The sequence below is a fragment of the Salminus brasiliensis genome, chromosome 16, assembly GCF_030463535.1.
Source record: "Salminus brasiliensis chromosome 16, fSalBra1.hap2, whole genome shotgun sequence".
Classification (NCBI taxonomy): Eukaryota; Metazoa; Chordata; class Actinopteri; order Characiformes; family Bryconidae; genus Salminus; species Salminus brasiliensis.
The window spans coordinates 3,908,219-4,042,298 of NC_132893.1; the positions used below are offsets into that span (position 1 = coordinate 3,908,219).

At 43.1% G+C, this 134,080-nt stretch overlaps 2 protein-coding genes across 2 annotated transcripts; one reads left to right on the forward strand and one right to left on the reverse strand.

Moving 5' to 3' along the window:
* Nucleotides 1–14,028: 14,028 nt before the first annotated feature.
* LOC140537239 (uncharacterized) lies at nucleotides 14,029–94,379 on the forward strand. Its single transcript, XM_072659566.1, has 5 exons — nucleotides 14,029–14,032; nucleotides 19,188–19,636; nucleotides 65,337–65,391; nucleotides 92,333–92,374; nucleotides 94,021–94,379. The coding sequence occupies exons 1-5, from the start codon at nucleotides 14,029–14,031 to the stop codon at nucleotides 94,170–94,172; spliced, it is 702 nt and encodes a 233-aa protein (XP_072515667.1). The 3' UTR covers nucleotides 94,173–94,379.
* A 35,647-nt stretch (nucleotides 94,380–130,026) lies between these two features.
* On the reverse strand, nucleotides 130,027–134,066 carry wscd1b (WSC domain containing 1b). Its single transcript, XM_072658922.1, has 5 exons — nucleotides 133,232–134,066; nucleotides 132,853–133,024; nucleotides 132,125–132,289; nucleotides 131,416–131,616; nucleotides 130,027–130,786 (listed from the first exon to the last, which is right to left on the reverse strand). Exons 1-5 carry the CDS (start codon nucleotides 133,400–133,402, stop codon nucleotides 130,434–130,436), a joined length of 1,062 nt encoding a protein of 353 aa, XP_072515023.1. The 5' UTR covers nucleotides 133,403–134,066; the 3' UTR covers nucleotides 130,027–130,433.
* Nucleotides 134,067–134,080: the final 14 nt, after the last annotated feature.

Below are 134,080 nucleotides of genomic sequence, written 5' to 3' on the forward strand. Positions count from 1 at the left end.
CCGGTGATGATTTTGGGTACCCCCTCGCATCCCAGGGTACCAAGCGTACCGAACCAAGTCGTAAGGATGGGCCACCTTAGTCACTCCTGCTGTATGTTTACTGTAAATACCTTGCTTCTGCTTAGAGGTTCGCTGCCCTGAAGAACTCGAACAACCGTGTGACCTCAATGACCGTCAAGGTGATGCTAGCCAAAGGCTGATAATCAGGGCACCTCTACAGCGAATGGTATACGGTATGCCTGTTGGTTAAGAATCCAATCATCCCACACAAAGCCTCACAGAGGAGAGAGATAATCCTTCTGACTTTCACGGATACAGGTACTCAACCAGAGAACGGATGGTCCTGGATTCCGATTAGCGCCCGTACCTATACCACACTGCACTACACTGCAACAATGCCCAATGGAGAAGTGCCACATGCAGTAGTCCAGAGTCCAATACCAGTTTGAAATGTCCAAATATTTGTGGACACCCCTTCTAAATGAGTGTGTTCTGCTACTTTATTTTGCACATGTTGCTGACACAGCTTTTCTAGTCCCTGTAGAGAAGCACTGCCAATACAACAGGATTCTCTGGGGCAGATAAGCATGAAACTATAGGAACCATGCTGCCTAATGCCAGGCGTGGGCAAGAGGGGTATAAAGCCCCCCCCATATATATATATATATATATATATATATATATATATATATATATATATATATATATATATATATGAATGATATCAGAAGAAACAATGAATGAGGGTAAGTGTCCAAATACTTTTTACATTTAGTGTATCAGTCAAATCCAGATACCATCATCGTCCTCATGCATCCTTAAATGTGACAATCCATGATTGTGTTGTGAACAACAGGCATTCTAGGAATTAGGTAGTCCATGGTTGGAACCAATCAGAACCCCCTCCTACATAGTCAAGTCTTGCTCCACCCACCCATCCAGTTCTGACGCAGCGTTTTTTTTTATATATATAATTTATTTTTTTATTTTTCCTCTTCATTCAAATTCTGTTCCAAATATCAGGATATCGAGAGAATACCATCAGCTGAGTTTAGCTGTCCACCCCTCTTCATCATGCATCAGTAGATCAGGGTCAAGAACCGATGTTTTGTTGATTTGGTGTTAATGCACTACTTCTGGGCCTATCAAATTGTTCCACTCTTATTCATACATTATTTATACATTCGCAGATCATGAGTGGAACATCACTCTGCAAAAAAGTGGCCACTTACTTATGGCCCATGAAGCCCCCCAGGGGTTCACTGGATCTTGCTTTTCTCTACACCTAAGAGTGGTGTGTGCTGTGTTGGTGCATTCCTGTGACTGTTTTCTGCAGGTCTTGACGGGGCCTTGTTTCCTGCCATGCAGAACGGTCACCGATGAGGCATTGCCAGGCAGCATTGCTGACACACACTCTGAGGAAAGCACCAGATCCCCACCGCGCCAGCTAACAGATGCCTGTGCTGGGTGAGAGCACGGCCAGTTGTGCTCTCTCAGACTCCGGCTGCTGATGGCAAAGTGGCATTTCTTGGGATTTGACATCGCGACCCCTGCTGAGCCGCTCAGAGCGACCTCGAGTGGCCACAGTTTTACCATCAAAGGTACCAGACTACCATGTTAAATAAAATGGCTGTATTGGTGTAGTCATGGCAATGTCTGGTTCCTATCTGCAGTGGACCGTTTCACACCAGTCCCACTACCTCTTTACCATGAGTGGAACATCATTCTGCTAATAGATACGGCCCTATAATACTCGGAACTGCCTGACAGCCGGAAGAGGGTCCACAGCCATACTCGCTGACCAGGGGTTCACTGCCACTTGCTTTTCTCTACACCTTGGAGCGGTGTGTGTGTGTGTGTGTGTGTGTGTGTGTGTGTGTGTGTGCATTCCTGTGACTGTTTCCTGCAGGAAAAGACGGAGCCTTGTTTCCTGGCATGCAGAACTGAGGCCTCGTTGGGTTTGATGGTGTTGATTGTGTTGGAGACGTTGCGGTCAGTGAGCTTCAGGGTCCAGTGCTATAGCATGGCTGTATAGTAAAGTGTTGAGTGTGTAAAGAATTGAAAGTAAGTCCGTTTCTTTTGTCGGGTTTGAAATGGGTGCAGAATGTCAGCTCTTCAGGCAGGATTTCCATCCCAATCAGGGTAAAACCACAGCTTTGTTAAATATATGAAACTGGACAAACTAACAGTTGGTTCCAGATCACCAAGCCTGTGACCCATAAGCATCACCAGATCCTCCCTTGTGGCACACAGCCAAGGCTGTAACTTGGACCTTTTTTACTCCGGCTGTTTCCCGTATTCCTTATCCCCTACTGTGGAAATCCAGATCACTACATAGAGCGCTATTATAGAGAAGTGAACACAGCGTGCATCGCATAAACAGTCTGAAGGTTGGTGTTCCTCAGAGAAGCTGCTGACAAAGCTTCGAACCAAACAATGGATTATGAATACTTATGTGTGGGACCATGGTGCCCTATCCAGGGGGCAGGGGGTATTCCTGCCTTGTCCTAATGATTCCGTATAGCTCCAGACCCACCGTGTACCCTGACCAATACGAAGTAGAAAGGATATTGTATTTTTGTTCGGGGGTATTTATTTATTTTTAAATACATGAATACAATAATGGCGGAAGTATGTGTGGCAAAGTAGTTCCCAACATTTGCTCCCTTTTCCTCCCAGTTTGGTACTGGCAATTAACCCACATGTTCATAACTCCCCTAGCACTAGCAGTTCTTCCAGCATTTGGAAAGTAAGGAAAGGGAAAAGGCCGGGTCCCCAGCTCCGCCACATCAGCTAACAGACGCCTGTGCTGGCCAACATCGCTTTCGAAGACTGATTGGGCAGAGAGCACAGACAATTGTGCTCTCTCAGACTCCGGCTGCTGATGGCTGATGCAGTGGCACGGCTCGGGATAGCATGACCCCAGCCTATAGTGGTAGTGCATTAGACCACTGAGCCACTCGGAGCCACCCTGACTTGCCACTATTGTACCAGACAAGTGTAGGTTCACTGATGGGTTTGGGTAGTAAATGAAGTGGTTGCTGTATTTGTGTTGAACCGTTTCGCACCAGTCCCACTCGGAATGACTTTGTTTACCTCTTCATGATGTACTTTTAAAGATTTTTTTAAAGAAGTTCTTAAAAAAACCCCTCTTCAAATCTGAGCATCATTGCTTTAGCACTTTTTGAGTAGCTGTTGTTCTTTAAGGTGAAGATCCTTGCAAAGCGTCCTGAGGCATTATGTTCCATCGCAGAGATGCTTCTTTTAGCTCGTGTATTCAGCCTCTCCCGCTGCTTTTGGCTGTCGCTTCGCCGCTAAAGAAGAGTGGTCCAGTTCTGCTGCCAGGAGCAGTTCCTTATTTCAGTCCCCTTGCTTTTCACCATTCTGCTACAGGTTAAGGCTCCTCTCCTCGGTCTCTAAGCCTGTGCAGTACAGGCTGTTCGAGCTCTTTTTTTTGCACTTTTGGCCTTACTAATTCTCCAGCTCAGGACACAAGGGCTTGTGTCATTGTATCATGTGTTGAATTCTCCAAGGCCGTGCTGCCGTGTTCTTGTCTTCAGGAAGATATTTGACACATCTGTGCCTACGTCCTGAAGAGCGTTCTCGAACTGTTCTAGAAAGTTTCTTTTCCTGATAGGAGGTGCTTTTGGGTGTCCGAGGTCTGCTTAGCACTCCGGTGCACTCTTGCTTCTTTTGCAGGCTGTAGTTTTGAAGCGATACGGAGGTTTTGATTGGGTGTTCTTGAAACTTCAGGACAGTGCATTCAACAAGCTGTAGGTCCTACATGGTTGTGGTTAGGTGGTGCTTGCTTAAGGACACCTCATTTGTAAACGTTAAGGTAAGAGGAGGCAATGTTCCTTCACTTCTCCCACCGCACATTCCTGCTGGTCCAGGGGATTGAACCGACAACCTGCCGGTGTCGAGCACACTTTCCTTAAACTTGTGAACGCATTCAGCTATTTTAAGTTGCACCTGTTGTCTAGTCCCTGTGTCCCTTAGAGAAGTACCTTCAATATAATAGAGATAATTCTCTGAAGCAGATAAGCATGAACCTATTGGTTATAAAGAAGTATTAAGGGGTAGAGAGGGGTATAAAGCCCCCCCAAGCAGCATTGAGCTGTGGAGCAGTGGAACTGTGATCTCTGGGATGATGATTAGGGTGATGCTCCATTCAATACGTTTGGATGGGGTGAGTTGGGGGGAGTTGGGGACCATCTGACATCTTGACCTCACTAACGCTTTCGTCACTGCATGCAATCAAATCCTCATGGCCGTGCTCCTCTAAAATCTAGTAGAAAGCCTTCTTCCCTGGACAGTAGAGACAGTTAATCCAACAAAAGAAGGATCAGCTCTTTTTAATGTCCTTGATTTGAGCAGAACAGTCAATGAGCAGGTGTCCCAATACTTCTGTCCATATAATGTAGTGTGTTGCTGGCCCCAGAGGAAAGCAGCAGACACCTGTGGCATCCAGCATGATACTCGGGATTCGACCCAGCGTTCCTTTGCTTACAGACAGACTCCAGGAAACAAAGAACCTACTTGAACCTTCAGAGTCTCCAGAAACTCCAGTTACTAAGAGCTCTGTCACTGAATTTGAAAGGGGCACCGAGTTTCCAACCCCTTCCTTCAGCTTTCTAGCAGAGGACGTGTCAAGGTCACTGCTTTGTGGCTTAGAGGTCAGAGCGTACTGCCTTTTAAAGATAATTAACCTCTCCCACCATAAAGCCTCCAATTAAAACTCATCAGCAGTTGTTCCAGAGAGAAGCAAATTGGGCTTTACAATGACCTGACGTCACACCCTGACATCAGCCATAACATTAGCACCACTACAATGTGAAAAACGTTGATTATCTTCATCTGGAGTGACTCCTGAGTCAGTTCCTTAAGGCAGAACCACATTTCGTGATGGCCACACAACTAGGTCAGAACATCTCCAGAACATCAGACAGGTGTTGTGGGGTGTTCTCAGGTATGCAGTGGTCACTGAGTACCTACCAAAAGTGCTCCAAGGAAGGGCAACCAGTGAACCACCAGTGTCAGGGTCATTGATGCTCATGGAGGCCCCACCTCACTTACAGACCCCAACTTACGACGCATGGAGGATCTGCTGCTGACGTTGGTCTTGGTAACAGATACCATGGCTGGGATGATTTTGCTTGTATTCAGCCATGAGAGCTTTAATGGTGTCAGGTAGCCATGTCACTCCACTGCTGCGTTCTCTCCACTGGCTTCCTGTAGCTGCTGCCCGCATCAGATTTAAAACCCTGACGCTGGCCTACAAAGCCAAGAACGGACCAGCCCCTCCATATCTGATGGCAATGGTCAAAAGCCGATCCGCACCAAGAGCCCTTCGAGCTTCAAGTACGGCTCGGCTCGACCCACCATCCCTCAAAATCCGCGGAAGACAAGCGTCCAGGCTTTTTTCTGTCCTGGCACCAAAGTGGTGGAACGAGCTGCCCCTGGATGTCCGAACGGCCGAGTCGCTCGCTGTCTTCAAACGCAGACTGAAGACCCACCTCTTCAGAGAGTACTTAGACGAATAGTCCTATGGTCGCCTTATTGTATTGTGTTTAGCAATGTCTAAGCTTGGAGGTATCTTTTGTATTATTAGTCTATTCTAACTAGCTGAGGTTTTTCTTGGGTAAATAGCAAAGCACTTTGTAAGTCGCTCTGGATAAGAGCGTCTGCTAAATGCCGTAAATGTAAATGTAAATGTAAATGTACTCATGTCAAAGATATCTCAGAGCACACTGCTCCACTGCTCCACATCCTAAGGTTTGGCATCGGGCATGGCAACATAGCCCTTTCTATCTGTAGAGCTTGTCTAGGCAGGCGACAGGATCCCTGATTAGAAGGGGTAGAAGGGGGTATACAAATTCTCAAGCAGTTACAGAGAATTCATTAAACCTCCAGAATCTGCGAGACCGGCCAGCTGAAGAAGCTGCTGGACGCTTCTCTTATCGAATCGCTTGTGATAAAGAAAAATGTGAAATAAATAAATCTGTTATTAAAGCATAATGTATAAAGTGTCAGTTCTGCTTAATGCAGTGGTTGTGATTTTAATAAAACCTTGGAATGGACCGATGCCCGGTCCAGGGCCAAGGATTCCAGGTAGGCTCTGGACCACCGTGATTCTCACCAGAGAAGTAGTGGAGACAAAGATGGATGGAAGGATGGAAGTCAGTGGAAGTGGGTTTGATATGATGCAGTTAATCATAAAGAAGTATGATCATAAAGTATATATTTTTTTCATTAAAAATAAATTATAAAAAATTATAAAAACTTGGAAAAAGGGGCTAATGGTCAAACCTTCATCACACGTCTCCAAACAAATGAAATGATTATTTTTTATTAGTATTAAATGATTTTGTATATAATTAAACTGAACAAATATTAGGCTGCTAGCATCTGTTCCCTGTTTGAGGTCTATTCAATAGGATTAATTAGCCAGCCAGCTAATTAAAGTGGAGTAGTTTAATGGTCATTTCGGTCCACACTGGTCTACACTTCATCTACTCACTCTGCAAATTGTACATTTTAGTAACTGTGGAAATTTTAACTGGTTTTTGAACATATCCAGCTTATCTGCTACCAAATCCACTCAGGTTAGCTATTAGCTAGCTAGCAAAGGTGCTGAGGTAAAGCAGTTAGCGCTAACTATTAGCCGTTAGCCAGCAGTGTGAAAGTCATCATTTACAGCGTAATTAGGTTTATATTTGCATGTATTTATAATACATTTACGTGTCTTCTAGTTGTTTAAAGTATTAAAGTCAGAATTGTTGGGGTTTAAAACGGCTAAAAGTGCTAACGGCTAACGCTAGCTAGCAGCAGCTCGGTGCTTAAATTAACAGTTAACGTTACTGTTTTTATTTATTTAGGTTTTATAGCTAAAAGTGCATTTAGAAATACTTAATTATCAATAATTATAAGTAATATTTATGTGTTACTTTAAGTATTTGTGAATTTGGGCAAATTTTTCCTCAGAAATTCTAGCTAGCTACTTAGCTAGCTAGCACTAGCTAGCTATAGCTACATAAACTCTACTGCCTAATTAGTCAGTTATTAGTTACAGCAGATAGAAACTGCGCTCTGAAATGTATTTAAATAATAATTCATAATAGATAAATATTTATTTAGCATATATAAAACATTAAACATGACTGTGGCTATGAACTTGGGCTATTTTGCCCTGACAGAAATTCTAGCTAGCGCAGACAGTGGAGGAATTCATCAGCTCCAGCTCAGTTTTGCCATTAGATATTGTTTTTATATATTAATATTACTATTATTATTATATATTAACAGTATATAATGTCAAATATGTATTTATTGCTCAGTTATAGCTAATAAATAGAAATTGTGCTCTGAAATGTAGCTAGTTAGCTAGCTACAGAGCCCTTAAAGCATCAAGATAAGATTTTATATTTAGGGTTATAAAACATCCCTCAGTTTAATCAGTTGATTAAATAAATCTTTAAAAAAGTCTGTTCCCTCTGTTTAGTAAATCTTTCCTGAACTACTAAGACAATTTATTAAATTGAGGAAACAGTTTAAGCTTCTAAATATTATTTTTCTACCTTTTTTGGGAATCCCTGTAAAAACATGCATATAAAAATATGCAGACAGATAACATATTTCATTATTGTCACTTGAACAGGGTTGTCCAAACACTTGGATGCGTCTGTTCGTTTGTGGGGCATGTTGACCAAATCCCAGAGAAAATGACGAGGTATTTGTATTTGTGAGGATCTGTCTCGCTTTGTTCACCATATTAACCTACACATTTAACTATTAGTGCATTATATAATATTAGTGAATAACATTGATTATGTGGTTACAGCGGCACCTGTCCAGAGGTGTGAAATAGATGGCAGCAAGTGCACAGTCCGTTCCTAAAGGTGATGTGCTGGAAGCTGGAAAAATGGACAAGCGTTAGACTGCCAAACTGTGACGACTAGACGACTGGGTCAGAGCGGCGCCAAAACATCACGCAGGTCTTGTGGGGCTTCCCCGGTTTGCAGTGGCAGGTACCTGCCAAAATTGCTACTGCTGAACCCGTGACAGGATCATGGGCGCCCAAGGATCATGGAGACCCCACTTCACAACTTATTGGACTTATTGGAGTATCTGCAGCTAGTATCTTAGTGCCAGATACTGCAGGACACCCTCAGAGGTCTTGTGGAGGCCATGTTTCGACAATCAGAGCTGCTTTGGCGGCACAAGGGGGACCCACACAATATTAGATGGGTTTAATGTCGTGGCTGATTGGTCCATTGAGCCACAGAAATGCCTCTGTGCCCAGTGTTAATTTGACCAGTGGGACGGTCGCTGTAATGAAGTCAACAAAGAGTTTGATGGGAAATGCAGAAGAACCACGTTTAGCTCCCGCATGGTTGATGGTTTTTAAAGGACTGTTTAATGTAAGGAAAGGAAAGAACCTAAACATCATTTTTGGTTTTAAACCATTGCAAGGTTTTCTGAGAACTATTTACCCAAATCCTTAAAATAGTGCCAGAAGAAGTTCTGCGTAATACCACACCCTGTAAGGTGAACGAGTTCTTTGGCTCATAATAATAGTACAATCCTTTAAAAAAAAAAAAGAGATTATCCTTGTATTTTAAAAACCATTTATGCATTTTTCATGGATCTATACAGAGCTATTCATTGCCCTTACCAAAGAACCTTTAAAGAATTGCGATTTCCAGAGCCTTTGCTACAGAAAAATGTATTTAACAAATAAAGGCTTTCTCTTAGGATCGTTACATTATGTAGAGGTTCTATAAACTTATCTCATTTACAAACAAAGGATGTTTTGGGGACCAAAAAATGTTAATTATGATATCAAATGACAAACTCTTTCTGCCCTTATATTTAAAAGTACAGGACATCTTTAAATATACCCTGTATTTTTCACATCACAACTGATTTCTTCCCTTTTGCTGTTGTTTGCAGTGAAGAACTGTGAAGAAGGAGGCTCAGGGAGGTGATCTAAGAGTACAGTATTCTCCCATTTTGGTGAGTACCTTCTGCGAGGCTGCACCCCATAACCATTTACACTAAAAGGATCACTGCACCCCTTCACGTCACGTCCTAATTGCCTCCAACATACCAGAATTCTGACCTTGTAATTGAGTTTGGGTAGCAATCCATCATCCCTCACTTCAATGAATCGGAGCTTTTTGATGCCTTTTGGGGCCTTTTTTTTATTAGTCTGGCTCTGAAAGGTCAGACGGAGTATCTGTTAAACACGACTTCTCCCAGTTGTTGACTGCCACACTCCACTGATAACAGCCGGCCGTTACCATGGCGATATGTCATCGTCTCGGTGTCTAGACACCCGATGACACCTGACACGGTGTCCCTTCAAGCCGAGGTAGATTGCGTATGTCAAAATCAATGTCTTGCCGGCCCTTTGGTTTTGATTTGCTGGCCATTTATCAGCGATCGTTCTCGGCTTATGGCTTATGAACGGGCAAAGCAAGTGTATAACTTCAGAAGGCGTGGGGACCATGTTGTCCTGCACTTTTCAGAACATATATATATTTATAAAATTCTACATATAATTATAAAGTTCTACTTTATTGTCATTATACCAATACAGGGTTAATCTGAGCCAAGGGAACAATTTATTCAATTCAAGGAAATTATTTAAGCTTCTAAATTTTATTTTTTTACCTTGATACTTAAGAATCACTGTAAAAAAATGCAGACAAGTAGCATATTTAATTATTTTCACTTTGAAAATAATCATTTGAACAGGGTTGTCCAAACATTACTTTGTATTTTTGAGGATCTGTCTCGTCGCTGTAACTCATCCTGATGTTCTTTCCTCACTATATTAAACTTCCTTGTTTGAACGTTAAAATCACAGACAGGTGAAGTGAAAAACATTGATTATTTGTAATTATACAGCGATTATCAGCGATTAAACAAAGATATAGATGGCAGTCATTTCTTAAAGCTGGTTTGCTGGAAGCCGGAAAAAATTGACAAGTGTAAGAATATATATATATATATTATTTTCTAATTCCTGCACGTTAGAATTTTTATACTAAGACAAAAATAAACATATACAATGTGCAGACAGGTGTCTCTGTAGAGGATTTATGAATTTATCTTCATATAAAAAAACAAAACTTACATAATCTGCTCAAGAGCCTAAATTTTGCTAACAAGTGCAACTTTATAGTTCTTTTTTAACTTTAATTGTTTAAAGTTTGTGTATCATAGCAACACTATAGCACCCATATAGCAACCACTTACCAACACCACGCCAACCTCCCCATAGCAGCCAACACCCTGCCACCTTTCTGCCACCTTTCCTTTATGAAATGCCTCAGTCTCAGTCATTTCTGACATTTGATTGGCTCCTGTCACTCTATTGTGCATATACTATTATAGTGCATCCTATTTGTCTCTTAAGGCTCTGGACTAGAAGGCCAAAACAACAGTTCTCCTAATGTTCTGATTCTGACTCGCTCTGCGTTCGCTTGTAACAACCCCGTTTCTCCCCCTATATTTTATTGTTGAAGGGGAAAATAGGCAGAGGAATCACTTTAAAAAGACTGTAATCTTGCTTTGTAAGCAGGAATCCTGGTTAAGGTCATCCGTTCAAAAGTTCCGGGTCAGCAGAATGAACCCGGTCGCTGTGGTTCTCCAGCCGCAGTGAACAACCATGAGATTGGCAGCACATGCTAACGGTTGGCAAGTTAAGATGCCATTTTCTCTGGGCTGGGTTTTAACTGCGGTCCCTGCAAAATTGTGGTCAGAGAAGTAATTTATTCCGCCGCCTGCCTTCGGATCATTACACCGTCATAGATTATAACCTATAAGAATGGACAGCAGCGACTGTCGTGGGTAAAGCCCTGCTGGAGTATCTACCGTCCCTTGGGTCTTGCCTTAGGCAGTCCGCTAAGAACCCGGCCAAAGAGAGCTTCAGAGGGCATTCTGTTCAAAGCCATTCAACAGATATTTTTTTGTTCAGGAGTGTTTTTTTTCCCCTCTTCTCCTGAATTGAATATCAATCAACGGACGCCTCTTTAGTCCGCTAAAGCTGGAGAAAAGAACCTCCCCACCCCACCACCTCCCGCAGAAAAGGGAAGAGGGGAAAAAAATCAGCTCAAATTGCTGTCAGTTCACTTAGCGCTTAATGATGCTTTCTAAGAGCCGCTCTAGTTGGGCTGTGTTTTATGGTCGGATAAAAGTTGGTGTGGGGGGAAAAATGCCGCCTGGGCTCCGTGCCAGAGTCTGGTGTTTCACAGCAGCCGCTGCCTCTCACCGGGGGATGCACAGGGAAGCTGAGGCGGCCTGCCTGTCCTGGACGGGGTAGGGGGGTTAGCGGAGGGATCAGGTTGAAGGGGAGTCGGGAGAGGGGTGGGGGGGAGGGCTGTGGAGAGCCTCTCAAGGTGCCACTTCCATGGAGACGCAGCTGGCCTGAACAAGATTCCCATCAGTCGACAAACAACAGCCAAGCTGGTGTCTGCCTCCAGTGCCTCTACGGCCACGCCGTTACCAGGAGCCCGGCAGCCAATCCGGCCGCGGTTCTGGCGGCCCCTCTCCGCCAATCATCAGCAGCGCTGACGAGTCGCCCGTTTTTACAATTATAGTCTAATGAATTTTGCTCCACATTCCGCTTTCCCAGCACAGATTAGCTCAGAGAATTTGTTATTCTGCCAGCGAAGTCAACCCAGAATTGCTCGTGATCCGTTCTACCTCAGCCACTTTCATTTCTTTGCTTGTTTGCACAGCTGGGACAGGCATTTTCCCTCTCTTCTCTTTGCCTCGTCCTCGTTTTCATGAACAGTATCTCATTTCAGTCCAATTTCACGATAATCATCTTGTCCTCCAGGTTTTGATGAACCTGATTTTAGTTTTTGGCGTTGCTTTTTTTAATTCTTAATAAATCGCAGCCATTCCTAAGCGCTTCTCATACCTCCGTGCCCTCTTCACTTAGAGTTCTTTCTGTCTTCCCTTGCTCTCACAAGCTCAAACTCTCATTTATTTTTCAGAACGTCTTAGCAGGATCTCAAAACACTTTGGAAGATTGCTTGAGAAGAGCTGTCGTCTGAATGTCTTGTTCGCTTTGGAGGCTGAACCACTGAAAGGGTGAAAATTCTTCCCTGTAATCAGGTAACAGAAATTTTCTGAGTTTTTCCTGCATCATAACACGCACAAAAATGGTTCTTTGACTTAACTGTGGAGCTATTTCTGGTACTATATAGAACCCGTTCTACAACGAACCATCTAGAGAATAATTTCCAGGCAAAACCAGGCAAAGAACTGCTTAAAAATTCTGAAAATTCTAAATTTATTTTAGTCATGTTTCTATAAACAACCATTGCCTGTGCTAAAGAACCTGTAAAGAACCCCTTATTTAAGTTAAGTAAAAGTTAAAAGAGTTCTGTACAACACTGAAATGGGTTCTTTGATTCGTAACAAAAGTGGCACCCTTTTTTAAAGGTTCTGTAAAGAACTGTTCGCTAAAGTGTATCCACTGTTCCCAAGAACACTTTGTCCAGTGTCCAAATGGTTCTTTGAGTTGCCATCACTGTTTATAGAACCATTAATATCACCATTGAGGAACCCTTATTTAACAGTAATGTCACATTGTTCTGTGTAGTACTGGCAGTTGTTCTTTTATTTGCAACAAAATTGGAACCCTTTTTGGTCCTGCACAGAACTTAAAGAGAGTAAAGAACCATTCCATGGTTGCCAAGAACCCTTTGGCCAAGCAAAGAACAATTTAAGCATTCAGTTGGTTTCTGTATAAAACCATTGCCTTTACCAAAGAACCATTGAAGAACCCTTTCTTTAAGAGTGATGTGAAATAGATTCTATATAGTAGTAAAAATGATTTTATTTAAATCGTCTGATATAGAACCCTTTTTCAAAAGGTTCCGTCAAGAACCAATTACAAAGGGTTTCAAGAATGATTTGATCAGGCAAAGGAGCATTTATGAAATCAAATGGCTCTTTGAGAACCACTGTATTTATTTTAGAACCCTTGAAGAACCCTGTTTTTTATGAATTATGTAGAAGGGTTCTGTATAGTGATGGTAAGTGTTCTTTAATTCATAATAGTAGTGAAACCCCTTTTTAAAAAGGTTCTATAAAGAACCATCCACAAAAAAAGTTTTTCACTGTCCCCAAGGACTCTTTGCCCAGGTAAAGAACCACAAAGGCATTCGACAGGTTCTGTGAGTTGCCACAGTTCTATATACAACCATTGCCTTTGCTAAAAAAGTTCTATATAGTACATAACAATAGTAGAACCACTTTCGGTCCTGTATAGAACCCTTTTTAAAGGATTTTCAGAACCATTTACAAAATGTTTCAGTCATTGCCAAGAATCTTTTAATAATGCCAAGAACTGTATAAGCACGGTTCTTTATGGACCAACTGCCTTTACTGAAGAACCCTTGTAGAAACTATTTTATATATAGTTCTGAAGAAAGGTTCTTTCACTTGTAAGAATAGTGAAACTCTTTTGGAGCTGGATAGAACTGGTATATAAAAGGTGTTCCCTGTAGCTAAGAGCCATTTAAGCCTTCAAGCAGTTCCCTGAGGCCAGGGTTCTGTATAGAACCCTTAAAGAACAACCTGTTTGTTTGAGAGTGATATACGTCTAATAAAACTTCCTCTACTGATGAAGGAATAGATAAGCTAACGTATCCCATAAATTAACTTATCCCTTATAGGTCGCTGAGGTATCGGCACACGGCTGCACCCTTTCATTTTCATACTTTCCCAGCTGTAGATCATAATTTGAGGCAGCTGTATGATGCCCCACTCCGGGGTTGGGCACCCCCAAGGACTCCAGCTCTTATTCTGGACTGCCAGTGCTTTCTTGGCTGAATGGAATTACTTAAGGCTCATTGCCATGGATTTTTCCTTTCTCCTTCTCCAATGCAGCTTTAATGCATTCATGAATACTTCTAAAAACCTGCTTATCATAATTCTCATAAATGTCCTGTCCCTGTTCACCCGCCCCGTTCGTATTGTTTCTCTGGGCTCAGGGAAGATGCAGGAATGGGTAAGTAAGCTTTGTCTGAGCTGTAACCGCCGTATTTCTTCTGTGATTTTTTATTTTTTGTATTTTCTTTACACTTTAAAATGTAAAAAGCTATTTGAATAGCGACCTGCGGTCAAGTTTCTCTGTTTTAGGCTTTTCTATGACTGCTCTCACGCCATGCGCCACACTTAAAGGCAGTGTGTGTCTACCCTGTGGCTCCAGCGCATTAGAGAGCACATCCCTGATTGGCAAAGCACTTTCAATTCTGCGGTCCTACCTTTTCATCTTCTTTGTGCTTCGGTGAGAAATTGTAGATTTGGAGGCTGATCAAGACGGAGAGGCCATGTCCCAGGCTGGCTGGAGGCGAGTGCTGGCTCTGAACCCCTGAACCCCAACATATAACAAGCATTAGCCGCTAAACCCAAGCCAATGTAATATTCAGCAGAAAGCGTCTCGAAGAGTATTTGCTTTCAGGCCGAAGATGTCTTTCACATATGAAGAAATATTCATTTCAAACCCACATGCTATAAATTGTCCCTAAATACCCTCTCCTTCTCACTCTCTCTCTCCCTCTCCCTCTCTCTGTCTCTTTCTCTATGCCTATCCCTCAACCCTCCCTTATTCATTGCTATGTAAATCTTTAAAACTCATTGTTTACGTTGCCAACTTTTTTTTTCCTCTCCATTTTTTCCCTCTACTTTTATGTAACCTAGGAGCTTTTTGGCAAGCACGGCGCAGAGCTTACACTAAAGGTGTTTATGATGTTGTCCTCAGGCAACCCTTCCTTTAAATCAACACGCCTGCTGATATATATGACACAAATCTCAGTCTTGGAGACGCTTTTTAAGAAGTTGTCCCTGTGAATAACGAGCCAGGATTCCTTGCCAAAACCACCCTAGCGAATGTATTAATTATGAACGTTTTCGAGCGCAGTCATTTCTGTTGAGCAGACATTGCCAGGGTTTGGCATCTTCATTCTGACTCATTCTGGTGTGTCGATAAATTACAGGCCGTATTAAAATGTGAAAAAAGAAAAAGTGATCGTTCAATCATTCAACCTCCCAACCTCGACGTTTGGTTTCGTGACGTTTTCTCTACCAGGCTCTTCGAGCAAATGACAAGATCACACGAAAGAGCTGTTTGTATGTGGCATCAGAGGCCTCAAATGGTTGGGCGGTGTTCAAGAAGTATGATATTTGCAACTTCACTGGGGTATTATTGGAGCATAGAACCAATTAGAAGATGACAAGAAGAATGCAGATGAAGTTATTCTTATAGAAGGTTCTGTTCTGCGGTAATCGTCCTCTTCAACGTTGCCTCCCGATGGAACTGCTGCTAGTCTCAGGGTGGTGCATAATGACTACTGTCTTTGATGAGAACAAAGCTAATGCTGTGTTTCAGTCTTAGGAGACAGCATACTAAACCTTGTAATCTGGGTGTCCAGTGTGGTGATTTCCTTGCTCAGACACACCTGATTCAACTCATTTAAATACCAGGTTTAGTAGGTTTTAAGTATGTGTGCAGAAGAAGGGGAAATTCCCAAACGGTGCTGAACTCCAGACCTCTAAGTCCTGAGTTAGGCCTCGCTGCTGTCATGCCAAATGCTAAATCCTAGAATTTTAGACCCTAAATGTAACCATCACTACTTTTTTCCATTATTGTGGCAAGCTCTGATTCTGTTTACACCTGGTCACTCCATGTGACTGGTATCTGGATTGTATCCTGATAAGATTTCAGCTACATGCATTCACGCTCGGTAGTCAAATGCGCCTACAGGACGGAATATGCAAATTCGCTCGTTTATTACTGGGGTTTCAGAAGATTGTTGAATGCGTCAGAGACTGATGTGTTTATCCTACTGTAACATCCATCTCAAATGCGTCTCAGATCAGACCACCTCCTATAGTGGTTTAAGTGATAGGATTTGTATCTGGTTTGAGTCTTGGGTGCGTTCACTCTTGCATTTCTCTGTGGTTTGGCCTTCTTCAGGTATAATCCTGATACTCAAGACTGATGAAGTGACCAGGTGTGAACAGGGTACAACAGGGAGACTGGCGCTAGTGGACTCAACATGCTTGGAGGAGAACACTGGCTAGCATCAAGCTGGGTGATAGGGAGGAGGGAGGGCCATCCTACCCACCTAGAGAGACTGAGGGCTCTTATGATCTCTGGGACTTGATTACGGATGGCTGTGGCATCACCAGGGATCACACCTACAATCTCCCGAGGGCAGTGTTAGATGGCTGCACCATTCAGGACCCCTTTTGGTTGATGCATTCTTAAGTTATAGGAATGAGGAATGTATGTCTGGTACCGCTGCCAGTTCTAGCAGCGTAAAGAACCCATATCCTTATTTACTTGTATTTTATGTAAAACCACACAATGATTATGTGGTTTTACTTTCCAAAAATTCATTTTTACACAGCCATTTCCAACCGCTCTTGAACCCTCAGAACTAAACAGACTGTTTCTGTTATTGTGCAGATTTAAGATAACCAAGCTCTGTTCTCATTGGCTGCACCTCATTCAAAAAGTGCCCAAAGCTGAATCCTGCACTCCTGAGAACCGCAGTGTGAACAGGCGGGACTAAACTTCGGTAGGCTGAATAGGCAGAGATATGTTAATGAGTTGGTTCTGGAGACCGTGATCTAAATAGACCTCCTTCCTTTGTCCTGCTAGTTCATGTTCAGCACAATCCAACACGTCCTACTATTTTAAAAGACAGAACAGATGTTCTGACTCAGTCCTCCATCTAAAGGTAGCAATTGTTGCCGTGTCTTGAGCATCTCCTGATGTTTGGTAACGTCGCCATGCCCCAGGGGACTCACAACCCTTACTTACCATTGAGCAAAAATGCTGAGCTACACTATATAACTGAGGTTATATAGATGATAATATAATATATAATATATATAGAAAATACTTTTAAAAAGGAGCTTTAAGTTGCAACAGTAGTAGAACCCATTTTGGTGCTCGATAGAACCATTTTCTTAACAGCTTATTTTAAAGAACTGCATACATCATAGAGAAAAGCAGTTTAACCTGACGAAGCACTATTTAAGTGTGAGTTGTTATGGTTCTATATAGGACCACTGGCTTTATTAAAGAACCATTGAAGAACCTTTTAATGTGTAGTTTAGAGAACTTCACTGAGAATGGCACACCTTCCAATTCACATTGACTTTAAAGAAATTCTGATAAATTAAAATAATAGTAATATATTAAATAAACCATGCTGCTGCTGCAATCTACAAAAAAGGGTTATCTGACTTGTTATAATAGTGGAACCATTTTTGGTATTCTATAGAACCATTTTTAAAGGTTCTGTAAAGAACCATCTACAAGAGGTTTTCTGTAGTAGTGAAGAACCCTCTAACCAGACTGAGAACCATTTACACATTGAAATTGTGCTTTGCGTTGTCAAGGTTCTAGATGGAACCCTTGCTATAGCTTTCCAAGGTTGCAGGTCTTCTTGTGCGGCTGATCTAAATGCAAATATACTGCATAATTGTAATAATAATAATAATAATAATAAAGAAAACAATATCCCCCCCTTCATATTTACTAACCCTAACCCTTCACCCCTGGCACAAGGGGTTCTACAGTGTACTGAAAAGGGTTCTTTGTCTCGCAACAATATAGGAACCCGTTTTGGTACTATATGGAACTATTTCAAATGGTTTAATAAGGCAGATAACCATTTAAGGATTCAAACGGTGATATACAGAACCACAGACTTTACTAGAGAACCCTTAGAGAACCTCTTTTTAAGTGTATTGCTTTAGCTTTCATCTTCTGTGTTGCACATCTTCTAGTCTGGCTGAGCAAAATGCAGTTGCACAAAATATACTGTATATACAGTAAATGTCTAATAATAATAATAATAATAAATAATAATAATAATAATAATAATAAAAGTCCCTCAGTAGATACTTTCCATACATTAAATAGTCACATTATCTGTTTATAAACTTTCAGCGATTTCACCTTCATGTTTACTAACCCTGTCCCTTCTATGTGAGGTTCTTCACAGTACCGAAAAGAGGTTCTTTGACTTGTAACTTTTAAATAGTGGAACATTTTACATCGTTATCAGCTTTCTTGGAGCTGCCATGACTCTATATAATAAAAAAACAGACTTTACCAAAGAACCCTTGATGAAAATAACTTTTTAGGATCATAACCTCAACCCAAAACCTCATCCTAATATTAACCCTGCTCCTGATCCTAACCATGACTTAATCACAGCAAGATATATAGTTAATCATTTCAACATCTGTAGATCATCTGTAGGGGAGCATTGGAGTCCTGGTGGTGGATGGGTATCCAAATGCATTCTTATTATTCATAATGATGTCCTCACGCTCAGGACTGCTTTGTTCTTGAACTGTTTGGACTGTCTGTTTTAGTTACTGCAGGTCCAATAATATCAGAACTCAGTACTACTGAGTTCTGCAATGGAAGTCAATGGAAAAATATTTAATTCCACATCATTTTGGAGGATTTCTATTGGCTCATTCAGCGCCAAATTGTGGCACAATGTAAAGAACAACTGCCAGACACACCAAAAAGTGAAAACACTTTGACAGATTTGAGAGACTTGGTTTTTGCGCGACAGCGGCGATAGGTAACAGATTGCCCGACTCCCAGTTCTTGTTTCTCTTCTCGTGTTTCAGCAGCGTCCCACTACTCCAGACTGTCGTGTAAAGAGGTTTTAGCCGGCTAAACGTCCCCCTTCCCCCTTCTAGCTCTCTCTATCTCTCTCATTCTCTCTCTCTCTTGCACACACTTGCTGTGTCTGACCCCTGGGTCATGGCGAAGTGACTTTGAGCCTTGTCTAACTGGGCCTCTTTGAGAGCAGCCCTCACATTCCTGCTTGCTGAGACGGGGCACGCAGCGCTTATTACCAGCACCAGGGAGGAAGTTTCTGCCGGCAGGGATTATGCGCAGTTTCCTTGCCCAGAAGCTTTTCGGCTTTGTCCCCTCCCACTCTTCAAAAAGCAGCGATTTCACAAACTAGAGGTGGTGGTGTAAAGGGGGGGGGGTGTGTGTTAGGGGGGGTGTAGGAGAAGAAAAAGCTACGCAAACTTAAACCTGCTCCTTTTGCCTGCTGTCAGGTTTTCGTCCCTCCTCATGTGCCATGGGGCGTTTTTTCCGGGGGTGGAAGACCACTGAGCACGTTTCGGCCACGTTTCGGCGGCGGCAGCAGCAGCAGTGGCAGCGGGAACAGCGGCGGCACAGAAGTGCATTGTGTTTGGGACCGGAGCGAGGAGGGAGGAGGAGGAGGGTGCAGGCTGGAGGAGCACAGCTGCCGCGGCACACACAAGCCGGCTTCTCAGCCTGTCAGGCAGGCAGCGAGAGGGAGTGAGAGAGAGCGAAACGAGCGCCACTCTCTCCGCCACTCTCCTGGGGAGGGCCCTCGGTCCAGCACACCCCACAGAACCCCCCAGCCCGACACGAACACACACCACCCTCCCCCCCAAGAGCGTCTACCTCGCTACAGCTCCGTCCAGGAGGGAGCTTTTTTTTTTTCGCCTGAAAAAAGCACTGAAATATGGAACAGATCCGGACAAGAAAAGGATTCTTTTTCCCGTCTTCTGCGGCTGGCTGCTCTTGATCCGTACAGTGAGTACAACTCTCTCATTCCGTCCCTCAGCTAAAGTTGCATGGACACACACTCTCACACACACACTCTCACACACACACACAATTCACAAAAAGCTGTTCTTTTTTCCGAGCCAGTGCCCGGCCGAGGCTGGCTTTACCTCTGTGTCCTTTCCACTCTTGTCAGTGTCGTAAACGTGGAACGACTTCCACGCTTTCCGAGTCTTTTAGGCTCTTTTTTTTTCTTGGTATCTTTATCATTTTCGCAAAGTGGCCCAGCCGACTCCTGTGAAAAGAGGGCTTTGTGCTTTCGGAATTCCAGCCGGGCTCCAGGGTCACGGCCCGAGAAAGGGTGTCTGTGTGTTTGTACATACCGAAATCCACAATCCAATCAGATAACGGCTGATCATAAATCTGCTCAAGGCCTGCCGCACCGCACAGGGTGCTTTTTATTATAATTTTTTTTGGGGGGGCTTATCCGACTGGGCTAGCTTTTTTAAAACCGCATTTAACGACTTAGATATATGCACAGGATTTCAAATATGGTGCACCAAGTAGTTGCACAACTGTGTGGTTGGTCGGCTCTTGAGAGAATCAGGCAATCAGGCACAGGTTTTGTCTGCCATAGGAAATGGGACTCAGCTTTGCTGTTACTTATCGGAAGGGAAATACATATAAACATATATGCATGCGCGTTTGTGTGTGTGTGTGATTTTATATAAACTACAGAAAAAAAGAAACCTTATCTTTCAATGGAAGTCAGTGTAAAAAAAGATATTATTCATTTCAAGTCATTTTGGGGCATTTCTATTGGTCATCATACATTTTTGGCACAATTTGGTGAAATTTGATATGGCAAAAAATGAAAAAAAGCGCAGTTGGAGATTTTACAGGATATGTCAGTGTTATGTTGGTACTGTGTCGCCATTATTGGCTATTTCTGCAGTTGTAGAAACGGCAAGGCCTTGTATATTATAGTAGAGAAGAATTGTAGTGTTGAGCTGTTCAGGCCTTATATGCCAGAGCAGCTCTCTTCAGAGCTTCCCTGCTCAGAGCAAAAAAACAGAGAATAAAAATAATCCGTTCAGTTTTTCTTTGTAAACATGAATATGTATGTCTTACGGGAACCGTTTATTTACCAGCCTGTTTTGCGACTCTGACGAAGCTCACAGCTCAATGAATAATAGCATTTTAAGGTTTTTTGTTTTTTGGGGGGGTTTATTTGAAGCCAGTTCATACTATTGAGCCAGCTCTTGCTTTAGTTCAGTGCTAGTTTAGTTCTAGGAGCGTTCATAAGCAAATTTCAGTTGATAACATCTCTAAAACTCCATTTCTTCTGAACTTTGGTTTTTAACTAACGGTTAACTTTCCGTTCAACAGAAGTGACTGTGTTCACTGATGTGACCTGTGTCTTTTACAGTACTTTGCTTTTTTTGGGAGTTGACCAAGGCCAATGTCAATGTTTTTTGCATCTTCTCTCAGACTTCTTCTCTCAAACCAAACCAAATAATTTTTTTGTCAGCGCGTCCCTGAGTCAGACCTCGCGACACAGGAATGAAATGTTTTGACAGGCATTATTGGAGTGCTTTCTTTTCTGGAGTGGCGTTTCTGAACATGGCCAAGGGCATGGAAAGATGGGACGAGAGGGGTAGAAAATTGTGTAATAATTTTTAGCCTCACAGAAGCTGCAGAGGCGCAGGACTCTAAAGATTTTGTGGGGTGTTGTGCTTTAACTGTCATCGCTGCAGTTTTATAAATACACAGAGAAAGAGAGAGCAAGAGACAGAGACTGGGAGACAGAGAGAGAAAGAATGGCCTCCACTGAATCTAGTCCTCTATTTTAGGTATATAGGTCACTATCTTCTGAAGTAGCAGAATTGCACACCTTCTCATCCAGGGCTTTGTGGCAAAGGGTCTATTTTTGGCGGAGGTCTTTGCTGTTCTCTATTAAAGTGTCTCCAGGCATAAAGCAAGTTGTTGCCCAGACTTTTCTACCACACATGCATCCCGCCTCCCCCACCTCCCCCCCATGCACGCACACATGCTCTCCTTTCGCAAGCAGCTTTTCATGAGCTCCACAGTTTCCTTCCTTTGAAATATGATGTGTGCTGTACAGTAGACTCTGCGCTGACCTTAATGAGAACCGCTCCAGTTAGCTTCGCTCTTCTGACAGCAGCGTTTGAAGAAAAGGGACATTATTAGGGTGCGAATGTATGTGTGTGTGGATCTAACGGATAGTCAGGTGGATGTGGCTTGCCAGCTAAACCTCAGAAAACCACCCCCCCCCCTCACCCACTCCACCCATCCCCTCCCAAACCCCGACGGGCGGAACACTGGGTGCTCAATGTGTCTTAACTGCCTCGCAGGCTGTAAATGTGTCGTATTGCCATTTGCAGGGAAAAGGAGGAAAACCACAATTAGCCGCAGTGTTTTATGAGCCGTTCGCTTCCAGGTGCTCGGTGGCAGGTCCGAGGAACAGGAACCCCGCCTAGAACTTGTTTGTCCAGGTATTACGTTTCTCCCGAAGCGTCTTCTTGGTCTTCAAAGACACTTTTAAAAGGCAGGGTCGTTTCTAAATTAAAAAAAGAAGAAAATGTCCACTATATGGACAAAAGTATTGGGACCTCTTAATCACTGAATTCAAGTGTTTCATTCAGCCAATCAAGCTCCTAGTCATGTAGTCTGCCTTTCTTTCACACAGCAGTGAAAGAATGGGAGCTCACTGAACTCTGTAGGTAATAGGAGACACCGCTGCACCCACAACAAGTCAGCTGGTGAAATTTCCTCCCTCCTAGATCTTCTACTGTCTGCTGTGATTGGTATTATTATTGAACAGTGGAAGCGTTTAGAGGAACCACAGAGAGCAGCTCAGCCACCGAGTGTCTGTCAGACCACGTAAAGTTACAGAGCGGGGTCAGGGCCGAGTGCTGAGCTCAGAGCAGAGTGCAGAAAAGTCTCCAAACCTGCTGCTGTTAGAGCTGCGAAAGGGGACCAGCTCCATATCAATGCCTATGGGATTAAAAGGGGATGTCATAAAAGCTCCTGTAGGTGTCCCAATACTTTTGTACGTATATTGTGTGCCCAAAACATACCCCGAAGTCTTTCCCGGGGTGGCTAAGCTGGTTTGATTTGAATTCAGTCATTACTCTGATGCTGTTTTACTATAAAATCTGAATTATTCAAACCATGATTCAGGAGAACGAGGCGGAATCTCACGCGAGTGAAATGTAAGCAGTGTTTTTCACTGATCTCTTTATTTTTGGCAGCACCGTCTTTGTAGCTTTTAATGGTAGTTATAATTTCAACCCCTTCTTAATTTGTGGTAAAGAAATAAGCACTTCTTTATGCCCTTTTTTTCTCCCTTCGTTCACCTCGGTACAGTGTCTTGGGCACAATATGCCACTGTTTCAATCATACATCTTCTGCACTTGTCCATTGTGCACCATTGAGGTACCCCATCTGTAGTTTTTCTCTCTCTCTCTCTGTCTTTCTCTCTCTCTCTCTCTCTCTCTCTCTCTCTCTCTCTCTCTCCCGCTCTCTCTTTCTCTCAGACACACATACAGGTTTTGTTATCAGAGAAATGGCACTAAGGAGCTTTCTCCCTCACACGGTCCCTCACCGGGCGAGCCATAAAAGAGGTGATGTCATGTCTGAGCCGGAGACTGTGTGGCCATTCGCAGTGATCCGTTTCTTATTCAGCTCACTTGAATGGCACAAAGCTGAGTGAAAAGGATTGGTGGTGGGTGGGGGTGATGGTGGGTGGGGGGGTGATGGAGGTCTTGATGGAAAGGGATTGGAACCCCCCAACAAATTTGCCACCGGTCCTGGCTGTGCACCGTTCCCAGTCTGGCTGGATGGAAATGAAAGCATTTGTGCACAAATAACCAGGGCAATGGACCAGGGCCCTTTCCAAAAAAAGAAGATGAAGAGCTCGGGCCATTATTTACAGCCCGTCGGTGCTGTTAGAAACAATACCTGCTGGGTTTATACAAGCATTTTGGGGTATTTTAGCCGCATGGTGACTGAACTGCTCTTCTAAAAATGAGACTGCAGTCCTGGACAGTCCAGGAGCGCAACAAAATCTTGGCTACTATCTCTGTGGTCTTCTTTTTGCATGGTAAATGCAACTGTGCAACTGTCATGGCGATGCTATACCATCCCCGGTGGGTGCAGTGCTGGAGAAGCACCCTGGAGGAGACTGCCGGAGACTCATTCTGTGCGTTCTAAGCACTGTGATATCCCGTCCTCCTCATTAGTAAGCCCTCAGCAGGGGCTCGAGATTTCCCCCCTTGTTTTCGAGCCGTGGGACGTTTGTCCAGGTCCCTTTAACTCACTCAGTGCTGTCCTTTTGATGGCCGAACTGACGGGGTGGGAGTAGTACGTGCAGAGGCAGGCTTCATTAGGTTGTTTTTCAGGGGGGGGCTATATATGGTGGTGGTGGTGGTAGTGGTTGGTGGACGGGGGGGGGGGGGGGGGGTGGTGGTGTTGCTAAAGGATATATAAGGAAAAGGGAGTATTCCAGACACAAAAGGCAAAGGCAAATATTTAGTGTGAGACAATGGCAGCTCCAAGCAGCTCACCATGGGGTTAACTTCCCCTATTGTCTGCCAGTAATTGGAGGATCAGCAAGGGGGGGAAGTCAGCGGCCGGTGTGGCGCTGTGCTGGTCAGGTCTTTGGAAGTTGTGCGAACTCTATGGGGTGTCTAATCACATGCATCATGTCACCTTGCTCAGTGAAAGTGAAATGGCTGACCAGTACGCAGGTCCGGCTAGCTTTTGCTACACATTTGTGCTGTTTTTGAATATTGTTTATTTATTTATTTTAATTTTTAGAAATATTTAAGTCCTTTTTTAATTTATTTTTTATTAATCTTATGAGACTATAGTATAGACTGTAGAGACCGAGTTATACTAATAAGTTACTTATTATTATTAATGACTTATTTATGCCTAAATTAGCTTTTGAAGAACGCTTCATTAAACAGCAGAATCAGCCATTTCTCTGAATTACAATGAACAATGTTGAATAATTCTTTGAGGTGTACTTGTATCTATCTTTAAATATATATATATATATATATATATATATATATATATATAACTCAAGGGTATTTGGTGGAGTAACTGTCTCCACTCCACTGAAGAAGGCTTTCTGCTAGATTTTGGAGGAGTAGCACTGCTGTGAGGATTTGATTGCATTCAGCGGTCCAACTCATCCCAAAAGTGCTGGATGGAGCTCCACCACCATCATTTCAGAGAACACAGTTCTTCCACTGCTCCACAGCTCAATGCTGAGGGGCTTTATACCCCTCTAGCCCACACCTGGCATTAGGCAGCATGGTACCAATAGGTTCATGTTTGTTTATCTGCTCCAGAGAGAGTCCTATTCTATTGGCAGTACTTCTTCTCTACAGGGACTAGACAAGCTGTGTGTCTGCAGCAATGGGTGCAACTTAAAGTAGCTGAATGCATTCATTAGAAGGGGTGTCCACATACATTTAGATGTGTAGTATGTGTATGTATACATTGTCGCTGTCTTGCAATCTTTTTTTTGTCTCCAAAATGTGCTACTCCCTGTTCTTGGAACCTAAGCTAGCAAACCAGTCCTTTTTTTAACCCTTTGCTTTTAACCCAACACATTCACCGCGCTCCACCCATTTCACCTGCAGCAGTTTTAGAGCCCCTCTATTTTTAATGTTGAAGTCATACAGGGCGGAGTTTTTTTTGCCTGCTTTCAGGAACGAGGCACATAACAGGGCAGCCAGTCAGAATAGAGCTCATTTGCATATATGAGTCCTAAAAGTAAATGTAACTGGAAGGCAGAGCTGGGCAATATGACGATATTTTATCGTACCGTGATACATTTTGTTATTGTGATAGACAATATGCTTTTCTAAGCAAATGGAGAAGACCGTTAGTGCTTAATAAACACGGATCAGCTGCAATAGTAGTTTATCAGAATATGTTGCTTCTGATGTTTTTAGTCTGTGATTACATGTATTGTGATAAATATCGTGTATCACGAAAAAGTATTTAAATATTGTGATGCAGTATTTTTACCATATCGCCCAGCCCTACTGGAAGGGATAAAGAAATTTAGGAAAATGTGTGTGTCTGTAAGTATATATATATATACTATATATGTATATCTATCTATATCTATATATGTATAACTATCTATCTATCTATCTATATATATATATAAGGAATTATTTTATTTTATTATTTTATTATTTCCTTTTTTAGGTGGAACCTTAGATTAGGTTACTTCGTTGCCTGGTTGAATGGTGATAGTTCGTATACAGTTTATATAAATAAATATAAATAAAGGTTCTGCAATGTGTCAAAGAGTCAAATAACTTTTTTTTTCAGAACTGTAGAACCGTTTTCGTTCGGAGAACGAAATATAATGTAGCTATAAGAACATCTACTGCTAAAGAGATGCTATACACTCCATCATTTCCAGCGCACCATATCTGTGGCCTTTTATTGAATGAAAATGAAAAAGATGAACCTTTATAAAAGGTGGGAGCGATTGGCAGCGCCCCCCTCGCCGATTTCTGAGCAGGACCACACAACTAAAACCCGAACATGTGGTAAAAGTTTTGTGTGCACATGCGAGGAGATAAGGCCGGGGCTAATATGGAAAGGTCCTGACCCTGTCAGGCCAGACGCTGGGGAGTCTCCGCTTTGTGGAGCGTGTGCGTTCGTCTGTTTGTGCCTGTGCGTCCGTCCGTGTGTGTGTGTGTGTGTGTGTGTGTGTGTGTGTGTGTGTGCAAGCACAGCTAAAGGGCTCTTGTGAGACAGGTTTAGAGGCAATAAAGGGGGATCTGGGAAGTGGAAACTTAATACTGCCTGGCTGCTGCTATTGTGTACATCAAGTCTCCAGCTGCTGGAGATAGCAGCGTGTGAAGTAATGAGTTGTCTGGTTTTATATTGACCGGTCTGGTGCTGTGGTCATGGGGCCTATTAAATTTGCTATTGAGAGTGAAAGGATTATGCACCCAAAATAAATTAAACGGTGGCAATGAATAGATTGGGAGGGAAAATGAGGCCTGGTGCCTCCTCGGCGTACTCGCTAATCAGATAAATGTTTTGCCCTCGGTGGATAAAATAAAACAAATGTGTTTTTTGTGTGTTTTTGTTTTTTTATGGTACACAAAAAAAATCACGATACAAGGCCTTTCCGCTAGTCGTGTGCAGAAGTGTAGGCACCCCTGATCAGTGATAAGAAGTGAAAATAAATGAGAAACTGCTTTTCAGGAAACTGAAATATGATGTTTTCTGCTCAATTTAGGGCAGGAATTGTGTTTCTGGTTGTGTCACTAGAAATGTGTTGTAGTCTTTACTGCGATTTCTATCTTTGAGGTGCTCTACAGTTTTTAACCGGGGTGGCCAGATTTTTGCATGTGACCATTCAAATCATATTAACCCCACCCCCATCAAACCCCAGCCACTCGTCTAAAAAGACAACTTTATCCCACCCACTCTCAGTCAAACTATTGTAAATGGGGATATATATAAGATATATATATAATAACCTATTTACAATGGTTTCATATATATATATATATATATATATATATATGTGTGTGTGTGTGTGTGTGTTTATATATATATGTATATATATATGTGTGTGTATGTGTTTATATATATGTATATATATATATATATATATATATATATATATATATATATATTGCTTATTATTATTATTTAAGTTTATTTAAGATTATTTAATGAATATTGTCTTTTTTTATTGTCTCTATGACTATCATTGAGAATTATTTAACTACTTTAGTCATTGCTATAATTGCTATCACATACATTCACTTATCATTGTTGTCTTAAATCTAAAATTATTTACAACTTTTCAGGAAAAGGAAAACACCTTCCTAACTTTTGATGAAAGTCAAGGTAAAAAAGGATAGTTTAAGTGTTTTTAGAGCAATTCTATGATACTCATCATGAAATTGTGACACAGTATAAAGGTAACTTTATACCAAAAAGTGAAAACTCAGGTTTTGCATGATATATATATATACACATAGTGCTGCTGTCCAATGAAAACCATGTATCTCCATTTTTGTATGTTTTCATATTTCTCCATGGTTTGAACCCTGTACTTGTTCTATATGCTGTGTAACTAATCACTGATGGCTAGACCAATAGAAATGCTCTAAAATACTTTGAATGAACTCTTATTTTACATGAACTTCTCTTTTGAAGTCACCATATTAAAGACGCATGTTTTTCATTAGACTGCGATGAACATTGTTATAAGTATCTTAAAGTTTGTGAGTTTTGGCGACATTGTCGATAAAGCCAGCTTCAATAGTAAAATGAGATGAGAGGCAGTTCCCTGTCAGTCATAATTCCCTCAAAACTTTACTATTGACTAGTTACTGTTACAAAACTTTTACTAAACTACAAACCTGTCACCGGCATGCTACTCCAGAGAGCAGTTCTCCTTAATTGCGTGTTGCAAATGTAATGCATTACAGCAGATCTACTGGACAGCGTCATCTTCTGTTGTGTGTTGTTTGTATTCATTTGTTGCGCGAGGATCCGTTGTTCTCCTCGTTCTGAAATGTCAGGGGACGCCATTAGTCTTTCAGATGTGTTTAACACTCTGTTTTTCTACCCTTTTTTTTTTAAACACGTTCTGCTGGTAATGACACTCAAGCATTATGTGATACATTTATCTTCAATAAAAGAAAATGTGTCTTTTTCAGGGAGCGCTTCTCGCCTCGGAGGAAAAGCGTGGCGTGTTTTGTAGAGAGAGAGAGAGAGAGAAAGAGAGAGACGGGGGCATTGATGGCGTGTAATGAGGAGAACGGCAATATAAAAGTATTCTCTGTAAGAGGAAATTCAATCGGGGTCCGGGTCCTCCTTAGGGGAAAAGATTTGTGTCTCTGTTTACAGGCTCTGTGATTGGTTTCACTTACGGTTGCCCAGAGAGCCAAACATATGCTCTCGCTGGTGCTGGTGGAGTAGAGGCAGTGGCTCCCGGGCCTGCGCGAGGCCACTGCCGCCGATGCTTTGCTTTGGAGCTGCCGCGGAGGGCCGGAGCTATGCGGCGCTGGGACTGTCTGTCATCAGACGTGTGCGGTGAACTCCGTGGCCCCAGCGGCTGGGAGGTTTGGGGGAGGTGGTGGTAGAGGGGGGTTGGTCTGAGTCCCCAGACCATGCTGTAATAAGATCGGCCCTTAATGGTGGCCGGGGTCTATTTGAGCCCCCCCCCTCCACACACAGCCCCCCTCTACGATGAAAAGCTGTGCATATTGGCTAGCTAAGGTTTCAGTTGTGTCAGCCTCATCTGGGCTCGTGGACCGTAAGCCTTGAGCGTATCTTTGAAATGACAGGCCGCTGATGTCATGGTGCTATTCTGTGTTTGTGTGGCGCACAAACACGGCCAGTCGTGGCCTTTGAGGGGGTTGAGGCTTGACCTCATGGACACGAAAAAAGGCCAGCAGAGATGTTTTAAAGGGTGTTTCCATTATTATGGCATGTTATTTTATTATAATGTTTATTTTGTCTGTGTTGTAAATATAGTATCTATATACACTATATTGACAAAAGTATTGGGACACTTGCTCATTCACCGTTTCTACTGAAATCAAGACTATTAGAAAGAGTTTCTCCTTCTTTTGTTGGAGTCTCTACTGTCCAGGGAGCATTGCTGTGAGAATTTGATTGCCTATAGCCTTATAGACAAGAGCGTTAGGAGCGTGAGGTCAGGATGTTGGATGATCACCTCCCCACCTCATCATCTCCAACTCATCCCAAAACTATTGGATGGAGCACCCCCACCATTATTCTAGAGAACACAGTTCTTTCACTGCTCCACAGCTCAATGCTGGGGGGCTGTATACCCCTCTAGCCCAAGAAAACATAATCTTCAAGGAAGAGATGTAAGAAAACCTTATCTGTGACCTCATCACAAACATCAACATCAGAAGTCTGCTATAGAACATCTACAGAAGCCAGATGAGGTTTGGAAACAAGTGCTGTGGACTCGTGGAGTCAAAATAGAATTCTGTGAACATCAAATATTCAAACCATCTGTTAAAAGACTGAAGCTGAAAACAGGATGGCTTCCATAACAGGATAATAATCTAAAATATACCTCAAAACCACCATGGAATGGCCTTCGAAGCTTCCTGACCTAAACATCATAGGACAGTTGTGGGTAGACCTTAATACAAGCTGTTGCAGCAAGACAACCCAGGAATATCTCTGAACTGGAGACCTGTGCAGAAAAGTGTAGAAAATTTCAGCAGTAATAACTGAAAGACATTAAGCTGCTAAAGAGAGTGTTGCTGAGTTCTGAATGTGTGGGGTGTGTTTTATTATGAAAGGCAGTAACTTTTTATTAGAGTTTGCTGTCTATCTATCTATCTGTCTATCTATATATCTATCTGTCTATCTGTCTATATCTATCTATCTATCTGTCTATCTATCTATCTGTCTATCTGTCTATATCTATCTATCTGTCTATCTGTCTATTTCTATCTATCTATCTATCTGTCTATATCTATCTATCTATCTATCTATCTATCTGTCTATATCTATCTATCTGTCTATCTATCTATCTGTCTATCTGTCTATCTATCTGTCTGTCTATCTATCTATCTATCTATCTATTTATCTATCCATCTATCTGTCTCTCTGTCTGTCTATCTGTCTATCTATCTATCTATCTATCTATCTATCTATCTATCTCTCTCTGTCTGTCTGTCTGTCTGTCTGTCTGTCTATCTATCTATCTATCTATCTATCTATCTCTCTGTCTGTCTGTCTGTCTGTCTGTCTATCTATCTATCTGTTTGTCTGTCTGTTTTTCTGTCTATCTGTCTGTCTGTCTGTCTGTCTATCTATCTGTCTATCTGTCTGTCTATATATCTATCTGTCTATCTATCTATCTGCATATCTATCTAGCTATCTGTCTGTCTATATATCTATCTGTATATCTATCTGTCTGTCTGTCTTTCTGTCTGTCTATCTATCTACCTGTCTGCCTGTCTATCTATCTATCTGTCTATCTATCTATCTATCTGTCTGTCTGTCTGTCTGTCTTTCTGTCTGTCTATCTATCTGTCTATATGTCTATCCACCTTTTCAAACTGTCTATCTATATATGTATGTATATATGGACAGCTGTCTCTCCATCTATCTATCTGTCTGTCTATCTGTCTATCCATCTATGTTTACCTGTTGCCTGAGCGTTTGTCTGTCTATTAGAGATGCACATTTTGGTAAATCTGAGCTGCTGCTGATATATGTAATATCTGTCATGTACATTTCTGCCAGTGCTGATAAATAAACTATTACAAATGAATACACTGGGACTAACAGGGGTAACAAATGCAGTAGCCCAGGGTCACCTGAACACTCTGCTCTTCTGAAGTTTAGTAAACACATCATCAGAACTGTATTTCGTAGTGTTCATGTTATAGCGTTTTGTTGTACGTCTCTCTCTGTTTATGAATCTCCATCGGCTGACTTTGTCTGTTTGTAAAGGGCAGTGGCGTTTAAAACTCTGGGGTCTAAAATGCTGCAGCCATGATCTGTTTATATTAACGTAGTTCGATACTCAATTAACAGCACTTCAGAACGAAGTCTGTAATGTCTCTCGCTAATTCTGGGACGCTGCCCGTTTCTTTAGGACCGGTTAAAAACACTGTGTGAATATGGAGATCAATACTAATTTTTCACACACATCCATTAATGGGACTTTTTTATTTATACAGTAGATTATGTTTTTGGAGAATTTGTCCTTGCTGCATTTTGCTGCAGGATGTTCTGTCCTTCACTAACAGTGGGAGAGAATGAGCTAGGATAAAAGGCAGCCGTGCATGCTCACGTCAGTTCATTTGACCTCTTTTTTTAATGCCTTTTCACAGGCATCATGTTGACGACAAATGCACATTCCCTCCTGTTTTATGCAGGGCGGTTAATGCAAAAAAGACTAGCGATGCGTCTATACTGGAATTGGGCCAATGCCAGTATTAAATATTGTGAGTAACATTAATTATCTGCTTCCAGTCAAGGGGTGGATCTGCATATTCGGCAGCAGATGAACAGTCAGTTCTCGAAGGTGGTTTAATGGTCAAGCATAAGAATCTGAGCCTCTTTGACAAACCTTTTTAGCAAAGGAAGGACGGCTGGTGAACTGGCGGCACTGGCTCACTGACTGATGTGCTCATGGAGGTCCCGCCTTACAACTTACAGGACTTACAGGACTGCTGTAGGATCTGCTGTAACATTAGTCTTGAGGCCAGATACCACAGCATACCTTCTTGGTCTTGCGGAGTCCGTGCCTCAACGTGTCGTAACTGTTTTGGCGGAATGAGAAAGAAGAGACCTGGTGGTTTTAATGTTATGGCTGATCAGTGCATATCCTCCCTGCAGTGCATTCTGGGGGATGGATGAGCACTCATTCACTCAATCATCCAGTCTGGCAAGCCTCCACCCCTCCCTCCTCCACATCTCCACATCCCTGCTGCATTTGCCGCGCCCCACCCCACCCCTCTCCACCTACCTCCCTTTAATTGATGGCCTCACCTCTGCGGGCCCACCTTAAAGGGCAGTGCCTGTTTCCGCTCGCCGCCGGTCCATGCAGGGGGGGTGGGGGGGGCAATGTATTAGAGCCTGTTGTTCTCGGTGGGGAAAAAAAAGAGCGAGCGAAAGAGCAAGAGAGATACAGAAGGAGGGAGGTGGAACCGTGGAAATGTTGACAACGCCATACCCACCGCAGGGGCTGCGGCGTCGCGGCCCCAGACAGAAAGGCTGGAACACCAGGCGGAAAGCAGGTGTGTTTCCTTCCTCCCATCCCCTTCCCTCCTTCCCTTATCTCTCCGACCTTTCTCTCTCCTGCCCGGCGGTCAGCCTTTTGATGAGGCATCAGAGGAAGCGAGGGCGAAGGCGAGAGGCGTGAGGCGCGTCATCCAGTGCACCGCATCCTGGCAGGCGTGAGGCCTTTAGTCGGCCCCGGAAAGTGGCCAGTCTCACGGCCGCCCCAGTACCTCTCTGCAGCAGCTTTCATTGTCTGTAACCATATGTGTGTGTATGAGAGAGTGTGTGTGTGTGTGTGTGTGTGTTAGTGCATGCTTATGTGTTGACAGGCTGCCTCTGCTAACATCGGGAGTGACCTGTGTGACCACTGAGGCCAGAGGAGGGAGTGTGTGTGTGTGTGTGTGTGTGTGTGTGTGAAGTCGAGGTTGAAGTCGTGCACGTGTGACTATGTATGTATGTGTGTGTGTACGTGTACGTGTGTGTGTGTGTTTTGGGTGTGCATATGGCAGAGACTGTTGTGTTGTTTGGGGGGGAACGGGGTGAGGCAGGGTGAACGAGGGGGTGTGGGGGTGGTGGGGGTCTATTCTGTGTGGCTGGACACAAAGCAAAGAAGCAAAGAGGGGATTTTTTTTTCTTCTCAGGCCAAAATCCCGCCTCCCCCCCCCTCCCCTCAAGCCCACCCCCTGCATGACTTCCCGGGTGACAGGATCTCGCACGTTCAGGGCAGCGATTTTATTAAGTATTCATATGGTAATGGGGGGCAAAGGAGGAGCAGATTCTCACATAAACTTGATCTGTCCATGAATAGCGGCCTGTTTGGCCTGACCCCTCGGTGGCTCAGAAAGACACTGCCCACCCCGGGCTCGAGTCCTGAGGAGAAATGAAAAGCAAAGCACATTCCACGGCTTCTCTCTGTCTGTCTCTCTCCCTCTCTCTCTCTCTCTCTCTCTCTCAGTCTCTAACACACACATACACACTCTCAAAGACGGGCCTGCCGTTCTCAAAGAGCCGTCGCTCTAACCGCCGTCCCCTCACTCTCTCCATTTCACTGTCATTTCTCTATTTCTCTCTATTTTCCCATCAGCACTTCAGACGTGCTCGCTCGCTCGCCCTCCCTCTCTCCTTAAATGGCCGTATTTTTGGCCCCCCTCCCGCCCTCCTCCTCCTTCTTCGCCGGCCCCCTGCACCTGAGGAGCCGCAGATCGGCTTTCGTTTGTGGTTTTATAGAGAATATCCTGAGCTGTTTTTAGCCTGGTGGGTTATGCTGTATTAATTGAAACCTTGCCGCCGTAATCGCTCCCCGATGCGGACGCATTAACGGTTTACGGACTTTAATTTATTCCTTTATGAGCGACTGAACTGCTGCTGATTATCATTACTCCCCCTTAAATGACTTGAATTTTTTACTTTGAGGCATTGATCCTGTTGTAAATGTGCTGTATAGCATCAGCAGTCAGATTGAGTGTAGTGAGCATTTGTGAATCATGGAGAAATTTTTAAAAATAAAATAACGCTATCGATTTAGATTGAGAAAGAACGCCGAGGCTAAATGTTTTTTTTCGTTGTGCATGCCTTCTTCATAATATAGCCTGGGGGTGCTAGCCTCCCGCTGGCCCATTTGCACGGGTTTGCACGAAAATAAGATTTGTCCTGGTGGATATAACGCTCATCTTATCCCCTGCCTTGCCACATCGCATTACGCCTCCCGATTATGTCTTAATCAGCACCGCCACGAAATCGCAACGTCCTTCCAATCGGGGGGGTTCTTACTTTTTTTTTTTTTTTGCTGCCCTGGGTTTAAGCCGGTTTTATTAAGCTATATCGTACAGTAATCTTAAATAGACGTCTGATTCTCTGCTTGTTTTATTATTGTGTATCATTATTGGACTTTGCTGCAATTCTGTGTGTTTTTGGTTTTGCCCTGAGGTCAAAAAAAAAATATCACTGCTTATCACTGTAATTCGATAATTGTCTATAGATGATCTGTAGAATCTGTAATGGTTAACAAACTAGTAAAACTGCTGATTCTGCAGATTCTGCTGATGTCTACAGCATTAGGGCTCCGGTTAGGCTGAGGGTTTGGCTTGAGGTTAAGGTCACAGCCTTGAAAACTGAGTTCTTCAAGGGCTTTTTAAAGAAGGACCTGGTTCTGTGTGTAGAACCATGATTCTAATACACACCTATTACAACTCAATGGACTATTTGAATGCATAAATGGTTCTTTCCCTGCTTTGAAATGCAGTGCATTCATAATATATCAGTATCACATTCAGCTGAACTGTGACTTCAGTTGAATAGGTTCTGTTTTATATTTATATTTCATAAAGAGTCTGTTACATTAATAAGTGTTTTGTTGTATTTTATAGATATTCTGTTATATTAATAGGTGTTTAATAGCTGATACATTTAATAGTGAATATGTTATATGAATATTTATTCTGATTCATTTACTATATGTTAGGATACATTTAATAGATGTTCTGTTATATCCATAGGTATTCTGATTCATTTAATAGATTTTAGGGTACATTTAATAGATGTTCTGTTATATCCATAGGTATTCTGATTCATTTAATATATGTTAGGGTACATTTAATAGATGTTCTGTTATATCCATAGGTATTCTGACTCATTTAATTGATCTTAAGGTACATTTAATAGATGTTTTGTTATATCCATAGGTTTTCTGATTCATTTAATCGATGTTAAGGTACATTTAATAGATGTTCTGTTATATCCATAGGTTTTCTGATTCATTTAATAGATGTTAGGGTACATTTAATAGATGTTCTGTTATATTCATAGGTTTTCTGATTCATTTAATAGATGTTCTGTTATATCCACAGGTATTCTGACTCATTTAATAGATGTTAAGATGCATTTAATAGATGTGTTGTATTTAATAGATATTATGTTATATTCAAAGATATTCCGATACATTTAATAGATGTTGTGTTGTATTTAATAAATATTATGTTATATTCAAAGATATTCCGATACATTTAATAGATGTTCTGTACATTTAATATATATTATGTTATATTCACAGGCATTCTGGTATATTAAATGTTCAGATTCATTCAATAGATGTTCTGTTATATGAATAGGTAGTGTTCTAGTACATTTAAGAGATGTTCTGTTATATTTAATATATATTGTTATATTTAGTTGAAGTTAGAGTAAATAGATGTGTTAAATTATTTAATAGGTGGTCTGAAATATTTAATTGAAGTTCTTCTATTTTTAATAGATCCTATCTGTATTTAAGAGATGTTTAATTTAATATTAATAAAAGACGAGGTCAGTATCTACATCTATAGTACACGTAAGCATCTATAGAGAACTGCATAAAAATAATATTACTAAATTTAAGAGTGACTCTTTTTTCAGTAGGTTTGAGCTTACTAGTACTTTTTAAAATCAGCAATTCATTTATGAAAATGAAGTGAAAAAAATGTACCTATACTTGCAGTTTCTCCTAATGACCATATATGTAAGTACTGTGGTGCTCCAGCATATTTGCTGTTTCTTGTTTCTACTGTGTGCTGGTGGCAGTAATATTGTGGTTATGAGGTCTATTAGCTACAATGAGGTAAATGGGTTTTGCCTCACAGTCGTTTCGAACGGGGTCACTTCGTTGTTTCTCCATTAGCCTCATTTGAAAAACAAAAAAAACAATAAGATGGGAAGGCAGATGGGCCGGGTTGTTAACACAGCCATTTACGAAGCCGGGTGCCTTTGAGAAGGGGCATCCAGAGTGTTGTGACTTCTTTCACTTGAAGGATCTCACTGATTAAACGCTTAGGGGGCGAACGGAGGGATGCGCTCTCCCGCAAGCCGTTAGACGCACTTGACTTAATAGGAATTTCAGTTTACAGCAAAAAACATTGTTAGCTACCTCTGTGGTCTTCTCTTTCCCCCACCCTTTTCGTTTGTCATATGCATCATTTGCGGTTTGAGGAGCATTTCAGCGTCTGCAGCTGAGCTGTTTTGCATTTTGTCCAGCCGAAGCGTTCACGTGGTGTCGTTTGTGGCTTCCTGCTGGATCCTCTGGTCCTCCCGTGAACCCGGGAATGCCGTTCTTTACAAACAGGCTACAATTCTGGCTGTTTATTTTATTAGGGCTCGAGCTGCAAACAATGCGAACCCCATTAGTCAGCTGCGCTTTCGGTAAGTGAGGCGAATGTTGACATTAGAGCTGGCGTAACAATGGGGCCGGTGTTGTAATGCGCAACTCTGTGGGTGCTTCATGCACGTGAATGTGCCTTTGACTTCTGGAGGCCGGTCCTGGTGGGGTTGGGAGGGGCGGTTTTGGGCAGGGAGGGGCTGCTGTGCAGCAGAATGGAGGGTGATTCCAAGTGACACCGTCATTATGGAGCCTCAGTAGCTGAAGATCCATCCGCAAGGCAGCGCTGGAGGGGAGGGCAGTCATGTACCCCCTGGCTCCGGCGGATATGACACCTCCAGTAGTGCCTCTGGACATTGCAGATCCTGAGGGAGGACTCAACTCATGGCATTCTTAGGTTCTTCACAAGTCTGTGGCATCCTCAAAGGATTTCCCAGTGCCTCTCGGAGTGCGGACGGGCGCCGGAGCACTGTGGCTTTTTGGTTCACTTGCTTTCTGTCAGGTCAGGGTTTAGGCAGAGCTCAGGGGAGGGGATATCTTGATAAGGAGAAGGAAGAACTCCAGCCTTCGTGTTGCTTTCCAGTTGATGGCAGGCAATCTACTGTGATATAAAAGTGTTTGTAGCATTTTAATGAGGACCAGTTTAAGTCCAGTCATTTACTGGAAACCAGTCACCCTTTTTAATTGTGCTGAAATGCACATTTTTAAACATGACAACCTGGATATGTGTCATATTACATGTTTTTTATTCTCACAAACCTGTGTATTTGTTTTATATATGTGAGTGAGTGTGTGTGTGTGTGTGTGTGTGTGTGTGTGTGTGTGTGTGTGTGTGTGTTTGGCATTAATACACTTGGGATTAATATAACCCTTTTTAAGGTTGCTCTGTGATTTAGAAACATAGTTTCAATATCTAAATATTAAGATATCAGGTCCTGCAGATGATGGTTTTTATCCATTAGTATAAAATGAATATAATAATAGTATGATATATTGTGCTTTGTCCCCACTGTGGGACTAATAAAGGATTATCTTATCTTATCTTATCTTTTAAAATAAATTAAAATCAAATAAAATGAAGTATATATATTTTTTGATGGTATATATATATATATATATATATATATATATGAAATTACAGCAAACATATTATGCTACATTTTAGCTGATAATACAGAAGGAAATTGGGCAGATCTGCCCAATTTGTATATATCTATATATGACAGCTGTTTTTATTTTGATTGTATTTATTTTCTATGTATTATGTTTAAGATCTTTCTACATTATTTGCTCAGAGCATGTTGTGGGAGCACTGGACGAGGGATGACTCAGTGTAAATGTTGTAAAAATGTAAATGGCATTTTCAGTTGGCTGTATAAAGGTTGGTTCCTTACATTGAATTACAGTAGAATATAATAAGTGGAAGGTTTGGCTTCACCTTAATATTTAAAAAAAAAAAAACCTTAAATGTACTCTAGACTGATTTAGCAGTACAGTTTGTTTATGAAATATTAAATATTATATAAATAAGAAATTATATATATCAAATTGAATCAGGCTTATTGTCACATCACATAAAATAAATGTAGGTGTATAGTCCACTATGCTAATAAAAACACAAATATATACAACATAAATTATTATTATTATTATTATATTAACTTATATTTACACTATACATACATTATTCATACTCTCTATATATAATATTTACAATATATATCTGTGTGTGTGTGTGTGTGTGTGTGTGTTAACTGCATTGCTCAACCATCTTCAATATATTCAGTATTAAGGCACTGAGATATTATGGGGGTCAGTTTAAGCTGCAAATGACCCACAATTCCTTTTTTTTTTGTTTTTAACAGATATCAATTTTTATAATAATTAGTCTTTCTGATTATAACAGCTGAATTTCTGACTCCCGTCTGATCGCCCACTTAAGGAGTGTGTCTGCTTCTCATTAGTTCTGCATTTAGCTGTGCTCCTTCAGGTTTCCCCCGATCCTACCTAATCCGGTGGACGTGTGGAAACTGGAGAAAGTGGAGCCGCTCGCGCGCTGCCTGTCGCCAGCCCTCCGCAGCGGCTGCGCTGCAGAAGAGCTCCCGGCACCGTGCCTACATGTTCTGCTTTTGTTCCCACCCAGGCGGCTCGTGTGGTGGTCCTTATCCTTTGGTTTGTCCTCCATGAGCTGTAGCTTTAGAGCTGCCTTTTTTCCTGTGGTTGTTTCCCCCTCTGTTTTACCTGCACGGTGCACATCCTGGTACACACACTTATTAACATATAACAGTTTTCTTATTCAGAAGAGTTAGAAATAATTCGGACAGATTTTAACCACAGACTATATGAGTGATATCTGCCTTTCAGAGTGGCCAAAGCTCGTGTGCTTTTTAAGCATTTTGAGCATTTAGAGCATTTTATTCGCAGTTTGGAAAAAAGAAAGTGGGGAAGGAAGCACTGATGTTATTTGGAAAATCAAAATTCAAATCATAAAGGAAGAAATGCAGATTTTTAGGAGCGCTCCCCTGTTCAGGACAGGGCTGCATATCACAATAGTGCTCTAAAACCTCAGTTTTCTAAAATGCTTATTTTATAATTCAGATATTAAAACATTTATTGAAGTGTTTATACATCTTTTTAAAAGGAGAGAATCTTAGAAAGGATTTCTACCTTTAGTTTTTATCTTCTCTTATTCTTTTAGCTGTTGAATTTTCAGAATGCTGTAGTTTCTAAAAGCAGTGATGGCAGTATTCTTCATTCCTCTTTTATTTCCTTCTGCGTTTAAATACAGTTTGTTTAAATCAGCCTTTAAATGATGGGATTTTATTGAAAATAAAGGAGCTGATTCTAACGCAGAGCAGCTCCAGCGTCCAGCTCCGTCTATATTTCGGATGAGAAATTGCACAAATCGAACCTTGATGTTCGAAACCCGCCGTCAGTCTTTTATGATCACGGCTTTTTGCCTCTTTATGTGGAGCGTATATACGTACGAGCCGCGCTCCTTAAAGGCCAGCGCTCTGCTCATTTTCTGCATGCTGGGAACAATGACATTGTCTTCTCACTTCACTGCTCCTTTTCCTTCCTTTGCCTTTGAATTTGCTCACTTTCAGCCGGGGTGTTTTGTCATCCCCCCCTTCCTCTTCTCTTTTTTTTTAATCCCCCCCCCCAAAACCACCACTACCCTTCCCAGACCTCCATGGCAACGAGTCAGATGGAGTGCGGGGACCCGTCCATCCAAACATGCTTTAAATGGCTTTAAATGTTTTGAGTGAAGAGCAACAAAAGACCACGATCAGCCACGTTCTGGTGAAGCGGGAGCGGCAATAGTTTATGATCTGGATTTGAATTCTTTTTATTATTATTATTTATTTTTTATTTGTGCAGTAGTTATGGTGTGACAAATGGATTGTTGAACATAGACAGCTCTTAGGAATATTATTTGAAAGAAATTAAAATATTTAAAATTAGTTAAAAATCGTGGCTGTGTTGTTAAATATGAATTTACTGCAAACTGTAAAATTCTTTATTTAGATTAAATAAAATAAAAAACAATATTATAGTTTATATGCCTATATACAATTATTATTATTATATCAGAAATTGTGTATACAATTTAAAGTATTAAATTAGATAATAATTAAGCCTAAAATTAAACTCATCAAAATTGTACAGTTTTGTCAAATTTTATTACTTTAGCCAAAAAATAATAATCCTAGATTGGCTTTAAAACAATTGTACAACTGAAAGTGTTTGTGTGTGTGTGTGTTTGTGTGTGTGTGTGATGTTTACCTCTTTTAATCCAAACTAGAAGTATGTGTCACTGAGGACATAGTGTGTGTGTGTGTGTGTGTGTGTGTGTGTATAAAATCTCACATGTCATTTTGCTCTCTTTGAAAGTCAAACAAACAAACAATAAGCAAATAAATAAATAAATAAATGCAAATAAGAAATACATAAAATTACAATATAAAAAATTAAATGAATTAACAATAATCATTACATGTTGTTTGTCGTTACCCTGCTATCTAAACATCTGTCTGAAATTCATGTACATTTGTAACAACAGTTAATTAAAGAGAATTAATTCTGTCTAATTAATTATTATTATTATTATTATTATTATTATTATTAGCATTATTTTTAACCTTTAGAGATAAAATCCCTTTAGAAGTGAAGAAGAGAAGAGCAAAGTTAAAATATTAAACCAGATCAAAAATAAATAAATAAATAAATAAATAAAAGTTCTTCTAATTAAACCGGGAACAGGAAAAGGAGCAGGCCGTTCGGGCCCCCCTGCCCCGGTCCGACCGGAGGAGAGAGTGAGCGAGCGGGCGCGTGAGAGAAAGAGAGAGAGCGAGAGAGAGAGAGAGAGAGAGTGAGAGAGGAAAAAAATGCTTGCTAAGCTATCTGTTTCACACATGCACCGACAGAAGGTTCGATATTCATTCGATCGATGAATGAAAAGGCACAATGGCAAAATCGGACGGGGCTCCTTTTCAAATCCACATCTCCGATGTCCCCCACCCCTCCACCCCACCTCTCTCGCAGTCTGCAGTCGCGCGGCTGCTGGCGTGGCAGGCGGAGAGCAAGGGTTACATCAAGGCTGCTCCGTGGACCGTGCAAACAAGTCTAGACCAATGACCTGCTGAATGGCTCCCTTTGAAGAGCAGGCAAGTTCGGTCAGGATGAAGAGAGAATCGAGGCGGACCCGCTGTTTGAATGGGGAGCAGCCCGCGGCCGCCGGGAGGTAAGGAGGGCAGGGGGAGAGGAGGCATCTGCTTCCATGGTTACGGGCCGGGCATGGAGACCTTGCTATTGAGGAGGCTCTGTTCTCATGCTCCTACCAAGGCAGTGTCATGCATTTTAAGCGGACGCGCTTTAAGGTCCGGGGGACGGGGGTCTCCACATCAGCTCCGCCGGCTCTCTTCTCTTCTTTTGAGAGTGAAATACAAAAATGATAGCACATGGCACTTTTTTTTTTGAGGGGGGGTGGGTTTTGGGGGGGCGGGTAGTGGTATTAGGAGGGAGTGTGTCACATGATCTCAAACTGAACCAAGTTCTTATTTTAGAGGATCTTTATTTATTTATTTTTTTAAAGTCTGTCAGGGAGGTTTTGAAGATTTTGGCTTGTCTCTCTATGCATGTGTGTGTATGTGTGTGTGTGTGTGTGTGTGTGTGTGTGTGTGTGTGTGTGTTTTGGGTGGAGTGGCTTGTTTGTCTTTTCTTTTATGTTGCGAAGATGAATTGCGTTGGAAGGGAGCAGAGGTCAACGCTTCAGACTGAGAAGTCAAAGTCTTTTGTTTTTAATTTAGCGCTCGGCCTCTTCGCCCGAGCTTTTCCGCTCTCTGAGAGTGACGCTGGAAAGCCGGAATTCGGAACTCCCTTCAGCCCCACTTCTGGTTTCACTCGAACTTAAAAACGTGAGAAGTTTAAATCAAGCTTTTTATTTAATCTCACATCAGTCTAATTACCGCCTCTATCCCGACTTGTGTGCTGCTCTTTTCTTTAAAGCTTTTTGGAAGGGGTGTTTTGGTGTGGGGGGTGTGTGGGATGAGAAGTGGGGTGAGGGGGGGGTGAGTTTGACTGTGGGGGTAGTGCTGGAACGTTGAATTTGGTCATGCAGCTGACGCTTGCCCTCCCAGAGTGAAAATAGAGCGGACAGATGGCTGTCTTCTAGGAAGGGCTCAGGGCAGCGGATTTGCTCCCGGATCGTGGGAAAGTCTTGGGCTGAGTTCACCTGCTCGCCGAGCTGCCGTGGGATTAATGCCGGAGCCCGAATGAACCGCTGCGACGGGGTTCACACAAAGAGCGAGGGAGCGCAGCAAAGCAGGGCAGAGGGAGCGAGGCGCACCGCTCGCCTTTAGTCCCTCCGGTCTGTGTGGCCGGAACTGTGGATTGCCGAGGCTGGAGTCGTGGTGGATTGTGGTCATTGTTCTTGTTATCCAAAGAAATTAGAAATGCCAACCCCCCCTTTTTATTTTTTTCATTATCCCCCTCACTTTTCATGACGTTTTAGCCACTGCCCTAATCTAACTTATGTACGTTTATGCTGCTTTACCAGCGGTTGTAATGTTTTGGAGAAAAGTGCTTCACAACTTCGTTAACAACACTAAATTTCGTAATGATTTCGTAATCATAGTAATTTCCAATGCGCCCATTTCACTCCGCTGTTGCCTTAAGATGACAATATCTACAGTGTGAGATGCAAAAACGCAGGTCACGAAGGTCTCTTTGGTGAGAGTTCCAGGATATTAAATGGGACGACTGCTGCAGAAACACAGCACTTCAATTATCCGAGGTGCAAAAACCACTCAAGCCAGGCTTTTGAAGACTGTGATAATAATATGAATAACAGCATTTGTTCATATTTACTCTTACAAATAAAAGTGCTACAAAGAAAAAAGCCAGTTCTTTAAGCAAAACCATAGAAGACCCCTTTTACTCTTCCATAAAGAACCATATTGGTCAAAAAGTGTGCAGAACCCCCCCCCCCAAAAAAAAAAAACACATCTTCAATCCTTTCAAAGATTCTTGACAATCTTGCTTCTTTATGGAACCAAAATTGGTTCTTCTATGGCCTCGCTCAAAGAGTCATTGAAGCATTAACTTTAGTTTTAAGAGTGTAGGAATCCAGAGCCTCTCAAGGACGCTGCTTTGAGAGATCTTTCTTCACAAAAAGCCTCGGAACCAAAAGCGTTGACTAATTAGAGTAGAGAAATCCGCCGTTAAACTCGCAGTTAAAAACCATCAATATCGTAGAGACTAGGCCCACATTTGCTCCTCGTTCTTGTCTTGATCTTCTACATGTTTAAATTGATTACCATCGAAAGAAAAATTAGATTTCGGAAGTGGGGGGAAAATGTGGATTAATATTTAATCGTCAAAATGTCGTAAATATTTAAAAAGATCATGAGTAAACCCCGCTAAGCATAACTGATAACCGGCACCTCCTTGAACATCCCCAGCGGCGGTGTCATTAGGTGTTTGTTGTGATCGTGGATAATGGGGCTGAAAAAGGCGCCTCGCTGAATGCTGAATGCTGAATGCGCGCCGTGTGTTGTCCGACTCTGGCGTGATTCAGTGAAGTGATGTAGTAAAACACAGGCTCGCCTCGACGGGTCGGAGCGACGGGGCGAGGGGTGAGGTGCGCCGAGTGCAGCCCTCAGACACTCCTCTTCTTCTCCTCGTTCTCTCTTTTGTGTGTGTATGTCGGGGGGGGGGGACATCCTGGCACGAGATCAGGAATTTGTGCCAAAAGGGATTTAAGGTGAGGACAGAGAGGACTTTGTTAGCGGAACCACGAGAGGAAACTTGTCTTTGTGTGCTCCGTCCAAGACCCTCGCGTTTCATCAAACCGGCTGAAAGCGAGCGCCGCGAGGGCGAGGGCGTCCGTCTGATAGCGGTTTAAGAGTGCCACTGGTCCGAGTCAAGAGCACTCCAGTGAGGCCACCAGATCAAACACAAACGTTGGGCTGCCCATACAATGGCGTTTAATGGTATAGTGCTTGACTTGGTGCGTGAGTTTGATGGATTTTCAGCAACGTTTAAGAAGCCTCCTTGGAGTTGAGCTTGGACCTTCGCCACGAGCCTATTTAAACCACGGCCGTGACTTCTGAGTTTGTTTTTTGCAAGATCCTTTTCTCGAAGTACACAACGTTTTGTTGGGAGAAGAGCGGGTCTGCTTGTGTTCTTTCCCACCGGGAAGGACCGGCTCGCTCGGAATTCCAGCGGAGTTAGTCAGGCCAGTTTGTGGTCAAACTTTTGGGAACAGGTCGGTTAGCCTGAAGAAGTCCCATGTTCAACTAGCCATGTGGTCGGCAGCTCCGAGAGGTCGAGCTCGCCGCTGCCACTGGGATCACTTTCAGTCGCTAGAGATCAAGCTCTCCTTTGGAGCGGGATCAGGACAAGGCTCTAATTGGGTTACTGGGCCTCATTAGCCCTCGGTGTGCCCGTTCCTATATAAATACGCGCTGAGTCTTTTTAGTGTCGTGGCTTTGCTAACCTGTTCGTACCACTGACTATTTTTAACATGGTAATTTGCCATCGGTCTCAAAGCCCATGATCATTCATCATCGAGGGCAGCACTGCAGTAATTACACCAGTGCTTTGTTTACCCTCCATAGGACGCAGTGCTTTTTCCCATGAAAGACATCCTATGCCAGCCGTTAAAGTCCCAAACCTGCATGGAGTCTTGGCGTTGAGTTATTCACCAAGCCTATGCAGACATTTGAATCAGTGCAAGGCGTTGGGATAAGTTGGCTTACTTAGCTTATCTCGGATAGTGTCGTTAATTAAGGGACACCGACCAACAGCCTATTTCATTGCAACAGCGCAGTGGTAATTAGTCCTGTTTAATTGGCCTATCGCAGGACAGTATGTGAATTAACGTTGCCTAAAAAATTGCTGGGTTTGTAATCAGGAGATTTCGGATTGTCCTGGTGATGCCGTTGACATCTGCAGCCGCAAGTCCCAGAGAGTGGGACTACCCACCATACTCTGGTGGGTAGAACGGCCCTCCCTCTCCCCCCTATCACTCAAGCAGGAGATGGTGGTTAGTGTTCTCCTCCAAGCGCATTGAGCTTTGTGAACGATGTTGCGCTAGTGGCAGGCTTCAAAGATCTGGCTTCATGAGACTTGGAGGAAGCACATGCTGGGCTGTAGTGCAGCATCGTGTGATTGGGGGAGCCTTAGCTGGTGGGTGGGTGGGTGAATCAGAAAGGACCATACTGAGGTGGTCTGTTTCTTGCCATGTCGCCCACCCCTCACACATCCCTTGGAGTACCTTTCTGCTTCTGTGCCAAATGATGTGCCAGTTCATGGTTGTTCAGGAAACGTCAGATAAATGTGTGAGCAGTTTAAGCGTCAGGTCGTCCAGATCCAAGTTCTGAAGACGGGAAAAAGCTCGCTCTTCTGAGAAACAGAGGATCGTCGCTCGACGTTACATACCGTCAACTTGGTTTTGTTTCCTGCCACGCATTACCGTGAGTCTGTGTATACACAAACCCCAGGGAACAAAATGCAGAGGATCAGTTGCAATGGTGTGTAACCCCTTTAAGATCTTTGTTCCAAACAAAATGACCCCCCAGGGTATGTGACACTTGTCTCAATGGCCTCTTATGTGGGATTTAACGGGTTAACGGCAGACAAAAGAAGCTGAAAACATGTAACACAGCAGGGGGGCCCAGTGGTAACACCAGGCAGCCATAATCTCAACCCAGTCAGTTCCTGTTTGCTTTGCTTACAATCACGAGTCTTACACAGGGCTTGGGCTAGCGGACCACATGTCGAAGGGGAGAGAGGGGTGTGGGGGTAAACGGATTTCACCACACCTACGATATCCTGGGCTAAGTTAAGGTTTTGATTACACTCTAATACAGACTCGAGAGATAATGAAAGACAAATGTTATGACTGCGGTCTCGCGAACATAACCTGTAAACTGAAAGCCTGTGGCAATCGTTTCTTTTTTTTTAATTGACTGACTTTTTGGTCATGTGGTATTTTTGAAGGCAACCTTTGGGAAATAACAAATCTAGAAAAGACCTAATTGTGGGTAGAAGCCATGTATCATCACCGCTGCCACAGGATACCTAATGTTTGGGATCTAAGAACCTTTGGGCCAGATTTGAGTCATTTTCCCTCATAAATGACTCACAGACTATGACTGTTAAAACCCATGGCACAAGGTCTTGCATTCTAATCCCCGAACTACGTCAAACAAGGGTTTCGAAAGGGTTCTTTCAAGACAACGTTCATAGCAAGAACTGTTCTGTATAGCTCCCACAAATACGTCTGTGGCTTGTACAGTAGTGGAACCCTTTAAAGAACCCTATAGGAAAGTTTCTCCGTCATTGAAAAGAGCAGGACAGTATTCACACTGCTACAGGACACCTCCAGAAACCCTTCATGACACCTGACATAAACCTTTGTTGACGTTTGTAACTGGCATCGGTTGGCATAGCCAGTACTGAGATGATGTGGCATCATTACTGACCGAGAAAGACGCTTGTTGGAATAAGCGGTCACTCGTCATGGCACCATGTAGGCTTGAGAAACAGTTCTATATACCGGATAACCGTAACCGTAAGCTCTGGCGGTAACACTTTTAAGAACCTCTGTAACCAAAAAAGTTTTAGGTCTCTATGACCATTAAAGATTTTTATTAGTATCCCACCTCTGACCAGTTACACAGCAAATCAGCCAGTGTTGAAGCAGCACAGTTAGTGTTAAATTATGCTGTGAGTTAGCGGCGTAGCTTTAACACGGAAACTCTTTTAATGGTGTTGATAATGAAATATAAACTAGAGCAAATTCTCAGTTTAAAAGCTGACCAAACAAACAAACAAATAAAAGGTTTTGTTTTGGAAAAGCTAATTAAAAACAAATAAACAAACAAAAAAACTATTTCTCAGCACTGGAATTGATTTATTTTTTACAAATTCTATGATTTAATATGATAAATTCAGTACATTAAAAAATGTTTTGTACGTTTATATAAAAAAGAAGTGTCTAAAAATGCTAAAACGTGCTTTATGTTAATATAAAATGTAATATTTGATTGTTTTCTTTTCGCACAATTTGAAAGCTCCACCTAATCTTTAAATTGTGTAAATTCTTTAGAAAAAAGGTCCAAAATTGTTGCAAATAAAATGATATATTTTTATGATATGTTATGCTATGTTTATGCAATTATATTAACGTCTTCTACAAGTTAAAAAGATTTGTTGCTATTTTAGAAATAAGAGGTTATGTTATGTTATGTGCTTAAAATGATTAAATATTCCCATTTAAAGCTTATAGTCTAATTTAGAAAGCACGTCAACGACAAGCTGTAAGAGACCAACGACCAATTACTTTAATTTATTAAAATCTTTACTATCTAATGTTCTAATATACTGCTGCAGTATTTTATTATTTACTAACAAAATCACTAAAACTGTTTTTTACCATACAAAATATGTTCAAGTGTGCAAATAACCTCAAATAACCTTCAGGATCAGGACAAAATACCATTGTATCAATGCAGTGCTAACAGCACTATCCACCTGGCAGTGAATTGTTGTGGCATACCACTAACTAACCGGCTAGTTCTTCAGTACCAGTTGTTTAAGGAATATAATTACCATATTTCATTGCATTTTATTCCTATTATAATCTCTTATTCGGTTATAAAACTCTCTCTGTGAATGTACTGAGTGTGTTGGACCATTTTGCCCCACTTTGAAGGTGCATTTACGTTGTATACACTGTATGCATTGTATCTCCTTGTTTTCTGACAGCGGGAAAGCGTGTATATTGTGCTGTTGTACTGTTTAGTCCCTAACGTCACCACCATATAACCTCTACCAGTGTCTCTAATGTGTGTGTGTGTGTGTGCTCTCATCAAAACACTACTTCATGCACAGACTAGTTACATCTCTCCTGACTTAGGAGGCTTTTCTCGTTTTCGTTATTTTCGGTCTACGAATCCAAAGCAATTTTGGTTCTGCAGTTTCCTGCACAGTGCAGAGGCGAATGATAATTATGCCTTTGCGTATAATTCCTGCTGCGGCCTGCGAGTGTTTCGCTGAATCTGCAACATTTCAGGCGGCGGGAAATGCCAAGCTTTTTTAATGCTTAATTCTTTTTATCTTAGCAGTAGAGTTATGGGGTTTTAGGAACGAGGGCTTCAAAGTAGGATGCTTAAAATGTAAAGAGCAGTTTAAGACTGCTGCCTGTAGGCTTGCGCAAGCTCTGCAGGCTCATTAGAGCCACTGTGAATAAAGACTAGGCCTTATATTATGCAAAAATTGAAGAAACTAATTGCTAATAAGAAATGAGTTTTATGTGGGAACTGAAAACTAAACACTGGCCCAGATTCAGAACCGCCCATATGTGAACGCTAAGCTGTTGTAGTTTTAGTGACGTCACAAGAAACAGTGCTTTTACACGTATGACACATATAAATCATTGTTGTCATGCAAAAAAACTTACTTACAGCTTTACAAGAGAGGAATAACCTTCTTAACCTTCAGTGGAAGTCAGTGCAAAAAAACAAACCAAAAAATGGAGCATTTCTATTGGTCGATTGTTCATGAAATTTGGACACAATGCCAATGCAGAACAGTGGAGAGACAGTGCATGTGACAGTATGTTAGACGGTTGGTGTCTATTATAACAACACCATCTCAACTCCCCAGCTGGGCAAACACCACACCCCTCTACACCAAGAATATCCTTGGGCAAGCCTCCTAACTCTACACTCTGCTACCTGTGTGACATGAGTCGAGTGTAAGTCCCTCTGGATAAGAGCGTCTGCCAGATGCCATGAGTGTAGTACATAAATCCGCAAATTTAACCGACAGCAGTTTAAGCCACGCCCCTTTTTGAATCAGGCCAATCCGAACTGAGCTTAATTCTGTTTATCAGTTTAAGGGATGAAGAGGGGTTGGATTAAAGGGTAAGTTGGACTGTTTCTGTTATATAAATCCACACAAACAAGTTTATCAAAACTGAAAAATTCCAAAATAAAATGTGGGATCGGAGCTCTTCAAATGCTCAGGGTTCGAGCAACCTGAGGTTTAAAAGATCAGAAATGAAAAGGTTATCTTGTGAAAAGGTGCACAGATCTCTTCTTTTGAGGTGTTATTGAGAAGCGTGGATATTAATATATGCGCCGGTTCGTGGGTTTGGCTTATTGAATGCCTCTCTGTAATTACAGCTGATTGCTTCACAAGAGCCTAATTACAGGCTTAAATGTATAACGTTATTTTTTCCAAAGGCTTAATACTAATTTAGGTAATTTTTTGACGTTTGGTTTCCATTGTCTGTCAATAGCTGCGACAAGGAGAGGTTGTACTGGGGATTATCTAAGGAAACACACTCTGAGCAGGCGCGATTACAGACGCCTGTCATGAATGTTCAGCTTGGAAATAGATTAATCTAAAGGGCTGCTCGGCACAATGCATCATTCCTCCACTTCTTCCACTTTGCAGCTCTGTGGAGCTCTGTACAGCTCTGTACAGCACTGTGCTGCTCTGTGCAGCTTTATGCAGCTCTGTGCAGCACTATACAGCACTGTGCAGCTCTGTGGAGCTCTGTGCAGCACTATACAGCACTGTGTAGCTCTGTGCAGCTTTATGCAGCTCTGTGCAGCACTATACAGCACTGTGCAGCTCTGTACAGCACTGTGCAGCTCTGTGGAGCTCTGTGCAACACTATATAGCTCTGTGCAGCTCTGTACAGCTCTGTGCAGCTCTGTACAGCTCTGTGCAACACTATATAGCTCTGTGCAGCTCTGTACAGCACTGTGCAGCTCTGTGGAGCTCTGTGCAACACTATATAGCTCTGTGCAGCTCTGTACAGCTCTGTGCAGCTCTGTACAGCTCTGTGCAGCTCTGTGGAGCTCTGTACAGCACTATACAGCACTGTGCAGCTCTGTACAGCACTGTGCAGCACTATACAGCACTGTGCAGCTCTGTACAGCTCTGTGCAACACTGTATAGCTCTGTGGAGCTCTGTGGAGCTCTGTACAGCACTATACAGCACTGTGCAGCTCTGTACAGCACTGTGCAGCACTATACAGCACTGTGCAGCTCTGTACAGCTCTGTGCAACACTGTATAGCTCTGTGGAGCTCTATACAGCACTGTGTAGCTCTGTGCAGCTCTATTCAGCTATGTGCAGCTCTGTACAGCACTGTGCAGCTCTGTGCAGCTCTGTGTAGCTCTGTGTAGCTCTGTACAGCACTGTACATCACTGTGCAGCTCTGTGTAGCTCTGTAGAGCTCTCTGCAGCTCTGGATACTGGGTTTTTTTTTGTTAAAGGTGTAAATGTTGTTGATTTTTTTGTTGTCGTTTAAGCTTACCTTCTGTGGACACTGGCACAGGAAAAGCTTCAGTCACGAGGCTCGTTTCCCATAGCAACCCGTAATCCTGTCTGGAAGTGATGAGCTGCTCTCCAGTATCAGCAACACCACATTCTCCCGAAGTCGCCGTCGTATTTTACATTTTTTTACCAGCTTTGAGTAGAGCTTTCTGTAGTGGGCGGGGTTTATGGAAATGATGTAACAGTTTGGGGGTTTTGGAGTTGGAGCCCGTTTTCCAGCCCTGTTTCGGTTCTGCTGGATGTTCTCTTGTAGGAGGAGCAGCAGTGTTTGAGGTTCACGGTTTATGCCAAGCTGTTTGTTGAACAGCTTTAATGAATGCATAGGAGCTCATCTCTGCGCAGCCCTTTATTCATCATGTTCTCAGCTAATTCAATTTCTTCTGCACCTCCGTCGGCCCGCCTGCGTTCGGCTGCTTTTTCCCCGGCTATTCTAAAAATGAAGCACCGGTAATTAAAGTCCAGCCTCATTTAAATTCATTTTAATTGTCCAGGTCAATTACGATGATGCTCTCTCAGGCTGCGTTTAATGCCGTTTCTATCGATCTCAGACAGTGTTTTATGAAGTCACATGGCAGGGTGGTGGTGGTGGGGGTGGGGGTGGGGGTACGTTTATGCTTTCCAAAGTTGGACGCTTCGGAATTCATAACGCATCGACCAGTGTCATGACGTTAAAGGCACCGTGTCTGCTGGTCGCTCATGCTTAGCAGTGTTTGGCCAGGTAATCAATGCGCGCCATTCAGAAACTGATTAAGCCTTGTGTTTTAATTGAACGGCCCTTTTATGTTCCTGACCCTGCAAAAAAAAAAAAAAAAAAAAGACTCTTCGTCGTCGCTGGTTCTATTGAACGTGCTTTAAAAGAGGCCTTAGCCTTAGCCTGAGCCCCTCAAAGAGATGACTTCCCTTCTCAAAGTCGGTATTAATTAAATTAGCACTGCATGCTCATGCTGTGACACTGTTATAAGGGACCTCTCCCTTAATAGACTGATTTCTCACCACTAATGGAGCCCTTAACTACTCCTGATTGTCTCCAGACAGAGAATATGGGTTAAACTTGTGGTGCAACCTTGCTGTGCTCCACCATCAGCCCCCCACCACCACCCTAAAGTAGTAGTTTGCCGTTGGATTGGGTGTGAGCTATTCCCACAGCGAGAAAACTGCCTAGCAACACTCGCACTGGGGTTAAGATTTCTTTGTATGTAAATACACGAACGTAAACCGAATAGTGGTCGTTTCCCGCGGCAACGCCGGAACCAACGTACTGCCGGTTTAACGAGGAGTCGTTTGCTTGGTGGACTGCGATTGGCCGTGTGTATATGTGTGTGTGTGTGTTTGCAATAGGTGTCATGCACCAGCTCTCTCCTTCCCTTTTTCCCTTATCAACAGCCCAGTTTCTGTGTCTGGCCCCGCCCACTGAAGGCAGCTGCAACCAATGGGTGTCGCTGGAGAAAGTGTCTGCTTAGTCTGGGTCTGTGCTGCCGGAGTGATTGGCAGCCGGGTCAAACAAAGTCGTTCTCTTGGCTCGTTGCCTGGCAAACCTCTGCAAACATTTAAGGAAGAGGTAGACGGCTCGGCCCTCTTCCCTCTTCCACTGATGCCGGGGTTTTCAAAGACCCCTTGCCCTCCACCTCATGCTCCGCCTTCTCCACAGAGGCTTGACCCCGAAAATCAGGGCGCTTTGCAGCTTGTTATTGCATTACATGTAGAAGGACTGCGTATCGTCCCTGACAAGTCAAAAGCTTTCTATATATATATATTTTTTTTTTTTTTCCTTTTACTCCACTTAAACCACCAGCTGTTCCTCTGTGAACATGTCCTGAGGAGTGGACCAGTAGAAATTTACTGACCCAAATATACGGTCTTGACCAGATTTTCTGTGGCCTGCTTGGAGAACCACATAGAAGTATTGATACATAATACAAATAATACAAAGGGTTCCTTAATGTTTTTTTTTATTATATATAAAAAATATATATATTGTAAAATATATCATATTATATATTATATATAATTTATATATATATTAATCATTGCTTTATAAAACAAATATTTACAGTAAGAGTCATATTTACAGTCATACCTTTTAATGGAGGTTGATAAATAAATAATAAATAAATAAAGAAAAATAATTATTGAATTCTTTATTTTTAAATGTTTATTTCTGTAAATATTCTTTATTGCATATTTTATAAGGTAGCTTTTAAAAGGGTTCCATAATTGTCATGAATCAGTTATTAATAATAAAAAAATAATTTCTATTTCTAATATTCCACATGCTACACTGCTTTCAGTCCAGTTAAACAAGATTAAGCCCTGTTTATAAATAAATAAATAAATAAATAAATATAGATATATATAGATATATATAGATAGATAGATAATATTGATCTTTATTATATATCCAGGAAGGTATGAGTGGGTTTGTTGGGAAACCTTTGGTGTGTGGCTTCATTCTAGAGACATTTGTCCAGTCAGAACTGTTTCACCGTGTTGAAACCGTCTGAAGATCTTAATGCCTCTTAAAAGCCGCCTTAAAAGAAGCCATTAAAAGAAAAGATTATGAAGACCTTTTCTGAGGCCTGAGGCCCTGTTTTAGTAAAAACTGTAAAAGCTCTGGAAATGTATTTTTGAAATCCACCAGTGATGGAGGGGTACGTCCCGGGGCGTATTAAGAAAAAGTAGTCCCCAGTTTAACACATTTTTAGCCAAATCACAACATTTTAGCCAAATCACAGTCAAAGAAGACACGTTTAGTGGGTTTGGATAGTAAATGAAATGGATGCATGGTCTACATTGTAACGTCTGATTCCTTTCACCACCACTGTAAAGACGTCTCTCTCAGTTTCCCCCCGACCTCCCTTCCCCGTCTGAATGACCGTTCACGATCATTAATGAAAGGTTCGTCTGGCTAAGTTTCTCTCCTGGCATTCTTGCCTCCCGACACGCCTCCTTTCTTCTCTTCTTGCAGCACTTTTGTCTCTAAACTCGCAGCAAAAAAAAAAACAGCATTTTTTTATGTTTGCATGCGGGGTCAGGGCTCCCAGATGTGTCTCACAGCTGGAATGACCAGCACTGCGCCAAAAAAAAAAGAAAAAAAAGCTTTAACCTGCGCTCCGTCCTTACCTTGCTTGAGGCAACATTAAATTAGTGGTGATGAAGCCCCGTTGCACATCTATTTGGCTTTGAGACAAAAATAACAGCTTCTCCCTCGTGGACCCTCTAGAATAAGAAGCGGATATAATGTTCCCCGGGAGCTTTACAGCCAGCCGGCCTGCCTTTCCTTCTTTTTTTTTCCACCCAAGATTAACAAGGCATGTAAAAATAATGTTTGACATTTCGTTTTCACCGCGAATGATACGGCTCAGACATGCAGGAAGGTCACTGATACGCGCTCTCCTGCAGGATTGCGGTGCAGCAGGGACGTCCAGACGGACGGGAGCAGCCCAGACAGGCTCTGAAGCGCTGGGCTGGTCTTTTGATTTGATGTATACAGCGGCAAGGCAAACTTTTACCGGCTTTAGATGATTACGACTAATAGCTTAATTGCAGCAGAGGAAAAGCAGGGGCTGTCGGCCGCCCCTGTGCCGCTCCGTCTGGGCCACCCCTGCAGTGTCCACAGAATGCACTTGGTTTGTCCCACTGATGGAACGCTGCATTACGGCTACTTCGCATTACGGGGTGTTACATCTGTCTGATGCGCTATTCCCCCCTGTCTGGTTTGCAGTGGTTTCTCCTGTCCCACGGGAAAACCTTCCTTCCTTCCTTTTTTTTTTTTTTTGGTCTGCGTTGAACTTTGACCCACGCCTCCTGCTTCTCTGGATATGAAATTGCTCCTTTTTGAAGTGTTGAGGGTGGAGTAGGCGAGGCAAGTCAAGGCAAGGCTTGAGTTTATTTGTATAGCACAATTCATACACACAGGTCATCCACAGCGCTTTACATTAGCAGATCAAAAGGATGTAAAAGAAATAGAGAAATAGAAATGATATACAATTAAAATATAAAAGATATTAAATTTAAATACATTTAAGAAGAACAGCTCTAGAGGTCAACTGGTTCCATTTAAGAGCAGAATGGAGCTGAACAGCGTCTCTCATGATGTCCACTGCTCTGAGAGCTCCACTCGGCTCATATCACTGCAGCGTTAAGCATATTTTAGACCAGTAACACCATCTTCAGGCCTGTTTAGTAACATACTGGTAGCCAGTGGCAGGGTTTCAGACTGGGGGTGAATCACACAGAGCTGTTTTCATGGCCTTTTTGGGAGTCCTGATAGAAAGCCAGTACAGGAATCAGCCCTCCTAGTTTCTCCAGGTCTCCATTCCTGATGTTCGTCTAGTAGCTGCTTTACCATGACTGCACAAAACTACAACACCAAGGTTGCAGTGCTAGTTCTTTAGATGTAAGGGCTCTCAAATCTTGACAGGCAGCCCAAATAAAATACAATCTTTTAAATAATATTTGTATTCAACAGCAGAAGTTTCTCGTGATAGGCTAATGGCTCTTTACTACCAAGTGTTTCAAGTGGGCCTGTGGTCGTATGAAAAGAGGATGGAGGATCATCTGCATAGCTGCGGTACAGTATCACATAGTCTTGTGGGATCTGGGCAAGAAGAAGCATGTATGAGTTAGAGAAGAGCTGCCCGAGGGTTGATTGAGGGGGGTGAAGCGGAGGCTTTTGACTGGATGTTAACAGATTAAGGATTAAGAGGTAAAGTCAATATCATTATCAGTATTTCTTTCACAGTCCTTTTAAACATTTTAGACCCCTTAATCTCTTAAAGGTAAGACTGATATATGTAAATGTGCTTGTTTCTGATTGGCCACCTCATTACAAAAGCAGCCCAGATTGAAACACTTATAACAGTGTGGGTTATGAAGGAGCCAATCTGCCATATAATGAATAGGCTGGTCAATGCGAAGGTTTCTGGCGTCACGCGAGCAAGTCCGAGTTTCCATCAATGAGCTGCGGAAGGAACAGTGTGTTTTCCCCCGTATCCTTTGTATTTCTTGTATTTCTAAAGTGTCTCAGGTGTCAGGCGGACACCTGGTGTTCTAACCGCTGCATATGATAGCCATCTATGCTATCTAGTCATCTAGCACCGCAATTTGGTTCTCGTCACATTGTCTCAGATTCTTATGTCAGATCATTTGTCTCGCTTCCAACACACAGCCTTCTAATATGTAGCTCCCACCTCTTGACAGATCACTTCATCTGTCAGTGGTACTAATGTAACGGCTGATTGGCGTGTATTTACTTGTATATGTGCATCGACAGCAGTCGGGCCTCATGCATGTCCATAAGAAGAAAAAAAACAGTGTGATCTATCGCTGTATAAAAAAAGCACTGTGCCGCCTTTGCTGTTGGATGCGCTGTTGGATCGGCTCTGGGCATTCATTTTTCACTCTGTGGATCACCTCTGTATATTTTTTTTGTGTGTTGAAACCCACAACCTGTCTGAACCCCTTAGAATTCATCAGCCTGTTTCTGTTACTGTGCCTTTAGGATGGCTACGTGTACATTTCTACATGAGCTCTGTTCTGATTGGCCTCACTGGTCAGAAAGCAGTCCATGAATGGGTGGAGCTAAAATCCTGCAGGCTGGATTGGGCGGATATATATGTAAATGCAAAACGAGCTGTTTTTGCAGCTTAGTATCCATATATGAACTGAATGGACAGAAAAGGTAGTTTTTGAAACCTCTGCAGTGGTTTTCTACCGTATGAAAGACATTTAATGCCAAAAAGTGAGGAAAATAAGTTTTTTAAAAGACTTTGGCCCTTAGGGGAAAAAATATGATGTGCTCCTTTAAAGATAGATTTTGTAGTGTATGTGTGTGTTTGTGGATGTAGTACATGATAAAATAGATCAACTCTGTTTTCCCTTGCTTTTATTTTTTTAGAACGGGAGGAAACAGAACGGATTAGCGTTTAACTGACCGTTTCCACGCTCAGCATCGGTGTTTCTTAATCAGTGTGGAGGTGAGGAGGCAGGGCGCACGCGCTGCGCTTTTTGATTTAAGGCTGAATCATGTGGGGGTGGGGGGCGAGGTGGCGGGCGGGGGGTGCTAGCACATGTAGAAGAGGGTTTTAAGTGCATAAATCAGATTGCGCTCCTCGCTGAATGGCGAACCCTGTGTGAGTCATGTGGCCTGTCATATGGCTGAGTTATCTGAGTTATCAGTATGAACCTCTTGACTTCTGGATGCTGCAGAGAAGGACATGTCGGGGTGTGTTGAGGAGAACCTATGATTCATCAAACCTCAGGTCGAATTTATCCTCAAGTCTGCACCTTTAAGCCGCTTCCTTTCCGCAAAGTTCAGCGCTGTCGGAAAGAAACCGCACCTGATGATTTACACACACATCTTTCCGTGTCGTTCCTGTAGGCCAGCGTACAGCGCTGCCCGTTTTTCCCCTCACTGCAGGATTTCAGGTACCTCTCTCTGCTCTCCTGTGTTTGCAGGGCTTTAACCCGGCAGAATTCAGTCGTCGCTCATCCAAATTTGGAAACTTGACGACTGTTTTTATCCAGGTGAATGGAGGTAGGGGTTTCCATCAATACAACACAAATATAGTCATTGTATTTACTATCCAGGGACCACCAGTGTCTTCTGAGTTTTATACAAAACGTTAATCACGATTCACAATAACATTCTTGGGGACTACTTTTTGCCGCACCGCGCCCAGCATGCGCCCCTCCACCATTTTAATAACTTTAAACATGCAGTCTGAACCCAAAAGCTTCTCAAAAGGTGCTCAAAGTGTCTCAGGTGTCACACAGCTTATTTATAACCGCTGCATATCATAGCCATCTATGCTATCTAGTCTATCTAGCATCGCAATTCGCTTCTCGTCATTTGTCTCGCTTCCAACACCCGACCTTCCACTTGCTGCCTAATATGTAGATCCCACCTCTGTCAGTGGTACTAATGTAACGGCTGATTGCCGTGTATTTACATCTATATATGCATCAGCAGCAGTCGGGCCTCATGCATGTCTTCCATAAGAAGAAAAAAACAAGGCCTATTCTCCCGCGCCGCCTTTGCTGTTGGATGCGCTGCTTGATCGGCTCTGGGCGCACACAAGAACCCGCACCAGCAGAACCAAACCCATATCCCTTATTGTTCACGCCAAATCGCCTCACGCCGCCAGTGAACTCTGCGAAACAACCGTACGCAAGCGCAAACAGAGCGAGCTTTTGCGTAAACAAGCAGCGCCGTCCTACACCGTTCCGAGAAATCTGAGGCATTTCGCCTCGGCCAGAATTCTTTCCCATGATCCCGCATGCTGCTCTGTTGGCAGCGGGAGCAGAATGGAGGGAAGTGTCCACTCAGATGCTATCTGTCCGTGCAGGCACAAAGGCAGACGGGTTCAGGGTAATTGAATCCACATATCGAGTGTTGTGGGCCAGATTCCACAGGGCCCAGAGCTGGCATGTGTGTCTCTCTCTCGCTCTCTCTCTCTTTCTCTTGTTCTCCGCTGAGCGTCCGTCTGAAAGCCTCGCTGCTGTTACTGTACCGATCGCCCGGCGGGTGGGTGGGTTGGTGGGTGAGAGGGGACATGGCCATGAAATAGTCCATATGCTTGTCTGACAAAGCGGGAAGACCTCTCCGATGCTCTTCTGCCAGTTAAGGAAAGAACTGAAAAGGCCGAGCATACCGGCGCAGATTCCCAAACACTCAAGCTGACGATTGGACGCAGTTATTTCCAGCGGTGCGGGGCACCGAGTTCAAAAGTGGGGTGATTTAAGGTAAGCATTTCTGCTGAATGGAAACTAGATCCCAGTGTGACAGGAAAAAAGCCACCTTTCAAAATAAGCTTAGCAGTACAAGTCCTCCAGGAGGGCCCCTCCTAATTCATTTCAGCTGTGATTTAGTCCTCTCTCCCTGACACGACCGCTGCCTCCTATTCAGTAAGAGTTTCAGACGAGGACTGCTGATCTAAGTTTGTGCTTTCTGACTGTGTTTATTAGAAAATGAAAGCAGAAAGAAGTCCTGGACCTGCTTTGGCAACCATCTGGTGCTGCGGTCGTCGAGCAGAGTAGATAAAGGGTGGTGTCGGCCATGCTGCTACAAGACCGCGTCGGGTGAAACGCCCCGTCACGCCCGTGGCTGCGAAGGCGGCTTTGAAGAACTACCACATTGTGAGAAATGTAGGAGTTACTGGAGTTAACATTAGGAATAAACCGGTCCATTCGAATCAATGCTGCATGTTTGATAAGAATAGCGATGCTACCTAGTCAAAAAGCTAGCTGTCCAATGAACCAAAGGATGGGCCACTATTAGCTAGCATATGGAAGGGAGTGTTGCTCGCTTTACCGATCAATTTAGAAAATCCATCATCCTTTAACCGTTCAATCGGCATTCAGGCAACACCTACCAGCACGTCCGTCTCCAGACGTGGTCGCCATAGCGCTCGGTCCCAATACAGCTTGTTGGGAAATGTAGTTCACTGCCTGCAGTTACTGGAGTTAGCTTTAGCACGTTGTGACAGAAATGAATCGTTCCGTTTGCATCGCTGTATATTTGATAAGGGTACTGCACGTCTTAATGGACAGTCGCTGTACTTACGGCACAGAGCGATGAGATGCTAGCTAGCATAATAGCTAGCTAAAGCTAGCTGCCCAAAGAACCAATGGAGAGGCGACTACTAGCTAGCATATGGAACGATGAGAAACAAGAGTTGCTCGCTTTACCGCATGATTTAGAAAATCCACCGGCCAACGCTTTTCACCCTTTTACCTAAAAACCCATCTCCAGATGCGGTCGCCATAGCGCTCAGCCGTAATACCACTTGTTGACGATAAAAACCTTGGTGCTGACGGCAACAGACACATACAGATGAATATGTTTTAGGGGGTACGATCCCCTAGTAACATGGTTACCTTTCCGGCGTGATACCAGATGGTGCACTGTTCTACTGTGCTGCAGCACTTCCACAACCTTTGGAGAAGACTCATAGGTTAGCTGGAAAGGCAAATCCAAACCCTGTTTGATTGTGAAAGACCTTCTTCAGGATGATTCATCAGGCTCTGGACTGGTGGTGCACTGTTCCACTGTGCAGCAACACCTGCACTACTGTGACCTTTATGGAAGAGTCGTCACAAGAGGACCTTTCCTGCTTTCCATGATGTGGGCTTGTGTCTTCTCTAATGCTGAGCTAGCACCGACCCGTCTGACCTTACAGCTAACCCTCCTGTCTCGTGGCACTGCTGGTTAGGAAGGTGTACCTATCCAGTGTTGTTTTACAAGTCGTGGTCAGGTGTTAAGTGTGGGCTATCAAGTGTCCTCAGTGTCTGGGAGTTAGCCAGTGATGGCAGGAGTCTCTTTAATGGTCATTAATTAAATATTTTTTTTCTGATCATTTCAAATGGACAACAATTAATAGTAACACTTTAAATGCAGAATCAAATAATTATTGATTAGGCATTTAATACATCACTGATTACCCATGATTGATACACTATATGGACAAAAGTATTGGGACACCTGCTTGTTCATTGTTTTGTCTGAAATCAAGGGTATTGAAAAGAGTTTCTCCTGCTTTTGTTGGAGTAATTGTCTCTCCTGTCCAGGGAAAAAGACTTTCTGCTAGATTTTGGAGGAGCTGTGAGGATTTAGCCCTCTAACACCTGGCATTAGATATGTCTTTATCCCAGAGCATATGTACTGTATGTACTAGCTAACTAACATAGAGCAGCAGCGTGAGAACTAGTGCTTGTGCTTAATTATCTATTAATTAATCTACGGTTTTATTGCAGCACTTTCCCCCTGTTGGGCAGTCTTGAGTGGAACACAGTGGTTTAACTTCACTGGCTTACAACAGTTATACCATTTAATTACTCCTTTCTTTCTAATAATTAACCATTCATTGCTTTGTTGTGCAAAGTGACGAATATTGTGCTTAATTGCTATCTACTGGTTTGGTAACTTGTGAATCTGGCAGTTCTTTACAACCCTACTCAAATATTTTTAATATTTGACATATATGATATCAAATATTAATCAAAAATAATATATTTAATATCTGATATATTCAAATAAATGAATATTGTTCTGCCATGTTGGCATTTTGGAGTCCTTGGGGTATATAGTGAATCCTTAGGGTATATATATATATATATATATATATATATATATATATATATATATATATACAGTGTAAGGGTTAGGTTGTGGCCAGATAGGCTGCTGAAGATTAGTAGATAAGGAGGCTATACAGGAGGCTATAATTCCCAATTCAGTAATTCCCAATGAAACTCTGAGTAATAACATTAATCAGATCATGGACAATTGATCAGTAAGCAGCAGTTAATGAGTAAATGAGCTCAGAACGAATGCAAAGCTAAAGTAACTGCACTCAAATACTAATTACTGATTACTGCACAGTCCATATTTAGTCAGCAGATAAGAGCAAACAACAAATAGTCCACTAATACATAAATAATAGCTCTAATAATCAGTGACTTAGCAGTAATTAGTTCCTTTAATAATTAATACTGAACTTGCGACCCTTCATGCAAATGTTACTTATTTATAAAAACTGTTCACTTCAAAAAATATGACAAATATGTATGACGCTGCTCACGCTGTGCATTAAATCCAGTTTCCCAGGACTAATCATGCTGAAATATGCAGTGGCTGAATAGATAGTCATCATATCGCCCAGCCCTAGTGTCAGTATCAGGAAAGTAAATTTGGTATCGGGCCGTTTATGGCGTCTGATGTGAGAGCAGCAGCGGGGTTCATTGACATTAATAACACAAAATAAAAGAAAATTGAATGAAATTTGATGTAGAAACCCGCTGAACCTTCATCTCCCAGCCGAAGGAACTGAGCTGTTTTAATGGGCTTGTGAAATACGCTGGTGCTGCAGCGTTCTGCTAAGATAGTCATCCTGCAGTGAGTCACGACGTACGCAAGCAGTGGTTAAGATTCAGCTCAGACTGCCACAGCCTGAGCGTTTGCCTCACCTGCCGTCTGCAACCAAAGCAGAGTCTCGACACCAGGACTTTCTGATCCACGTTACTGCCCACATTTAACTGCAAGACAGACGATATACACAGGGATCGGCCATAACATTAGTACCACCTGCCTAATATTGAGTAGGCCCCCCTTTGTACCGCCATAACAGATCTGAGCATTCGAGGCATGGACTTCACAAGACCTCTGAAGGTGTCCTGCTGTGGTATCTGGCACCAAGACGACAGCAGCAGGTCCTTTATGTCCTGTAAGTTGTGAGGTGGGTGGGGCCTCTCTGGATCGCATCAGTGAGCTATAGGTGCCCATAACCCTGTCGCAGGTTTGCCAGTTGTCCTTCTTTGGAGCACTTTTGGTAGGTACTGACCATTGCATTCCAGAAACACCCCACAAGACATGCCTGATGTTTTGGAGATGTTCCGACCCAGTCGTCAAGCCATGCCAATAGATAATTGTACTGTACACTTTGACCCTTTGATAGATAATGTTTTTATTTACTGACTGTCAGTGGTGATGATAATGTTATGGCTCATGCACTAGAGCTGCTGGATAATGAAAATGAACACACAAATGTCCTGGAACGTCCTGGAAAGTCCTGAAAACCAAACCAAAAATTTAACCAAAAGTTTAGGGACAGTTTTTCCAGTCATGGAAACTGGAAATTGCTGGAAATATATATGTGATATCCGAAGAAAGGTTGAGCTGTTGAGCCATAGACGGGTGCCAAAATTGTTGGCCTTAATTGGACACCAACAGATGTACTGAAGAATTTGCATCTTACCGAAGATTTTTTATACCGAACTTTTTGCAACACGTTAGATGCACGTTAAGCAAATGAAGAATGATTATGCATATGAGCTGCAGAAGTGTCTGAATTTGGTGGACGAAAGTGCGTAACCAGAATACCAAGAGGCTTTCAGTCTTGGGCTGAAACTCTGATATTTCTTTTAGGGGGTTTGGGATTTTTGCCCAATTTGGCCTCCAATTTTCCAGCTATGTCCAGTTCTACAAGGACTGGCCCAACACACGATGCTGCAAGAGTGGGAGAGTGACGGCTAGAAGGTACACTGTTTCCTCTGAGACACCTGCAGCTAGCAACTGTCGCTGGATTGGATCTCGGCACACTTAGGAGTTCGTTAACTGCCACTGAGTGATACGTGAGACCGATGGCTCTAGTGCTCTCTTAGTCTCCTCCTCAAGCAACAACTTGCATTCTCAAAGTTGTAGGGCTAACGCTTAGACAGTTGCGCCACCCAAGAGCCCCGAGACTAAGACATAGGTCTAGCCAGTGCTCATGAACTCTAAACTACACTGAAACCTCAGCCTCAGTTTCTGAATTTGTGTGTGTGTGAATGTGTGTATGGGTTTGCAGTCACTCTCATTTTTAACAATATGGAAAGGTGTTGGCACGTTTGGAGGCTGAAACCGGAGCGCTGGCTGGCTGGCCGGCCGGCCGGCCGACCACGAACACGAGATTGACTTTGGCCGGAACGGAGCATTCCTATTCTTCCTCACGAAAGCCAGCGCCTCACTCCTGCACCCATGTGTTGATGATGGGCGCTGTGCCAGGTGGAGGTTGCCATGACTCCCAACACTACCCCTTTTCCTTCCCCTCCCACCATCCTTTGCCCCCCCCCCTTCCTTTTTTTTGGAAGGTGCTGTATTTTTCGGGGTGGGCAGGGCTAAGGGTTTTGATTTAGACAAAAGATGTCTTCACAGTGTCCGCGGAAACGCTCCGCTGGAATGCTCTTGCTTTTTCGGTCTGGCGCGGAGAAACCATGTGACCTTATGGCAAAGGGTTTTTGTTTTGGTGCCAGGACAGGGAGAGAGAGCGAGACAGAGAGAGAGAGAGAGAGAGAGAGAGAGAGGCGGGGTGGCGGTGAGGGGCTGGGAGGGGGGTAAACTTGGAAAGCAATGCCAGGGAGAATTTCTTTTTTCTACCCTGTCTTTGGATTGCTGAGAAAATGGCGGATGGTGCAGTGCAGACTTTTACCTGAATTCGGCGAGATTTTTTGAATCCGGTTGGCTTTTTTATTTTTTTTTGGTTCGCTAACTCTCGCGCTTTGTCTTCGCATTGAACCAACAAAACAAAAGAAATACTCCTAATCGAACGAAAAGAGCACAGACCATTACACTGAAGTGTGTTGGGTAAGCTGGCACCCACTTTGGCGTTGTTTGGGAAAAGACAAGGAAAAACGCCTGGCTCCGGTCGCTTGGAAGTCATGTGAATAATATGCGAGTGCTGGTGGGAGCGAGAGTGAATGGGAGCTGTTCTGTGGCACAGCCATTTGGCAGGGCTCGGCGCCTTGGCAGCTTCTCTGCTCTTTTAAAAATCACTGTGGTCTCATCTGAGCTTGCCCTGTCCTTTCGCCACAGACACCAGGCAGCCAAGTGTGGTAAGCTCTGGCGAAAGCCTGTTGGAGCAGGCCGCTGTTGCTCAACATTATGGAGGGCGTTGGGTGGAGGAGCTGGGTGGGGAGCGTTGTATTGTTTAATCATATGTAGATTGAATAGCTGAGCCACGGTGCCTAATGTACATGAGTGTAGATTCATTATTAGTATACACGCTCACTGTCGTGCAGAAACGTGTATCTTAATTTTAGTGAAAAATGAGGGACTATTTGTGCAGTTATGGAAACTCCTTGTTGGTTTGCATATTCTGGAGATGTTAATGAGAGCCTGGAAAAGTTGAGCTGTTGAGCCACAGAGATTAATAGAGCCCTGTGTATTCCCAATTTTTGTTGGTTTTCACTGTTTGACATAGTTTAAATCTGGAAAGGTCACTTGTTGCTGCACATAATGTCCAGATTTCATGATGAACGGACCAATAGAAATACTCCAAAATTACTTTCATTATTTTCATACTTTCATCCTCGTGTAAAATTTGCCTTTAGTTTTTTTTGTGTGACAATATATTGTTAACCAAATGTAAACAAATATGTCAGTGTAAAAAATTCTCATACTTTACAACATGGATGTGTTATCACCACGTAAAAAAATGCTTAATATAGTCCCGTAACAATGCTTGTTGTTAAACTCATTGGAAACATTGCGGAGCCTCTATGGAGTACACTCATTTTACATCGACGTCCATTGAAAGTCATGAAAGTTTTGAGCTCCTTCAGTACAATATGTTGTTTATCATGATCTCATTCATATATTAATGCAAAAACATATTGCATTGAAAATCGTTCACATGCATTTAAAGAGGCAACATGCAACAGAGATGTGTTATATATATATTCTTATATACATTGTGTGAATTTCATGAAGAATTGACCAAAAGAAATGATCCAGAATGACTTACATTGACTTCCATTGGAGATACATCTAATGCTTGACGTTATATACTTTCCATCTCCAAATCCAAAGCAATACGTCAAATAAAGCCTTAGGAATGGTTTATAGCCATGTAATAATGCTTTTCATAGTTATACAACAAAAATGATCAATTATGCAAAAGTAGTGTATCCCTTGTTTATGGTAAATACACCAGCCTAGAAGATAATATCTGATATCTTGATTTACTGTGTTTTTTAGTGGGTGGAGCAGCAGAATGAACACTGTAAACATTGGCTTTAGATTTTTAATGACGAATGGACCTATAGAAATGCTCCAGAATTACTAGAAATAAAATAATAAATAAAGTTAATCTGTTTACATTGACTTCCATTGGAAACACAATGGATTTTTTTTTCACAGTCTTCACTTTACGTACTTTCCATCTCCAAATACAAACCAATATGTGAAATAATGCCTTAGAAATGCTTCTCCTATTCATGTAAACAGGCAACGTGCGACATGGGTGTGTTGTAAGCATGCAATAACACATAATGTAATCATCAACAGTGTTAATTACTCTAAAATAAGTAGCAAAAGTGCAGCCGTAGGGCGAGCCCTGTTTATTATATACACATAAGCCTGGAAGATTGTAACCGATACTCTTGATTTATTGTGTTTTTCAGTGGGTGGAGCAGCAGAATGCCTTAATACGTTCCAGGAGCTCTGACAGTGAGCCAGGTAAGCCTTCCATTGATAATCTTATACTCATATTGGGTCAGTTGCGGTAAACGTCCAGCGTGAGGCCGCTTCGCCCTGTTGCTCGGCCTGCCAGCCGAGGCCAGCCAGGCTCAGGCAAACAGTTTACAACTTGATTCAGTCGCTGGGAATAAAGGTTGTGGATGTACAAGTTCCTGTTTGTCCTAAAACTGCTGAGGAGGAGAGTGAGGTTCCTTCCAATTCGAAATCAGAACGATGTGTGAGAGTATGATGGATTATAAATGAAGAGCTGGGCTCCAAAAAGGCACGAAGTTCAGGCCTCGACAGTGTGCATTTACAGTTGTTTTAGTGCAGTTGGTGCAGTCAAAGTAGTACAGAGGACTACAGTGCACTCCGATTTTTTATCAAATAGCAAAATGAACAATGAAATGGCCCATTAATATATTATAAATAAGTATACTATATTATATAATAATATATACTATATATATAAAGTTAGACATAATTCTAATGGACGCGAATGGACCCAGGGTTTGTCATGACTACACCACAAATATAGCCATTTGATTTACTATCCAAACCCACCAGTGAACCTACACCACGTGTCTTCTGAGTTTTACATGCAGTGTTGGCGATGGTAAAACAGAGGCAAATCCAGAATAATACGTTTATCTGGGGATATTTTTCTGCGCAACACCCTACATGTATCCCGCCGCCATGAATAGATTGAAAAATGTTTAGGCCAAAATTGTCTCACACAGCTCAGAGCGACTTAAATATGTTAAATAATGCATAAAAAAGGGACCGTACAGCAGGAATGTGTTATAACCATGTAATAACGTACAACCTTATCTTTAACAATGTAATTACTATGACCGTACATTGAGCAGCAGACTGAACATGATCTTGTAAACATTGTGTCCTAATGTCTTGATGAATTGACCAATAGAAATGCTCCAGAATTATTTGGAATTGAAATGGAAATGGCCTGAGGACATCTTAGGGATGTCTGGTTCAATTCACCACCATTGTGAACTGTATATGAGGCTATCACATTACAGCACAGAAAAATGATGTAAAGTTGATGCTGATTACTGGAAACTAACAAAGACTGCAAGTAATGCTGGGAAACGTAGTTCTTTCTTGCTTAAATGTTCAGTAGATTATACACGCCCATTTTTTAACAGTGCGTTAACAGTGCATTAAAATCATTTACATTTCAGTGCTATACAAACATCACCTCACCGTTATCCACCGTTATTATAGAAAGACAACTATTCTTTATTGCATGAAACCCTTAATAAATAAAACAGCAAGTGCAAACCTACATCTCCTAAAGTTCTGCTGAACATAATGTACTGTAGCTTAGTTTATCCTGCAAGAACTGGATACATGCAAGTCCCTCACAAGTCTGATGTTGTCATGACGTCTAATTTTCCAACATTTTTAGGAACAATACAACTTGAATTTCACACAGTATAAATAAGCTCTAGTTTGTTTACGTTTTGAGCATTAACCACTTGTCATAAACCCGTAGATCCGATCTTGTGGTGAATCTGGCAACCCAAGCTCGCTTCTGTGGGTCTCTGTCACTGTGGTGCGTTCAGCAGATTTGATTTTTTCCCATCATCGATGCCGAGTCGAGCTCGTTTTCCTAACTAAACAATCCCCGTTCCTGACTATCGTCCCGCCCAGAAAATCCACGGCTGGCCTTCAGGCCCCAGAAGACAAGAAGAGAGCCTGCGAGGACGTGTGCATCCAGGTTGAGGTAGTAGGTTGTATGGTTTAGAATTACACCATGGGAGTTAACTGTACAACCTTCTAGCTTTCCTTGGAGTACACTCATGTCGTCCAGCAAGACTTGGCTGCAGGAAAACAGTTCCCGCTGACTCGAGTGCAACTCCAGCACATGAAGACTTGACACCTCAGCCCTTAGCCTTTTATGCTGACGCAAAAAGTGGCTATTTGTCCCTTCTCCATTTATAGGGGATTTCTCAGTGCTGTAGTTACATTTGTTTTAATGAATAACATAAGAACAGAATCTTGCAAAACACGATGATGCAGCCAACAATAAGGGTAGCATGGAGCTGCTTTAATACGGTGATAGGAAAAATGGTTGCTTACTGAAAGCTCCAATTCCACACACTGATTCATTTTAGTATGACCAAAGCAGGAGTCACCAGATTCATATTCAGTTATGCCTTTACTGTAGACTTGCTTGCTTAATTTGATTGAACCCGGGAGCCGGGATGGTACATGGACTTTTTACCTTTATATTTATGTCATCTGACTGATGTTCTTGTCCAGAGAGAACATTTGAAGCATATTACACAGGTCGGAAAATGTAGAGTTAAGAGTCTTGCCCAAGGACTCTGGGTAACTTGGTTAGCATATAGAGGGCAGTGGTCGTACTACTCCAGTATTTGTATGTAGCTCAGATAGAACCTCAAGGCGAACATGCTTTTGGTCACCTACTCATGTTTCCAGACCTTAAAAAGTTTTTTATATATATATAATGGTAAGTGTGTTTGATTACTGAGCCCTTCGAGAATCAAGTACGGCTCGGCTTGACCCACCATCCTTTAATCCAGGCTTTTTTCTGTCCTGCACCGAAGTGTTGAAACAAACTTCCCCTGGGTGTCTGAACAGCAGAGTCCAACGCTCGCTGTCTTCAAACCCAGACTGAAGACCCTCCTCTTCTGAGAGTTCTCAGGCAGAGTGTAGAGTGTGTAGAGTACTGTGTCTCCAGACTGACTTCTGTATTTAGTATAGTCTAAGTTTAGAGGGATCTTTTGGACTCTAGCCGATATAAACTAGCTAAGGGTATTTTTTATAATGTAATGTAAATGAGTTGTGTGTTTATAGGTCCCAGCATTCATACATTATTAAAATCCGCCTCTAGATGCCTGGAATCTGAGATCATTTTGAAGCAGACAGCAGACCAGCAGAAAGGCTAAAGTACGGCCGCCGCACCGCAGGGTTAGTTTAACACATTGCTACTGTTAAGCTTTCCAGTGAAAACAATGAGAGAAGTCTGTGTTTCCTCAAATCCACATTACACAATCTGTTGAAATATTAGCATTTTGACATTGGTTCTTGCTCTTTGAGGTCGGAAATAAATGCACCCGTGTTTGCACCTTTATTTGGGTTCAGATATTTTTCATTTACAGCCGAGACGTACAGGTTGCTTAGGTACAAATACTACTAATATTATTTTGCCCATTTTTTTTATTTGTGCTACTAAATAAGGTGGAATCAGTACAAAATTGATTTTTCCACTTTCTTAAATGTATGTCGTATGGTTACACCCCTAATAAGTGGACATGGACCAGCTACCCTGGGGCAGGTAGGGTTAAGGAGTCTTCTTCAGTCTTGACCACAGGCCAGTGCATCTTCCAGTGCCTTCTCTCAGAAATTAGACATTCATTCTGCTGCAGCCTTTACAGTTCTTTTACTCAAATTAGACATCTGAGCCTCTCAGCAAAACATTCATTTCACTCTAACTGCTGCTGCTGCTGCTGCTTTTGAGTATAAAATGGCCGTTACACCTCACTTTTGCACTCTACTGTGTGATCAGCCTTTATGATGATGTGTTTTAATTTATAGAAAGCCTCGCCTCTCCCTGTGGTTGGTTCAGACCAGATGTTTCCCGTCTCCCCGTCCCACCCGCTCACCCCCCCCTCACTTTTCTTCACCTTTTACCTCCTGTTTCTTGACAACCTGATTATGTGCTGAAACCATTAGGATGTAATAAGCTGCTGGTGCACCTTTTAGTCGTAAACCATTCCAAATTACAGCACATTCGTATCGACATTATGTTGTCAAGGATATTTGCTTATAGTTGAGAAAAAGAACCAGATGTAACTCAGATGCAGCTCGTGAGAAATTAGAATAATTACATTACGAAAAAAAAAAGCATCAGTAGCTTTTATTTGTACTTATTATGCTGTTCACTCCCGGTTCCATGTATGGAAATTAAGCTGCAAAAACAGCTTAACAGTTCACACACATACATCTATTCCACCTACACCAATTAAGCCCCGCCCATGCATGGTTTTTGCGTTGCCATAAAAACCAACACATTTGTATGTGTCCCTTATTCTGCCTACAGCAGTTTAGCCCCGCCCATTCATTACTTTTCAGATGTAAAATAAACACATTTACTTACATGCACGTATTTGACCCATTTACTGTTTCAAAACTGTTTCAAAAATGTTATGTCACAGTAACCAACATATTTGCACATATGCACCTATCTGGCCTTCAGCAGTTTAGCCCCGCCCATTCATTGCTTTTCTGGTGTCACAAAAAACAAAACATTTATGCACCTATCCAGCCTACTGCAGTTTAGCTCCGCCCATTTAATGTTTTTATGATGTCACAGTAACCAACACATTTGCACATATGCACCTATCCAGCCTACTGCAGTTTAGCCCCGCCCATTTATTTGATTTGAAGACTACTGCAGTTTCTCCATTTCGTTCAGGACAGCCAGTCAGAGCTCGAAGGCACAGTAAAGAAGAAGTGTATAAATGACAAACCCAGACTACATAAACAAAAATAATGCACTAGAAGGATCTGTAAGAGAACCAGAAGTGGTTCTGCAATGGCGTTTCCCCACAGAACGTTTTGCCCCGCCTTCATTTTTAAGATTGCGAGACATTCTGAGCCTAATTTTACCGAATGCTTCAGAGGTGAAGCCCAGTCGCTTCACTGAAACAGTGAAAACGGTGAATTCGAATTGTTGATCTCGGACGGGCCAGTTGTGTAGCGTCTAGTGCACAACTTAATTATGTAAGAGTACAAATGGTTTCATTAAACTGTACGAATGAACTTTTAATTATTTATGTTATTAAATTAGCATTCCAAATGCTGCTTTCCAGACAGCCAGACTGGTCCTGCGTTCATAACAATGATAATTCATGAATCTGAATGTAAAAAAGGATATGAAACAGCCCCAGGCCAGGTCATAACTCAGGGCTTATCTCAGGAAAGCCTGAGTTACAGCACTATGCTCATACTGAACTGTGCAAAAGTGAGAAAGTGCTTCCTTTCATTTGTTTAATAACTAATAACAGCGGTCTGTACCACAGTTCACTCATTTCTCACCTTTACGAAAGAAGCTGAAAACTTGTAAGACGACAGAATCCTCAACAACTCAATCTGATACCAGATGTTCGAGAGTTTAGTGCGTCCACCTTTACCTTCATCACAGCTTTCGTTTCTTTTAGGAGACTCACTTCCAGTGTTTCTGTAGAAATCTGTACAACCACACCCATTGATAAGGTTGAAGCCTGGACTCACAGTGGACTGGGATGCTCCGTCTGTTTGCTTTTCTCAGTAAGATCTTCCTGATCAGCTCCACATCCTTTCAGACCAGCAGTGTCGAGTCATCTTCTCAAAGATTTTTAGGCTTACAGCTTTTAATGGGAGCAGTTTCCGTGTTCTACCAGGTCTTGCACGGTTGTTAGGGGTCCCACTTTCCCATTTTTATACATAACAGTTATGGACGTTCTCCTGAATGAAGGAGAAGAATAAATAGTGGGTTGGCTCCTCTGTATGTTGTTAAACATCCCCGAGTCGGGCTTGATTTGAGCAGAAACACAGAGTGAACATCTTTGCAGCTTAACACTGACACAAAGTGACAGTGGAATTCTGCATTATGGTGGCCTGTTAATTAACTTTTCCCTTTCTCAGGGGGGAGCCCACACTCTCAATTAGTGCTATTTTGCGGTGTTGTATATTTTTAGATGGAGCTCTAATCCGCTGCAGGGCAGGGTACAGTACACACCACTCGCCGCCTGTAATACGATAGAGCACCTTCATCGTAAACACACCGGCTGAACCGAATGAACTGCGGAAAAGCAAACCCACAGAGTCTGCTGCGGTTCTCCTTCCACATGTCGTCGCAGCAGACTCTATTATCGATGATACATTTCCAAGTCAGGAGGCGTGCCATTGGAAGGAGCGTTCAAGAGGAAGCTGTATGTTTCCTTTGAGTTATACACACCCTCAGAGGGTCCAGAACTATCAGGTTCACTTTTTTACGCCGGGTGCTAAAGGTCAGCTGGTGTTCTGCGGCAAGTCCACGTCGTTAGCATAAGGAACCCATTTTACATCTGCTTGGCCGTTGCCTCCTGCCTGTCAGCCTGTCCGTGGCTCTCCTGGTGGTGCCTCCTGTGTTTGTGTAGCCTCAGTCAAGGCTCCCTCCCTCCCTCCCTTCCTCGTGCCAGGCCTTGACATCAGCCGGCTTCTTCTTACTCAGCGCTCCGAATCAGCTACGATTAGAATGATTTACAGATGGGCCCCGGACATAAACACAGCGTATGAAACGTAATATTCAAGCCGTACCATATGGGGAAAGCCTCAGTGTTCACGGTCTCCGCAGTCGATTGCCTTTTTGATATACAGCCCCGCGCTCTCCACAGTGAAAGATGGCGTAGCCCTGTAATATGCGGTCGAGCATACAGATTGACTGGTCCCAAACCTGCCTTGCCTCGGCTGCTGAAGTTATTCGACACAGGCCCCTGGCTATGTGGAAGCGGGACACGCTGGGTCTCTTTGGCCGGACGCCACCCGGACACTCGGTAAGCACATTTGGATGCCTGGAGACCTGGAGAGGAGAGGAAATATGAAATATGAGGGAAGGATTAGGGTCTGGCTGGATCATCTCGCATCACTTGCATCACACAACTGAGAAGAATTTGTCTTGCTGCTGGTGGAACTGTTTTTTGGACACAATGGACCTACCTAATGGACACCCAGTTCACCCAGCAGCTTCAAATGACTCCAGTTCACATCAACGGTGTCAGAAGGGCTGGTGAGTATTTCCTGAACTGCTAATCTTCTGGGAGTTTCAGCACAACAGCCGCTAGAGTTACTCAGTATGGTGGAATCCAGAGAGCGGCGGTTCTACAGACGGAAACGTCTTGTAGATGAGAGAGGCCTACAGGGAATGGCGAGAGAGACTGGTCAGAAAGGCTACAGTAGCTCATATAACCACTTGTGTACAGTTGTGGAGAGCAGACAAGCATATCAGAACACGTCCAACCTTGAGGAGGATGATGGGCTACAGCAGCAGAAGACCACGTCTGGGTCCTGACAAAGTGCTACGTAAGCATGGGATGGAGCATTTTGCTCATAATCTGGTGGGTTCGATGATACCTGGATCTGCTAAGCTGCCACTGTTGGACCCTTGAGCAAGGCCCTTAACCCTGCTGGTGCTGTAGCATGGCTGACCTTGTGCCTCGAGCCTGGAAGCATGTAGAGATGATAGAGATGTCCTTGTTGGCATAGAAACTTTTAATGCCCCAACCACTGCCCCAACACTGGCCCATCGCAAACATTGGTCAGTTTCTCGTTTCAAGTCTTGTGCTGTCCTGCTCAGTGACATATTTGCCAGGCGTGTTCTGGAACTGTCTCAGTTAAACCCTAAGAGATTTAAGTTCACAGTTTGTGTTCCCATTTCACGGTGTGTGTGTGTGTGTGTGTGTGTGTGTGTATGTGTATGTGGGGCTTGAGTGTGAAGTTTGCGGAAGGCCGCTGCTCCACACACAGCCTGCTACATCTGCTTGGCTTGTTGTTAGCACGGTTTTTCTGCTTGCGTGGTCTAGGAGGTCTAGTCCACATGCTGGATTTCAGTCTGAAAGAGCCTCTCTGAGCATTAGGGCAAAAAGGGACTTAACAGCTATCAATTAAGCACAAACAAATGGGCCGTGATATTAATGGGAATTCAATAGTGTTGCGTGAAAGCTTTGGTCATCGATTCTGCTTTCCTCACAACACCGGCGGCGGCTGGGAAGGTACTTAGCGTTGTTTGTTTGTCCGAAGAATGGGGGCTTGATGAAATGTGCCTTGATTTGGATGTATGGAACTAGGAAAGCCCTTTAATTGGTCTGACATATTTACATTATGTGGAGGTTCCTCAAACTCAGAATCTCATTCCGACAAAAATGCTCTCCTGAAGGGTTCTTCAATGGCAATGGTGCCCAATCCGTGGTTCCCAATCCTGTTTGTGGGGGTCTACCTACCACTCTGCACAGTTCAGCTCCAACCCCACCTGATCCAGGTAATGAAGGACTTCAGGAGCATGCTCGATCAGAGCTTTCTAGCCTGGTAGATCTCCAGTGTTTCTATGCTCGAAGTAAAGTCCACTGAAAGGTTTCATTGGGATCCAAAAGTTGTACCTTTTTTGGTACCTTTAATCAAACCTTGGACTGGGATAGGACCTTAATATTATGTCGAGGTTCTTCAAACATTAAAAATTTTTAGAACAGAACGTCTCATTTACAGTAAAACACATCGCTGACTGCTGGCTTTAAAAATACTATTGTGAAGATTCTAAAAACTAGTGGACTACACATACACCTCCTAGCTGTAAACCATTCCAGTGTACCAAACATTTAATGCAACATTATGTTGTCAGTGTTATTTTGAGGATAAGATGATATGACATTAAGTTCCAGGACAAATTGGACAATGAGACTCAAAAAAATAATAAATAAACATTTGTAAATGATTTTTGCTTTGGATATACAGTCGTACTCCACATTTTGGAGGTTCCACAAACATCAAAAAGGTTCCTCACACTTGAACATCTCAGTTACAGAAATAGTCTCCCATTGATGAGTTCTTTAGGAAACCAAAGTAAGTCTTCAATGACTTTGATGTTCCCTGTTTTGTGACCTTTTTATCTTCAGTGCTGGTTTAATTAGGAATCCCTTATCTTAAGACTAGCCGTTTGCAGTGAATGGACAAAATATCATATTAAGATTCTGTTGCTAGGTACCGTAATTATGTTATGCCTCGGAAACACAGTTGCAAAGATGGCAAAGACTGGTCTGCATTACTATTAACTAATAAAGCGATGTTTGTTGGACCACACAAAAACCTTGATTAGTCAGAAATTCCTGGAGAACACACCTCAAAGAACGTCTGGGATTAGTCGAGATTCTCACAGCACACAGTAAACAGTGTTGTAAATGATTGGAGGTGGGATGACCAAACATGCTCTTTTTTCTGGACATCAGAATTTGTAAATGTCTGGGATTTAGTGTTGATTCTACCATCATCACACATACTGTGTGTGGATTTTTACAGCCGATTGGACACGGCTTAAAAACAAAAAATATAAACAAATACAAATCGGTCTGGCTTTATCAGACTTTTTATTTGATTGATTTTTGTATTTATTTTTATTTATTTTTACATGAAAAAACTATGGGAATTGTGATTAATTTTTTTTTATTTATTTAATTAATTTTGATCTATTTATTAGTTTTGGTAAATTAATAAATTTTTGTATATTAACATTTATTAATTAAGCTTCATGATTTTAGAGATACTTAACTTCCTCCTACCCTCACAAACACTTTGCCACGATCCTACAACTTGGGCCTACTTAAAGCCTCCCAGCCACAAGCCCCAAGACCTCCCAGCTTCGACAGATGCCCACATGACCCCAGTGTCCTTTTTTTAATAAAAAATATATATATATAAACGTGTATGCAAATAAGCCTCTAATTTGGGCTTATTTGCATACACGTTTAGCAGCTTATAGAAGCTAAATGCTGAATTATAGAGCTGTGTTTACTGTAGGGCCGTAACTCTGAGCACTGACAGGCCCAGACTTGATAAGTCATCGGTGCTGTTAGAAACAGCACAGAAATGAACCCAAAGGAAAAGCTTTACTTTGTAAACTCAGTGCTGTTGACATATCCCCTCACCTCCCCTTCCCCGGACAGAGAGAGAGAGAGAGAGAGAGAGAGAGAGACGAGCTCCGCTCATTGCAGGGAGTTTGTTTTAAGAGGGAGTTTTTGCCTTCACCTCTGAACCCCGATGGTTCCTCCAGATGTAGCCAAGCGAACAATGTTGGAAATCCTGCCGCCGAATCAGCAGAATCGGGTCCAGCTGGCTGGGCCGGTCAAGCTGCAACTCATTGGTTACAGCTGGGCTTCGATTTATGTGAAAGTTGAACAAATAAATTGCCGGATTAGACGAGGAGGGGAAGAAGACACTCTTGTTTCGCTCCGCCGTAGGCCCCCTCGAAGCCACGCTGGAAAGGGGGTTAGCGGTGGTTCCCTCCTGGGCCTTCTCGATAAATCTAAGAAAAATAGCATAAAAACGACCATTCTCTTGCTTTTCGCTGGTGTAACGTTTCAAAGATCGCATCCAACGTTTCTCCAAATACTAAAGAAACAGGAGAAGGTTCTCAAACTTGCTTCGAACATGTGGAAAGTTCCTGAGGTTCGTGCCTCCTGAGTGAAGGTGGTTGATTGTTGAAGTCATTGATTTCTCTGCCACTCAAAACCGTGTTAATCTATTCCCTGCCCAAAGTATTGCAGATCAGGTATTGGTGAGCTTCAAGCATTATTGATATCAGTCTTTACTTACCTCTACCGTTCTGGATCCCCTGCGGTCTGTGAGTTATGAAGCCCTGCTCTTACCTTCTGTTTAATTATTTCTTGCTTGTCACTCATTGAAACAAGCTGAGACCTTCTGTTGAAGGTGCAGAGTCTACATTCTCAAGCTAAACCATCATGTTTGTTAGTGATTATTTTATTGTGGTGTGAATCTGATTAAAAATGATTGTTCTGTGGAAAAGAAAAACAAAATGCTTTATATTTTTGCCATGTTTTTAGCATTTTCTGACCTCACAAAGCATGAAACTTGAGCACCACAGGAAGAAAGTCAAGTGTAAACTCTGTAGCCGTCACACAAAAATCTTTTAGCTCAGTTTTTGACTCGTTTTTCATTTTTTGACACTTTTTCAATCGTGTCAACTTACTCCAAGGTCAGGGTTAGTTATAACAGCCTGAGAAGCTAGAACTCGAAACATTCTGGTGTATCTATTCCAGCTCGATTAATTCTGTAGTAGTATATGTAGCTCGACCCTTAGCACCTTACCAAATAAACATACAACCCTCAAAATAAATACGATGATCCAATTGGCACCATGCCAAGTGCCAGGCATGGGCTAGGGGGGTATAAATCGTGTGTTCTCTGCAATGATGGATGGTGGTGCTACATCCAATACTTTTGGGATGAGTTGAGGAGTTGTGGATGAGTTGAGGTGGGGTGGTGATCATCATTCAACATCCTGACCTCACTAACGCTCTTGTCGCTGAATGCAGTCAAATCCTCACAGCAATGCTCCTCTCTCCAAATCTAGTAGAAAGCCTTCTTCTTCTCTGGACAGTAGAGACAGTTACTCCAACAAAAGCAGGATCGACTCCTTTTAATACCCTTGATTTCAAAAGAAGCAGTGGATGAGCAGGTGTCCCAATACTTTTGTCCTTTTAGTGTATTTCCCTTTTTGCTGAATTTTATCTTTTGATTTAATGCGAATCTGGCAGTTCAAGTCAATATTTAGTGATGAATGGACCAATAGAAATGTGGTATATGCTATAATTTTAGAAATGCTATATATCGACTGTGATGATATTTTAATAAATTCATTTTTTAGGGGTTAACTGGCCAGATCCCTTTCTCAACACAGGACTCTTACAGTGCTGTGTTTTCTTTAGGTGCATACCGTTGTTGTGCCACATTAGCCTCACATTTTATGTGTAATTGATTGTTGTTCTGGTAAAGAGGTGCCGTAATTGAAAGCTTAGCCTTCCGCTCCTCCACCCCCCCCCCCCCACCCCCCCTCCCAAGTACACAACATCGATGAACATGACCTGACCATCCTTGATCTCTAAAAGCCAGGGTGCAGACCAGCGTGTCAGATGCCAGCTTTGTGCCCGGACCAGGGCATCCGGTTCGTCGCGGCTAGCTCAGTAAATTTTGCCTGTCCTCCACAGTGGCAACCTGAGCAATAAAGTGGTCAGTTTTATTGCAAATAAATAACCATAATAAATACATGACTGAGGTGTCATTGATCTGTCTGGATTCAGGACTGGCCTTGCTGCGTAAGGCACTTTCTCCCATCAATACACTTTTGCCCCCTGACCCCTGAGAGGAATCAATGTGATTGATTGGCAAGGGCAGGGGCAAGGGCAGGGGCAGGGGCTGCAGACTGGACCAACAACAACGATGATGGTCATTAATGTGTCGCACTCAGCATATGCGTCTCCTGCAAGGAGGTCGGTGTGGGTGGGTGTTTGTTTGTGTACATTTTGAGGATGAGAAGGTCCTGTAAAAACAAAGGACCTGGGTTACTGGGGCTGTTACTGCTATTACTTCTTACAGATACTTACGTACATACATATAAAATACATATGATGCATTACATATACATACTAACAGAATATATATATTCTGTTATATATAAATATATATTGCATATATTTACTGTTCATATAATACATATGGGGTATATTTTTTGAATGACAATATATATACATATCTACTTTTATGTAATAAATTGAGTGTATATATATATATATATATATATATATATATATATATATATATATATATATATATATATATATATATAGTATTACTACATATAGGAACATACAAATGGGACATATCACAGATATAATGGATATTGGATACAATGCAGAATGCAGATATTGCAAATAATTGCAAATAATATATTGATATTAATATATCTACCTATATATAAACCATTATGTATAACATATGGATTGTTATATTGTTATTTTATATATATACATACACATGTATACTACATATACCTATGTATTACATACAGATATCTACCTATACCTATTATTACATATTATTATTATTACATTAATACCTATGGATACATGTATAATAGGCATATTAATATTACTATTATTATTAGTATTACTATTATTATTATTATTATTATTATTATTACAACAGTAATATATGTATGTTTAGGCCATATATTTATTACATACATTTAAATACATAATTATGTCACATGCATATGCATGTATGTATGTATTTGTGTCTGTGTGTCCGTCCCGTCCCCCAGCTCTGTTGGTATGGCTAGTCTGCATTAGGGACAGTGCTGTGTTAATGCCTGTACCTCCGCTGTGCTCTGCAGCTCCCAGAGATACGGCCGCTTTCATTCCCGCTGATTTTCTTTATGTTGAAATTGGATTGATTTCACCGTGTCACCGACATGTGGCTCAGCTTTATTCTCTCCGAATGCATGAAATGCCCAGTGTCATCTCTTGTCTGTTTAAGCCCCCCACATCAGCTCATTCAGTTAGATTACGCTATTATACGTCTCATAATTCACAACTCTGAAAATAACTGTCCTCTTTAGGACTGGGCAGCTCCGCGCTGCCTTCCCTCTGCCATTATCACGAGATGTCACGGCGCTTATCGCCAGTGACAACAAAAGCACAGAGAAATTCTATTTTATTTCTCACTCCTAGCTTCAGAAACAAGCAGAGGAACAGTGTGGAAAGTGCAGATTACAACTTCAGTAGATAAGCGTATGAGTTCTCATGTTCAAGTAAGAGTTGCGCTCACAGCTTTGTCTGTTATTTCATTGTTTGCCTTTTTTATTACAAACAAGTGGAAAATAGTCAGAGGTACAAAATTAAACTTGCTAATAAGGTTCATAATATAAACTGAATTTAAATGGAATTCATCCAATCATTTGAGTCGTACAATAATAAAAAGAAAACAGTCCTTCTCCACTTCCACGTCTAGCTTTTTCTGTTACTATACATTTTACATATATATATTTTTACATATATATATATATATATATATAGACACATGATACATGACATGCAGCGGATTCAATTGCATTCATAATGTGTTATATGGCGTACATAATCTCGTACAGTGCCTGACGCAAACCATTAGTAAATATACCAACATCCATAACACTAACACAAGGGTACGACATTATACAAACATCTGAGGGCCCTGAGGACAGTTGTGAGGACAACTGAAGCAAAAAAGACTTCTATATAGCATCTAAAATGAGCCCTCTGACTCATAACATGGTGCTGTGTAGAACCGAGAGTATACAAAGTTAGAATGTCAGATTTAATAATACATTATGTTATATTTCTATAACCTGTAATGAGAGTTATATACTTATATAATTCTAAAGTGTTATTCAGCAAACCATAATCTCTAATGAGTATTTCTACAGGCCCATGCCAGGCATTGTACGTTTTTAAGTATTCTATATACACATTCTACACATATAGATTATGTGTAGAATGTGTTTATATATGTGATTATATATATACATTCTACATACATTAGTAATGCATTATGATATATTTCTATAGCCTGTAATGACGGTTATATACTGTATATAATTATAAAGTGTTATTGAGCTAGCCATAATCCCTTGTTTGAGTATTTCTACAGGCCCATGCCAGGTATTGTACGTTATTAAGTTTGATATAGAATATACATTCTACGTACATTAATATTGCATTATGAATACAGGACACCATATAGGAAGTGCTACCCATGCAGCCTTGTGCAGGTGTTCCCTCATTATGTGTATCTGTCTCCATTGTTTTCCTGTTAGGAGCTGGGACAGAACAAAAAAGTAGACCATCTGAGGGGCCCTGAGGACCAATTTGAGAACCACTGTGGCAAAAATAGTTCTGCAAATTCCTGAAAACAGGTTCTTTGACTTGTAAGAAGCTGGAACATACTGTGTGTGCTATGTAAAACCATCTACATGAGTGTTTTCGTGTGTTTGTAGAACAGCTTAACCAGCCAGAGAGCCAGTTAAGCATTCAGAGGGTCAGGTGTTTTTCTTGTGCAGCTGTTACTGACCCATTGGTTCTACTACAGAACCCTTGAAGAACCCCCCCCCCCCCCTTTTATATTTTGAGTATTATTAATGCGAGCATTTTGTTGTCTATAGCCTAATTCAGCTTTTCCAGTGTTTCCTAGTGCATAAACAGCCTCACACACTGTGCAGCTCGTTGTTGCCGTTTTTCGCTTCCCTATCTAGTAGCACCTTCCATATTTCTCTCGGAGAACAAGCGCGAGTGTTACAAACGGCACAAGCGACACCTCCTGCATCCCAAACCTGAGTGCAGGCCGCACTCAGCCATACAGCGTACGTGTCCTCTACAAAATGGCGCTGAAACCCGCAGCAGAGGTGCTGTAGCCCCTGCCCGAGTCTCCTGCGTGTGTTTACGTGTTTGTGCTGGTGCTAATGGCTGTCTCTAATGTGCGCGAGTGTGCGAGGAGTCGGCCGCGCTTCATTGTCTGGACGTGTGTGACGGCAGCCCTCTGCTGACGGCCTTTGTGTGCATAAGCTTGGCTGCTGGCCCAGACACTGCCATAGCAGTAATAGAGTTGATTGATCACCATCACTCCTTTAAGGTCCCTGCTGATTTCACCAGCCCTCCCTTCCTCCACTCACTGCACCCACACACACACACACACACTCACACGTGCGTTCGTTTTTTGACAGTGTCAGGACATGGAGTCGTATATGTCCTGTATGTGATATTAATAAAGGGAACTACCTATATGTAGTAGACATGCATTACAGATGCACAATTGTACCTGTATGTAATGATAGTAATGTTACCCATATGTGTGTGTGTGTGTGTGTGTGTGTGTGTGTGTGTGTGTGTGTGTGTATTACCACATGTATTATATGATTGCAGGTATCTAAATATAATGAAAATATAGCCCATATGTAATATTGATAAGCCCAAGCACTCATATGTAATAGTAATATATCCTATATGTAGTATTTGTACCTAATTTATTAATACACCCCATATGTATTTCATATAGGTAATAATATCATATCCCATAAATAATATATGTGTTAATCGCATATGTTTAGTAGTAGTATATTATAAGTGTATTATATGTCTGTAGGAATTATTTTTTAATAATAATAATAATAATAATAATAATAATAATAATAATATATCCTATATGTATTGTATGTATGTAAGTACCTAAATGTAATGATATACCCCACATGTATTGTATATATATATATATATATATATATATATTTCTAATAGTATGTTCCATGTTATTTATATACATATATGTAGTAATAATAATGTACCCCATATGTATTATATAATGCACCACAATATAATGATATACCCATATGTATTGCATATATATATATATATTTATATATATATATATATATATATATATATATATATATATATATATATATATATATATATGCATACATATACAATAATACAATAATAGTATCTAAGTATCTAAATGTAATGATATATCCTATATGTATTATATATATGTAATATGTGTAAGGTATATGGGATATATTAATAGTATATACCATATGTATCATATATGTGTGAGTATCTACATGTAATAATACTACACCCCATTCATATTATACATATATGAAAGTGCCTATACATAATAATAATAATAATAATAATAATAATATGTACTGTATGTGTGATATATATGTAACTGCTATAGCACTGTACAGAATTATTAAATACTGTATGTAAGTTTCTACGAGCAATAAGAATCTTCTAAGCCTAAAATTGACCCTAACTTTAGCATCCAGAAACTAGTTTTTTCAGGTGGTCTTTAAAATGTACGGAAACACACACTCACACTTACACTCCGCCGCCTTTCCTCTGCTTAGGTGTGTGGTAGCTTAGAACCGCCACCGCAATCGACAGCCCTGCCTTCAACCACTGACGTCGCGTCTCGAACCACCATGAGTTCGAAACCTAGACCCTTGGTGGGTCTGCGTTTTCATTTGGTACTGGTGTGTGTGTATGGAAGTGTGTGTGTGAGCGCGGAGCCCTGCATTGCGGTGCGGCAGACATTAGCTTGAGCGTGGCCGTTTGCATTAAGCACATAATCAATGACCCCCCCCCCCCTCCAATCCCAGCCGCCTGGCTCTGGCTGTCAGCACGAGGGGTCGTGACCCTCCATCCACGCCGGGGGTGCCGCAGCAGAGGTCAGAGGCTGAGAGATTAAGACTGGGCCGTCTCGAGCTACTCCCAGACAGATAAATCAACCATCATCTCATCTAATCAAACGTGTCTGCTCCTCTGAGACGCTCCTCGCCCGCTCAGACGCCACGACTGGCTGGGTTCTCTTTTCTTTTCTTTTTTTTTTTGCTCGTTTTCTTCTGCAGACTGTCTTCAGGACAAAAGGCTGCGTTCACCCAGGACTTTTTATGAGCTTGTGGCTTTTTTTTTTTCTTGCTTAAACGTTGTTTGATGAACTGCAGTGGTTTCGTCACGTGGCACTGCGCTGCGTGAGGAAAAAGTTGTGGAAGGCTGGTCCCACATACGGATGGGTTCGTTCCCGAAGGTTAGGCATCGTGTTAAATTGCATTATAGCGATTTCAACAGCCGAGAGAGAGCGTGTGTGCTGGAGTTCTTTGCGTTTCGGGTCTTTTCCTTACTTACGAAGTCCTGTGTTGTGTGTGTGTGTGCTGCGGTATCACCTCCCGCATTCTCCACCATTGATTATTAAGGCGCTGGTTTATTGGAAACCTCTTTTTACCTCTTTTCCACTCATCTGAAGTGAAGCATCTCGTTCCACCTAGAGCTTCTCACATATCCAGCACTATAATATGACATTTCAGTGGCAGAACAGCTTCAGCTAGGTCTACCTCCATCCTTCACACAGTAGAGCCCAGTACCATTAGCATTAGTCCTGTACTACAGCCTCTCCACCCTGGGGGGTAGAAGGCGGTGGTTGGGGTGGGGTGGGGGGGATGTATTTCCATGAATTCTTTCTGAAAATGTGGTCACAATATTTTGACACACCTCGCGTGTGTGGCAGTGGAGAGCGCAGCAGTGAGCGAGCCGCCATCATCGCCACCCCGCTGGCTCTGTGCGCGAGTGTGTGTGTGTGTGTGTGTGTGTGTGTGTGTGTGTGTGTGTCTGTGTGTGTTTAGCAATCCTTTTTTTCTCTCAAAAGGAAAGGATTGATCAGTGCAGCAGCAGCAGCAGAAGCACATGGATGGAGGGAGTGAGACGAAGGAGAGAGAGAGAGAGAGGGAGAGAGAGAGAGAGAGAGGGGAAGAGAGAGAAGCAGAGAGCGTGCGAGAGAGAAAGAGGGGCGGTCTCCGCAGCACGCCGCTGCCGGCTGGCACTCTCTCTCTCTCACACACACACACACACACACACGCACTCGTTTGTGGCGCAGGAAGAGCTCTCCGACGTCGGCCCAGACAGGTGCACCGACCTGGGGGAGGAAGAGGAGGAAGAGGAGGGGAGGGGTTGACGGGGAGGGGGGAGGGTTTTTTTGGTGAGTGGTCGTGGTCCTTACCGGCGATGGGGGTGCATGCCGCTGTGGTGGGAGAGAGAGTGCATGTGATTGAGAAAGAGAGAGAGAGAGAGAGAGAGAGAGAGACCTAGAGATAAAATGAGAACTAAGGAGAGGTAGCCAGGTTTGTAACTGTGGTCCTGATGCTGAGGGGGGAGGGTGTGTGAGTGATGGTGCTGATGATGGGAGTGTGTGTGCACGTGTGTGTGTGTGTGTGTGTGTGTGTGTGTGAGAAGGGGAGAGGGAGTGCAGACGACCCACCTCAATGACCTGCCTGTGTCTGGTGCAGTTTCTGAGAGCTCGCTCACCTCCTCTCTCTCTCTCTCTCTCTCTCTCTCTCTCTCTCTCTCTCTGTCTCTCTCTCTCTGTCTCTCTCTCTCTTTTTTTTCCTTAAATTCACTCTTACTCCCTTTCGTTTGCACTTTTTTTTAAACGGTAGATGATATTGCTTGTACTGACAGAGTTGACAGGGTATCAGAGTGTATGTGTGTGTGAGTTTGAGAGTGTGTGTGTGTGTGTGTCGGGGGGGTCATTTAAGGCGTGTGGCGAGCCGCTCTCATTTCCGGGAGCCTGCGCTCTCTCTCCCAATTCCCCAAGGAGGAGGAGGAAGCTGCCTGATTGTTTGTGGGGGGGAGGAGTCTGGAAAAAGGTGTGTGTGTGTATGTGTGAGTGTGTGTGTGTTCGAAAGGTTAGGGTGGTTGGTGGCGGGGGGCGGCTGAGGGTGAAAGCATGGTGAAAATGACATGAAAATATTTTGGCTGGCGCGTGCAGGGCTGAAACTTATGGCGCGGCCCGTTTGGTGGCTGGAGGGCTGCCGGTTGTTTCTGTCGATCGATCGGCAGCCGATGAAAATAGACAAGGGCAAAAAGGCTGATTGGCTTTTTCAGCCTCGCGAGTCTACGCTCTTTCCACCTCGGCGCTGTTGGCTCCAGTAAGCCTGAATGACAACTTAGTCCTGGAGCTTAATGTGCAGAGTGGAGCGCGCCACTTTCGGTTTTGATGGGGCATCGGTGTGTTTGTACTAAAGGGGTGCGGGTTGGTGGGGATATGTGTGTGTGTGTGGGGTGGGGGGTGGGGGGTGTGTTGGGGGGGGGGGGGGGTTGATGGGGGAGTGCAGTCTGAGGGGGGCGGGGGGTAGCACCACTAGCAGGCAGCACCAGAAAGATGCTCCAGGAGGGAAGCAGAAGCTAGCTGCTGCTTTCTTTTGTGGTGCCCTGTGATTTTGTGCTGGTTGTTACCCGCCTCGTCCGCCGCCTCGTGCCTTTTTTGCCACGTTTTTCGTAGCCGCGTTTGTCGTTTATGGAAGGCGAGAAGAAACCCAGGTCTTCTCTTTCCCTGTTAACCTTCTACCACCCCCCCCAAAAAAAAGAAAACGGCTGAGCATTTGCAGCAGACAGCGGCCGGCATCTCTGGCAGTCTTGGCTCGGCTTGGTTCGGTGCGGCGGGGATGGATGGAGATGGCGAGAGACGGGCAGACCGATGCTGTGGCTGTGGCTATGAGGACAAAGAAGAGCGAGAGAGAGACGTAGACACACAGAGAGATAGAGGGGGAGAGAGAGAGAGAGGGAGACTGACCGTCTGACGGGGGGTTTTCCTCAGCCAACAAAGGCTAGTTAGCGCAGAGCACGGGCGGCGCTGCCCGTTCAACAGGGAAATTGGGGTCTAAAAAGCTCCGGCGAGGCTGCTCCCGGCTTCCTTTCTGTTCCGTTTTCCTCGCATGCAGACTTATTGATCGTCTCTCCACGCCGGTGGAGAGCGGCAGGTTTTGTGCAGTCCAGTTGGGTCAGTGCGAGTATGCGAGTGTGCCGTTCGGATTCACTGTGCAGGGGATAAGTTATCTCTGGTGGAGTAGGTTGGGAGAAAAACAGGGGTGGTGTTGTTGGGTTTTTGGGGGGGGGGGGGGGTTCCAGCTGTGTCTGCCGAGGGCCGGTGTTATTGAATGGAAAAGATAGCGCTTTGGCCTGGCGAGCTGAGCAGAACCGGACAGTCGCTGAACAAACAGCGATCAGAGTCGATGTGGACAAGAGTGGGCACAGGAGGGGATAGGGAAGTGTGTGCATGTGTTTGCGAATGTGTGTGTGGGTGCGAGTGAGAGAAACCGACCGAGAAAGAAGAGAGAGACAGAGAGAGAGACAGAGAGGCTGGGACAGGAGCACCGCTCCATCTCCCGGCTGCTAAAACCCTTGGATATTGTACTTCTCCTGTTCCCTGAGACCCTAACTTGTGAGCTCTCTGAATGCAAAATCACGGGTTAGGCTCTTGGGACCTGGGCGGAGGGCAAGAGCGACTGAACTTTCGGCCATGTCCCCGCAGACAAGAGGGACGGGAGACAGAAAAGAGAGAAGTGCGGACTGGCGTTCTGGAGCCGAAGAACCGAACGGGGAAAAAAACGAAGTGTGGAGCCTTCGCGGAAAAAAATCTTGAGGGATGTCACCGGTGGACTGCGGTTAACAGCGGTCTGGCGACCCCGGGGCTGTCTAGACGCCGCCTTTCTATACACAGTGCACAATTCTTTACGCAGCCCCTCTCTCAGTAGTCACTTCGTGCTGTACGTTCTAGCCGGTGTCGACCACTTAACCGCTAAATCCGACTTTGACTTGTTGTGCTGCTTGAAACCAACTCCGTGAAACTTTCAAATAAAGATGTGTTTGTCCAACCTGTGCACCTGTCCCGATGCTTTTCCAGTGCAGGCCGAGAAAACCAGCAGCACGAGAGACTGCAGCAGAGTCTGCGGCCAAGGCTTTACTCGGCTTAGCGGAGATTCTTAAACTTGTCTGTCTCAGTTTATCTCTTTTCCGATTTCCGGTTGCGAGACAAACTGGGGTACTATCGAGAGTCACGCTTCTAGGAATATAATAATAGACGTTTTTCCGAAATGTAAAACACACAGTAAATTCAGGATGACTCTTTCCTATTTAATACTGAACCTCCCACAAGGGTATTTGGGTTGAGTTGGAGAAAATCAGTGGCATAGAGAAAGTGCGGACACTATGTCCTACATTTAGGCCGAAACAAATATATAACATGTACATATATATATTTAAGAGCTGGTCCCCAACCAAGCCATCCAAAAAGCAGGTATTTCAATGGAAGGCATGTACGGCTGTTCCTTCGAATGTTCCAACACACAATCGCCATCAAACCGACGCTGAGCAGAGTGTTGAGCAAATATGTGCTCATTTCCTGCAATCAATTTTTTAGTGTTTGACTCACAGCACAGTTTATACTGCGCAATTATATCGCGCTCGTTCCACGCATGGCCTCGTATTCCGCTAATAACAGAGCGGGAAGGCTTTCCGAACCGATTGGCAGACTAATCTTTCTTAATGCCACCCAAACGCTGGCGTCTTCACCGACTGGGGAGGCGAATATGTCAGAAGGTGGCCTCCGTCATCCCTCCGAAATGACATTTAACAAAGGATACGCATCTGCGCTGCCCGTACCGTTTATTTTTTTATTTTTTTAAATTTTTTATTATTCGCCACCGTAGGGTCCGCACTTCCCTTCCCTTTTTTCCCAGAGATTTGAACTCATTAAGTGTTATGACTGATTTTGTTACCCGTCCTCCCTGGAGTGTTTAACTTTTTAAAATCTAATCTTGCGAAAATTACCCCCGCATTAGAAGTGCCGTTTTCAAAACAATTGATTTTCCCGTCCTGATTCCCTCTCTCTCTCTCTCCCCCTGTGTCTCTCGATCTCCCTCTCTCTCTCTCCCTGGCTCTAATTATATTTTCTACCCCCTGTTTGGTCTCGCACCGAACAATGGCTGATGCCAACTAATCAGTCTGAGTCTTTGCCATCAAGCCCCCAGCAACAGCTGAAGCGCTGCCATGCTCCGCGCATACCAAGCAGTCAGCCGCGTCACAGCGAGCGCCAGCCTGGTGCCCACCGCAGGGCCAGACACTTTTATTAGGATCCGTCTGACACTCGGCGAAGCCTGGCAGCGCCGAAGCAATGATGAAATCCTCACCGCTCAACACCCCCCACCCACCCCCTCCACCAACACACACTTTTTCATAGCCAGCGCTCATCTGAACAGTCCTATAAATATTTGCCAGCGCCCCCCTCTCCCTTCTCCCCTTCCCCCCTGCCTGATGCGTTACGACCGCAATCGCAAACGAATCAAGCAAAAAAAAACAATATGTCTAATAAACGGACTGACGTGTTTTTTAAAGGGTCCAGCGAGCTGCAAACCATGCGAGCCCTGCCTGGCTTTCATATTTACAGATTTGCCTGACAGCGCATTGGAATATCTGTCATTTGTGCGTGTCAGAGTCTACAAATGGTTTGTTTTACAGGCCAGCGCCTTCGCGAAAGAGGCCGCGGAGGGTCGCACCTGAAGACGGACGAAACCCCAGTGCCGGAGAGAGACCTTTCCACGCAGAGATCGAAGCGATGCAGACACAGAAGGCGGTCAATGCATATGAATGCATTATGCTGCCTCTCAAAGGAGCCTCTGCCTCTGCCTCTTTTACGAGTAGACAGAGCTTTTTCTGTAAAATCGAGAACCCTGCCTCCACCACAGCCTCCTCAGCTCCCTCTCATCAGTCTCCTACATGTAGATTGATGTACGTTAGACTAAGGAGCACATCGGTTAACAGCGTATTGCAAGGTCACTCTCATCTGAAGTGCCTTCCTATTTTTAGGTCTTTGATTTTCCTTTGCGTAATCTTTGTAAAGCCGGGCTGTTATCATGTCTGACACCTACCATCCATCCCTGCTGCTCTACATCTGCAGCACCTGTTCTGTCGATTTTAGGGCCCTCCTTTTCAGGCTAGCAACTTAATGAAACACTGGCTTTAAACCAAAAACCTTCAGAAGGCCGGTTTTGCTGGATGAGTACATGAAGGCCTTGATAACGTGAGATTAGTTAATACAGAAAACAGAGCTTTTCCCTTGGCGTTGTTTGAGAAAATTTGAGAAAATTCGCAGCACAGGTGCCAGAACTGGTGCATTGTCTCACCTGTCTTTGTTTTAGAGGCGGCGTGAGGAGACTCCATTGTTAAATGTCAAGCGATAAAGGCCGGCGGCGCTAGATGGTAAATTAAAGAAAGACGCCCGAGGTGGGCAGCGAGGGAGGCAGATAGTGTTCCCTGTTTGAGAATACTTAACATTTGTGTGTGCTAAATGTGCGGCAAGTAGATTAAGAGCAGCTCAGGACCTCCAGGAAGAAGCGGTGACAAGAGAGGAGGCGCGGGGGGGTGGGCGGATTGGAGGGATTACAGCCGTGTTTTTCCTATTGATTGTCAGGAATTGTTGTCCTGCATCAACTTGAAACTTGGCGGATCTCTTATCCGACTAAATCAGAGGAACCAGCAGGTATTTCTGATAGCAGATTAACTAGGGTGAGTGTGTGTGTGTGTGTGTGTGTGTGTGTGTGTGTGTGTGTTGTGTGTGAGCGTGTGCACAGGAGGGGCGGGGAGGGGAGGCTGACGTCTGAGTTTCCAGACACTGCAGCAGGAGGCCAGACAGTCACCTGAACACAATCACCAACTCACCATTTTAATCACAATCCGACGCCATCTCGCTCCAGCAGCAGGCGAAGCTATCAGGGCCACAGTTCCACCATTCCTCAGATCTCACCACCGGTCAATGACAGCGTTTGCACAAACGATTCAGTTTGCAATCTCAACCTGATTCAGTAATGATTCTTTACTAAATGGTTTAGCACATCATAATATTTTGTCTGATCTTACCATGATTTGAATTCTTTAGAAAGTGATTCAGTGCATCATGTAGAATCTCGACATGATTCGATTATGATTCTGTTAGAAAGTGATTCAGTGCATCATGAAGAATCTCAGCAGGATTTGATTAGAATATGTTGATAAAGTGATTCAGTGCATCATGTAGAATCTCAACATGATTCGATTATGATTCCTATAGAAAGGGATTCTGTGTTTAATGAAGAATTTTAACATGATTAGATTAAGATTCCTCACAGGTGATTCAGCTTATCAAGAAGAAATTCACCTCAATAAGATTATGATTCTTAATAACCTGGTTTAGTGGATCACGAAACTCAGATCTCACTTAGATTCAGATCTTTTTTTTTTTTTTTGCTTTGTATGCATTTGATAATGAAATATTCAATGTCGAAAATACTTTAATCTCACTATGATTCATTTTAGATACTTTACAGAATGATTCAGTGTATCATGAAATCAATGAAAATGACTCGACTATGATTCTTTACAAAAACGTTTAGCGCATCATAAAATCTCCAATCCATAATTCAGTTCTGATTGTGTACTGAACGATTCAGTGTGTCATGAAATCTCAGATCTCATCATGGTTCAATGATGATTCTACAATATTTTAGCTCCTTATTCAATCTCATAAATCTCGTCTGTTACCTTGATTCGAATTTGATTCTTTGCAAATTGATTCAGTGTTTCGTTAGATCTCAGTATTTCTCAGTGATTCAGTTTTGATTCGATATTAAATGATTCAGTGTATAATAGATACCCAACTCTCAGTTAACCGGTTCTCTATGAAATGATTCAGTGTATCAAGAAATCTGCAGTTTGAATCTGCATGATTTCATTCAATTCACTTTGTTTCAATGACTCTTTTCGCAGTGGTGGAATAAAGCCAGCAGAAACGGTACAGTTATAATATGTGTATTATTTTTTAGACCTTATCAATGAGCGCAGAGTTAAAGCCCCGGACTGCCCATCCGCACTGTCCGCGGTCACACGGTCACAGTCCTGCACTGCAAGGCTGCAGTGGGGTGTGCTGGCGCTGTGGCACTGACCGTGGACAGAGCTTGATTTCGGGCCCCTGGTGGGACGGCCTGGTGGCGAGCGTGTGTGTGGCCGAGAAAGCCATATGGAGGGTCTGTCCTCCAAACCCAAATGCTGATTTAGAGCGTTTGAGGCTCACTGGTCCAGAGGTCTCAGCATGTCTGCTGGAATGAGTGTGTGTGTTCATGTGTTTGAATATTTGTGTGCGTGTGTGTGTGTGTGTGTGTGTATGTGTGTGTGTGTTGGAATAGCTTTTAGTGTTCATGCTGAGTACAAGTGTCGCCTAGAAACGCCTCCCACCACACACACTCCCCTTCTTCATCCCTCTCCCTCTCTCTTCCTTCTCCCGTCCTCTTGCTCTTTCATTTCTCTCATACACTCCATCTCTCTCTCTCTCCCTCTCTCTCTCTCTCTCTCTCCCTCTGTCCCTCTCTCTCTCTCCCTTTCTCTCTCCCTCCATCCCACTCTCTCTCTCTCTCTCTCTCTCTCTCTCTCTCCCTCTGTCCCTCTCTCTCTCTCCCTTTCTCTCTCCCTCCATCCCACTCTCTCTCTCTCTCTCTCTCTCTCTCTCTCTCTTTTCCTCTAACCCCCCCTCCCGTTGGCCTATTGTCGCTCTCTCCCCATCTCTCTCTCTCTCTCTCTCTCTCTCTCTCTCTCTCTCTCTCTCTCCCCTTTACTCTCTCTCTCTGCTCCCCGTTTCCTACCTCTCTCTCTTTCTTTCACGCCATTCTCTCCTTTCTCTTTTACTATATCCCACCCTCCCCTTTCATCCCCTCACTCTCTCTCCTTTACTTTCTCTTGCTCACCCCCCATTTCCTACCCCTTTTTCTCGCCACTCTTTTCCTTTTTACTATCTCTCTCTCTCTCTCTCTCTCTCTCTCTCATACACTCTATTCTCTCGCTCTCCCTTTCACTATCCATCCCTCTTTCTCCTTTACTTTCTCTCTCTCCCACTGTCAGTCTGCCTCTTAACTCTCTCTCTCTCTCTCTCTCTCGCTCTGTTTCTTACCTCTCTCTCTCTTTTATTTTCACTCCACTCTCTCTCTCCCTTTTTTCTTTTACTACATCCCACCCTCTCTCTCTCCTTCTCTCACCCTCTCTCTCTCTCTCTCTCTCATCCCCTCTCTCTCCCTCACTCCGGTTCCAGGGTCCCCGCCCGCCTCCCTGTGATCTCTCTGCAGAGCTGCTTTGGAGGCGTTGCCAGGGTAACGCGGTATCTGGCTGCCGGCTTGCCGGAGTTATTGAACCGCGACTGGCGTTTTTTTCTTTTCCGCTGTGGAGGATAATTAGGCTCTGTCTTACGGCTCGGGCTTTTCCAGCGGCCGGCGCTCCGGCCTGCCTGACCTGCAGCCCGGTCCTGCGCTCTGTCGGCCTCCGGGACGGCGTCTTCTAACCTGACAGCCATCAGGTAGCGCCGCCCTGCAGGTGTGCCCCCTTTCAGCGCGGCCCGGCGGCCTGACTAACCCAACTTTCTCTCCTGTGCTTTTTTTTTCTGCTGTAGACTCACACACACACTCACATACACACACACTCACACACACACACACTCACACACACACACACTCACACACACCCTCTCCTCTAAGCGAAACTGCTCTGTTTGGTCTTGTATAAATCATGTGTGACCCGTGTTTGTGCGCGTGATTGGCAGCTGAAGAGAGCCGGGTGTGGGAACCTTTAGTGAAGTAGTTCTGCGAAGGGAAAGAGAGTGTGACACACACACACACACACACACACACACACACACACACTCGCTCAGCTAGCGGTCTTCCTTTGTATTAAAGCTCACAGCGAGCATTGGCAGGAGAAACTTGTACATCTGCTTTCCTGCATCCTCAAGTGAACTCTCTCACAACCACCCGGGGGGGAGGCGAAGGGCTGGGTGGGGGGGTTGGTGGGGAGGGGAGCAAATATTTGCCTAAAGCGAAAAGAATGTAGCTCTTAATACGTAACTATTACACGAATTAGGATAATAATCCCTTAATATCCGTTTAACCACCTCACTGACTGCTGCCCCTGTTTATGTCTTCTAGGAGCAGCAAGACATGCGAGGACCCGGCTTCTGCAGCTCACAGGTAACCGCCGTTTGTCCTACAGATTTGTAGTACAGACCTATAGTACACTTAACTGTAAAGACCTGTAGTATAGACTTATTTGTACAGAATTATAGTAGACTTAGAGGAAAATGTGTAGTACACACTGTAGTATAGACGTGTAGTATATTCTTATAGTACAGGCATATAGTACACCTTATAGTAAAGACCTGTAGTATAGACTCATGGATTGTAGTACTGATGTATGGTACAGACCCACAGTACAAACAATAGTATACACTTTAGTACAGACTTGAAGTACACGTTAAAGTAAAACTCATATTACAGGTCTATATTAGTAGTCTTTTGATATAGACATATAGTGTGTATGTAGTACACACTTTATAGTAGAAACATATAGTTCAAACTTTTAGTACAGGCTTATAATAGACTTATGATGGATGCATATAGTAAAAATATTACAGACTATAGTACAGACATATAGAACAGAAATATAATACACTTTATACTAAAAACTACTATAGATGTATAGTCCAGTCTTATAGTGCACTTTATAGCACAGACATACAGCATAGACTATAGTGTATGGACTATAGATATATATGTATATTACAGACCATTGTTAGGCTTATACAGTACCAATTTATAGTACAGAACCATAGTTGAGACTTTCAGTACAGGGGTGTAGTACACACTACAGTCAATGCATATTATATTCTTATAGTAAAAACATATGGTTCAAACTTATAGTAGACTTATGGCATAGACATATAAATGTATAGTAAAAATAGTCCAGGCGTATAGTACAGACATACAGTATATACCTACAGTACAGGTGTAGTACATTTTATAGTACAGAGTTTAGTATATACCTTTGCTAGATTCACACAGTACTAGCTTATAGTATAGATCCATAGTTCAGACTTATAGTACAGAGTAATATAATTGGCTATAGTGCAGACACATAAAACAGACATATAGTACACTTTATAATAAGATGAACTTCAGTAAAGGCTTAGTAAAAACTATAGTATAGACGTATGGTCTAGGCTTATAGTACTGCATAGTACAGACATACCGTATAGACCTACAGTACAGGCTTATAATACATTTAGGAACAGATTTACAGTACAGACTCATAGTTGAAACTTATAGCTCAGATATAGTAAAGACTTATAGTACAGGCTTATAGTACATAGCACAAACATATAGTATAGACTACTAGACTTCTAATAAACGCTGATATGTCTTACAGTCATAGTACAGGCGTAGTAAATTTATGTGATAATGAGCATCTATAGTATAGACTTTAAGACGTATAGACGTATACTACATTCTTACAGTACCAACTTTTAGTACACAGTTGCGGCTCATAGGACAGATTTCCAGTACAGACGGGTAATGGATTTTCTGTTTTCCACACACATATTAATGCGAAGCCGTTCCGGACTCTGGAAGTCTGCGCTAGTTAAACCGTATGACTTTGGCCGGAGGTCGTTTGGCCGGGCTTAAAGAGTTTTCCACACTGCCGCCGCCGCTGTGGCCGTGCATAAGTCATGTAGCTCTCTGCTCTTCTCTCCTTCAGTGCTTTACCTGGGGCGATGTGTGTGTGTGTCTGTGTGTGTCTGTGTGTGTGTGTGTGTGTGTGTATGTGTGCTGTTGCACAGCAGGAGCTGTGTACGTGTGTGTGCCGGCGTGCTGCAGCAGACACCAGTTGGTAAGTGCTGCATATACAGAGGGCAACACAGTCAGACAGACACACACACACACTTGCATGTATTCATGCCAAGAAAAAGACATTGAGAGGGCATTGAGTTGAAAACCTCCAGTTGCCCTCGTTCAGACAATGGCTTGATACGGCAGTATACACACACAAACACACACACACACATGCACACCACAAACTTACATGGACAGGCCTATAAATGCCCAGCTAGCTCAGAACCGCCGGTGTGTTTGTGTGTGTTTTTATTGTTTTTAAGCTGCAGAAATTGCCAATAAAGTATATTTTGAGTAATAGTACAAACGTGTCTTTTGCCTCTTTGTGGGAACCCACATAATGATCTGTCTGCTTCGGGTCGTCTGTGTTGTTTGTGTGTCTTTATCTCCAGCAGAATTTCCCCTACTGGGATTATTACCGTTTATCTGTGTGTGATACACAGTACAGTGCAGAGGTTTTAGGCACTTAGGCACTTATAAAAACTAGCTCACTGCCCGTCCCCTTATCCAGCAGCAGAACTGTGCACAGCTGTACTGCAGAACCTCGTACTCTCTGCCAGGCTAACTAACCAGTACATGGAGGAGTCAGATCTCCTTAGCAATTTCGGGCTCATCAAAGTCTCAGGCTCTATTTTAGCGATCTTTAGGCGAGCCATCAACCACGCTTGATTTAGGGGGTGTCGGTGTGTCTTTGCTATGGTAATGACGGGGGAAAAGTTCACCTTGCGCGACTCGAAACTCTCAAAAGTCATGTACTGAGTCTCTAAATGAATCATGGGTGTGTTTTTTGGGACGTAAAATGTCCAATCAACCAATCAGCGTGTCGCATGCTGTTCCCTTTAAGAGCCAGGTGCGGTCAGACTGACCTTGGCGGGTTGCTATTTCAGTGGTGTAAAGCATGGGGGTGTACGAGCGTCGGGCTGCACACGCCTGTGTTGACAATTCGCTGCTATGATAGCAATGAACGAACGTCTGACTGTTGACGAACATCTGCCTAGGCTGTTTTCTGTCAGTGAAGCTCCTGCTGTGTTTTCCGGTGCCAGGATACACAGCAATACACCAGAAACTGACCTTAAGACCCCTCATTTCGAGACCACCACACCCATCAGCGCAGATAAATTTACAAGTAGCGTCGTTATTTTAAAATGTACACTAATATTGGCGGGAAATCAGCCAATCTGGCAACACTGGTCCTTAAAGAGAAACTGCAGAAATTGCCAATAAAGTATATTTTGAGTAATAGTACAAACATGTCTTTTGCCTCTTTGTGGGAACCCACATAATGATCTGTCTGCTTCGGGTCGTCTGTGTTGTTTGTGTGTCTTTATCTCCAGCAGAATTTCCCCTACTGGGATTATTACCGTTTATCTGTGTGTGATACACAGTACAGTGCAGAGGTTTTGGCCACTGGAGCACATTATTTTAAGGCATTTATCTCAGCAGTAAGTGTGGGTTCACTTCTAAAAACACCACCTTTCATTAGAACAGTCGTAATTCCAATGAATACAGCAAAAAAAAAGTAACAAGGATTTCCAATTTTCTTGTTTGAGCTAGTTTGGAGAATAAGGTTTGTTCCAGCCAGCGCACGGATCTGCTCAGTTCCATCACCAGCTCACCTGATTCACTCAGGATTTACTGGCTAATCCATGGTAATCGTGTTTGCTTATTTACAAATTCATTCATTTCTAAACACTTACTGCTCAGATTAACAGTCTGTCTGTCTGGCTGTCTGTCTGTCTGTCTGGCTGTCTGTCTGTCTGTCTGGCTGTCTGTCTGTCTGTCTGTCTGGCTGTCTGTCTGGCTGTCTATCTACACCATTGGGACACCTACACATCACGCCTACAGATGCCCCATTCTCTGTAACTTTACGTGGTCTGAAGCTCGGTGGCTGAGCTGCTCTCTGTGGTTCCTCCTAAACTCTTCCACTGTTCAATAATAATACCACTCACAGCTGATGGAGGAAGATCTAGGAGGGAGGAAATTTCACGAGCTGACTTGTTGGTGTTGCAGCATTGGCTCCTATTACATACAGGAAACTTTTATATTGTTTATAAATTATTATTTCCAAATTAAGATAATAATGGACCTTCACGATTTTCAAGGTAGTTTCTGACATTTGAATTATATACCATTATATACATATAACCCAACTTCTGAACCCTATTATATACATATCCCCCACTTTTGATCCCTGTTATATACATATAACCCCCACTTTTGATCCCTGTTATATACATATAACCCCCCATTTAACTCTGTTATATACATATAATCCCCCTCTTTTGAACCCTGTTATATACATATAACCCCCACTTTTGATCCCTGTTATATACATATAACCCCCCAGTTAACTCTGTTATATACATATAATCCCCCTCTTTTGAACCCTGTTATATACATATAACCCCCACTTTTGATCCCTGTTATATACATATAACCCCCACTTTTGATCCCTGTTATATACATATAACCCCCCATTTAACTCTGTTATATACATATAATCCCCCTCTTTTGAACCCTGTTATATACATATAACCCCCACTTTTGATCCCTGTTATATACATATAACCCCCCATTTAACTCTGTTATATACATATAATCCCCCTCTTTTGAACCCTGTTATATACATGTAACCCCCACTTTTGATCCCTGTTATATACATATAACCCCCCATTTAACTCTGTTATATACATATCCCCCTCTTTTGATCCCTGTTATATACATATAACCCCCACTTTTGATCCCTGTTATATACATATAACCCCCCATTTTTCAACTCTGTTATATACATATAATCCCCCACTTTTGATCCCTGTTATATACATATAACCCCCCATTTAACTCTGTTATATACATATAATCCCCCTCTTTTTAACCCTGTTATATACATATAACCCCCCACTTTTGAACCGTTATATACATATAATGACCCACTTTTTAACCCTGTAATATACATATAACCCCCACTTTTGATCCCTGTTATATACTTCTAATCCCCCTCTTTTGAACCCTCTTATATAGATATAACCCCACACTTTTGAACCCTGTTATATATAGATTTGTAATTATATATAGATGTATAATTATACAGTATATTACATTACTGACACAAATTTAAAGAACAACTGACAGTTTAACCATAATGTATGTTTATATAATGCATGCGTTACATACTATACACACATATATACTTAATAAAATATGAATAGGGCAAATAATAATAATAATAATAATAATTGACTACAACAATGTTTCCCATGAACAAAATATAATATAGATTCCTACATGTCTTTTTCTCATTATGGAAACTTGCTATATTTGTATTTTCCCAACAAATTGATCACACAGCAAATACAATCCTGCTCATTTGTGTGTATTTGCATGTGTGTGTGTGTATTTGCATATATGTATGTTTATGTATGTGTGTCCCTGTGCCATCATGTGTGACACATGCTCACATCAGCATGTATACGTGACCGACTGCTGTGTGTTTCCATGTCTATTTGTATGTGAGTGTATTTGCGTGTGTATTTTGTGTGTGTGTGTGTCTGTCTGTGTGTGTGTATGTGTCTGTCTGTGTGTGTGCGCACGCACACCCCTCTCTCCTCCCCGCGCAGAGCGGCCAGGCTGCAGATATCATCCATCTCCCTGTCACCCTGCACCGGGGCTGCTGGGAAGGCAGCAGACAGCGGCGCGGCTCAGAGGATGGAGCTGAATCCTAATTCAGCCTGCGACGCTCAAGCTCCCCCCAGCACCCCCACCCCCCCGCCACCCAGGACGGAAAATCGTTAACCCCGCAATCTGGGAACAAAGCAGAGGGCTTAGCCAGTCCTGCGCTCCCTCACCAGCCCACTCCTATTAACTCCAAACACATCGGCCTGTCCGGTCCCGCTCCACCGACGTACATTACTCAAGCCCAAACCCCGGCAGAGAGATCGCAGAAAAACCAGCTCCAACGCTCTGCTCCTACGAGCTTCTCCACAGTCCATCATTAGCGTCTCTTTTAGAGAAACTCTTTGAAGAGAAAACGCTTATTAAGCGAGTTGGATTTGAGGCCGAGGGAGATGTGAAGGCTGTGAAGTCAGGGCAGAAATGTGGGCGGATGTCGTCCCTTGCGTTTGCTCCAGGCAAGTGCAAATGCTCTTGTCCTGCGAAAAAAGACCAAAACCAAGTCGTCTTGTCTTCTTCTACGAGACATAGAAAAGCTCAGAATCCGTACACTGGGAGCACGGGTCAGAACCCTGCTGGAAAAAGTGCTGGGGACTAAGATGAGGGTCAGCATACCACATAGTAGCAGTTGGTCGGCAATAGCAGACGAACGTCCACCTACTTTTAAAGCAAAAAGCCGAGAATTAATACAATTATTTGCTGCAGAATCCTGTTCAGACACTCCCATAAAGGTGAGGAATAACTAAAGAAGGTCTCCTGCAGTCTTAGGGACATTTTTTGTGTTTGGACAAGTTTCTGCAGTGAGCTATTACGAGAAAAAAAATGGCAGGGACAAAGTCTCTAGCATCCTCAGCATCCTCTGCATCCCCAGAATAAACTAGGCCTCTTACTGATAGTTACTGTAAGTCTCAGGTCTCCCTGTCCACATATATCCAGATGTTTTTGAATAGTTTTTGTCCCTCTTTTTTGGACCGCTTTTGTCTCAAGCAGTGTTCCTAAAAATCTCTTCATCCACATGCAAAAAACACCCTAAAATGCTTGCGTGAACATGTCAGCCCAGCAGGGGGTGATAATACCTCACAAAGTTTGATGTACACATTTTTAAGCATACTTTCAAAAGCCTAATGGCCAAAGTAGACCTAAATATAGACCTAAACACCAGCTAACGTGTCTAAAGACAGGAATTCTTTTTAAATGTCCTTTTTTGCTTAATCTTTATTAAGAAAAAAATTTTCTTTAAAAAGAAATAGTTATCCTTCGATGGACTCATACCTAAGAGGTCAAAAGGTCAGCCTCTAAATCAGATCAGTAATGGTTGAATTTACAGAATTAATGTCTAATTTAAATGGATTAAAAGTGGAGATTGTTCTTAGAGTGCTGTCAATGTCTACATAAGGACAATTCACTTCTAGCACTTGACTACTGATGTTGGAATGCTTAGACTTCACTCAGCGTAAAATAGTGTTACAGATGGTTACAAACTAAGACTTTTTGGAGAACTGCCTTTAAGAACATCCTTATGAACTTTTAATTGTTTATCTTTGTGAATCCATCCCCCGATTCATAACTCGTTCTGACATACAGAACATGACAGTATTATCTACCAGTGTTTTTTTACACCTGTTTGGTGATTCCACACTCTCTGAATCACCCTCAGGACATTTCCCGGCTTTCTTCCCCAAATGTGAGCTCAGGACGTTCCAGTCCTCATGTCAATGTTTTTAAAAAGCCGCACTTTTCTCTTCTCCAAAGTTCTCAGAAATCTCCACCATTGAGAGCATTTTCAAAAACCTCAGATATTAGAGACCTAAAATGCAGAGTCTGTGTTGGCAGGAGGCTGAAATGCAGAGAAAATGCTACGTTTTTTAAATATCTGGACAGGGTTTAACATTAAACAGGGTGACATCCCATATTTCCTGGAAAGGTTTGGTGTTTCCGCCTCGTTTAGGTTTAGAGCATTCAGATCTACAGATGTTCAGACTGTAAACAAACTATCGGATGCTGATAAATTGATTGTTAATGGGGTTAGGATTAGGCAGAGGATTAGCACCAAGGTTAGAAATAGGAAAGGTTAAGAGTTTAATAGACTGTGGGAGCTTTCACACCTACCATGTTTGGTCTGAACCTTCAGACTTTTCAGTTTGGTCTGAACCAAAACAGCAGATGTGTCAAAATTTGGTCTGACCAAAAGAGGTGGTCTCGGTCCGGATTAACTCAACCATGGGTTCGTTTGCATGGTGAAGTACTTTTAATTTTGGGCAAAAGGGACTATATATATATATATATATATATATATATATATATATATATGTATATATATATATATATATGTATATATATATATATATATGTATATATATATATATATATATACATATATATATATACAATGTCCAAATTTTTGTGGACACCCCTTTTAATACTGCATACACTGCAATAATAATGCACACACAGCTTGTCTAGCCCCTGTAGAAAAGTATTGCCAATAGAATAGGGCTCAGGCTAGAGGGGTAAAGAGCCCCCAGCATTGAGGAGCTGTGGAGCAGTGGAAGAACTGTGTTCTCTGGAATGATGGTGGTGGTGCTCCATCTAATACTTTTGGGATGAGTTGGGCAGTTGGGGATGATGAGGTGGGGTGGTGACCATCATTCAACATCCTGACCTCACTCATTCAGCAAATTCTCCAAAATCCAGTAGAAAGCCTTCCCTGGACAGTAGAGACAGTTACTCCAACAAAAGCAGGATCGACTTTTTTTAATATCCTTGATTTCAGAAAAAAATAGTTTCCATTTCCAGTATTTACCATTTCAAAACTTGGGATTTTCTCCTATTTGTTTCAGCCAGACTTTAGAGAGAGAGTTCATAAGTTAACCTGGATGAATTCCCCATGCTGAGTTAGCACCATGAGTGAGCGGTCGTCCTCCATCCATCCTCCATCTCCCACTTGCAGACTCACAAAAGGCCTCGGTTCAAGCCCAACGTCATATTCCACTGCAGCTGCCGGCCAGTGTCTCAGAGTTCGCCCGAGCCCCCTTCTTCTCCTCCTCCAGTGATCTGTTTGTTCAGGCTCTGAGTTCATATTGACCCGCTATCTGACTGCCGTTCTCCGTAAGAGGGCTCCCCGGCTGTTTTTATAGCTCTTGGAAGCCATCGGGGCGCAGGCACACGTTGTTGTTTTGAACCCGAAGGACCCTCCTGGATTCGCTGGCCTGGGAATCAGATTCCCACAAAAGGCGACTTTGATTCAGGAGGGCGGGTAAAGGGGATTGTGAAGGGGGTGGTGGTGGTGGTGGTGGTGGAGGTGGGGGGGTACTAAAACAAACGCTCTGCTTGTACATGTTATCAGAATCTGCTGACTTTTCTTCTGAAGTACGGCCTCGAGGGAGATCCCATGAAAAAAAAATGTGGAAAAAAAAGGAATAACAATAAAGCAAACTATCATCCTTGCAAGCCAAACAAGCCCAGCTCCTCTGAGTTACAGACCCAACCCATCAACAGCCAGAGTCCAAAGTAAACAGCTGCGAGCAAAAGACGAGGGAGGAGGATTTGCTTTGACACAGTCAGCTCGGCTGGGGCTGCTTTCTCCACGTACGGGCTGCTTATTCATGTCTTCTGCACGCAGCAGACCATATTACATAGGGGTAGACTCTACATGTCCATACTCTACATGTCCAAATGTTTGTAGACACCCCATCTAATGAGTGCATTCAGCTATTTTAAGTTGCACCCATTGCTGACACAGATGTGCAAATGCACACACACACACACACACACTGTACACGTGTAAGAAGACATGAAGGATCCAAGACCCCCATTGAGCAGACCCCAACAGCGACAGTGGCAAGGAGAACCTTCCTTAGAGCTGGAGGAAGAAACCTTGGGAGGAACCAAGACCCACAAGGGGGACCCGACCCATCCTCCTCTGATCAGAACTATTGATAAATTATTGATAAAAGTCACCAAACCATCGATACTGTTGAACTGCTCTGATCATAATCATAATATAATAATCATGGTGTAGTAGAATACCATAATATAGTCATGGCAGTGATGGTCAGAGTAATGATGGTTAATAGTGATGATATTAATAGTGGCAGATTAAGAGTAAGAATAGAACTTTCTGGAGCAGATAAACAAACATGGACCTATTGGCACCGTGCTTCCTTATGCCAGGCGTGGGGGGGCTAGAGAGGTACTTTACAGATACAGTACTTTTGGGATGAGTTGGAGAGGGGTAAAGTGTCAGGGTGGTGATCGCCAACCAACGTCCTGACCTCATTAGTGCTCTTGTTGCCGAATACAATCAAATCCAGTAGAAGGCCTTCTTCCCTGGACATGGAGGCAGCAGAATCTCTTTTTAATACTCTTGACTACAGAAGAAACAGGTGTCCCAATACTTTTGTCTTTTTATCTTGTATATATATATATATATATATATATATATATATATATATATATATATATACAAGAGATGAACCTTTGAAGCAGGTAAAGAACCACTTAAGCATTTAAAAGGTTCTTGGAGTTGTGCTGCTCTGAAGAACCCTCTGCAGATGCAGATATTATGACACATGGACGCTGAATACGAGCTTGTCACCTTGTGTAAACTGATTTGAAGGAGTCTGCTGTTACAGGGGACGAGCTTTTTCAAGAGGCTCTAGATTAGAATAAAGGAAAATGCCTTTGAATCGTACCTGCTCCCCCGGGACTCGCTCTCATTGTGCATTTGTACACAAAAGCCTGAAAAGGGGAGCGAGAGAGGCTTGATTAAACAGCTATTGATTTCAATTCACCTCCACTGCACGCACCTCAGACGCCAAGGCCGCAGATGATGTATTGATTTATTCATCCGCTTTGCTTTTTTTTTTTTATCCCCCCCACCACCTCCGCCTTCTCCTCCTGCTCTTATTCTCTCCCCCTCCTCCCCCTCCTCCTCCACCTTCCGCAATGATTGAGACTCCCGTAACAATGATGGCAGCCACAGCTGGCTGCGCCCCGGGCCCCCGTGTAAGCAACACGTCGGAGCCGGAGAACAGCTCAGCCGCCCGAAGTCTCTGTCCTTCAGACGCTCACTGATGCTTGGCCCCCTGGCTCCGTACGCACAGAAACGCCTTTCATAACACGGGTCGGGGTAAGGGTGGGGGGTGTTATGTGGAGGGGTGTGGAGGGGTGCTCTTCAGGCTCTTCAGACAGAGCCCCTCAGTTCGCAGGAGCTGACAGCGGTGCTTTAGGCCGAACGTTTCTGCTCGTTTCTGAAGACAAGGGCAACATTTATAAACTCCCGGGCCAGCGGGCCGGAAGGTAGCCGGAGATGAGGGAACGTGTCTTAATTGGACGAGCTGCCCGTGCTTTGAGCGTAAGCGGTCACGAACGAGGCATGAGGACTTGAAAGCAGGCCTGAGACGCCAGATTTGGTGGCAGGTTTGCATGCATGTTTGCACGTTCTGAAAAGCTAGCATTCGTACACAGTACACACAAGGCCTCTAAGCCCAGCCCTTTAACGAGAGCGCTGCCTGTTAGCGGGGGAAATTTTCCACACTTACATACAACCATCTATTCAGCCTGCAGCTGACCCCTCGAACCTTAGGTGGATTATTCAGTTAATAATCCTAATGCAGAAACTACTGTGAATTATTTAGTAACCGTTTAGGTTTGCTTATCATGTGGAGTCCCACAGGGTTCTATGTTAGGGCCTATGACACTGATGATGTTATTAATAATAGCAACATAGTTATAAAAGTGAAGAAGTGTGGGGCTAAAAAAAATAAATAAAGGGTCTAAGGGATTAAGCCTGGTCCGTTCATGCTTATCTGAAATTGTACAGCATGGCTTGGCCTGGTCTGCTTTCTAAATACTGGACAGCCAATCAGAACAGCAGTAATTTATGTCTGACTTAAGGTAACAGGTAACACAAAAAAAAAGAGAAGCTGGTAAATGTATGTCATTTCATCTTCTTATCTGCTTTTTCCTTGTCAGGGTCACGGTGGGTCCAGGGCCTACCAGGCTGGAATTACAGGGCAACACAGGCACCCATTCACACCTAGGTGCAAGTTAGCATAGCCGATCTGCCACAGATTGTGTAAAAGTCAATCAAATCTTTTTGGTACAGAAACCCTAAAAGTATAGGTTGTGTATGTATTAATATATCGTCTATGTATGTTATACATGTCCAATGCTATTAAAATATGCATAAAGCAAGCAAAACACTGTATTTTGTATTTATTTATATTCTTAATAGCATTTTTTCTTATATCAGGCCCTGTTCATTTTGCTGCAACGTAAAAAAAGGTATCATATTGAGATTCCACTGTATTAAATGTGGTGCTTCAACAGGACAATGCTTCCTGCCATTCTGAGGGACACAGCCCTGCACCTCAAACTCTTTACCCTTTATTAACTCCTTGAATCCCAGTTTAGTTATTCAGTGTTTTATAGTTATGTAGAAATCATTGTGAACTATTTCAGAACCATTTGGCCCAGCGTAGCTTATGGAGTCCAACAGGGTTCTATTTTAGGGCCTATGAAACTGTTGTTAACTATGACAGCAATGCCGTTACGTGAGTGACGGAAGTGTGGGCTTACGTACAGGGTCTTAGGGGTTAAGCAACCCTTTCAAAAACCTGTGAAGTTCTTGCAGTTGATGGTAGCTCGAACATCGAATTTTAATAATACAGATCTCACAGACGTCCACAGCGTGCCAACGCCAGACAGGTGCAGTGGCACATTTAGGGTGTTGGTGTGCCGTAAATTTGGAACACTGTCACCTGCAAAAAGGGCAGCAATTAGTGCTGAGCTACTTGCTACGTCGACCGCGAACAGAGCAGTATCAGTGCATAAAGGTCAATGGTCAAACTGGACTCAAGAAAAACTGCTGGAGAACGTGCTAGAGTGCAGATTCATCTCCCAGCCTGTAATAGAGTGAGTTCCTCCTTCGCAATAATGCAGAGTCCTTTAGTCTGCACTAGTCCACCCTTAATACGAGCTCCAGCTACAATCAGGCAGATAAAGTCTGACTTCAGGCTCCCTCCCTGCTGCATTTAAGGGTAACCAAAGTCCTGGAAGAAACGTCTGGAGTCCAGCCAGCTCCCTTTGCAGTGTGTCTGAGGTAACCTTGCATGGTCAGAGCAAAAGAGAAGCTATGACGCCACCTAGTGGAAACACAGGGGAATGCTGTTCGGCATTTTCGGAAGGTTCAATGAGTTTAAAGAGGAATTCCATGTACTTTGTGAAATTTCGGCCAACCTTTCCCAGTTGGAATTCACACAGTGAAATCATATGTCTGAAGATGCCTCTAAAAGCTGCCTCATGGTCAGTTATTAGGCCACATTGTTAGGAATACACAGTCTGAGGCCTGTTTCCCACAGTTCACATTTACAGCATTTAGCTGACGCTCTTATCCAGAGCAACTTACAAGGTTACTCGTATTACAGAGGTGGGCCAATGTAGTGTTAGGAGTCTTGCCCAAGGACTCTATGCATTGGTATAGCGCAGCACAGTCACCAGGACCGGGAATCAAACCCCAGTCTCCCACATGGTGTGGTAGTTCACTGGCAGGTAGTGGTGTTATCTGTTGTGCCACACCAACCACACCACCAGTTGTAGCTTAAAACATGTATGGTACAGGTTCTCGTTAGGCAAAATATTGCCAAAGAAAATGCATGTGATTGGATTTCCCACCATTTTACCATCATCAGCATCACATATAACACTGAGGAGACTTGAGAAGATTCACTGGTGGTTTTGGATAGTAAATAAAACAGCTATATCAGTGTGGCGATCCGGTTCGATGAGTCATCCTCCACCGTATTCTCCTCAAGTGGGCGATGTGTTGTGTATATCAACAGAGCAGTACAGGCCTGAATGCTTGACCCCTACAGTGAGGAGGTCTGGTGGCCCTCTTATGCTGTGAGATTTTGCTGGCACTTCACTGTCCTGTGATGAAACATCTCTGTCCTGAAAGAAGAGGTCTCTGCCAGGTCGACGATGCCATCTCCACAGGGTACGAGGGGCTCTCTCCCACTTTCTGAGTGGTTTAAGTATTAAAAAGGGATGTTAATCATATGCGATGGCCTCCACTGTCACCAGATCCAAACCCAGCTGAAGATGTATGGGAGATTCTGAAGGAACGCGTCAGACAACTGCAGGATCATCATTTAGAAGAACAGCCCACCAGCCCACCAGCCCTCCGGTTCAGTTCCAGAGATGTTCAGAAGCTGTCGGCCTGTGCTGGCCCCGGACTGCTAATCTGTCACCCACCTGCACCAATCCGTCTTTGTACTTTCCTGTCCTGAGTAAAAGGTCGCCCTTAATCATTAGGTAGACGTGAAACTACAGAACAGTCTGGGCAAGCTGGCGAAATCGATCACTCAGAACTCCGTTATTAAAAGTAGATTGATTTTTAATATGAGCTGAGATTTGCATTCCAAGTTGAGCTGTCTGGTGAGACAAATGCCTGTTTTATGGTGTCCAGGCTGCAGAAATTTCTCTTTTTAACACAGATGTCTTTTTTTGTGTTTTAATTAATGGAAGATTTATATAAATTTAATATAAAATATATTTTTGCCAATAAATTACATATTTGTTCTGTGATTAAACTGCATATTTAACTGCATTGTGTGGTTTGCCTGAGTCACATTGCTCCTAAACTCATTACTGCTCCTTATTTATTATTAAAGATTTGGAAGTTACAAATTATTCTCACTCAGAGAAAGAATGATTTCCCCCTCTGAGAGTGGACAGCTGACCTGCAGTCTAATGAAGAAGAGATGGGTGGTAATATACAACCATATACAGCCTAGATTTCTTACAATATTTTTCTCATAGTTTTAGATGACTGTAAACAAAGTCACAGCATAGTATTATTCTTGTTATTATTATTATTATTATTATTATTATAGATTATTAAAAGATGTATTATATAGCACCATTCTCAAATACTTTGGCAGGGCTGTGTATTATAGAAAATGATTATATATTATTGTTAAAGCCTGAATATTTTGGAGGAAGGGTAATAGGTTATTGATAGAGGGATTATCATTTTATTATACAGTACTACACTTTCCTATCATTTTCGGTAGGCCTGTACTTAATAGAAAATGTATATAATTGACAGAGGTATTATACAGTCTATAATCTATACTATTTATAATATTCCTGTCTAATAATAATACCTATATTATAATAATATTCATGTAGGGCTGTTTATTATAGAAAAATATGATCTATAATAGAACATATTATATATATATATATATATATATATATATATATATATATATAGTGCTATACTATCCTATCCTATACTATACTATTCCTAGCTGTATTGGATTGTACAGTGCTGTGTCATATCTATATCAATAATCTTTAATATTCTGCTATAATATACAGCCATGCAGGAACAGTATATTATATAACTCCTATATAATAACAAAATGTAATATCATTATACAATAATCTATAATATTTTGCTATACTATGCTATTCCTCCATGGCTGTATGTTATAGCAAAACTTTATAGATTATTGGTATAGATAATACATATTACTGTACAATCCCAAAATATTCCTATAGGGCTGTCTGTATATTACAGTACAAATATGATAGATTACTGATAGAGACATTATGCAGTGCTATACTGTCCTATAATATTCCTTTAGGGCTGCATTTTATAAGAAAACTAACATATATTATTGATAAAGGTATTATGCAGTACTATACTCTCCTATAATTTCCTGTAGGTCTGTACTTATAGAAAAATTATTTTACTGATAGAAATATTATACAGTTCTATACTGCCTACTAATATTCCTGTGTTGCCTCATATTATAATATAGAAATATGTATTTTATAGACAAAGTGATTATACAGTGATTTGCTATCCTATAATATTCCTATAAGGCTGTATATCATAGAAAAATAAAAGAAAATGTATATTATAGATTATATGTATGTGTGTGTGGTATTATAGATTATTGATATAGATATTACACAATACTGTACAATCCCATAATATTCCTGTAGGGCTGTATGTTGCAGTACAAATATTATAGATTACTAATAAAGGCAGTATATAGTGCCATACTATCCTATAATTTTATGTGAAGCTGTACATTATAGGACAATATTATAGATTATTGATATAGGCATTATATAGTGCCTCACAATCCTATGTATTCTACAAAAAAAATTATTAATAGATGCGTTATGCAGTATCATACCATCTATAATATTCCTGTGGGACACATGAAATCATCTTGTTAGCGTTCAATTATCAAATGACACAACCGTCTGCTTTGAAGAAGCCTGAAGGGTTCATGTCTACCCCCTTAACTATTGCCAAGGATGTACCACAGGGATCAGTTCTGGGACCTTCTTGTTTTACTATGTATATTAACAGTCATAATGAGCCAAAGGGGAAATTCCATTTTTATGCAGATGATTTGGTATAATTTATTGCTCAGCATCCACTCAAAAACCAAACCTTGTGAAATTCACAAGGTACTGTACACACTGCACTACACGGCTTTTATGGTCTCTTGTTTTAAATGCACAAATTCAAGCTGTCGTCACCTTACTGGGAAATGTGTTGAAGACATATGTGTCTTCATGTAGATATACTGGTAATATTAAATCACCCCCTGACATCTGAGTCTCAGATTTTGAAAATTGAAATAAATTGTGGTTCCTTACTGCAGTGTTACACTTTTTACACTCTACACAGTTGATGATGTTTCCAATAATTTACCAAGATAAAAGTTTACAGTGTAAAATAAAACTTTGCAGTATCAGTAGAGGAGACTGTAAATAACCAGGCTAAATTAGCAGCAGCTTTCTGATGGCTAATGCCAAAGCCTCAAATTTCAGCCTCTACATTACATCATACTGTAATGTAGAAACTGCGATGGCAAGTGTGGTTCAGAATTGGATTTCATATTAAATATGAATGGATTATTAGTAAATAATGGCACTGATCCCAAAAATCCTCATATTCAAGAACCTCAGCACCACTACCTCAATAATTCAGACTGAAAACAGTGAAGATGTGTAGTGCCTGTGATAGTCTCGAGCCAATTTATTGTGTAAGAGCTTCAGTTTACCAGTGGAGGGCAGCACTGTGCTGTGGCTCAGATTTAGGAGCTCAGGATTTCCTCAGAGGGCCTGTTGTGATGTGTAAGAAGGTTCAAACTGCTGTTAAAATCAAGACTCCTGAGCAACACATGTCAGCCTCTGAAACAGAAATGGCCTTTATCAGATTATCAGATTATCAGACCACAGTTAGAAACAATTTCATTGAACAACATTGAACCAAAGCCAAATTAGGATTAACCCCCCCCCCAACAAAAAAACAAAACAAAACAAAAAAACACTCCAGCCTGAGTGGAAGTAAAGTCCACCCACTCTCTCTCCTTTTAATCAAACATCTTCCTCGAATTTGATCTGCTCCGAATTCGTCCCGTGAGGTGTGTGGAGCCGGGCAAGTCCAGCAGTGGTTGCCTCATCTTTCACTTGGAGAAATGCAAAACTAATAGGAATTGATTGGCGTCTTATTACTCCCCTCTGTCATCCCCAGTGGTGGGCTTGATTAATGCAGGCCTGTCTGCAGCCCTGATGAAGATGGATGCAGTCTGGATGACTGGTGGGAATGTTCGGCCCAGTTAGCTGTGTTTTAATGACTCTAATGCAAGGAGTAAAATTATCATTACACTGGCTGATTAAAGCCAAAGCAGATGGAGGAGCATAAGCTGTGTGTGTGTGTGTATGTGTGTGTATGTGTGTGTGTGCACGCTTGGGTGTTCCCACATAGACTATTGTGGTAATTTCGCTTCCTTTAACCAACTTCAGTTTGATCGTTTTTGTGCAGTGCAGCACTGGTTTGTCCAGAAATCAGATTCGCACATTTTCATTTTCTACCCAGATACAATCAACCAGCCAAGACATGTCTGATGCCCAAAGTTTAGCTTCTTTGGTTTTGCGCCAGAGCCACAAGGCTAATGTAGTAGTAAAGGGAAACATCTGCCACAGGATTTAGAGCCACTGGAGTCATTCTGCAGCACCGTTATGAACCCTGAGAAGGTTCTACGCCTCTCTGGAATGGGTTGAGGGAGTAGCTGAAGGTTTGCAGTCAAGGAGTGTGTGCTATAAAGGGCATCCTGGGAATGGCCTAATCACACATAGATAGAGATGGACAATTCAGGCCCCAAAAATAAATATCCACCCCAGGTAAGCTGCAGCAGAGCTCCCTAGGCAGGTGGAGCAAAATCCTGGGGTAGATTTATACCTTTACTTAGCTAACTTAGCTGTAGCAGAGCTCCCTAGGCAGGTGGAGCAAAATCCTGGGGTAGATGTATACCTTTACTTAGCTAATTTAGCTGTAGCAGAGCTCCCTAGGCAGGTGGAGCAAAATCCTGGGGTAGATTTATACCTTTACTTAGCTAACTTAACTGCAGCAGAGCTCCCTAGGCAGGTGGAGCAAAATCCTGGGGTAGATGTATACCTTTACTTAGCTAATTTAGCTGTAGCAGAGCTCCCTAGGCAGGTGGAGTAAAATCCTGGGGTAGATTTATACCTTTACTTAGCTAATTTAGCTGTAGCAGAGCTCCCTAGGCAGGTGGAGCAAAATCCTGGGGTAGATTTATACCTTTACTTAGCTAACTTAGCTGTAGAGACCCCTAGGCAGGTGGAGTAAAATCCTGGGGTAGATGTATACCTTTACTTAGCTAATTTAGCTGTAGCAGAGCTCCCTAGGCAGGTGGAGTAAAATCCTGGGGTAGATTTATACCTTTACTTAGCTAACTTAGCTGTAGAGCTCCCTAGGCAGGTGGAACAAAATCCTGGGGTAGATTTTTACCTTTACTTAGCTAACTTAGCTGTAGAGCTCCCTAGGCAGGTGGAGTAAAATCCTGGGGTAGATTTATACCTTTACTTAGCTAACTTAACTGCAGCAGAGCTCCCTAGGCAGGTGGAGCAAAATCCTGGGGCAGATTTATACCTTTACTTAGCTAACTTAGTTGTAGCAGAGCTCCCTAGGCAGGTGGAGCAAAATCCTGGGGTAGATGTATACCTTTACTTAGCTAACTTAGTTGTAGCAGAGCTCCCTAGGCAGGTGGAGCAAAATCCTGGGGCAGATGTATACCTTTACTTAGCTAACTTAGTCGTAGCAGAGCTCCCTAGGCAGGTGGAGCAAAATCCTGGGGTAGATGTATACCTTTACTTAGCTAACTTAGTTGTAGCAGAGCTCCCTAGGCAGGTGGAGCAAAATCCTGGGGTAGATGTATACCTTTACTTAGCTAACTTAGTCGTAGCAGAGCTCCCTAGGCAGGTGGAGCAAAATCCTGGGGTAGATGTATACCTTTACTTAGCTAACTTAACTGCAGCAGAGCTCCCTAGGCAGGTGGAGCAAAATCCTGGGGCAGATGTATACCTTTACTTAGCTAACTTAACTGCAGCAGAGCTCCCTAGGCAGGTGGAGTAAAATCCTGGGGTAGATTTATACCTTTACTTAGCTAATTTAGCTGTAGAGCTCCCTAGGCAGGTGGAGCAAAATCCTGGGGCAGATTTGGACTTAGCTAACTTAGCTTAGCTGGGCAGATGTATACCTTTACTTGGCTAGCGTAGCTGTAGCAGAACTCCCTGGAGCAGATTTTCTTCTTTCTGGACCTGATTTTTCATCTCTACCAATTATGTCATTTTCGCTCATCCCATGATGTGTCGGTCATTTGGTCACTGGTCAAACACCAATGACCAAATGACCTACAATAAAGCCTTTTCAAAGCTTTCAATAGAAACATTAGCAGAGCATTAAAGCCACTGGACAAAAGTGTGGGAAATTGAAAGTTGGCAATCAACTGTTTTAAACCCGTCCTGACTGACCGTCTACATTTGGTGAGAAACTTGATTTTGGTGTAAATTGTTCTTCTGGCGAAGATTGAGCCTCACATTCTCCTGACCGAAACCCAATATCACAGAATGACCCGCAAGCTTCCAAGCGAGGGCAACATAAAGCGAATTACTTTCCCCTCACCCCTCCATGTCTGCTGCCCTCGGCCTCACCCGCCCCGCAGACTGCAGACGCCTTTCGGGAATTCAAATGAAAAGTAATGATCTGCGCTTAATGAATACGGTATGGATTTCATCAGGCAATTACTGAACTTTTGACGCCCCTCCAAGACCTCCACTGCCTCCCCAATGAAACCCTCTCATTCGCTGCGCCTGGCTCGCATAGCCCTCGCTAAATTATGCAGCTTTGCTGTGTTTCTCGGATTGCAGATTTGTGGAAATGTGAGGAGTGTGATTGGTGACTCTCTTCGCAACAGCTATTAGCAGCAGATGCTGCGTTAATGTGGGTAGGAATCACAGTGTGGAATGTGTAATGGGGGTCTCCGGTGCTTGGTGGCCTCTGCTGGGATGAGTTCTAGAGGATCTTCTAATGGGTAGAACACTGGAAATGAGACCTAATGTGATTGGAAATCCAGCTCAGACGGTGATGATCTTCATCCTGTTACCTGTAGGATAGCAAGATCACAGTTGGATAGTTATCTTTTGGAGTCTTGGTTCCTCATAATGGTTCCTCCTCGTGCTCTTAGAAAGTTCTCCTTTTGAGTCTTGGTTCCGCATAATGGTTCCTCCTCGTGTTCTTAGAAAGTTCTCCTTTTGAGTCTTGGTTCCGCATAATGGTTCCTCCTCGTGTTCTTAGAAAGTTCTCCTTTTGAGTCTTGGTTCCGCATAATGGTTCCTCCTCGTGTTCTTAGAAACTTCTCCTTTTGAGTCTGGGTTTTGGTTACTTGGCTTTTCTTTCTTATGCTCCTAAGGGGTTTGACCTTTAAAATATTGGTTCTTTTCAGTGTTTCTTGAGTGAGTCTTGGTTCCTCTCGATGGTTTATCCTCATTTGTCCTTCCTCTTTATCTTTTGGAATCTTGGTTCCTTTCAGTGGTTTACCCCCATGCTCTTGGGGAGGTTTATCTTTTAGGTCTTGGTTCCTCTCAATGGTTCCTCCTCATGTTCTTATAGAGTTCTCATTTTGAGTCTTGGTTCCTCGCAATGATTCCTCCTCATGTTCTTGGGGAGTTTATCCTTTTGAGTATGGGTTCTTTTCAGTGGTTCTTCCTTAATGCTTTAAGGGGGTTTTCCCTTTGAGGTCTCCTTTTGAGATCTTTTCAGTTGTTTCTCCTCATGTTCTTAGAGAGTTCTCATTTTGAGAGAGTTCTTTTTGGTTGTTCCTCCTCAGCCTCTTAGAAAGTTGTGTCTTTAAGGTATTGGTTTCTTTTAATGGTTAACCCTTATGTTATTAGAGAGTTTATCATTTTGAGTCTTGGTTCCTCTCAGTGGTTCCTTCTCATGTTCTTAGGTGGTTCTCCTTTTGAGTCTTGGTTCCTCTAAATGCTTCAACCTCTCGTTTCTAGAGAGGTTATCCTCCTGTTTTTTTCTCAGTGCTCCTTCCTCTTTATCTTTTGGAGTCTTGGTTCCTTCCAGTGCTCTCGAGGAGGATTTTTTCCTGCTTCTCTGTCCATCAGTAATGCTCATTTCTGCAGTTGCTGTTTTGGTTTAATATCTACTAACTATCATTAAACTGAATCGCTTAAACCAACACTTTCTCACATCTGAGTGTTGGTCATTTTTCAGCAGAGCTAAAGCGTAGCCTGGCTAACAGATGTTCCTGTAGCGTGGTTTCATCCAGACAAAGGGTGCAAAGAACTTGAGTGATTTGTTTTTTCTTTCTTGCATAACTGGAGGTGTTTCTCCAAGTAAGTGAAAGAAAAGCCCACAGAGCGAATTAAAAGGAGGGGATTATGAGTTTGGTTGCATAGCAACAGGCTTTGGTAGGCAGATATCTGATTTAGCTCTTCAGATCGTGAAGGCATGTTGGTAAGTATCTCTTCCATATGCAGTTCCACTCCTGTGCGGTGGAAATTGTCAAACAAGTGGTGAAGAGAAAACATCAGCAGCATCTCCAGGCGGCCCGTAGCCGGTCTGAACCGCTGCGGCTTCTGCACGGCTCGGCTCAACATCCCGTTGTCTCCTGTGTGTTGGATCAGAAACGCTTAAGTGCTGAGGCTGCAGTCGGGCCTGTGTGAGTCTGTGTGTAAACCACTGTTGATTTTTCATGGCTGTAGTGGGCTTTTTTTCCTCAAATGCGGACGCTGAAGTTCTTTTCTTGGCAAATGAAAGTGAAAATGTGATTGTGAGTCATGGGTCTCTCTCTCTCTCTCTCTCTCTCTCTCTCTCTGGCTCTTGGCCTTTTTTTTTCAGCCTGAAATAAAACCGTGCCGAGTGGGCGGCGTGCGACGAGTCCTTCCCAGTGCAAGTTTGCTCTTGGAGTTTTGCAGCTTTTCAAGCCACCGTGCACGTGCTGCAATTGTGTTTACTGAGAGGCGAAGGAGCTCTTCTTCTTCTTCTTCATCATCAAAAAAAGAGCCTCTTTTCTGCTCTGCCTGTGCCGAGGAACCGCTCGCTCTTTGCGTTGCTTTCATGAGAGACCGGCTTTAGCTATTATCCTTTGAGGCCTATCTGCCCTGGAGTTGTTTACTCCTTCACTTATTTATTTATTACTCTCTCGTAAAGCTTAGACTGAAAGGACGACAGGTGTGGGAAGCCTGGGTTCTCCTATGACTGGCTAGTCAGAGAATTCTCCTAGACCGAACGACCTCTCGCTTTTACTTAATCCCTAACTCTAGATTTTATTACTCGGCCATTAATCTTAATGCAGGAAATGCTGTGAAATAAACAGTTTTGCATATCTAACTTCTGGAGTCCCACAGGGTTCTATTTTAGGGCCTATAAAACTTAAGGTTAATTACTACAAACAGGGTCCAAAAGGTTCCAGGTCACAATTCTGGAATTTCGTCGTTTAGCTCTGGAGCCACTATGAGGCTTATGTTTTAGGCATGTAATTGAATTGAAGTGAATTTCCTGACAGTAAGCATTGCGCTAACTGTAGGCCTAAATCATTACATACTAATGGAGTAATCTCCATTAGACTTGCTTATGAGACCTTTGACATACAGTTATCTCTGCCTTGAAGCCTGAATTTTTTGTCATGTGGACAGACAGCAGGGTGTTGCACAGTATCAGAAAGCACATTAGCATGTCAATGTGCCTGAAATTGCACTGAAATACTGTTTGGATATACCGCCTCCCCAAGTGGCCATTTTACAGACAGAATGTAAAACCAGTTAAATACTGGTTTCATCTGCCAAAGGTGTCCATCAGCACTTTCTGTAAGTGGACATGGTTTTGTAGCTGATATGCTACGTTAGCTATGTTCCGAAGCACCATGATTTTTTTTTTATAAACTCCCAAAAAAGTTTATTAAATATATTCATACATACACCTTTACTTTTATATATTCTTATCTTTAACTTTTATATATTCTATATACTCTACATTAGCATAAATTAAGACATATATAAAAAATATTAACTTTTATAAGATATATAAATGTATTAAAATATACTTAAAATGTTGAACTGTCAATCAACTTCCTGTATAAGCCATGTAATGGGGTAGCGTGTTGGGCTTTTTAGGGTGTCTAGACCACAGACTCAGCCAGACCAAATGCAGGAACACTAAAACAAAGGGATTGTTTATATGCCAAACCTAGACAAGAAACACCTGGGAGCAACGATGAGAGGGAGTGGCTACAGACAAGACACAGATAAAGGGAATGACAAAGGTAGAAACTGGGCGGAGCAAGGCTGCATCGCATTGATCCCTTTGCTTTTTTGGCATTAACACTAACTAATTAAGATGTAGGCATCCAGTTGGCATGGCGCTAATGCTGCTATGAGCTTCCATTCCATACATGTTAGCTACACTAGCCTTTCAGCTCCAGTGCAAAACTAAAGATGTCAGTTTTTGAAACACGGCTTTAACTGATCAGCATCGTCTGGGGGAGGTTTGTAAATGTGCTTTTTCGCCGAACCAGACGTTACCCAGCCATTTCGCTTCTTCAGTACCTGACGAGCATCACAAAGAAAAAGTCAAAAACTCCTCCTCCTCCTCCAACTCTCCTCCACCTTTGCCAAAAAAGCCGTGACTAAATCAAGACGTCCTTCCTCATGCTCCTCATCCCCGGCGACAGCACAGGAGATGGCGGCTAATGAGAGGAAGTGCCTTCGTCGAGGTTCCACTTCCTGTGATGGCTGTCTCATGTGTGCGTGAGCGTGTGTGTTTGTGTGTGTGTGTGTGTGAAAATAAGTGTGTGCACGAAACCCCTGTTCGCATGGAGGGACGCGCAGCTGTCACCGTGATCAAAGACCCACTGCGGTGTGTGTTCTGACAGAGGAACACAGCAGACAGCTTGACATGAGTGCAGCCCAGGCAGCCGGCCCGCTGGGTGCAGCCGAGCTGTCAGGCGGGCTGCTGCAGGAACAGGCCGCCGAAACACACTCGCGCACTCGCGCACTGTCAGATGGATTTGGCTGAGAGACGAAATGAAACCTATGAATAAATGAGAGGCGCTCCGGATAAAAGTTTTACGTTTCGAATCCGTTTAATGATCCTTATAGGGAATTCATGAGGACGGTTTCAGGCATTAGAAGGGAATCGGTGAGCAATGTGTGTGTCACTGTAGCTGGTGCATCCTTTCTTACTGTGCTTATGAGAGATATGGCCTACCAGGGCTGTCAGGTGATTAACACAGGGCAACCGGGGCCTCCATTGAGTTTACAGATGCAGGGAAGAGTGTTTTCAAAGAGAAAGCAGTGTTTGTAGCTTCTGTAGGCAATGGTTGCACATTGTACCTTTGCACACATTCTCTACCCCTGACATTCTCTTTATCCAGAAGTCTTCCCATGCTTCTTCTTCTAATCTGCATGGAAATGAATAGTCACTAATTAGCATCGTGCATGTAAGCCCAATCTTCATTCGTGGTCAGGGATGTTAGAGCATCCGGTCGAGGTGTTCTCTTAAGGCATCCATCCACTGCTGAAGACAACGTCTCCATTCACAATCACCGTCTGAGGTCACCATGCCCAATGCCGAGCATCCTCAGTTGGGTACATTCTGCCACTCTTCCTCCATTGGGCTGTGGAGCAGAAGCACTGCATTGTCTAGCGTGATGGAGTGCCATTAAATACTGTTGGATCTTTGGGATGAGCTGGAGTGATGGAGCTTCATTGATCGCCTTTGAGTGAAATTAGATGGACTGGAATAGCTCCACTATGTCACACATCCACTTTTCTGAGTGCCTCTTTACATCCAAACTCAATCTCCCAGAATTCTAACACCTGTGTATTTGATCATATGATTAGCTTAGCTTAGTATTTAAGCCCAAGCATTAGACTAGGCAATTTGCGAGGTATTGAATTCTCCCATTCTGGAGATCTACTGAGCGTTTATTGACCTATATGGATTTTCTGTGTTTTACCTTTTTTCATATTTTTCGACTCTGCCTTTCGTCTTTTCCCTTTGGATTATTTGCCGGTGTTTGCAAGTGTTTTGGGCATTACCTTTTTGCCTTGACCCATTTGGACCGTTTACTCCATGTGATGTTTGCGCTTTTGCGTTTCATCTGTCTTTTGGCCTTGACCTTGGACTGTGTATCGACTACGAACTTGGACTGTGATTATTCCAGTAAAGCCTCCTTTATATTTTACCTCTACGAGCGTCTGACCCTGTTTGGCCCCTTATACACTAAATATCATAAAGGTGAGCTGGAATGAGGTATCGCCATTGGACACCTTAGGGTGAAACTCAATGAATGGGATAAATTGAAGTGATGGAGCTCTGTAGAACTGCTCTGGGTGAGTTTACAGGACAGAGCTATGTTAACCCCCTTTGAACTTGGCTGGACTGCTAGAGATCCATTGAACATCTTTGAGATTAGCTGGACTGATAGAGATCCACTGAATACCTTTGAGATAGTTGGACTGTTGGAGATCCATTGAATACCTTTTGAGATTAGCTGGATTGATAGAGATCCATTGAACAGCTTTGAGATTAGCTGGACTGATGGAGATCCATTGAACAGCTTTGAGATTAGCTGGACTGATGGAGATCCATTGGACACCTTTTGAGATTAGCTGGACTGTTGGAGATCCATTGAACATCTTTGAGATCAGCTGGACTGATGGAGATTCATTAAACACCTTTGAGATCAGCTGGACTGATGGAGATTCATTAAACACCTTTGAGATCAGCTGGACTGATGGAGATCCATTAAACACCTTTGAGATTAGCTGGACTGATGGAGATTCATTGAAACTTGTTTGTTTGCTCTGTAGTTATTTTCAAAATTAAAGGAAAAGTAATATTTTGCACTTCTTTCAAAAAAAGAAAGACTCATGCAGAAAGTCAGAGAGTCATGTGAACATGACGAGAGTGAATATAAAAACTGAGTATAAACCGTATAAATAAAATGTAGATATTGAATGCATTTATTTGTTTCTTAATGCCTGCAAAGCACCATAAGCTCTAGAAACCACTGGCCCTAGACTGCCCCCCGCAGTTGAAATGGTCTAGAACTGCCACTGTCTATTGAACACCTTGGGGATCATCTTGAGTTCTGCTTGTGATCCAGATATATTCAGCCAACATCAGTTCTGTCTTCTCTGTATTGTGACTGAATGCAATCAAATTCCAGCAGTAACATACCAATATCTACTAGAAAGCCTTATCAGGAGAGTATATGTCAGTAGTACAGGTAAGAGGGGGACTAGTAGACCTTTAAATGACCTTTTGACCTTTTATTATCTCTATTCATAACCCTGATTTTAGAAGGAATGTTGAATTAGCAAGTGTCTACATTTTACAGTGTGGATATTTCAGTGTGTTCCAGTGTATTTCACAAAAATGGCCTGACAGCAGGTATTCAGAAGTGCCCATGTGTCGAGTTCCTAAATTAGCCACAGCTCCTGTTTACTGTCCAGTCCCAGAGAGAGAGAGAGAGAGAGAGAGAGAGAGATTTGCTTGGCCTTACTGTGAGTTTGCCAGCTTTCTTTATCCACAGCTGAGTGCTCCCAGCTCCGAGGCAAAACAGGCTTGTTTGTCTTGGCCAAGCTGACGTCCTTAAGTATCTTCCTCATATCCCTGCAGCCACACGCCTCACAGACTGTATACAAGCAACATCATAAAGCAGTAACTGCCCTGCTGGTTTGCTCCTGCTGTGAATGCGCTTCTTCACCCTTGACTGGTCTTTCGTTGTCTTCCGACGTTTAGTCGTGGACGTCGCTGTAGCGTGGAATGATGTTGTTTTTTTAAAGGGAATTTGAAAGCTGTGTATGTAACAGCCTAGGAGTTCTCCTAGCCTTGGTAGGACTCCGAAGATGCTAATTCTTTTATAAGGACAGTTTGGATTGATAGTTTTAATCTAGCGCTCATATCTTGGTGTATCTTTTATTCATGCGCCTCAGGACAATCCTGCCCTATACTGGTATACTCTGCTGAAACATGAAAGGCAAATGAAAAAAAAAAAACCCCTCAATTTCTGTTATAGCCAGGCCATCCTGAAAGGAATCCCCTGCCAGTAGCGTATGATGGGTATTTCTGTTCGGTATGTTATGTCCTTCTTAAATATAATGGAGTTTTTATTTTACAATCCATATGTTTGATTGGGCCCTGATATTGCTGTAGCCATTCTCCAGCAGGGTTTATGAACCCTGAGAAAATGTAACATCTATTCGGAATGACGTGAGTGTGTAATTGAAGGTTATCAGGCAAGCAGTTTATGTGCTATGAAGGGCCTCCTGGGAATTGGCCGCCATTCAGCCTCAGAAATCTAAGCTCCCCGGACACAAAATGAGTCACCTTGTATGTTTGAGGAGGCAGTAACTTCAGGCACCTGCAGATGGCGCTGCATGAGGATGATCAGGCTATAAATACCTGTGGGGTGTGTGACGAGACTCAGACATTGAGAATAGTACAGTACAGTGCAGTGAGAGTTTCTCGTTGGATGTGTGGAAAATGGGTCGCAAAGCAGATGCAGTTAATGATTGGCTAAAAGGAGTGATTGCATCTAGGCGTGGCCAAAGACCATAGTGTGAAGGAAGTAGCTGAATCTGCAGGTGTATGGAAGCATACGGTCATAAGGGTCTACCAGCAGTGGCAGAAATCCCGGCCTACAGGCAATTCTTGTCATTCTTTAGCAGAATGCTTAATTAGTTGATGGTTCTTTAAGAAACTGGTGGTGAAGGACCTGTGCAGAAGCAATTCTGGCCTGGTAGCAAAGCAATTTCCACTCATAATCCATGAAACCTGCCAACCGCCCCTATCCGTCAGTTTCGTCTTTCAGCCACACTTCTGAGGAGAATATCCTGTAGACATTTGTGGGATTTTTGCCACTGCTGGTAGACCCGTATGACCATACGCTTCCATACACCTGCAGATTTAGCTATTCCTTTACACTATGGTCTTTGGCCACGCCCAAATACAGTCACGCCTCTTAGTCAGTCATCAACTGTATCTGCTTTGTGACCCCATTTTCCACACATCCAACGAGACCCTCACTGTACTGCGCTACTCTCAAAGCCTGAGTCCTGTCACACACCACACAGGTATTTATAGCCCAATCATCCTTGTGCAGCGCCACCTGCAGAAGCCTGAAGTTACTGCCACCTTAAACACGCAAGATACCTATCTTTGACTTTCCGAATCTGAATTTTTCGTCTCTACACAGGGGGCCAAATTAACTATAAGAGACGTTGTAGGAAAGTGTTTCTCAGACCAAAAACACTAGACATTGACTATATTTTTACCTGAGATGGTCTCCCAAAACCTCTGAGAGATTGCCATTGTCAGGGTCGCTGGCTGTGTCATAAATAATGCATGGCCCAGCTATTTCCTCTTTGTGGTTTTTTTAATAAGCCAAACAGCACATTAGAACTGTAATGATGCAGAGTAGTGCAGAGTAGGCCAGCATTCAGCCACGGCTTCAGTTTCTAAAAGAACGGAGAGACGCCTCTGTCCTTGCAAATGACTTTGTTTAATGGATTTTTAAAGTCTGATTATCTGTGTGACCCCCAAGCTAATTAAAATCACCTTTTTTTCTATCAGCTGGAAAGGAACAATTTATGACTTCATAGATGTTTTCACCAGGATTTGACTTAAACCATATTTTATTTATTTTAATTTTTGCATAACTCATTATATCACATCATCACTGTACTTTTAAACCCTTAGCCTGACTGTCTTTATTTTTATTTCTATTTATTAGAAAGAATTATCTTATTTGCTCAAATGTGACCCTAAGGAAGATTTTTCTCCTTTGAACAGTGCACTCTAAAAACTGCAGGGCTGGAGGGGGATAAAGCCCCCCTGCATTAAGCTGTGGAGCAGTGGAAGAACTGTGTTCTTTGGAAACTCCATCCAGTACTTTTGGGATAAGTTGGTGAGCTGGCGGACAAGTTAAGAGGATAAGTTAAGGGGATGATGAGGTGGGGTGGTAATCATCAATCAACGTCCTGACATCAATAACACTCTTGATGCTGAATGCAATCAATCAAATCCTCACAGCAATGCTCCTTAATCAAGTAGAAATCCTTCTTTCCTGGACATTAGAGACTCCAGTCACTTCATCAAAACGCAGAATCAACTTTTTTTTTTTAAAATACCTTTGATTTCAGAATAAACTATGAAAGAGCAGGTGTCCCAATACATTTGTCAATGTAGTGCATTTTCAGTCTTTTCTTACTGTATGGTACATTGCTTTGGATAAGAAAGCTAAAGATACTTAGCTTCTGAGCTACTATTTGCTCTAACAGCAGATGGCTGATCAAACAGTGAATGTTGCTTTTGCTTAAAGGAGGCCTTTCCCTCCACTTTTCAGCCCAGGACCAAGCTGATCAACAACAACGACATTTTTAGCAGCATGGCCGGTCATTCTGGAGGGTGCTGTAATATTCCCTGGCCTTGTTGGACCTTAACTTATGAATTTCATGTCGATCAATGTAGCAAGCGGAGTCCTCAGGAACCGCTGCACCATGCAGTGAAAAACCTCCTCCTGATCGCTGTACCTGAGCCTGAATATACCTGTCAGTCTCGCTGCTGAGATGAGTTCCTCACGCAGCATTTGCTTTCATCCTGTCAAAGGCAGTCAGACGAAAACAGCCAGCCAGGCTCTGCAAGAACAGTCATTTACCCAGTCCACTAAGCATAGCTGAGCGTAGATGAAATCTGGCCTGTTTCCTGTTACAGTTAGAGGTAGGTAGAGGCATCTGGTTGCTGTATCCACACTAAAGGCTATTTTTGGGGACAGAATTGGTTTTCCATTGGGATGTGGGGTAGTGTGTTTATTACCTTGGTTGAGTTTCTCAGTAATTTTAGTCCTAAATGTGTTGTGCCGGTCATTTTAGTGGACAGAGCGCTCTAGCGTCAGTAAAGATTATGGAGCCTTTCACCTTCTTTTACCCCTAGGTGATATTTATCCCATGCGAATCGGCATGAGGGTTCAACTTCCAACAAATTCGGTGGAAAAGGAATTTTCCGTGTCCTCTCAGATACCTCTGGTCATTCAGGTCTGTAGCAAACCTCAGCCAAATCCAGAAGACGAGCCAAAGGACTCCCCAGAGGCACGATGCTCAAAAGCTGGCAGCCTTAGGTAATTTGTGGTGTAGCGTAGCCTATAGGCTGCATACGTGTTATGAGCATGTAGTATTATTACTATGAGTGGGTTAGAAGATAGAAGAAGGTTATCGCCACGTTTGTTGGAGGTGGCGATAGAGTGTAAGTCAAGTAGCTACCCCATCTCAGTCTCTGGAGGGGCAAAATTACATTACCCTACCTCCCCGTGAAGCTAATCCCACCCTAATAGGGCTTCAGACTGGAAAAGGAGGAGCCCATCACTGGGATATCAATTTCTAGCAGAAACGACCCCTCGGTTGCTTATTTTCAATACTCTGATATGATGTGAAGCATTATGACATGTAAGTACCTAACCCCCCTACACCCCCCCTACCCCCCCCCCATTTTTCATCAAACCACAATAACCAAAGGAAACGAGGGGAAGAAATTGATTTCCCTTTTTTTATTTTCCGTTAGTGTCAGCTCACTGTAGCTTCGCTCGTTTATTTCAAGGCCGGTTTACAGCCTCGCGCTAGCTGGAGGAGCGCAGCACTCGTGCATGCATTGTTTATGATAAGCAGTGAAAGTGTGCATAGGGGATCACTGTGGCATTAATAGAGACCCAGTGTGTTGTTAATTCAGCTTTAAATGATTTATTGGGGCTGGTGTGTGAGATCATCATAAACCAGGGCCTGACTTGTGATGGTTACCCTTTCACAGGCAGATGATATACAGGTGCTTCTGCAGGAGAAGCACTGGGGTCTTCTGGTGCCCCTGCTGGCATGGTTTTTATCATTGACTGATTTTTGCTGTTCCCCAGAACTGGACAATATGAATTCATTTTGGGGGCGGAGCTTCTGATGTAGCACTAAATTGGCTAGAGGTTTGTTTGACCGCCCAGTTCAAATATCAAGAGTCGCTTTCCAGAATCGCATACAGAGCCTTTAAGTGGTCGATTAGCCTTTATTTGAAGGCCTTTAAGTGACAAAACCTGCAACACTCTCCGAGAATAATCAGACTCGCAAGAATACTGGCATGGAAATGAGTAGCACAGCTCTCTAGTTGAGAAGGAGCTTTCACCCAATGGGCTTTGATCTCACATGTTCTTCTAGAAGCTCTTCTAGAAGGTGCTGCAACGCGAAACGCCAAACCCGGATCCAGCCCTCGCTGCTCTTATTTATGACTAACGCTACCGTCCAGGCGGGCGTGTTGTTAGGGCTGCATTTTATTGCCACTCCATCGCGGTGATGATCCCGCACGAAACAAAAGGAGCTCCAGGCCGAGCCAGACACTTTTATTAGCCGTGTATTTGTGGTGGATCTTGTGCGGAGGAGATTTATTCCTGGAGGAAGCGAGAGGCGAGCTAAAGGACAGAAGCTTCCACGTCGCCCACAGAGGATGAGGATGCTGCCTCTAATGGGAGGCTCGATCTGTTCCTTCATGATGACCCCCAGCAAAGTCATTATGGGCGTCTGGAAAATGAAACACTGGGGCCGGCAAGCCAAGACGAGTCTAGCCCACAGTCTCTGAAATTAATTAAGCCGCTAGTACTTTACAGCAACTGTGTGGGCTTGCAAAAGAAACCAACAGAGCTTAAAGCCATTGATCTCGCATGATGTGATGAGATTCTAATGTCACAAATGATTCATCCTTGCTGTCTGCGAGCCTCATTTTCTCGGTTGAAATGCAGCGTTCATCTATCTTCTTCGTTCCTTCGGCCTGAGCCCCTCTAAAGCTTACAGTTACTTAGTCCCGTTTCACTGAACACTGAGTTCACAGCATCCTGAGCATGACAATCACGTGATTTCCCCCAGACATAGCTTCTAAGTTCCCCCAACAAATGTCCAAAAGTTTGTAGACACCTTCTCATCCAGCATTTCTTCTGAAACTTCTTCTGATTAATAAAAACGTTTCTTTGCTCTCTTTGCTGCAGTAATGTCCTCCACTAGTCCAGGAACACTTTATACTAAATGTAGGAACATTGCTGTGGGGATATGATTACATTCAGCCTCACAAGAGCATCAGTGAGGCCTGGTACTGATGTTGGTGATGAGGATCAGTCCTGCCACTCCAACTCATTCCAGATGTATAGAATGCAGCTTCATTACTCCAGAGAACACAGTTGCAATGGTTGGAGGCTTTACAGTAAATGTTGGAGCATTGCTGTGAGGATTTGATTGCATTCAGCCTCACGCAAGCATTAGCAAGGTCAGGTACTGATGTGTGATTAGCTCTCCCACACAACTGATCCTAAACGTATTGTATATCATATATATAATCTGTGGTTCAGCTCCTCCCCCATTGCCTGTATATGTCATTTTATCATATATACAATCTGTGGTTCAGCTCCTCCCCAATTGCCTGTATAGATCATATATATAATATACACAATCTGTGGTTTAGCTCCTCCCCAATTACCTGTATAGATCATGTATACAATCTGTGGTTCAGCTCCTCCCCAATTGCCTGTATAGATCATATATATAATATACACAATCTGTGGTTTAGCTCCTCCCCCACTGACTATATAGATCATATATATCATATATACAATTTGTGGTTTATAACAATTTGTTACAGTGGAGGTTCTCCGGGGGAACTGGAGTGCCACTGTGTTGCTGCTTGTGTTTGTTGGCTGCCGTAAAGCCTCCTTTGAGCTCTGTCTTCTGAAGATGCTGAAGGTAATGCTTTGAAGGCTTTTGACCGTTTATCCATAAACTGTCAGTGATTACTGCCACCACGATCACATGCCTCCTCCTACTGTCTTATTGTGATTAAAGTGGCCAGCAAGTGGAAGCACACAATATTGTTTCTAATAAAGTGGCCAGTGTGCACAAAGGCCGCATTATGGAAATGGACTTTCACACACAGCTGGTTTTGGAGAACCATCAGATGTAATGACTGTGTCTGAAGCTGATACAGCACAATCTCTTGGCTATCCCAGCATATGTCTCTCTCTGCTCATTAAGCCTCATTGTCTGAAATGAGGGCTTTAATAGCAGTGGCATATGCCTTCACTGTCTGAGCTCAAACATGTCTATCGCGCTGCCACACTGCTTCTGACATGCTGAGCGGGCCGTCCATCTGCTAAATCATGCGTCACACTCAAACCTCTCAGAACAGTCAATCACGGCGTGACACAATGCAACAACTTCATAACAGCCAGCTGTAATTTCTCCCCCACCGGCCGCTGCTGGCTTTCGGTACACAGAGGAAGCTGCTATGGCGATAATGAGACGTGCATTTAACCACAATAAGACGGCAGGAGGAGGCCGTGATCATGGTGACAGTGATGACTGACAGTTTATGGATGAACGGTCACTTAAACGCTTCCTTCAAATACACAAATCCTCCCAAATCGTCCCGATCAGGGCCAAGGATGATGTTGAATAAGTCACTGTTAGAAAGCAGGGTGTGCTTTGCTGATGTTCAGTATTTCTACCTACCTTGTGCTTCCACTCTCTGGCCTCTTTATTGGAAACACACACCATGCACTTTAACTCAATGGCCACTTTTTTTTTGGAAAAACCTACCTTGCATGTCCAATAACTGGCCACTTTATTGGAAACACCTACATTGTAAGTCCAGTGACTGGCCACTTTATTGGAAACACCTACCTTGTACTTCCACCCAATGACCACTTTATTATAAACACCTACCTTGCATGTCCAATGACTGGCCACTTTATTGGAAACACCTACCTTGCAGCTTCCTCTGTGGTTGGTGTGGCGCAACAGATAAAACCACTAGCTGCCAGTGAGCTATTACGCCATGTTGGAGACCAGGGTTCGATTCCCAGTCTGGGTGCGCTAGACCAATAAGAGTCCTTGGGCAAGACTCCTAACACTGCATTGGCCCACCTCTGTAATATGAGTAACCATGTAAGTCGCTCTGGATAAGAGCGTCAGCTAAATGCAGTAAATATAAATATAAATATATAAATATAAATATATAAATATATGTCCAATGACTGGCCACTTTATTATAAACACCTACCTTGCATGTCCAATGACTGGCCACTTTATTGGAAACACCTACCTTGCATGTCCAATGACTGGCCACTTTATTATAAACACCTACCTTGCATGTCCAATGACTGGCCACTTTATTATAAACACCTACCTTGCATGTCCAATGACTGGCCACTTTATTGGAAACACCTACCTTGCATGTCCAATGACTGGCCACTGTATTAGAAACGCCTACCTTGTATGTCAAATGACTGGCCACTTTATTGGAAACACCTACCTTGCACTTCCACTCATTGGCCACGTTATTAGAAAGGCCTAATGTACGTCCAATGACTGGCCACTCAAGTGAAAACTCCTACCTTATGCATTCACTTACTGGCCGCCCCCAGTGGATCAGCCACCCTCTGCTTCTCATTGGTCAGTTTCTGAAGAGACATTCAGCCATTCTCAGCAGAGTGTGTGGTGCTGGTACAGTGGTGTTACTGGGGTTTTCACACACATCAGTGTAGTGTGTAACATTGCTAGGTTGAGAGCGGGTCCACAGAGGGAGGGGTTTCCAATAAAGTGGCCAGTGAGTGTATGTCTGTAGTGTGCTCAGCGAGAGGACCGGTATTCCACCACAACCGTTCAAACCCTGACTTCAAACCTACAGCACACGGCGGAGTTAGAGGCTAAAGATGGTGTTTGATGAGTTGCAGTGCAGTTAAATGACAATCAGGTAAAGCGATAATCACAGTGAGGCAGAACCGATAAATCAGCTGAGCCTGACTGACGGCTGGACACGCTGAAGTGAGAGACAGACCATCATAAAGAGCCATAAACCAGAATAAACCGCCACAGCTTGACCCTCATGGCTATTTTTAGGCAAACGATTGAACCTCTAATCTGGGCCTGAAAAAACAGATGGCAGCACTTTCAACACAACCTGTTCCTTGTTAGGTTCCTCTTAGCATATAATTTAGTATAATTTAGTATAATTTAGTTTGTGTGTGTGTGTGTGTGTGTATGCGCACAAGAGTGTACATGTACTAGTGTATATACTAAGTGTATATACATCGATCAGCCAGAACATTAAAACCACCTACTTAATATTGGGTAGGTCCTCTTTTTTCTTCCAAAACAGCTTTGACCCATCGAGGCATGGACTCCACAAGACCTCTGAAGGTGTTCTGTGGTATCTGGCACCAAGACCAAGATCCTTCCAGTCCTGCAAATGGTGAGGTGGGGCCTCCATGGGTTGCATCAGTAAACTTTAGGTGCCCATTGTAGGTAAATCTTCCACAAAGTGGCAACAGAGTGTTGGGTGCCCAAGGCTCAATAATGCGCTAAGGCAACAAAGCAGAGTTGTGGGGCCCAGCGTAATATCTTTTCCTGGGGCCCAAAATCCCTGGCAACGCCCCTGCGATGAAGGCTATTTCCACTGGGTGGGCCAAAGAAACCGACAGAAATGTTTAATGATGATCACAGGAAGGGTCTGTATTAGCTTCGACCAATCAGAGTGCCCATGCTAACACCTGTCCACCATCGAAGGAGCCCACAACATGGACACACGACACACCTAGAAGCAATGGAAAAAGGTGACCTGGTCCAATGAGTCCTGTTTACTTATACACCAAATGGACTGCTGCTAACGTCCTGGTGCCAGATTCCAGAGGACACCTTCACAGGTCTTGTAGACGGAGCTGTTTTGCCTTCTGGTTGTTAGAGATGAATTAGGACAAAGCCACAAATGAGGATTATCCTTTACCATAGTGAGGATTGCTCTGCCATCAGCAGTGGAGGTACCAGTGGAGGCCTCCTTGGCCTACCAGTCCCTTTGTGGCATTTAGCTGACGCTCTTATCCAGAGCGACGTTCAAGGTTACTCGTGTTTCAGAGGTGGGCCAGTGTAGTGTTAGGAACCTTGCCCAAGAACTCTTATTGGTGTAGCTTAGCATTGTCACCCAGGCTGGGAATCGAAGCCCAGTCTCCCACAGGTGTGGTAGCTCACTGGCAGGTAACCATTGTGTCACACTTACCACACCAACTTTCTTCTTAACGATATTTGATATTTAACAATATTTATTCTTGGTTTTCAGCCTCATAAACATCTTCATTGGCACAGCTCTTGTCCTTATGTTAATTGGTTAACACCAAATGTCCCAAACGAAATGCTGAAATGTCAGCATGGTGAACCTAAATGTATGCAAATATCATTAAATTAAAGTCTGGACTTTAATCAGGTCTGATTGGTCTGATTTGAAATCGTGGAGCAGATGGAGGGGCACATCAAGGAAAAATTTGTCTCTGCCTCAGACATTATGGAGGGTGCTGTATTTGGCAGGTGGGCATTATGTTGTGGCTCATTGGCGTAGATCAGTTACGGATGCTGGTTCTGAATGTACCTTAAAAGCAGAGCGGTTCTCTGCTCAGAGGACGCACAATCATAATGAGTTAAGAGCAGAAGTAATTACAACCATCCCGTAATCCTGCAATCAGCCCGTTTCCTTTCATCTAATCACCGCATCCTGAACCCACATTCCGACAGCCTGAAAAATGAAGGGAAAAAGCTTGTGAAATTGCAGGGTTTGATGTTCCCGATGCGTCATTAACACCACACACAGCCTATCATTTTTTATTGGCTGCTAGACTGATCCTGAATGGAGGTCTTTGGATTCGTTCTTCTGGGGTCTTCTCTTTTAATGATCACTCTGAGTTTTCTTCAGAATGCTGTTTATCTGCTTAAACAGACGCCCAGTAGTGAAAGCACTACTCCAGCCAAAGCTGGAGAAACCATAAAACGTGTCGGCGACTCCTCCAGACTCCTGATAGTTATAGGAATAATGGTTGCTACGGGACCCAGGTCTAGTGAGCAGTTTTTCCTGTGCCAGTGTCCGCAGAAAACAAAGCCAGGGAGGGCGAACGGGAATCTGTGCTAGACTAAAAGCTAACGCTAGCCAATACATTCCTTCTGTAGCCCTCATTAAACTGTAATTCTGTGAGCCCTTCTGTCACTTCGGCCTAGATGGGATAGCCATTATTGCCTTTGTGCACCGCTGAGCCTTAGACGCCCAACACCCTGATGCCGGTTTGTGGTCTGTCCTTCCCTCGGACCACTGTTGGTAGGTCCTCACCACTCACCACTGCTGACCGTGAGAATAAGCAAGCCTGGTCATTTTGGAGATGCTTCAAGTCATCAAAGTGGCTCAGGTCAGATTCATGCTGCCCATTTCTCCCACATCCAACACATTGACTCTGAGAAGTTACCATCTGACGTCCCCCCCATTCAAAGGCTAGTTATGGGACTAAGACTTGCAACAGGGACCGGGCCTAGCGGCCGCAGCGTTTCCTGTGCCAGTGTCCGCATAATAGGAGCTCAAACTCAGCATGTGACAAAGCCAGGGAGGGCGAACGGGAATATGTGCTAACGCTAGCCAATGCTAGCTCTTACCAGCTCATCATCCGCTCCCTCGAAAGCAAACTGGGCTCCCTCAGCTGAACCAAACCGGAGCTGAACAGACATTAGAAGGGAAAGCACCAGCTTACCTTTACAGCTTTTTACTGCTAAGACTTCAGAAGGTCAAACCCAGAAGAGTGAGTGGGGGCAAGGCTAAACGCTAACTAGCTTATGATGCTAACAGCATATCACGCTGAAAGGACGCAACGACAGGACAGCATCTCTATCCGATAAGACTTGGGATTAATTGCAATGCTTTAGTCATAGTGATTCAACTATGCTATAATATGCTGGTTCTGTGGGCCGTCACTGGGGTCGTAGCCCAGCCAATCAGAGAGTCAGTCACATTTTTTTCACAAATTACCCATAAAAGGAAAATCAGAAAATAACAGGGTGGTAAATAGACTTTTTAAAAGACATCTAAGCATTTTTCATCCCAACTTGCTACAAATACATCAAAGAACACTTCAAATACTTCAAATACTTGCTTTGGCTTTCTTTAAAAGTAAAATTAGGCTCAATCTGAAACATCTGAAGGCATCACAGACAGGGCAGTTCGGCAGCAGGATTTTAATGTGCACACACCACAAATAGAGCCACCCTTTTGTTCGAGTGACAGGTGGAATCTCTACGGTAAACCGACAGAACGAAAGAGAAGCGAAAGCGCCAGTGTGATAATGAACTGCCAAATAAATAAACCTCCTCAAGGCCACAAGAAGAGCTGTCAGTCAAGCTTGGGTTTACAGGCACTTTTTCCCCCCTCTCCGTTTAATCATTTATCCTCCCGTTCTCATTATCTGGGCACGTACTCCCAGGGCAGGCCACTCAGATTCCTGTCCCTGAGCGCCCGGTCCACTGAGATGATATAGCCGTCGATCTGAGTCCTCATGTCTGGTGTGAACGGGTCAAAGGTCAGGCCGCGGGAGCCGGGGCGTTTGAAGTGGCCGTCGCGGTTGCTCTCGGCGCACAGCAGCCTCTGATCCGGGATGCTGGCGTTCAAGAAGGCAGTGATGAGCTTCAGCTGGGGCAGCAGGTTCGTCTGGAGCGCCTCATAATGAACCACCAGCAAACGGCGCGAGAACTTCAGCCAGGACAGGGCGTGCGACACCCACCAGGAGGCGTAACTGTCCACGAACTCGGGCCACTCTGGAGGCGAGGGTGAAACACATGTTTTTTTAGGTTCTTCTTAAAGGTTAATGTATGTATACGTAACATTGGGTCAGAAACCACATAAAAATCTGATAAATCCAATTCAACAAAGACAGAATCCGATCATAGGACACGCTTATCATTATTTAGTTTATACTTGTGTTAAAATGTGAATTGGATCTGCCTCTGTCCACCTCCAAATGTGGTTTGAGTCATCTGATCATAATGCCTAGAGGACACCAGAGGGAGCACCACTGGTACACAGCGGTAAAAACAAAGAATCGGAACTGAATCAGACTTAAAATAGCTGATACCTGATCCAGTACAATATGCCTGGATCAGCCCTGATCGGGGGATTCATTTGAGACGTTTATTAGTTTAAGAGACTGTCTGTTCCCTCCCTACTCCTAAGCGACGCGCTGACCATGTTGACCATGTTGTCCATGTTCATTAGAATTCAATTAGGAGGATTTTACAGTTCCATAGTTTATTGTATTCCTGCTCACACTGACTGAGCCGGGCTGAGTAACTGCAGTGATCATGGTAAAAGGTTGCAACGCCTGAGTTACTAATGCAAACATCCAGAGCCTCTTCCATCATTAATCAGTGTGTAGGCTAATGAGTACCTTTACTCTTCCAGTGGGTGTCCGACGCATAGCCCAGGTGTCCAGCACACTTGCGGTTGAACTCAGCCACTAGGCAGCGGTAAGGGTTGCGGATCAGCAGGATGCCAGAGTCAAACATCTCTATCTCCCTCTGACCGCTCTCATGGGTCTTCACGCAGATGGTTCTCCCACTCCTCCAGTAATCCTTCTCACCCTTAAAGCCTAGAAGGTTCAGCAGCAGAGATATTGTGGAAGCACAAGGTAGGTGTTTCTAATAAAGTGGTCAGTGAATTTATGCACAAGGTAGGGGTTTCTAATAAAATGGCCAATTAGTAGAAACACAAGGTAATTGTTTCTAATAAAGTGGCCTGTGAGTGGAAGCACAAGGTAGGGGGTTCTAATAAAGTGGCCAGTGAGTGGAAGCACAAGGTAGGGGGTTCTAATAAAGTGACCAGAGAGTGGAAGCACAAGGTAGTGGTTTCTAATAAAGTGGCCAGTTAGTGGACACACAATGTAAGTGTTTCTAATAAAGTGGCCAGTGAGTGGAAGCACAATGTAGGGGTTTCTAATAAAGTGGCCAGTGAGTGGAAGCACAAGGTGGCGGTTTCTAATAAAGTGGCCAGTTAGTGGACACACAATGTAAGTGTTTCTAATAAAGTGGCCAGCAAGTGGAAGCACAAGGTAGGTGTTTCTAATAAAGTGGCCAGTGAATAAGGTTGAGGGGTTTCACCTTTGTTGTATAAAGAGCCGTCAAAGTAGTAGCTGCCTGTGTAGTATCCAGTGGCGAGCTCAATGAGGTGGCGAACCCACGTGTTTCCTGCTCCGGGAAAACTGGACAAGGCTATGAGTGAGGATGACCGCTCAGGCAGAAATGTCCTCTCCCTACACCTAGAATCTGACACCAGGGGAAGCAAGCCAAATCACACCTCCGACCGTGTAGGAAAAGCACAGGAAAATGTCGGGAGAAGCAAAATATATGTGTAAAAATCGAGGATGAGGGTAGGGTAGACATGACTACAGTTGCCATAGCAATACTCCTACCAGCTACAGTTCCCGCAATACCATGGTATGGGACGCACTGGCAAAAACATTACACTTGGGGTGAAATGCCGAGCCATTGCGATTATTAGGGTAAATACGGTAATTTCATAAGAAGCATATGTGCCACCCTGAAACCTAACCTGTAAGCTGGCACATGTACTTATGAAATTACCGTATTCACCCTAATAATCGTAATGGCTCAGCATTACACCCCAATATACAATTTTGCTAGTATGTCCCACACTTTTTAAGATGGGAATGGCAAGGCAAACACATGAAGCCCAAGCAGAGAGTTGAGGAAGGGATGAAAGGATTATTATTACATAATAATAATAATAATAATAATAATAATAAAAATAATATGTAATTATATGAGTAAGTATGTGTGTGAGTGTTCATCTACAATGTCCCCATTACCTAGCACAGGTGTGCTGTACACCTGCAAGTAGTCCTGATCATTGGAGTGGGTGTGGTTTATAGGACTGCTCCTCCCACATATGTGTCCCTCTACAGTCTTCTGCATTTTCAGAAGAGAAGAGGCGTGGCCACAGAGACAGTCCCGCCTCCTCATCACAGCTAAGGGCAGCTCCTGGTGATGCCACACAGAAAGCAGAGAATGTAGACAAGCAGACGTGAGGAGTCCCGGCTCCACCAGTACAATCAAATGACGATGCCTGGCCTACAAAACCCGACCAACTTGGCCTACTGATTGATAACAGGCTCTTTTGATGAAAGTACTGGAGAGGCGAGCTACATGGCTACGCTGAGTGTGTTTAGGGTAGCTGCAGGATCGAACCTTATCTGTGCAGGTCTCCACACACAGCTGCAAGGTCAGGTTGGGCTGGCTGGTGTGGAGCAGGAAGCCATCGCTGGTGTTCTGTAGTGTCTGGAAGCAGCCGTGGTAGTGCACGTTCCTGTCTGGGACAGGGAGTGACAACATCGAAGCACATCCAGAAACATGACGCATTTCTTATGGCTCACTTATGGCCACTTTATCAGAAACACTCACCTTACATACGAGACTTGCAGACCTGATCTGCTGGTGCACAGTTTGTGTTAGACATGCTCTAGCTCTTCATCAGGGCTCAGTTCTTGGGCAGTCGACCTGCTTTCCTGTCAGTGTAACTACTGAGAACGGTTCATTACCCAAATCAAATCTGGTCAGTGGTTCTGTGGTCAGAAACCGACCCATTATACACGGGTTGGAGGGGTTGATGGGCTACAGTCTAAATAGCCTATCAATGCTTTAACCAGACATGTATTCTCCCTCAGTGAATGTATTCTGACCCGTTAAGGCATGGAGGGACTCCACGAGACCTCTGAGGATGTCCTGTGGTATTTGGCACCAAGACGTTGGCAGTAGACGTAGTAGTTTTGGACCCTCCATGGATCACTTTTGGTAGGCACTGACCACTGCCTGACCAAAACCTGCCTGATGTTTTGGAGATGCTCTGACCCTGACCCAGTTCGGAGTGTCTGAGATGTTCACCTGTCAGTGGTTTTAATGTTATGGCTGACTGGTGTGTAGTCTTCTTTCGGCAAAGAACGAACACCATCGCTTGTATTCACAGTTGAGGGCGTGCACTACATGTCCAAATGTTTGTGGACACCCCTTCTAATGCAGGCCTCAATAGGACTCTCTGGA

Coding starts and splice junctions, on each gene's coding strand:
- LOC140537239 (XM_072659566.1), top strand. Junction 19,637..65,336: donor GGCTGCTCTTGATCCGTACA/GTGAGTACAACT, acceptor TGTGTTTTTCAG/TGGGTGGAGCAGCAGAATGC. Junction 92,375..94,020: donor CCGGCTTCTGCAGCTCACAG/GTAACCGCCGTT, acceptor GCTGTTGCACAG/CAGGAGCTGTGTACGTGTGT.
- wscd1b (XM_072658922.1), bottom strand. CDS start 133,402: ATGCGTCATGTTTCTGGATGTGCTTCGATGTTGTCACTCCCTGTCCCA. Junction 133,025..133,231: donor TGGAGACCTGCACAGATAAG/GTTCGATCCTGC, acceptor TGGCATCACCAG/GAGCTGCCCTTAGCTGTGAT. Junction 132,290..132,852: donor GTACAGCACACCTGTGCTAG/GTAATGGGGACA, acceptor CCCTGGTGTCAG/ATTCTAGGTGTAGGGAGAGG.